Below are 143131 nucleotides of genomic sequence, written 5' to 3'. Positions count from 1 at the left end.
AAGGGAAAACCAACGCAGTGCTCAAGAGGTAGCACAGGTGCACAAGTTTGATCAATGATAATTTCAATCACCTTTTCTAGCATCATTATATGTCATAACAGTAGCTCATGTCATAAAACTTCTCATGATCAAGTAACAAGCTATTCACATGTTAAAGCATAGACCATAAACTTTCTTGAAAACTAACAAACAGTTCTCAGTCATCAAACAATTGCAATTCATCTTATTTTCAGGAAGGGTCTATGTAAGAGCTTTGATTTAGCAAATCCCACATACTCAACTATCATATAGTCTTCCATGATTTCTACCACTCAAAGCATATTTTTAGAACAAATAGCTTCCATCAAACATAGAGAAAGATAGGGGCTTAATGTTTCGCCTCCCAACTTATTTATCATATAGATAATTGTCAACAATAATAATTGATGATCAAATATATTAGAATGGCCATATATGCTTAGATCTTTCTCCACCACATGATGCTTGCCAACTGAAAAGTAGGTTGGAATGAGAAGGAATACTACTTACTCTTGCATAAAAGTAAAAGATAGGCCCTTCGCAGAGGGAAGCAGGGATTTGCAGAGGTGCCAGAGCTCGAAGCTAAAACAGAGATGAAAATAAGTTTGAGAGGGATGCTTTCATTGTCAACATAACGACCAAGAGTTCCCAATATCTTCCTTGCTACACACATTATAGGCGGTTCCCAAACAGAATGGTAAAGTTTTTACTCCCCCTCCACCAACAATCACACTCTACGGCTTGTCCGAAACAACGGGTGCCGTCCAACTATCAACAATCCTGGGGGAGTTTTGTTTAAATTATTTGCAAATTTGTTTTTGATCTTTTGATCATAGGACTGGGCATCCCAGTTACCAGCCATTTTCTCATGAATGATGAGCGGAGTCCACTCATCGTAAGAATAACCCACCTAGCATGGAAGATACTGCCAGCCCCTCGTCGCTACATGAGCGATTCAGGCATACAAAACAGATTATTATTTGAAGGTTTAGAGTTTGGCACATGCAAATTTACTTGGAACGGCAGGTAAATACCGCATATAGGTAGATATGGTGGACACTCATGGAATAAACTTGGTTCAAGGAATTTGGATGCACAAGCAGTATTCCTGCTTAGTACAGAATTTTGGCTAGCAAAGGATTCTAAATAGCAAGCACCACATGTTAGAGGATCCATAACAATATAACTTCTATACAAATATACCCAAGCATAACTCATTATGTTGTCTTTCTTGTCCAACTTCAACTAATTTGCTTAGGTTTGAAAATAATTAATGGGGCTCACAATCATAGAAGATGTCCAAGATAGTATATTTATATGTGAAATCTCTCTTCCTTCAATATTCTTTCATGAATTGTTCAAGTGACCAATACAATGTTTGCTAACCTTCAATAAATTTACCACCTCTACTTCTTATATGTGAAGTCATTACTCCCCATGGGATAAGCATATGAAACATATATAATTTCAGATTTATGATATTCAAATCATTCAACCATTTACTCATAGGATATAAGTGAAGCACATGAGTAAATGACAAACCACTCCAAAAAGATATAAGTGAAGATCAATGAGTAGTTAAATAATTATGTAGCTATGTGAAGACTCTCTCTCATTTAAGAATTTTAGATCTTGGGATATTATTCTAACATCAAGGAAAACAAAATAAAACGGCATTTCAAGGATAGCACTCATCATGTGAAGAAGCAAAAACTTAGGCTCAACCGATACTAACCGATAATTGTTGAAGAAGAAAGGTGGGATGCCTACCGGGGCATCCCCAAGCTTAGATGCTTGAGACTTCTTGAAATATTATCTTGGGGTGCCTTGGGCATCCCCAAGCTTGAGCTTTTGTTTCTCCTTAATTCCTCTCATATCACGGTTTTCTAAATCTCGACAACTTCATCCACACCAAACTCAACAAGAACTCGTGAGGTAAGTTAGTATAAACCAATCCAAAACCTTATCATTCTCTACTGTAACAAATCACTAAAATTATTATTCAACATTGCATACTAAATGCCTCTGCATATTTAATACTCCTATCCTCAAATAGAATCATTAAACAAGCAAACATATGCAAACAATGCAAACATAACAGCAATCTGCCAAAACAGTACAGTCTGTAAAGAATGCAGCAAGATCCATATTTCCCTAGCTCCAAAAATTATGAAAGAAAATTCCCACTGTAGTAAATTTATCAGACCTTATTATGCAAAAGGTTTCAACATTTTATCATTTTCTGGCTTTTCTAGGGAATTTTTACAACAGCGATAAACTTTCTGTTTTGAAACAGCAACATGTATACTTGCAAAATAAGCATGGTAAAGGCTATCCTTGACATTTTTATTGAAAATAGAGATGCAAAACATTATTCTAAATAACAGCAAGAAAATACTAACAAAATAAAATGACGCTCCAAGCAAAACACATATCATGTGGTGAATAAAAATATAGCTCCAAGTAAAGTTACCGATGAACGAAGACTAAAGAGGGGATGCCATCCGGGGCATCCCCAAGCTTAGGCTCTTGGTTGTCCTTGAATATTATGTTGGGGTGCCTTGGGAATCCCCAAGCTTAGTCTCTTGCCACTCCTTATTTCATAGTCCATCGAATCTTTACCCAAAACTTGAAAACTTCACAACACAAACTTAACAGAAAACTCGTAAGCTCCGTTAGTATAAGAAAATAAATCACCACTTAGGTACTGTTGTGAAATCATTCTAAATTCATATTGGTGTAATATCTACTGTATTCCAACTTCTCTATGGTTCATACCCTCCGATACTACTCATAGATTCATCAAAATAAGCAAACAACACATAGAAAACAGAATCTGTCAAAAACAGAACAATCTGTAGTAATCTGCATCAAACGCAAACTTCTGGAACTCAGAAAAATCTGCCAAATAATGACTACTTAGATAATTTGATTATTGATCTACTGCAATTGGAATCAGTATTTTATCACTTTCTGGTGATTTTTAACAATTGTTTTCGTGAGCAGAAAGTTTCTGTCTTTTTCAGCAAGATCAAATAAGTAGCACCCAAGAAGATCCTATAGGTCTTACTTGGCACAAACACTAATTAAAACAAAGAACCACATCTAACCAGAGGCTAGACGATTTATTTATTACTAAACAGGAACAAAAATCAAGCAACAAAAGTAAAATTGGGTTGCCTCCCAACAAGCGCTAACGTTTAACGCCCCTAGCTAAGCATGATGATTTCAACGATGCTCACTTAAAAGATAAGAATTGAAACATAAAGAGAGCATCATGAAGAATATGACTAGCACATCTAAGTCTAACCCACTTCCTATGCATAGGGATTTTGTGAGCAAACAACTTATGGGAACAATAATCAACTAGCATAGGAAGGCAAAACAAGCATAACTTCAAGATTTTCAACACATAGAGAGGAAACTTGATATTATTGCAACTCCTACAAGCATATATTCCTCCCTCATAATAATTTTCAGTAGCATCATGAATGAATTCAACAATATAACCATCACATAAATAATTCCTTTCATGACCAACAAGCATAGAAAATTTATTACTCTCCACATAAGCAAAATTCTTCTCATTCGGAATAGTGGGAGCAAATTCAAGAAAATAACTATCATGGGATTGAAATTTATAGCATATGTGTCATCACAATAATCATCATAAATAGGAGGCATGCTTTCATCATAATAAATTTGCTCATCAAAACTTGGGGGACTAAACATATCATCTTCATCAAACATAGCATCCCCAAGCTTGTGGCTTTGCATATCATTAGCATCATGGTTATTCAAAGAATTCATACTAACAACATTGAAATCATGCTCATCATTCAAAGATTTAGTGCCAAACGTTTTAATGCATTCTTATTCTAGCACTTGGGCACAATTTTCCTTTCCATCATTTTCACGAAAGGTATTAAAAAGATGAAGCATATGAGGCACCCTCAATTTCATTTTTTTGTAGTTTCTTTTATAAACTAAACTAGTGATAAAACAAGAAACTAAAAGATTCGATTGGAAGATCTAAAGATATACCTTCAAGCACTCACCTCCCCGGCAATGGCGCCAGAAAAGAGCTTGATGTCTACTACACAACCTTCTTCTTGTAGACGTTATTGGGCCTCCAAGTGCAGAGGTTTGTAGGACAGTAGCAAATTTCCCTCAAGTGGATGACCTAAGGTTTATCAATCCGTGGGAGGCGTAGAATGAAGATGGTCTCTCTCAAACAACCCTACAACCAAATAGCAAAGAGTCTCTTGTGTCCCCAACACACCCAATACAATGGTAAATTGTATAGGTGCACTAGTTCGGCGAAGAGATGGTGATACAAGTGCAATATGGATGGTAGATATAGGTGTTTGTAATATGAAAATATAAAAACAGCAAGGTAACAAGTAATAAAAGTGAGCACAAACGGTATTGCAATGCTAGGAAACAAGGCCTAGGGTTCATAATTTCACTAGTGCAAGTTCTCTCAACAATAATGACATAATTGGATCATATAACTATCCCTCAACATGCAACAAAGAGTCACTCCAAAGTCACTAATAGCGGAGAACAAACGAAGAGATTATGGTAGGGTATGAAACCACCTCAAAGTTATTCTCTCTGATCGATCTATTCAAGAGTCCGTAGTAAAATAACACGAAGCTATTCTTTCCGTTCGATCTATCATAGAGTTCGTACTAGAATAACACCTTAAGATACAAATCAACCATAACCCTAATGTCACCTAGATACTCCAATGTCACCTCAAGTATCCGTGGGTATGATTATACGATATGCATCACACAATCTCAGATTCATCTATTCAACCAACACATAGAACTTCAAAGAGTGCCCCAAAGTTTCTACCAGAGAGTCAAGACGAAAACGTGTGCCAACCCCTATGCATAAGTTCATGAGGTCACGGAACCCGCAAGTTGATCACCAAAACATACATCAAGTAGATCACGTGAATATCCCATTGTCACCACAGATAAGCACATGCAAGACATACATAAAGTGTTCTCAAATCCTTAAAGACTCAATCCAATAAGATAACTTCAAAGGGAAAACTCAATCCATTACAAGAGAGTAGAGCGGGAGAAACATCATAAAATCCAACTATAATAGCAAAGCTCGCGATACATCAAGATCGTACCACCTCAAGAACACGAGAGAGAGAGAGAGATCAAACACATAGCTACTAGTACATACCCTCAGCCCCGAGGGTGAACTACTCCCTCCTCGTCATGGAGAGCGCCGGGATCATGAAGATGGCCACCGGTGAGGGTTCCCCCCTCCGGCAAGGTGCCGGAACGGGTCTAGATTGGTTTTCGGTGGCTACAGAGGCTTGCGGCGGCGGAACTCCCGATCTATTGTGCTCCCCGATGTTTTTAGGGTATATGGACATATATAGGCGAAAGAAGTCAGTCAGGGGAGCCACGAGGGGCCCATGAGGGTGGGGGGTGCGCCCAGGGGGGTAGGGCGCGCCTCCCTGCCTCGTGGCTTCCTCAAAGCTTCCCTGACGTCTACTCCAAGTCTCCTGGATTGCTTCCGTTCCAAAAATAACTCTCCCGAAGGTTTCATTCCGTTTGGACTCCGTTTGATATTCCTTTTCTTCGAAACACTGAAATAGGCAAGAAAACAACAATTTGGGTTGGGCCTCCGGTTAATAGGTTAGTCCCAAAAATAATATAAAAGTGTTTAGTAAAGCCCATAAACATCCAAAATAGGTAATATAATAGCATGAATACTTCATAAATTATAGATATGTTGGAGACGTATTACTAGCCATGGAATGTGAAAGTATGGTGGAAAAAGGAATAAACTTTATTTTCTGTTTGGGAACCGCCTATGATTTATCTAGCATGGAAAGTGTTGGGAGCTCTAAGTCATTTTTATTGGTGGGAAAAGTATACCTCTCAAAATGTTTTTATCTCTCAATTTTCGCTTTGAGCTGCGGCACCTCTACAAATCCCTACTTCCCTCTACGAAGAGCCTATATTTTACTTTTATGTATTTACTTTCATGCAAGATTCAAAGTTTTTCTCTCTATTCCTTTTTATTTTTCTCTTTTGGCAAGCATCATGTGGTGAGGAAAGATCTAGGCACATATGTCCAGTTGAATATGGGTAGCATGAGTTATTATTGTTGACATCACCCTTGAGGTGAATACGTTGGGAGGAAAAACATTAAGCCCCTATCTTTCTGTGTGTCCGGTTGAGATGTTTTGCTCATGTGTACGCGGTGAGTGTTAGCAATCATAGAAGACTATATGATGGCTGAGTATGTGGAGCTCTTACTTAGACTCCGTTGAATAAGTTGAATTGCAATTACTTGGTGACTAAGAACATAGGTTGTTGGGTTTCAAGAGAATTCATTGTTTAAATCTTAACATGTGAATTGGTTGCCACTATAACATGAGAAATTTTATGAGAAAGAATTGTTGTTATGATGCTAGGGAAAGTGATTGAAATTATCATTGATCAAACTTGTGCACTTTGCTAGCATTCACATTTCATAAATTATTTCTTTTATCATTTACCTACTCGAGGACGAGTAGGAATTAAGCTTGGGGATGCTGATACGTGATACATCCATTTTGCATCATGCTTTCATATCGATATTTATTGCATTATGGGCTGTTACTACATATTATGTCACAATACTTATGCCTTCTCTCTCTTATTTTACAAGGTTTACATGAAGAAGGAGAATGCCGGCAGCTGGAATTCTGGGCTGGAAAAGGAGCAAATATTAGAGACCTATTCTGCACAACTCCAAAAGTCCTGAAACTCCACGAAAGTCAATTTTGGAATATATTAAAAATATTGGGCGAAGAAAGCACCAGAGGGGGGCCACCCACCGTCCATGAGGGTGGAGGGCGCGCCCTACCCCCTGGGCGCACCCCCCTACCTCATGGGCCACCTGAAAGCCCCCCGATGTCCATCTTCTGGTATAAGTTGTCTTTTGCCCTGGAAAAAATAAGAAGGAAGCTTTTGGGACGAAGCGCCGCCGTCTCGAGGCGGAACCTTGGTGGAACCAATCTAGGGCTCCGGCGGAGCTGTTCTACCGGGGAAACATCCCTCCGGGAGGGGGAAATCGTCACCATAGTCATCACCATCAATCCTCTCATCGGGAGGGGGTCAATCTCCATCAACATCTTCACCAGCACCATCTCCTCTCAAACCCTAGGTCATCTCTTGTATCTGATCTTTGTCTCTAAACCTCAGATTGGTACCTGTGGGTTGCTAGTAGTGTTGATTACTCCTTGTAGTTGATGCTAGTTGGTTTATTTGGTGGAAGATCATATGTTCAGATCCTTTATGCACATTAATACCCCTCTGATTATGAACATGAATATGATTTCTGAGTAGTTACGTTTGTTCCTAAGGACATGGGAGAAGTCTTGTTATAAGTAGTCATGTGAATTTGGTATTCGTTTGATATTTTGATGAGATGTATGTTGTCTTTCCTCTAGTGGTGTTATGTGAATGTCGACTACATGTCACTTCACCATTGTTTGGGCCTAGGGGAAGGCATTGGGAAGTAATAAGTAGATGATGGGTTGCTAGAGTGACAGAAGCTTAAACCCTATTTTATGCGTTGCTTCGTAAGGGGCTGATTTGGATCCATATGTTTCATGCTATGGTTAGGTTTACCTTAATTCTTCTTTCGTAGTTGTGGATGCTTGCGAGAGGGGTTAATCATAAGTGGGATGCTTGTCCAAGGAAGGGAAGTACCCAAGCACCGCTCCACCCACATTTCAAATTATCAAAGTAACGAACGCGAATCATATGAGCATGATGAAAACTACCTTGACGATAATTCCATTTGTCCTCGGGAGTGCTTTCCTTTATATAAGAGTTTGTCCAGGCTTGTCCTTTGCTACAAAAAGGATTGGGCCACCTTGCTGCACCTTTTTTACTTTTTTTACTTGTTACCCGTTACGAATTACCTTATCATAAAACTATCTGTTACCGATAATTTCAGTGCTTGCAGAGAATACCTTACTAAAAACCGCTTGTCATTTCCTTTTGCTCCACGTTGGGTTTGACACTCTTACTTATCGAAAGGACTATGATAGATCCCCTATACTTGTGGGTCATCAAGACTCTTTTCTGGCGCCGTTGCCGGGGAGTGAAGCGCCTTTGGTAGGTGGAATTTGGTAAGGAAAAATTTATATAGTGTGCTGAAATTTACTCTCACTTGTTACTATGGAAATAATCCTTTGAGGGGCTTGTTCGGGGTATCTTCACCCCGACCAGTAGAGCAAAGAGTTGCTCCTCAACCTACTGAAAATGTTTACTTTGAAATTCCTTCGGGTATGATAGAGAAATTGCTAGCTAATCCTTTTACAGGAGATGGAACATTACATCCCGATATGCACCTAATCTATGTGGATGAAGTTTGTGGATTATTTAAGCTTGCAGGTATGCCTGAGGATGTTATCAAGAAGAAGGTCTTCCCTTTATCTTTGAAGGGAAAGGCATTGACATGGTTTAGGCTATGTGATGATATTGGATCATGGAACTACAACCGATTGAAATTGGAATTTCATCAGAAGTTTTATCCTATGCATCTGGTTCATCGTGATCGTAATTATATATATAATTTTTGGCCTCGCGAAGGAGAAAGTATCGCTGAAGCTCGGGGGAGGCTTAAGTCAATGTTATATTCATGCCCCAATCATGAGCTCTTAGGAGAAATTATTATTCAAAAATTTTATGCTCGGCTTTCTCTCAATAATCGCTCCATGCTCGATACTTCTTGTACTCGTTCTTCTATGATGAAGACTATTGAATTCAGATGGGATTTATTGGAAAGAATTAAACGCAACTCTGAAGATTGGGAACTCGACGAAGGTAAGGAGTCAGGTATAACACCTAAGTTTGATTGTGTTAAATCTTTTATGGATACCGATGTTTTTCGTGAATTTAGCACTAAATATGGACTTGACTCTGAGATAGTAGCTTCTTTCTGTGAATCATTTGCTACTCATGTTGATCTCCATAAGGAGAAGTGGTTTAAATATCATCCTCCCATTTAAGTAAAAGTAGTTGAACCTATTAAAGTTGAAGAAAAGACTAACACTTATAATATTGATCATATTGTTCCTACCGCTTATATTGAGAAACCACCTTTCCCTGTTAGAATAAAGGATCACGCTAAAGCTTTAACTGTGGTTCGTAAGAGTAATGCTAGAACATCTACACCCTCTGAGAAAATTAAAGTTGAACCTAGTATTGCTATGTTTAAGGATCTCTTGGTTGATAATATTGATGGGCAAGTTATTTACTTCTGTAATGAAGCTGCTAGAATTGCTAGACCCGATACTAAAAATAAACATAGACCTATTGTTGGCATGCCTGTTGTTTCTGTTAAAATAGGAGATCATTGTTATCATGGCTTATGTGATATGGGTGCTAGTGCAATACCTCATTCCTTATACAAAGAAATTATGCATGATATTGCACCTGCTGAGATAGAAGATACTGATGTTACAATTAAGCTTGCCAATAGAGATACTATTTCACCAGTTGGGATTGTTAGAGATGTTGAAGTCTTGTGTGGGAAAGTTAAATATCATACTGATTTTCTTGTTCTTGGTTCCCCACAAGATGACTTTTGCCCCATTATATTTGGTAGACCCTTCTTGAATACTATTAATGCTAGGATAGATTGCGAAAAGGATATTGTTACTGTTGGTTTAGGGGATATGTCTCATGATTTTAATTTTGCTAAATTTTGAAGACAAGCCCATGATAAAGAATTGCCTAGTAAAGATGAAACTATTGGTCTTGCTTCTAATGCCATGCCTCCCAATGATCCTTTAGAACAATATTTGCTAGACCATGAAAATGATATGTTTATGAATGAAAGAAGGGAAATAGATGAAGTATTCTTTAAACAGGGACCTATTTTGAAACACAACTTGCCTGTTGAAATTCTAGGGGATCCTCCTCCACCCAAGGGTGATCCCGTGTTTGAACTTAAACCATTACCTGATACTCTTAAATATGCTTATCTTGATGAGAAGAAGATATATCCTGTTATTATTAGTGCTAACCTTTCAGAGCAGGAAGAAGAGAAATTGCTGAAAACTCTAAAGAAGCACCGTGCTGCTATTGGATATACTCTTGATGATCTTAAGGGTATTAATCCCACTCTATGCCAGCATAAAATAAAATTGGAGAAAGACGCTAAACCGGTTGTTGATCACCAACGAAGGTTAAATCCTAAGAAGAAAGAAGTGGTAAGAAATGTAATACTAAAGCTTCTAGAGGCAGGTATAATTTATCATGTTGCTGACAGTCAGTGGGTAAGTCCTGTCCATTGTGTCCCTAAGAAGGGAGGTATTACTGTTGTTCCTAATGATAAAGATGAATTGATCCCACAAAGAATTGTTACAGGTTATAGAATGGTAATTGATTTCCGCAAATTAAATAAAGCTACTAGGAAAGATCATTACCCTTTACCTTTTATTGATCAAACGCTAGAAAGATTATCCAAACATACACATTTTTGCTTTCTAGATGGTTATTCTGGTTTCTCTCAAATACCTGTGTCTAAAGAGGATCAGGATAAGACCACTTTTACCTTCCCTTTCGGTACCTTTGCTTATAGACGTATGCCTTTTGGTTTATGTAATGCGCCTGCTACCTTTCAAAGATGTATGACTGCTATATTCTCTGACTTTTGTGAAAAGATTGTTGGGGTTTTCATGGATGATTTCTCCGTGTATGGAACTTCTTTTGATGATTGCTTAAGCAACCTTGCAGAGATGTGAAGAAACTAATCTTGTCTTGAATTGGGAGAAGTGCCACTTTATGGTTAACGAGGGTATTGTCTTGGGGCATAAAATTTCTGAAAGAGGTATTGAAGTTGATAAAGCCAAAGTTGATGCTATTGAAAAGATGTCGTGTCCTAAGGACACCAAAGGTATAAGAAGTTTCCTTGGTCATGCCGGTTTTTATAGGAGGTTCATTAAAGACTTCTCTAAAATTTCTAGGCCTCTGACTAATCTCTTACAAAAAGATGTTCCTTTTGTCTTTGATGATGATTGTGTAGAAGCATTTGAAATACTTAAGAAAGCCTTGATTTCTGCACCTATTGTCCAGCCACCTGATTGGAATTTACCCTTTGAAATTATGTGTGATGCGAGTGATTATGTTCTAGGTGCTGTTCTAGGACAAAGAGTCAATAAGAAATTAAATGTTATTCAATATGCTAGTAAAACTCTAGGCAGTGCCCAGAGAAATTATGCTACTACTGAAAAAGAATTTTTAGCAGTTGTATTTGCTTGTGATAAGTTCAGACCTTATATTGTTGATTCTAAAGTAATTGTTCACACTGATCATGCTGCTATTAGATATCTTATGGAAAAGAAAGATGCTAAACCTAGACTTATTAGATGGGTTCTCTTGCTACAAGAATTTGATTTGCATATTATTGATAGAAAGGGAGCTAAGAACCCCGTTGCAGACAACTTGTCTAGGTTAGAGAATGTTCTTGATGACCCACTACCTATTGATGATAGCTTCCCTGATGAACAATTAGTTGTCATAAATGCTTCTCGTACTGCTCCATGGTATGCTGATTATGCTAATTACATTGTTGCTAAATTTATACCACCTAGTTTCACATACCAGCAAAAGAAAAAGTTTTTCTATGATTTAAGACATTACTTCTGGGATGAACCACACCTTTATAAATAAGGAGTAGATGGTGTTATTAGACTTTGTGTACCTGAGCATGAACAGGAACAGATCCTACGCAAGTGTCACTCCGAGGCTTATAGAGGACACCATGCTGGAGATAGAACTGCACATAAGGTATTGCAATCCGGTTTTTATTGGCCTACTCTTTTTAAGGATGCCCGTAAGTTTGTCTTGTCTTGTGATGAATGTCAAAGAATTGGTAATATTAGTAGACGTAAAGAAATGCCTATGAACTATTCACTTGTTATTGAACCATTTGATGTTTGGGGCTTTGATTATATGGGACCGTTTCCTTCCTCTAATGGGTATACACATATTTTAGTTGTTGTTGATTATGTTACTAAGTGGGTAGAAGCTATTCCAACTAGTAGTGCTGATCATAACACCTCTATTAAGATGCTTAAAGAAGTTATTTTTCCGAGGTTTGGAGTCCCTAGATACTTAATGACTGATGGTGGTTCACATTTTATTCATGGTGCTTTTCGTAAAATGCTTGCTAAGTATGATGTTAATCATAGAATTGCATCTCCATACCACCCACAGTCTAGTGGTCAAGTAGAACTGAGTAATAGAGAAACTAAATTAATTTTGCAAAAGGTTGTTAATAGATCTAGAAAGAATTGGTCCAAGAAACTTGATGATGCATTATGGGCCTATAGAACTGCATATAAAAATCCTATGGGCATGTCTCCGTATAAAATGGTTTATGGAAAAGCATGTCGCTTACCTCTCGAACTAGAACATAAGGCATATTGGGCCATTAAAGAGCTCAATTATGATTTTAAACTTGCCGGTGAGAAGAGACTATTTGACATTAGCTCACTTGATGAGTGGAGAACCCAGGCCTATGAGAATGTCAAACTGTTTAAAGAAAAAGTTAAAAGATGGGATGACAAAAGGATACAAAAGCGTGAGTTTAATGTAGGTGATTATGTTTTGTTATACAACTCTCGTTTAAGATTTTTTGCAGAAAAACTTCTCTCTAAATGGGAAGGTCCTTACGTTATCGAGGAGGTCTATCGTTCCGATGCCATAAAAATCAACAACTTCGAATCCGAAGGTGGTGAACGGTCAAAGAATCAAACATTATATCTCAGGTAATCCCGTAAATGTTGAAACTAATGTTATTGAAACCGTAACCCCACAGGAGTACATAAGGGACACTTTCCAAAACATTTCAGACTCCGAAAAGGAACAGGTATGTGGTACGGTAAGTAAACCGACTCCAAAACAGTTCTAATAGCATTTTTTCTCCGTTTAGGAATATTTAAGAAAATAGGAAAATAAGAAGTAGTCTGAAAGGGACACGAGGCATCCACGAGGGTGGAGGGCGCGCCCCCTGCCTCGTGGGCACCTCGTGTGCCATCCGAACTCCGTTTTCTTGCATGATACTTCTTTTGGTCGGTAAAAATTCATTATATAATCTCCCGAAGGTTTTGACCACCGTACCACGCAATTATCCTCTGTGTTTGTTTCGAGTTGTTTCTGCAGCAGATCTAGAGCAAGATGTCTTCTCAAGAGTCAGTCGGGGAGAGTTGGGTGTCTCATCCGATACCGGGGCCAAGAGCAAACAGTGATGCTGACCACTTTGGGCCATCAACGGAGGAAGAGATAGAGTCCGACTTGAAAAGGATAGATGCCATGGAGGAGGATCAAGAAGTTACCTCTCGTCTCCAAGCCAGATTCACGATGAAGGAACTTTAGAGCTCAGCAATTCCAAACTCGGTCATCCCTCCCAATGCTAGATTTCTTTCTTATGAAAAATTGAAAAGGAGTGTTACTTGTTCTCCCGCAGCTATGCAACATCCATGGGTGAAAGGAGCTTTAGCCGTCACGGGTAAGCTCCGTAAGGAAATAATGGATCTCAAGCAGCAAGTCAATAAGCTCGAGGAAGAGAATCATATCCTAAGGGGCATCATCGCTAAGAATATCACATCACCACCTTCGAAGAAAGAGACATAAATACATGGGTATGGGCACTCCCCTTGGCAACTTCCAAGCTTGGGGGAGGTGCCTCGGTATCATATCACCATCACACTCCTATATTTACCGTTTTTCTTAGTTCGATCCTTTTGGTTATATCTTGATCCAGTAGAATAAAGTTTTAGTATGATCTAGTTTTGAGTTTTGCTTTATGATCCTTCAATGTAATCGAGTCCGTGAGCTATATATAATAAAGATTAGTTTTGAGTCGAGGGCTTTGCTATCTTGCTATGATCTTGAGGGAATAAAAGAAAGAATAAAAAGAAATAAACTTATCATATTGATCTTATGGAGAGTAATGACTTCACATATAAAGAGTATGATGAATAAAAGTTGTTGAGAGTAAACAAACATAGTTTTGGTCATCGTTGCAATTAATAGGAAGTAATAAAGAAAGAGAGGTTTTCACATATAAATATACTATCTTGGACATCTTTTATGATTGTGAGCACTCATTAAAATATGACATGCTAAAAAGTTGATGTTGGACAAGGAAGACAACGTAATGGGTTATGTTTTCTTATATCCGAAATAAATTATATTGTCATGGATCATCCAACATGCTGAGCTTGCCTTTCCCCCTCATGCTAGCCAAATTCTTTGCACCAAGTAGAGATACTACTTGTGCTTCCAAATACCCTTAAACCCAGTTTTGCCATGACAGTCCACCATATCTACCTATGGATTGAGTAAGATCCTTCAAGTAAGTTGTCATTGTTGCAAGCAATAAAAATTGCTCTCTAAATATGTATGATCTATTAGTGTGGAGAAAATAAGCTTTATACGAGCTTGTGATATGGAAGAAATAAAAGCGACGGACTGCATAATAAAGGTCCCTATCACAAGTGGCAATATAAAGTGACATTCTTTTGCATTAAGATTTTGTGCATCCAACCATAAAAGCACATGACAACCTCTGCTTCCCTCTGCGAAGGGCCTATCTTTTATTTTTTTCTTATACCTTATATAAGAGTCATGGTGATCTTCACCTTTCCTTTTTTACGCTTTATCCTTTGGCAAGCACTATGTGTTGGAAAGATCCTGATATATATATCCAATTGGATGTGGGTTTTCATAAAGCATTATTGTTGATGTTACCCTTGAGGTAAAAGTTGGGAGGCAAAACTATAAGACCCTATCTTTCTCTGTGTCCGATTAAAACTTCATACCCATAAGTATTGCGTGAGTGTAGCAATTGTGAAAGGCTAAATGATAGTTGAGTATGTGGACTTGCTGAAAGGCTCTTATATTGACTCTTTCCGATGTTAAGATAAATTGCAATTGCTTTAATGACTGAGATTATAGTTTGTTAGTTTTCAATGAAGTTTCTGATTCATACTTTACATTGTGAATAGATTGTTACTTCAGCATAAGAAATCATATGACAATATATATGCTGCTGTTTTAAGAATGATCATGATGCCCTCATGTCCGTATTTTATTTTACCGATACCTCTATCTCTAAACATGTGGACATATTTTTCGATATCGGCTTCCACTTGAGGACAAGCGAGGTCTAAGCTTGGGGGAGTTGATACGTCCATTTTGCATCATGCTTTTATATCGATATTTATTGCATTATGGGCTGTTACTACACATTATGTCACAATACTTATGCCTTTTCTCTCTTATTTTACAAGGTTTACATGAAGAGGGAGAATGCCCGCAGCTGGAATTCTGGGCTGGAAAAGGAGCAAATATTAGAGACCTATTCTGCACAACTCCAAAAGTCCTGAAACTCCATGAAAGTCAGTTTTGGAATATATTAAAAATATTGGGCGAAGAAAGCACCAGAGGGGGGCCACCCACCGTCCACGAGGGTGGAGGGCTCGCCCTACCGCCACCTGCCTCGTGGGCCACCTGGAAGCCCCCCGATGCCCATCTTCTGGTATAAGGTGTCTTTTACCCTGGAAAAAATAAGAAGGAAGCTTTCAAGACGAAGCGCCGCCGTCTCGAGGCGGAACCAATCTAGGGCTTCGGCGAAGCTGTTCTGCCGGGGAAACATCCCTCCGGGAGGGGGAGATCGTCACCATCGTCATCACCATCAATCCTCTCATCGGGAGGGGGTCAATCTCCATCAACATCTTCACCAGCACCATCTCCTCTCAAACCCTAGTTCATCTCTTGTATCCGATCTTTGTCTCTAAACCTCAGATTGGTACCTGTGGGTTGCTAGTAGTGTTGATTACTCCTTGTAGTTGATGCTAGTTGGTTTATTCGGTGGAAGATCACATGTTCGGATCCTTTATGCACATTAATACCCCTCTGATTATGAACATGAATATGATTTCTGAGTAGTTACGTTTGTTCCTGAGGACATGGGAGAAGTCTTGTTATAAGTAGTCATGTGAATTTGGTATTCGTTCGATATTTTCATGAGATGTATGTTGTCTTTCCTTTAGTGGTGCTATGTGAACGTCGACTACATGACACTTCACCATTGTTTGGTCCTAGGGGAGGCATTGGGAAGTAATAAGTAGATGATGGGTTGCTAGAGTGACAGAAGCTTAAACCCTAGTTTATGTGTTGCTTCGTAAGGGGCTGATTTGGATCCATATGTTTCATGCTATGGTTAGGTTTACCTTAATTCTTCTTTCGTACTTGCGGATGCTTGCGAGAGGGGTTAATCATAAGTGGGATGCTTGTCCAAGGAAGGGCAGTACCCAAGCACCAGTCCACCCACATATCAAATTATCAAAGTAACGAACGCGAATCATATGAGCATGATGAAAACTATCTTGACGATAATTCCCATGTGTCCTCGGGAGCGCTTTCCTTTATATAAGAGTTTGTCCAGGCTTGTCCTTTGCTACAAAAAGGATTGGGCCACCTTACTGCACCTTGTTTACTTTTGTTACTTTTTACCCGTTACGAATTACCTTATCATAAAACTATCTGTTACCGATAATTTCAGTGCTTGTAGAGAATACCTTACTGAAAACCGCTTGTTATTTCCTTCTGCTCCTCGTTGGGTTCGACACTCTTACTTATCGAAAGGACTACGATAGATCCCCTATACTTGTGGGTCATCAATACGTCTCCAACGTATCTATAATTTATGAAGTATTCATGCCAATAGATTATCATTCTTGGGTGTTTTACAAACATTTTATAGCAACTTTATATCATTTTTTGGGACTAACCTATTGACCCAGTGCCCAGAGCCAGTTGTTGTTTTTTGCTTGTTTTTTACATCGCAGGAAATCAATATCAAACTGGGTCCAAACAACGTGAAGCTTTTTTTGAGATTTTTTTTGGGCCAGAAGACATCCATTGGGCCAGAGCTGCACCTAGGGGGTGCCCCGAGGGGGGCAGAACCCACCAGGGCGCGCCAGGGGGGCCTGGCGCGCCCAGGTGGGTTGTGCCCACCTCGGTGGCCTCCCATAACCCTTCTTTGCACTATAAATTCCCAAATATTCTGAAACCCATCGGGGTTAACCTAGATCAGAAGTTCCGCCGCCGCAAGGCTCTGTCGCCACCGAAAACCAATCTAGACCCTGTTCCGGCACCCTGCCGGAGGGGGGAATCATCTTCGGTGGCCATCTTCATCATCCCGGCGGCCACCATGATGAGGAGGGAGTAGTCCACCCTCGGGGCTGAGGGTTTGTACCAATAGCTATGTGTTTAATCTCTCTCTCTCTCTCTCTCTCGTGATCTATATCATGGGCTTTGTTAATATAGATGGATCATATGATGTTTCTCCCCTCTATACTCTGGTTGTGATGAATTGAGTCTTTACCCTTTGAAGTTTTGTCTTGTTGGATTGAATATTCAGAGATGAGAACACATGATGTATGTCTTGCGGTATGAATACTTGAGGTGACTGGGGTATCGTATTGATTCACTTGATATATGTTTTGTCACTCAACTTGCGGATTCCCGAGGTGACATTGGGGTAATCTATGCATAGGGGTTGATGCACGTTCTTGTCTTTGTTTCTCCGGTAAAATCTTGGGGCACTCTTTGAAGTTCTTTGTGTTGGATTGAGTATTATGAATACGAATTTGCTTTGGTGTTATTTTAGTATGAACTCTAGGATAGATCGAACATAAAGAATAGCTTTATGTTATTTTAGTACGGACTCTTGAATAGATCGAACGGAAAGAATAGCTTTGAGATGGTTTCGTACCCTACAAACAACTTATTCTTATGTTCTCCGCTATATAGGAACTTTGGAGTGATTCTTCATCGCACTTTGAGGGGTGGTTATATGATCCAATTATATTAGCACTGTTGAGAGATTGCACTAGCGAAAGTACGGACCCTAGGCCTCATTTTCAAGCATTTCAATACCATTTTTGTGCCTGTTTACTATCTGCTACATTGCTGTTTTTATTTATTCAGATTATAAAAATATATTTCTACCATCAATATTACACTTTTATCACCATCTCTTCGCCGAACTAGTACACCTATACAATTTGCCATTGTATTGGGTGTGTTGGGGACACAAGAGATTTCTTGTATTTGGTTGCAGGGTCATTTGAGAGAGACCATATTCATCCTACACCTCTCACGGATTGATAAACCTTAGGTCATCCACTTGAGGGAAAATTGCTACTGTCCTACAAAACTCTGCGCTTGGAGGCCCAACACATGTCTACAAGAATAAAGTTGCGTAGTAGACATCAAAAGTCTTCGCGGTCCAACCGATCCAAGTACCGAACGTACGGCACCTCCGCGTTCAGCACACGTTCAGCTCGGTGACGTCTCTCGAACTCTTGATCCAGTTGAGGCCGAGGGAGAGTTCCGTCAGCATGACGGCGTGGTGACGGTGATGATGAAGTTACCGACGCAGGGCTTCGCCTAAGCACTACGACGGTATGACTGAGGTGTGTAACTGTGGAGGGGGACACCGCACACGGCTAAAAGATCAACTTGTGTGTTTTAGGGTGCCCCCCTCCCTACGTATATAAAGGAGGGAGGAGGGGAGGGCTGGCCGGCCCCTAGGGCGCACCCAAGAGAGGAGTCCTACTAGGACTCCAAGTCCTACTAGGACTCCAAGTCCTACTAGGATTCCACTTGGTGGAAGGGGGGAAGAAGGAAGGAGAGGGAGAGGGAGAGGGAAAGGGGGGGCGCCCCCTCCCCTAGTCCTATTCGGACTCCCCATGGGGGGCGCCACTTCCTCGTGGCTTGCCCTCTCTCTTCCCTAAGGCCCATGTTGGCCCATTACTTCCCCGGGGGGTTCCGGTAACCCCTCCGGCACTCCATTTTTACCCGGTACCTCCCAGAACTCTTCCGGTGTCGGAATAACATCGTCCAATATATCATTCTTTGTGTCTCGACCATTTCGAGACTCCTCGTCATGTCCATGATCTCATCTGGGACTCCGAACAACCTTCGGTCATCAAATCACATAAACTAATACCAATCGTCATCGAATGTTAAGCGTGCGGACCCTACGGGTTCGAGAACTATGTAGACATGACCGAGACACATCTCCAGTCAATAACCAATAGCGGAACCTGGATGCTCATATTGGCTCCTACATATTCTACGAAGATCTTTATCGGTCAAACCGCATAACAACATATGTTGTTCCCTTTGTCATCGGTATGTTACTTGCCCGAGATTCGATCGTCGGTATCACCATACCTAGTTCAATCTCGTTACCAGCAAGTCTCTTTACTCGTTCCGTAATGCATCATCCCGCAACTACCTCATTAGTCACATTGCTTGCAAGGCTTATAGTGATGAGCATTACCGAGAGGGCCCAGAGATACCTCTCCGATACACGGAGTGACAAATCCTAATCTCGATCTATGCCAACTCAACAAACACCATCGGAGACACCTGTAGAGCATCTTTATAATCACCCAGTTACGTTGTGACGTTTGATAGCACACTAAGTGTTCCTTCAGTATTCGGGAGTTGCATAATCTCATAGTCAGAGGAACATGTATAAGTCATGAAGAAAGCAATAGCGATAAACTAAACGATCATAGTGCTAAGCTAACGGATGGGTCTTGTCCATCACATCATTCTCTAATGATGTGATCCCGTTCATCAAATGACAACACATGTCTATGGCTAGGAAACTTAACCACGAGCTAGTCAAGTAGAGGCATACTAGGGACACTCTGTTTGTCTATGTATTCACACATGTACTAAGTTTCCGGTTAATACAATTCTAGCATGAATAATAAACATTTATCATGATACAAGGAAATATAAATAACAACTTTATTATTTCCTCTAGGGCATATTTCCTTCACATCCATCTTGATCTTGTGATCATCGACAACATCTCAACATGCAACTCCAATCTCATCTTCTCCTCCTCAATTCTTTTCAAATTTTCCTTTAGGTAATTGTGTTCTTCTTCAACTAAATTTAACCTCTCGACAATAGGGTCGGTTGGAATTTCCGATTCACATACCTCCTAGATAAAAACATCTATGTCACTTTGGTCAGCATAATTGTCATAAACACTAAATGAACCAAATAGTTATAAAAGATAATATATACCACATCTGAATCATAGACAGGACGAGGGCCGACGAAGGCGGATAACAAAACCATCGCACTATATAATAACAAACAATAATAAAAGTAAGAAAATTACACAAGTATCTATCTAAATCATACAAGTAAGAACTTTTTTATTTTAGAAAGAAAATAAGAACAAGAGGCTCACCGCGGTGGTGCCGACGACGAGATCGGCGTGGGCGATCGACGGCGGTGAGGACGGGGACGGGACAGGACGGACCGCCAAACCTAGACAAATCCTGAGGAAAATGAAGTTTGGACAAGGAGCTTCGAGAGGAGAAAGCTTAAGTGTGGCTCAGGAATTTCATCGAACACCTCATGTGCATAGGAGGTGAGCTAGAGCACCACAAAGCTCTCCCACGGCCGGCCAAAAAATAGAGCAGTGTACTGCTCTGTTCGCGGGCAAGGGGGTATATATAGGCATCTCTTTAGTCCCGGTTTGTGGCTAGAACCGGGACTAAAGGACCCCATTTGGTCCCGGTTTCAGCCACCAACCGGGACCAAAGGGTGTGGGCCAGGAGCGAGGCCTATTGGTCCTGGTTCGTGTCTGGAACCGGGACCAAAGGGGTCAAACGAACACCGGGACCAATGGCCCCCGTGGCCCAGCCGGCGCCGTGGCCTCACGAACCAGGACCGATGTAATGAGCTTTTCAGGCCTAGGCCAAAGCCCTGTTTTCTACTAGTGGGGGTTAATTGGACAGAACAACAATACCAAATCTAAACCAAAATAAATTGTACATCATAAAAAGGAATCCATTGCAAGAGCCGCTACAGACCTTGTTGTACGGTAGCAGCATTCAAACACCAAGATCGAGCACCTTCAGCGAGGGATCGTGATCCAAGGTGTACTCTCTCTTCAGAACGCCATCTTCTCTGCCGCACGCACCCTCGCTGCAGCCTGCTCTCGGATATGCCGACGAAGGTGCTGGTGATGCCAAACATGCCGCCGCCGGAGCCGACAGGCCGCATGTAGCAGCACTGCCAGAAGGCCTCGACCTGTAGCCCAAGGCTTCAAGTCACCGCTGCATTGAAGCCCTGTTGCCCTTGCTCCCCAACATCCTCACCCTTTTTCCTTTGACGCATCAAACTTGAGAGCAGTGGCTGGGAGACGGGCGTGGTATCAATGGGGACAAATTGTCGGGTGTCGTCGACTGCAGCCTCGAGGAAGATACGAGTGAGCTCGTTCGCGACATCCTCTGTGCGTGGGAAGGTAGCATCATGGGGCATGTGGGAGACGGCTTCAAGGAGGGAGGCCACTAGCGGGGCGTCAACGTCGAGGGGAGAAGCTGCTTGCAGTAGGGTGCCGGTGGGGAGGCAGGGGATATGGTGGGCGGTGATCGGACCATGGGTAGTGGCATGGAGCGCTAACCTTAGCGCGCATGGCGTGGTCGAGAGATAGACCGGTGTGGATACGGTGGATGGGCTACTAGTCCAGCGCGCGTTTTCGGTTTTGCACAAAATAAGCTGGGAACTAGGCTCACGTACGAAAAAAATCGATGGTGGGGGCAGGGCTCACGTAGGAAAAGATCTATGGTGGGGCTGGCTACGTGGATCGATGGGAGGCTAACGAATGAAATGAATGACGACCTGGGTACCGAGACTTTAGGAGTAGAGATGCCCTGGCGTGGGTACTATGACACTTCTGCTGGTATGGCTGGCCTAATTAATGTCTGCCTCTCCTCTCTCCATATGTTTTTGATGGGCTTTTTATCACCTTCCTGCTCGTACACATGATGTGTTCGACAAACACCGGAGTGGTTTTTATTGGAATGCTGATAATAAAAATCACTTGGTCAAATGGACAGTGATGTGCATGCCTAAAAGCCTTGGGGGGCTACGCATTATTATTAAATGGTGGTGGAGAATTTTTAATTCTGCCCCTGTGAATCAATTTTGTGGTATGATCTCCTCAAAGCAAAATATTTCCCCACATCTAGTCCTCTTTTTGCCCCTACGGCTGGTGGATCCCAATTCCAGCGTCGGTTAGTCAAAGTTTGTGATAATTTCCATGCTCAGGTTAAGTTTGTAGTTAATAACGGCTCCTGATTCGGTTCTGGCTTGATCAGTGGCATGGCAATAGCCCGCTTAGTTCTTCCTTTCCAGTTTTGTTTCTGTTGTTCTACCCCTATGAGCTCCATGTCAGAACTCGCTGGTAATAACTCGGATCTGGGGCTTCGTCGTACTTTGTCTTCCGTAGAGTTGCAAGATTGGCAGCGTCTTGCTGCGCTCTTCCCTATGCTTTCATAGGATGATGATACAATGATTTGGCCCCACTCCTCCTCAGGTAGGTATTCTGTTAAATCGCTTTACTCTAGGTTGATTTCTTGTACGCCCACTTCTAAGTTTAAGAACATCTAGTGTGCTGATGTACCCTTGAAGCTGCGAGAGGAAGACTTTCGGTTGCAAATCAAATTCGTAAATGCAATGGGCTGGACTCGGAATTTTGTGTGTGTGTGGTGGTTTTGAGAACACTGATCATATTCTTTTTAACTGCGACTAAGTTAATTTGCTTTGAAGTTGCACCCGGTTGTGGCTAGTAAGAACCGCCCCTACCTCTTTTGCTTGTATTTATATTATTGATCTTGCAAACTCTTTGACTGGGGAGATGAGTAGGATTTTCTAGTTTGGTTTTGCAACCATGTCTTGGGTTTTTTGGATGACTACAAATAAGTTCACTACTGAGCATATTTTTTCTTTTTTCGGAAACAAGGCAAAAGATTTACCATTTTCATTAATTAAGAAGAAGGTTTAGACATAAGCCGCAAAGCGGAAAAAAGAAAAGGTCTACTCTCGCGACATAAGTAGGCTCAAATGCTTGGCTCCAGCAAGCACCCAGAGGCAGGCTTCCTCCTTGATTTTGCTGATGACGATCATTGTTGGAGCGGCCATGTTGCGAAAAATGCTTGCATTTCGTTCCTTCCAAATTTCCCATGAAACCAGCATCATAACCAAAGCAAGGGCCTTCCTGTGTTGGTCTCCCGCGCCCACAGCCTTGATCCAGCAAGCTCTAACCGAATCCTCATTCCGCCAAGTCAGTGGTGTGTAGTGGTGAATGCCAAGCCAGACGGTGATCTCGTTCCAGACTCTACCTGAGAATCGACACTGAAAAAACAGGTGGGCTGCAGATTCTTGCACTTGTTTGCAGAGGGGGCAAAGGCCACAGTTAGGCCATCCCCTTCGCGTCAGTCGATCTGCTGTCCAAACACGGTTTTGAAGAACTAACCAGGCAAAGAATTTGCACTTCGGAGGGGCCCACATCTTCCAAATCGTGGCATTGTTGGTGCTGTATGTTAGGCCTGCAAATTGCGCCAAATATGCCGTTGACGCCGAGTACTCCCCATTTGTAGTGAATTTCCATGATATAGTGTCCTGCCTATCATTTCTAAGAGTAACACCAGCGATCATCTACCAAAGTTTAGCAAACTGCTGGATATGTGTCAAGGTGAGCCCTTGCTGGGTGTTAATCTGGTGAATCCAAGAGTGATTGTCTAGCGCCTTACTAACCACACATGCCTTCCTTTTTGATATCTCAAAAATCTTAGGTGCTATGTCTCTGGGCCTAAGACCATCTAGCCAAGAGGGTTCCCAGAATTTTGTTGTCTTACCATCACCAATGCACACCCTTGTGGCCGCCGCGAAAAGATCTTTATCACTATCAGTACATGGCATACCCATCCCAGCCCAAGTTTTTGGCGGGTCAGCCCATTCGAACCAAAGCCAACGAAGACGCAGAGCAGACGCAAACTTTTCCAGGTCTAACACACCCAGCCCCCCATAGATCTTGGGCTTGCACACAAGGTTCCAGTTAACTTTACATTTGCCTCCCGTCACCGTATCGCAACCCGCCCATAGATAGGCGCGCCTCAGACTATCAATATTTTTCCTAACTTCAACCGGGAGGTCAAGAGGTGTGAGGTAGTATATAGCAATGGCCGTGAGGACTGCTTTGACCAAAACAATGCACCCTGGTGTTGCCACGTGCATGGCCGACCAGACATCAGTGGATGCCACTGGTGACAAGGACGCGACGGAGCTCCTGATCTCCCATGTGTGGGTAACGGCGCCTGACATTATCAATCAAGATCGGGTCTCCTAGCGGGCTTGAATCTACTTTATTGTTGTTTATGCCGGCTTTTGTGTTTGTGGTTGTAAACCTGAGGGCATCTCCAACGGCAAGCCGCAAATCTTCTCCCACATTCGTCTACGGACAAGGGATCAGTTTATGGATACGGTTGCGAGAGGCCACCATCCAACCGTAACCGTATACTCCCTCCGTCCGGAAATACTTATCACATTCCTTTTTATCCATTTTGATGACAAGTATTTCCGGACGGAGGGAGTACATTTCAAACTCTTTTTCAACAAACCTGATGAATTTGTGTAAACAAGGCCGAATTTCATATAAACACGACGAATTTCATACAAACACAGCGGATTTTCATTACATTTCGAACATTTAGAACAACAAACGACTCGACCCTAAATCTATCCTACGGAGGCGGCGCCCGGCGTCCAAGACCGTGTTGTCCTTCATCCGTCGTCTCCATGAGCACCGGCGATAAGACCGATAAAGTGAAGGCGCGGTCTCCGACGAGAAATAGTAGAACACGGGAGACAGACCGGCCCACATGGGACATAAGGCACCGCCGCCTCCCGTGGGCAACTCATCCTCTTAGGAGTCCGCGACCTGCCCGTCGCCGGTGGACGTGAGGTCCACGATAAAAATGGTGGCTCCGGCGCTGTCATCGTCACACCGGGCCAGCTGATGGTTTGTCGGCGGCGCGTAGGAGGCGCAGCTAGCGTTGTTCTCCTCCGCGATCGCCTGCGATTGCGCCTCCGCGACGGTTGCTTCCTGGCGAGCGGCGGCTTGAGCGCCGACAGCATCATAGATGGCACGCTGCTCCGCGATGAAGTTGGGGTTCGCCACGGCCTCCTCGCTCGCCCGGCCGCCGTAGATATGGCCCTCCACCAGCCGGTGCAACTCCAGGAGGAATAGGTTGTATCGTTGTTCCTCCCGCGCCTGCTGGAACGCCGACAAAAGCACCGACGCAGGTTGTACCTCCGCCATGGCGATGTTGTAGTGCGCCTGCGCCTGTTCCATGGTGAAGCCGGCATGCACATGAGGCGCGGGAGCCGGGGCGGTGTCGTCGGAGCCCGTCTCCATCGTAGTCTCTTCCTTGTCGTCGGAGACCTATGGCGAGCTGCCCGGAATGCCGGCCTCGATCCGCCTGGCATGGCGGCTGCTACGGCGTGCTTCATCTCCGTGGAAAGTCTCTCCCACACAGCTTCGCTGCCTCCAGTCATGGCGGATGTAGTGCAAGGGAGGAGGATGGGGGAGGGGCTTGTATTGTGGTGTGGAGTTAGTCGGGTGTGGTCGCCTTTATATAGCGGATTCCGGTGAGGCGAGGCGTCCGGGTGCGTCAATGCGCAACGCCGGAGTGGGTTTCTTGGCCGGCGAGCCTGCTTAATAGCGGCATATGGACGGATAGCGGCATTGGACGGGCGTGGTAGATATCCGTCTCATCCCGTTCAGTCACGAGTCTTCGTCATTGAACAGGCGCGGACACCGGAGACGCGCCGCCGGCGCGGCGTGTCGCTTCAATGGCGGAGGCAGTGAGAGGTTGCGTCTGTCCTGAGCCGTCTTTAATGTTGAGCGGCGTGCTCTACAGCGGCACGAATGCGGGCAGCTGACCTCGTGCAGGAACATGCGCAGACAAGGGTGGAGGGGTTTTGGTGGGTCAGGGCGGTTAGAAGCGGGCGTAGGATCGGTCCGGACTTCCACAAAGCCCCTCCTCTCCCCCACGTTTGTCTCCTGTTTGCGGGAGAAGTCGCGTCCGGACTGTCTCGCAGACCGATACAAGCCCGCATTAGATGGTTTTCGTTGTCCGAATAGCACGGTCCGAACGCATGGGAGAGATTTACAAGTCGGCATTGGAAACGCCCATACTGCCTTGCTCTGTTTTTTTAACACAGTACAAACGCAAGCGCTCATATATACGCGCATACACTTACCCCTATGAACGCACACACGCACACCCTACCCCTATGAGGCTGAGCCAACAGATCATCTAGAGATTTTACGAAGTCATCGTAGGCGCCTCGTAGTCGACGGGAACGTCTCCTCCCACTGAACGTGCGTCGCCGGAATTCCTGAAATAAATCCAGAATAAACGCGAGTACCAGGACTTGAATTCTGATGGACTCGAATACCACAGTCCATCTAACCATTCAACCACATGTTGGTTTGCACTACACTGCTGTGTTTGTACTTTCGTTCGTGTGTGTATCGGATCCTGCCGTACGGCTTATTTATAAAAATCGGGCTCGCGCCTTTTCTCTTCTGGAAAAAAGACATGCACTTGTCAATAACCCAGAGTCCAGATCCAACGCCCCGCGTGATCCGGCATCAGTATCGGTCGACCGGCGCCTGTAGTTGTCCAAATCTGCTACACGAAGTAAACCAAATCTCTCGTTCCGATAGGATTACGACACTGTACGTAGTCCAGGTCAATTTACAAGTAGGATTCCGACCCCGACTGCCAGAGGGGGCAGCCCGGCGGTGTCAAGTGCAAACCATCTATAAATGCAGCCGAATCATGGCCGTATGCCGCGATCAAATCCAACCTCCTACACAGCCCGGAATTTTGGAAAACAAATAAACAGCGAATCCATTGCCCTAGCCTACACGGTTACACGTACGGTGGATAGCAAGATCGAGGAGGCATGAAAAGAGTGGGAACCAACACCGCTGCCGTGAAGGCGACCGCCGGCGCCGGTGACCGAGGAGAGCAGCACAAGGCGACGTCCAAGACACAGGCGCAGAAGGTGGCCCTGCAGCAGGCTCTGCTTGCGTTCCTCAAGGCGGGGTTCGAGGATTACAAGCTGTACAGGGACAGGGAGGACGAGGAGGAGGTGGAGGAGTACCGTCGCGCGGGTAAGCTCCACACGTACGACCCGGACAAGGAGCCCAAGAAGCGCTTGGCCAGGGTCGCCAAACTCCACCCGCCGCTCGAGCACATGGCCGAGAAGATCAAATTGTACACATATTACCTCGAGGAAGACGAGGATGACTTCAGGATAGGACTTTATTCATTAATCGGGGATGAAGTCAGAGGTTGAAAGTAGTAGTACTAGTATACTCCATCTGTTTATCTTTGTTGGACGACAATGTCGCGACTCGCAATGATTATTCAATGTGTTAGTATAAAAGTAAATATGCAGATGATACTCTCTTGTTTCTAGAAAATAGTTTAGAGTCTGCAAAGAATTTAAAATGGTTACTTGCTTGCTTTGAACAAATGTCTGGATTAAGGATCAACTTCCATAAGTGAATATTTGTAAAATAGCTCCATTGAGTCCAATTTTGGTTATGGAACCAATTCCTATAATTATGAAACCCATGTGAGATACAGAGGAATAAGCTATTCTTTTTTTGAAATTCCGTTGACCAAGAGAAGTTGAAGCTGCATAGATTATTTGGATCGCTCCTATTGGTTCCCATTAATATTAATGAGGAGGGCATCCAATGTGTGGCCCAAGCATTATCTTGTGGACTGGGATCTTTTTCTTTGAAATATCTGGGATTTCCCCTCCACCACTCCAAATTAAGGAGAGAGGATTTGCAACCTGTGGTTGATAAAGTCTTGAAGAAAGCAGCTGGGTGGAGGGAGAGACTACTAGGTTATGAGAAGAAGCTGATTCTAGTTCAATCTTGCTTAGCTAGCATCCCTACCTACTTGATGAGTATGATCAAATTTCCTAAATGGGCTATTAATTTGATCAACTCTCAAATGGCCCACTGTTTTTGGGATAACTATGAGGGTCACCATAAGTACCATCTAGCTAGCTGGGGTTTATTGAATCAGAAAAAACAGTATGGTGGTATGGGGATTCCAAACCTTGCTGACATGAACCTGTGCTTACTTGCTGCTTGGGTGGACAAGTATCAAAGAGGTGAACAAAAAATTTGGAAGAAAATTGTGGATGCCAAGTATAGGACTAGTAATCCTAATATTCTTTCATGCCCTGAGAGCTATGCCTACTCCCCCTTCTGGAAAGGAGTCCTTTGGGCTGCTAAAGCAGCAAAGATGGGCTACCAATGGAAAGTGGGGAATGGTAGGAAAACTAAATTTTGGGAAGATCACTGGTTTGGGTCCTGTAGCTTATCCATTCAATTTTGGGAGTTGTATAGTATTGCCAATGAGCATAATAAAACTATTGGTGAGGTTTGGGATGGATCTAATCTTAAGATTTCTTTTAGAAGGTGTGTAGACAATAGGCTACTTCATCTTTGGTTTGATTTGCTGAGTATTGCACAGTCGGTTATTCTGAATGATGAGGATGATGCTATTATTTGGAAACTTGAGCATAATGGGAGATACTCAGTTAGATCCCTGTATGCCATGGTAAACTTCAAAGGGATTACCCCTGTGCATGTTCCAAAAGTTTGGCAACTGCATGTCCCACCTAACATTCATATTTTTCTTTGGCTACTTGCTCAGGATAAATTGCTAGTTAGGAGCAACCTGAGCAAGAGGCAGCACTTAGATGATCTTAGTTGCTTATTTTGTTGTGAAAGGGAGACTAGTGACCACCTTTTCTTTGATTGTGTTGTTGCTGTCGAAGTGTGGAAAAATATTCATAAGGTTGTGGGGTGTATGCCCCAGCCTGGCTTTAATTATGTGGCTGACAAATGGGAGAAACATAAATCCTTGCAAGCTGAAAATATGTTTGTCTCAGCTACTCTCTGGGTTATCTGGAGATGTAGAATTGATATGTGCTTTAACAATGCCCCATGGTTGGGAGTGCAGGTGATCCTGAGGAGAATTGCAGGCTTCTGCAACCAATGGAAGATCCTGTGCAAAGAGGCTGCAAGAGAGCGCGTGGAGAATCTAATATCATCTCTGTGGGAGCTATCCAGGAAGCCGCCTCTGCTGCTTTGGCCAGAGCCAGGGTGAGGAAGAAGGAACTGTGGATGGAATACTATCGGAAGAAGAAGGCAGAAGGATGGTGTGGTATCGAGGGCGGGCTACTCATGGCAGGATGAAAAGAAAAAAAGAGATGGATACCAGATCCAGGCCTTCCTGATGTTTGGCATTAGCCTTTTAATTTTCTGTCAGTAGACATTTGAGTAGTTGGAGACTGTAAGAGGTTTTAGAAAGAGTCAGGAGTTAGTTGGATTTCATGCCGGAGGGCGCTAAAACCCCTCCCGCGGGCTGTAATGAGACTAGTTTCTGTGGTTTCATTTTAAGTAATGGAACCGGGGCAGGAGCCCTTTTCCTCTAAAAAAATATACGTATGTGGGCATCTGCAAAAAGAAAACTACTCCGTAATATGTGATTTGCCCCACCTGTCTGTGACTTTCCCTATACTTTTACCCTAACATATGAACCCCACATGTTAGTGACTAGTTTCTCTTCTACTCCCTCCGTTCCAAATTACTTGTCTCAAAAGTGGATAAAATGGATGTATCTACAACTAAAATACGTCTAGATACATCCATTTCTGTGACAAGTAATTCCAAACGAAGGGAGTATTTCTCACGCACGTCCACTCAAGACATTGGCGGAGCTCTGGACGTGGCACAGGTTGAAAAAATATACCATACGGAGAGTTCAACTCTCCCTCTATTTGAGGAGAGAAGGGTGTTTTAGAAAGAGATCCATTTTCTTTTCTGAAGTAGGAATAACACTGTAATAGTTTTTTTTTGTCTTAACTCTTCATATACGTGTTTTTTTTCAAGAACTAGGTGAATGTCCGTGTGTTGCTATTTTTGGGAAAACAAAACAAACAATATAGAACGACTAATCAAATACTCCCTCCATCCCCCCAAAAAATAGTGGCAAGCATGATCTCACATTTTTCCTCGAAAGAGAAGTCCGGACTTTTTTTTATAAAAGGCAGCAAAGTTTCTCTAAACAAACTGTTTTAGCTGCAAGAGATATTTTTTTGTGAGGGAGCATATTGGTATAACTTTTGGCGACATATGCATATGAATGAATCAAATTCTTTAATTGAAATATCAACAAAAAAATGAAATTTCGGAATTGCAAAACCAAAATTAGTGAAAACACTGCAAACCTGACCTGAAGAAGATAACATAAATACTCATACAAAAGATGCTGAATGTAACGCCCACAATGCGGCTATATCTCCCACGTGTCGAGGCACGACTTAGAGGCATAACCGCATAGTGGTTTTGTCGCAAGAAGGGTCATCTTCACACAATCCCATGTGATGAACAAGAATGGGATAAAGAGTTGGCTTACAATCGCCACTTCACACAATACATAAATATAATTCATACATCATCCAAAACACAAACATATAGACCGACTACGGTCAAAATCCAGATGAAAATAAGATAACCCCAAATGCTAGATTCCCGATCGTCCCGACTGGGCTCCACTACTGATCATCAGGAAAAGACACATAGTAACGACCACGTTCCTCGTCGAACTCCCACTTGAGATCGACCCCATCATCTGCACTGGCATCGTCGGCACCTGCAACTGTTTTGGTAGAATCTGTGAGTCACGAGGACTCAGCAATCTCACACCCGCGAGATCAAGACTATTTAAGCTTATAGGAAAGGAAGGTGTACTAAGGTGGAGCTGCAGCGGCAATAAGCATATATGGTGGCTAACATGCGCAAAAGAGAGCGAGAAGAGAAGCAACGGAACGGTCGCCATCTAGCAATGACCAAGAAGTGATCCTGAACTCCTACTTACGTCATACATAACTCAGACCGTGTTCACTTCCCGGGCTCCGCCGAGAAGAGACCATCACGGCTACACACGCAGTTGATGTATTTTAATTGGGTCAAGTGACAAGTTCTCTACAACCGGACATTAACAAATTCCCATCTGCCTCATAACCGCGGGCACGGCTTTCGAAAGATAATACCCTGCAGGGGTGTCCCAACTTAGCCCATCATAAGCTCTCACGGTCAACGAAGGATAAACCTTCTCCCGGAAAGACCCGATCAGTCTCGGAATCCCGGTCTACAAGACATTTCGACAATGGTAAAACAAAACCAGCAAAGCCGCCCGAATGTGCCGACAAATCCCGATAGGAGCTGCACATATCTCGTTCTCAGGGCACACCGGATGAGCAGTCCGTACAACTAGAACCAATCCTCGAGTTTCCCCAAGGTGGCGCTGCAAAGGGCTCTAGTTTGGACCAGCACTCAGAGGAACACTGGCCCGGGGGTTTAAAATAAAGATGACCCTCGGGCTCTAGAAAACCCGGGGGAAAAAGGCTTAGGTGGCAAATGGTAAAACCAAGGTTGGGCCTTGCTGGAGGAGTTTTATTCAAGGCGAACTGTCAAGGGGGTCCCATAAATCACCCGACCGCGTAAGGAGCGCAAACTCAAGGAACATAATCCCGGTATAACAGAAACTAGGGCGGCAAGAGTGGAACAAAACACCAGGCATAAGGCCGAGCCTTCCATCCTTTACCAAATATATAGATGCATTAATTAAATAAGAGATATTGTGATATCCCAACATATCCATGTTCCGACATGGAACAAACTTCAACTTCACCTGCAACTAGCAACGCTATAAGAAGGGCTGAGCAAAAGCGGTAACTTAGCCAAACAACGGTTTGCTAGGAAAGGATGGTTAGGGGCTGACATGGAAAAATGGGAGACATGATATAGCAAGTGATAGGTAACGCGGCATGGCAATAGAGCGAACAACTAGCAAAGCAAAGATAGAAGTGATTTCGAGGGGTGGTCATCTTGCCTGCAAGGTTCTCAGAGTTGTCGAAAGCTTGATCCTCGTAAGCGTACTCAACAGGTTCCTCGTTCACGAACTCGTCTCCCGGCTCTACCCAAGACAAGAACACAAGCAACGGAACCACAATCAATCACGAGAAATGCGTAAACAACATGATGCAAAACATGTATGATATGCGAGATATGATATGCGATGCATATGCGTGCTCCGGAAGGAAAATGATGAACAAGGCAGTAACTTGGCAAACCAAGCATGCCACTGGAAAGATGAGATGATTTCGGTCCAAATCGATATAAAGATCACCGGAAACGGATGCACGGTTTGCAAATGGCAAGCAAAACAAGAATGACACGAATCTGCGATTAACAGCATGATAGCACTTAAAATGCAACAAGTAACAATGCTACAGAACTCCAACATAGCAACAAATCATATGACAGTAAACTACAGGAGATGCTTGACAAAATATGAACACTGAGCTACGGCTAGATCACAACATATCAAGCTCAAATAAGCATGGCAAAAGTGCAAAAGATAACAGGTTCACAGACTTGGTGAAAAACTAGACATGGCAGAAAACAGTATCAGGTAGCAATGTTCAGAGCACGAAATCAACATGCTACAGGAACTTAACATAGCAAAACAAGGCATGCAAGTATTCTACTAAATGCATATGACAAAAGTCCCTTACTGACCATAAGACAAAAAGGATCCGAAGATATGAGGTCAAGCATGTAAACATAGCAAGTTTCGTTATCAGGTTTCAGACTTAGCAGAAAACAGAGCATGGCAGAAATAATAATATGTAGACCTCTTTGTGAGCTGACAAAACAAGCATACCTAAAGCAATATGGCATGTTTATGAAGCTATCCATGGCAAGAACAAAAGCATAGGATGTATGGATCAACTACAATAAGCTTGGCAAAATTGCATATCATGTTAAGAATCTGCCAGAAATATTTTATAGCAAAAGTAGAGCAAGATTGAGTCATGCTATGGCACTCCATAATTGCAAACAAGGGCAGGAATGGATCAATTACAACTATAGCTACAAAACATCCTTACAGAACATCTCCAAAATATGCATGGATCTCTCTGTAGCATCAAGTTTACATGGCAACAAAATAACAGCAGACAAGGACTTGGAGAAATCACCGTCCCTGAAATCAGAAACATTACGGAGCCTAGTTTGCATGCTTGTGCTAGTTACCACAGAGATCACAAAAATACATGGCATACACCCTTGGAAATACGGCATGGCATACAACAAAACACATGTAGAGCTCATGCCCATAAGATGCACAGATTAAAAGATAAAAAAATGGCAAATCTCCAAGTTCTGCTAAGAACCAGAGGATAACAGCAACTAGCCCTCTTGCAACAGAGATTTGGGCATCAAGATGACCTCTAATGAACATGGTGCAATTGAAAGAAACGTAGAGCATCACGAGACGAACAATTTGACATATTACACGCGCGAATCAGAGCTACATGCAAGGAGTTATGCAACAAGGAACATGGGCAAATATCATGACAGAAAAAGACTTAGGGAAAAAAACGGGATCGGGAAAGTCAACCTCGCTACAGTACCCGCACGGATCTGGATCGGGGAGAGCTCGGGCTCGGACGCGCGGTGGCCGGAGCCCTCGCCGGAGGCTTGCCGGAGGAGAGGAGGCGAACGGCGTGCGGGTCAGGGAAGGAGAGGAAGGAGCCGGAGGAGAAGGGCGGCGGCGTTGCCGCGGCGGCGGGCAGCGCCGGCGACGGTGCGGAGGCCGGGCGGCGAGGCGGCGGGGCCGGCCGGCGGCTCGGGGCCCGGTCGCGCGCGGGCGGGCCGGCCTCGGGCCCGGCAGGCCGCGGCGGCGCGGGGACGGCGGCGGTGACGTGTCGGCTGCTGATTCGTCGGGGCGCGGCGGCGGACGCGTCTGGTCCGGTCCGGACGTGTCCGGCGGCGGAGAGGGAACGGAGCTAGCGTTGGACTGCGCGAAAATCTCGGGGGTCTCACTTATTTATAGGTAGAGGGAGCTAGGAGAGTCCAAATGAGGTGCGGTTTTCGCCCACACGATCGTGATCGAACGACCTAGAGCATGGAAGAGAGTTTGGTGGGTTTTGGGCTGGTTTTTAGGGGGGTTTTGTTGCACACACAAATGGACTTTGCGGATGCCCGGTTAACCGTTGGAGTACCAAACGACCTCCAAATGGAACGAAACTTGACCGGTGGTCTCCGGGTGGTATATTAAGGCCACTTGACAAGCCTCGCTCCATTCCGAGAAAGTTTGACACCCGCTCACGAAAGAAAACAAGAGGGGTGCACCGGAGGAGATAGGAGCGCCGGATTGCAAAACGGACAACGGGGAAAATGCTCGAATGCACGAGACGAACACGTATGCAAATGCAATGCACATGATGACATGATATGATATGCATGACATGAACGAAATGCAAAACGAAAGACAAAACCCGACCACGGAGGGAATCTCATAACACAAAGCCGAAAATGGCAAGAGTCGGAGTTACAAATATGGAAAGTTACATGCGGGGTGTTACACTGAAGTACCCGCCTCCCTGGGCGCCTCACGGGCAAGTGAGCCATCCCAGCCGTCTGTTACCGGGTGGCTTGCCGCGAGGGCCTCTCGGCGGGCGTTGTGAGCCATCTGATATGCCCGGATGGCTTGTGCCCGAGTGACCTGGTTGGAGGGTCCATGATGGATGGACGGGCCAGCGCGCCCGGGGCCAACTTCACTGGGCGGGCTTCATCGCACCCGCAAGCGATGCCCTAGTCGCTGTTCCACGCATGATAGTGAGGTTGGGGCCGCCTAGCAACGTCCTCGCCCCCGCGTCGGGTTGGTCTGGTCGTGACAGGTGGGTTGTGCATCGCGCCAGCCTGCGCCCGCGCAGCACTCTCTGGGGTGCGCTGAGTCGTCCGGTTCTACCTGGACGGTCGGATCCGGGCGGCCTGGGTGCGCGGTACATGACGGATGGACCATGTGCTTGCCCGGGGCCACTTTCATTGTGTAGCTCGGGCGTGCTCGCGGAAGTGTTTTCACGCGTTGTGCCGCGTGCGACGGGCGAGCCGGGATCGCTTGTCTGTCTCCATGTTCCTCGCTGGGCTGGTCCGGTCACGATAGGGGGGTTGCGGCGTGCCGGCTCATGCGTGAAGCCCAGCTGTCAGTGGCGCGTGGCCCGCTATCAGTGTTTTGGTCTTCCGTTCGCGATGTGGCCTATGAGATATGGTGTAGATTGTTAGATTTATGGGTCTTGGTTCACTAACTTTGGTACGTCGGCCAATTAAAATTATAAATTCTCAAAGGCCCACTTAGCTTGCATGGCGAGTGTGTATGTTTAGTGTCATAGTGCTAGTGGAGGGGACCTCCTTACGAGGAGAAGAAGATAGAAGAAAGAATAATCAAGCGAACCATTGGGAGGAGGTTATGTGGAGGCAGCGATCGCGCATACAATGGCTAGCCGAAGGGGATGCCAATACAAATTTTTTTCATCAGAAATCGACTAACAAAATGAGAAGGAACAAGATCACCCAACTAGCCAGGCAGGATGGCACGATCTGTCAGGATGAGAAGGAATTGGGCAACATGGTGACTAGTTTTTATGAGAAGCTCTACAAGGCCGAAGGTAATGTAGGCATTGAGGAGGTTTTATCTCACATACCTTGTAGAGTTGACTCCAACATGAACGATATGCTATGCACTCCATATACAGCAAAGAAAGTTGTTGAGGATATACACCTTAGAGTCACCCGCCAGGAGGGGCCGGGTTACTCATATGGTCGTTGCCAGAAGCCCGGAGCCATGCTTGAAGACGATGGGCCAGAGATGGGCTTAAGACCCGGAGATGGCTTAAGACCCGGAGATGGCTTAAGGCCCGTAGCTACAATCATTATTATGGTAGAACTTGTAGTGTAAGGCAAGTATAGTTGAGAGTCCGAGCCGGACACTCTTATGAGCCGGCCGGGACTCTAAGGGCTGCTGGGCGTCAGCCTCCCTATATAAATGGACGACCCGGCAGCGGTTTAGGGACAAGAACAATCTCATCGAGAGCCGGGCATAGCAGTTTAGCTCCCTGGTGATCGTAACCCTAATCAATACCACCTCAAACTGGACGTAGGCTTTACCTTCACCGTAAGGGGCCGAACCAGTATAAACCCTCGTGTTCCTTGTCCGTATTAACCCCTTCAAGCTTCCTAGTTGCGATGACTCCACGACTAAGTCCTAGCTCGAGGACATCTGCCGTGACAATTCCACGACAGTTGGCGCCCACCGTGGGGCTAGCGCACGGTGGATTTGAGTTCTTGAAGGGCAGCTTCGAAGGGCTCAAGGGATACGCTGTGGGCCGGATGACCAAGAGTCGTCGCGGCAAGCTCTACATCGACGATGCAAACTGGGGCCCCGACGCCGGCTCAATAGAGTACGGGTACCGGGTCCCCTTCGGCGGAATTCATGTCTTCATTGGCAAGATTGGTGAGCCGGGCCCTGAGCCGGATCTCTGCGCCGATCTCATCGAAACGGCTCAGCGTGCACGACCCGCCCGGACCCGGCCTGCCTTAAGGCGCGCTTTTGTGGGATGCATCCATGGAGGGCCCTCTGATCCATCTGGGTCTGGTGATGAGGCGGCTGCCGACTCTGACGGCGAGTCGGCCACCGATGAGTCAAACTCGTTGTATCAACTTCAAGATGGCAGGCTCATGGGCTGTTCCGATGGTGACAGTATTCCGGACCCGTTTGAGCCGCCAAGTCAGGTTGGAGTCTTTATGGCTGGCGCGCAGCCTGTTCAGAACCCCGCTGCGGGAGCGGGAAACCCGGTGCCTTCTCCGGCTCAGGTGCTGATGGATCTCACGGACAAGATGACGGCCCTGCTAACCGCCACGGTTGACCCGTCAGATCAAGCTCAGCACGATGCAGAGGTGGCACAGTTAAAATTGGATCTAATGAAAGCTAAAGAGGATCTTGCAGCGGAAGGGATCAGGCTGGCGGCGGAGAGGGCGGCTCTCGATGCCCAAACTCAGCTGATCCAGGCGCAGTCCTTCCAGCTCACGATGGATCAAAACACGGCCAATGAGGTCCTGAGAAGGAGGCATCAAAAGGCCCAATCTCGACTCCCTCCGGTTTACGATCCACGCAACCTCTTCAACACGCCAGGTGCAGGGTCTAGTAACCCGCCAGGGGTCATAGCGCCCGGGTCTGGACCCCTTATTCAGCCACGAGTGATGGGGCCTCCCCAGGTGCCCCCTGCCCCGCCTCAGTCAGTGCCAATACCCCCGGGTCATTATAATAACCCGCTGGAGAACATGGTCGCTGCGGCAGCACGGCTGGCGGCTCTACCAGTTGACGGCGACTCTCCGACGGCTGTTGAAACCCGCCGGGTCAGGGAACTCCTTCAGACAGCACTGGCGCAGCAAGAGGCATACTCCTACAGCCGGGACAGGATCCACTCGACCCCTCGTCCAGGCCAGAGCCCGAGTTACAGCCGACACATGGTCTCAGCAACCGGCTCAAGTAACGTCCGACGCCATGACCCGCCCCCTGGCCATGGCCCGGCTCATAATGGAGCCTTTTACGCAGCAGACCAGGACAAAGCGCGGCAAGAGGCGGAGCAAGTGCCTCAATTGATGGCTTACCAGACCCCCCCCCCCGGCTTATCCGACGACTTCCATTGATGTAGGTATCCCTACCAGGACCGGGGGTGTCCCTTGTTTAGTGCCAGCTATCCGTAATGAACGTCTACCTAAGGACTTCAAGGGCCCTAGGAAGGTGCCTAACTACACAGCTGACCTACAACCCGTAGCCTGGATCGAGAGTTATGAGATGGCTATGGAGCTGCTGGAGGTCAGTGAGGCGGCCATGGCCAAGTATTTTACCATGATGTTAGATGGGACTGCCCGCACTTGGTTGAAAGGGCTACCACCGAATTCCATTGGGTCTTGGGCTGAGCTGAAAGCCCGGTTCATTCAAAACTTCAAAGATACCTGTAGGCAGTCTATGTCAATTGTGGATTTGACTAACTGTAAGCAGCAGGAGGGTGAGTCTACGACACATTGGGTTCGCCGGGTTAAGGAGATCATACACTCGTCAGACAAGATGGATGCCGGCTCAGCGATTTTAATGCTGGAGCAGAATTGTCGTTTTGTGCCCCTGAAGATGAAACTCGGGCGGCTTAAGCGTGACTGCAGTGATATGGGTACACTAATGGCAGCTCTTGTCAAGTACACCGATTCTGATGGTACCAAGGATCCCCCTTCAGATGATGAAAGGACAGGGAAGGGAAAGAAGAACGGCAATGGCAAGGGTCCTCAGTTTAACCCGGGGAACCAAGGAGGAGGCAAGCGCAAGGCAGATGGCAGCCTAGAGTTTGTGGCCAATGCCAGCGCACCAGGCAATAACCAGCGACGCAAGGGGAGGCCCCCTCCCCGAGGCGGCGGGTCAGGACCTTCACTGGAGCAGCTGTTGAATGAGCCTTGTTCGAGGCACGGCTCTAGAGAGAAGCCAGCGACTCATCTATGGAAGGATTGTGCAATCATGAAGGCCTTTAAAAACTACAATGGCCCGGGCGGCGGCTCAGGCGCTGGCGGCTCAGGCGCCGGCGGCTTTCATGGCCAGGGGGCGGCTCAGATTCTGGTCCTCAGAACGCTCAAGGGGGCTTTAATCAACAGTCTGGCCAGGCTCATCAACAGCAGCAGGGGGTTATCAGACCAATCCAAAGCAGCTTAGCGGTGGACAGTATCATGTGTTTACCACTAGTTTGTGCAAGCGAGATCAGAAGCTTCACAAGAGGGTTGTGAATGCTGTTGAGCCGGCAGTTCCACGCTACTTGCGGTGGTCTGAGCAGCCTATAGTATGGAGCAGGGAGGATCACCCTCCCCGGGTGGATAACCCGGGCCACTTGGCATTAGTGGTGGCCCCTCAAGTGGGAGGATATAAGTTCACAAAGGTGCTCATGGATGGAGGCAGCAGCATCAACATCCTCTATTATGAGACTTTCCGCCGTATGGGGTTGGTTGATAAAAACCTCAGCCAGTCAAACACTATCTTTCATGGTGTAGTACCTGGTAAGTCGGCTTATCCAGTCGGCAAGATCGAATTGGAAGTGGCCTTTGGTGATGAGAACAACTACAGGGTGGAGAAATTGACCTTTGAGGTGGTCAAGATAAGAAGTCCATACCATGCTATATTTGGACGGCCGGCTTACGCCAAGTTCATGGCACGGCCGTGTTATGTGTACTTACAGCTCAAGATGCCGGGTCATAATGGGACCATTACGGTTCTCGGCAGCCGGAAAGTGGCTCTGGAGTGTGAGGAAGGCGATGCGGCTTATGCAGAATCTGTTTGTGCTACAGAGGAGTTGAAGTTTTACAAGGACAATGTTGACCCAACAGACATGACCTCTCTGAAAAAGCCAACTACAGAACAAGAGCCGGCAATGAAATTTAAATCGGCTGATGAAACTAAACTTGTTGATTTTGTTCCAGGTGACTCATCTCAGCAGTTTAGCATCAGTGCAAATCTGGATCCAAAATAGGAAAGTGCGCTCATCAAGTTCATCCATGAGAATAGGGACATCTTCGCATGGAAACCTTCTGACATGCCAGGTGTACCAAGAGAACTCGCTGAGCATACTCTCAATGTTGATCCGAAATTTAAGCCGGTCAGGCAGTTCCTTCGGCGGTTTAATGAGGAGAGGCAGAAAGCTATTGGTGAAGAAGTGGCCCGGCTCTTGGCGGCCGGGTTTATCGTCGAAGTCTTTCACCCAGAGTGGTTAGCTAACCCGGTGCTCGTACTCAAGAAGAACGGCACTTGGCGAATGTGTGTGGACTACACGGACTTAAACAAGGCGTGTCCGGCTGATCCTTTTGCCCTCCCCCGTATTGATCAAATCATTGATGCTACGGCAGGTTGTGCACGTTTAAGTTTCTTGGATGCTTATTCCGGTTATCATCAGATTAAGATGGCAGTTAAGGACCAGGAGAAGACGGCGTTCATCACTCCCTTTGGAGCCTTCTGCTATGTGTCTATGCCCTTTGGACTCAAGTGTGCACACGCGACTTACCAGCGTTGTGTACAGAACTGTCTTCATAAACAGATTGGGCGCAATGTTCACGCTTACGTGGACGATATTGTGGTTAAGTCCATAAAAGAGGAAACCCTGATAGATGATTTAAGGGAAACCTTTGATAATCTCCGGGTCTACAAGATGATGCTTAACCCAGCCAAGTGTGTCTTTGGTGTTCCTGCAGGCAAACTCTTGGGTTTTTTGGTTTCTAACAGAGGCATTGAAGCTAACCCGGAGAAGATCCAGGCCATCACCTCCCTGGCTAAGCCGGCGTGTATAAATGACGTTCAGCGCTTGGCGGGTCGCATCGCTGCTTTAAGCCGGTTTATAAGTCGTTTGGGTGAGAAGGCCATGCCATTATATCAGTTGATGAAGAAAACTGATAACTTTGTCTGGAATGATGCAGCTAATACCGCTTTTGAGGATTTGAAGAAACAGCTGGCAGAGCCCCCAGTCCTTGCTGCTCCGGTTGATAAGGAGCCCTTATTGCTTTATGTAGCGGCAAACGCACGAGCCGTCAGTGTGGCTATTGTGGTGGAGCACAAGGAGGAGGGTAAGGAGCATCCGGTTCAGCGGCCGGTTTATTATGTCAGCGAAGTGCTCATTGAGTCCAGCAGCGGTACCCGCATTGGCAGAAGCTTGTGTATGGTGTGTTCATGGCGAGCCGGAAACTTAAGCATTATTTCCAGGGTCATCCCATCACTGTGGTCAGTTCTGCCCCCCTTGGTGATATCATTCAAAACAGAGAGGCCACAGGGAGAATTGCTAAGTGGGCTATAGAACTTGGACCTCATGGTCTCAAATATGTGCCACGCACTGCTGTTAAATCTCAGGCCTTGGTGGATTTCATCAATGATTGGACAGAGTCACAAGTGCCCGAGCAAAAGCCGGATAACACATATTGGACTATTCACTTCGATGGGTCCAGGCAGTTGGAGGGCTCGGGGGCTGGCGTTGTATTGGCTTCCCCTAAAGGTGACAAGTTCCATTATGTACTACAGTTGATGTTTCCTTGCACTAACAATGCGGCTGAGTACGAGGCCTTGCTCCACGGTCTTCGGATGGCTAAGGAAATGAGCTTGAGCTGGGTAAGATGCTTCGGTGACTCACACTTGGTGGCTCAACAAGTATCAGGCAAGTGGGACTCTAAGGACCCTCTAATGGCGGCTTATCGCCGCGAAGTTGATGCCATCGCTGGGCACTTTCAGGGCTACCAAGTAGAGCACATTGATCACAGGAAGAACGAGGCAGCTGATGCTCTAAGCCAGCTGGGCTCTCAGCGAAAGCCGGTGCCGCCTAACACTTTCCTGGACGTCCTATATAGCCCTTCGGTTAAGTTGCCTACGGAGGAAGACTTGGCTGTCCCTGACCCGGAGGCACGACTGGTGGCGGCTCTCCATATCATACCAGACTGGACAATGCCATATCTGGCTTACATGACCCGGGGCGAGTTGCCTGAGGATGAAAGCTTGGCCAGGCAAATAACCCGGCGGGCTAAGTCAATGATTGTTATCGATGGCGAGTTGCATCATCGCAGTGTTACAGGAGCATTTCAGCGTTGTGTCTCCCCTGAGGAAGGTCAAGAGATCTTGCGTGAGATCCATGAAGGGGATTGTGGCCATCACGCCGGCTCAAAGTCCCTTGTGGCCAAGGCTTTTCGTCATGGTTTTTATTGGTTGACGGCTCATGCTAATGCAGAGGACTTGGTCAGTAAATGTGATGGTTGCCAGAGGTTCTCACGGCGGGCTCATGTGCCGGCTCAGGAGCTGAGGATGATCCCAATCACTTGGCCCTTTGCGGTCTGGGGGCTTGATATGGTTGGGCCTTTTAAAAGGTCCAAGGATAAGAAGACCCACCTCTTGGTGGCAGTTGACAAGTTTACCAAGTGGGTTGAAGCGGAGCCAGTTAGCAAGTGTGATGCAGCCACGGCAGTTCAGTTTATGAAAAAGGTGATCTTTCGCTTTGGTTTTCCACACAGCATTATAACTGACAATGGCACCAATCTCTCCAAATGTGCCATGGAGGAGTTTTGTCAACGAGAGCACATCCGACTTGATGTTTCCTCAGTGGCTCATCCTCAATCCAATGGTCAAGCTGAGAGAGCTAATCAGGAGATTCTGAAGGGTATCAAGCCCCGGCTTTTGGTCCCTTTGCAACGGACGCCGGGTTGTTGGGTGGAGGAGTTGCCCTCCGTGTTATGGAGCATCAACACTACTCCTAACAGGTCTACAGGCTTCACGCCTTTCTTCATGGTTTATGGAGCAGAAGCAGTCCTCCCTAGTGACATCCGTCACGATTCACCTCGTGTGGCGGCTTATGTTGAGATGGATAATGAGCAGGCGCGCCAAGATGCTCTTGACTTATTGGACGAACAGCGTGATGTGGCAGCAGCCCATTCAGCGATTTACCAACAAGACTTGCGCCGTTATCATAGCCGCCGGGTCAAATCCCGGGTCTTCCAGGAAGGCGACCTTGTGCTCCGACTCATCCAGGATCAAACAGATGCACACAAATTATCCCCACCTTGGGAAGGGCCCTTTGTGGTCAGCAAGAACTTGCACAACGGGTCATATTACCTCATTGACATTCGGGAGCACAAAGATTCACGTAAGTCGGAGGAAGAGACCCGTCGGCCGTGGAACATAGCTCAGCTTCAGCCTTACTACACTTGAGCCACCGGCTCTCGTGGTGTACATATTTCTTTCAGCCATGTATATATTATGATAAGCAATAAAGCAGGACCTCTGTCCTTTTTTCTCCTCCAGATACGCACGTGTTGTTTTTATTACAAGATTACATGATGACTTAAAGGAGGATCCGGCTTATGATCGTATTCGAATCTAGCCGTAAGGAGTAAAGTCACTTGGGGGCTTCCTGTTCAAACATGGGTCGTATTCGAACCAAAGAGAACATAGCTGTCGATACCCATTTGATTGGCAAAGTGCCGAGCTCATTGGGAGGTTACCTTTGGTCATATTTGAATCATAGTTTAACCCCTCTGAGAACCGATGTGGATCGTATTCGAATCGGCGTCGCTAAACAATTCTTAAAATCACTTGGGGGCTTCCTATTCAAACATGGGTCGTATTCGAACCAAAGAGAACATAGCTATCGGTACCCTCTTGATTGGCATCGCCACACCCACTGGGGGCTATATGATCGTATCCGAATCTTAGCTTAACCCCTTTGGGCCGGGTCTCTGGTCGTAATCGAACCGGAAGCCCCTAAGTTCTTCTGTCTTATCACAAGTTTTCTTTGATTATGTTAAGGTGTGTACAGCCGGGTCTCACTTTGCTGGCTTAACTTTGGTTTACAGTGTTAGTTGAACACCATGGATGTCATTACGACGGGTAAATCGGAGTTAAGATACCAACCTTGTTACCCGGGTTATCTAAACCGGAAGTATGCTTACAGGCCGCTAAGTGTGTTATTACGGCTGTGTTAAGGATATAATTGAGGACCAGTCTTTTTTGATTCATATTCCGGGTTATCTATCCAAAACATCTGATTCTCACGGCGGTAAGCCGCCTCGAGACTTGTGATTTATCCTTCTATGCAGGATAATTAAAGGCACCTCTTTTGAGGTTAAGAAAAGCAAAGGATTGATTATGACCCGGGGAAGTATCAAAGAGACAACTTCAAAAGACTTTAGCATTCAATACGTGCACGATGGCACGGCAGGGATAAACTGTTGCACCTACTCTATTACAAAACTCATCAAGTCTAAAACGGGTGGAGCATTGTTTGGTAAACCGCCAGCCGAGTCACGATGCCCGCTGAGTTGAAGTCTCCGGCTCGTTCCTATCCTCTCCTCCGGCTGATCCCAAGACCTGGAAGGTTGATGACTTCCAGTCGATGCCGCTGAAAGCTTCGAATTGGGCTTCCTCGTCAATTAACCCGGCCGGGTCAATCTCTGGGGCGAAGGTGTGCTGACGAGCCGGCGGGATCAGGTTGAGGGCTTCATAGCGAGGGGTTGGAATCCTCTGATTCTCCGCATCATAACCCGGCTGGTACTTGGTCAGATCTGTGTCGTTCCCGATAAGGGTGGCCACCGGGCGCACAGCCTTCACGCACGCTGCGAAGTCCTTCTGATCGAAAGCTGAGCCGTCTTCCTTCAGGCTTGGATAGCCAAGGGCGATGTCCGCCAGGTCTATCTCCGGCAGGAATGCCTTGGCCCGGCTCAGCGCGGCGATCGCTCCGGCTCTCGCAGAGGCCCGTCGCATCTCTTGGATCCGCTGAGGCAGAACGGCGAGCCAGCGCAGGACTTCTGCCAGGTGAGTCGGCACCTCGTTGGATAGGGCCACCACAGCTAAGGCACGTTGTGACCCGGTGTAGAGCTGCTCCACCAGGGTATACACGGCCTTTAGCTTGGTGACCACGCTCTGGTTGAGGTTGGCACTTCTGGGGCCTGTTTAACAGAATCAGATAAGTCGGCGACAAGGATGAATCATGAGATATAAACATTCTAAACTTGATGAAAGCCGGTGAGGCGACTTACCGAAGATAGCAGCCACCATTTGGGAAACCTGGCGCTTTAGGCCGGAGAGCTCGGCGGTCTTCTCAGAGAGAGCCTTCTCCGCCTGTTCCGCCCGGGTCACCAGTGCGGCCTTCTCTTCGGCCCAGGCTTTCCACTCAGCATCAAATTCTGTCTTCAGCTTCTCTTGAGCGGCGATGCTGGATACAAACTTGGCGTTTGCCTTCCGGGTCTCCATCTCCTGCGTCTTCAGCCGGCCCTTGAGATCCGCAAGGTCCGCCTCTAGCTTCTTGCCAACAGCCTGCATAAATTTCCGGGTTATTCACAGTCATTATATAAGTCCCAAGTGTTTTCCAAGCAAAGACACTTGGCACTTGGGGGCTAATGCATATTGAATGTATCTATCTACATACTGCCGGCTCAATTTAGTAAGCCGGAACCTAAGTCTACAACATATTCAATCATAAGTCGTCGACTTGGGGGCTATCATGGCAAAGGTAACTATGCAGTAAGTAAGAGGACAGCAGAATGATACCTCAGATTTTTGCTGGATCTGGTTCACCATGGCGACCTCTGTGTCCCGGCTCTTGTGCACTTGGTTGATGTAGCCAGAGATGAGCTCTCCAATGCTCAAGTTGGTGTAGTCGGAGAGGTCCAGGTTCACCCGGTGGGGCTGCAGCAACTCCCCTTTAGCGGAGCACTTGGCCAGCACGGTAGGTCTCCCCGGCTCAACGAACTCCGTCCGGGTGATTACCACGTCCGGGTCGTCTGCTGGTGGAGCCGAGCTGGAGGCCTCCGGGTTAACAGAAGTTTCGGTCGTTGCCTTGGTAGTCGGGGCAGTGGCTTCAGGTGCCGTGTCCATTGGAGTGGTGGCTTCGGGGGCGGAGGCAGCTGGTGGTTCTTGAGCCGTCACCTCCGGTTCAGGTAAATCCGGCACTCCGGCTGACTTGGTCTTCTTCGCTCTCTTGGTGAGCTTTGCATGGGCGCTGAAAGGACAGAAACATTCAGCACAAAGAAAGTAAGTACAGACAAGTATAATATGAGATGGTTGTCATTACCCGGGCGTGGTCTTGAAAGCCGGAAGACTCGACTGCATAGATTCGCCCGAAGAAGGGGAGGTCTCCTGATAATTGGAGTCAGAAGAATTGAGTGGCTGACGGATAACACCCGCCAACGGATGAAAAGGGTACAAGTGGGAAAAAACCTCAGTTCGACGCTTCCTTGTTGCGTCGGGTAACCTGGCGGAGAGGTCGGTGTCCTTGTTGGTCCGGGTGTGACGCCGGCTTTCATGAACCTGTCGCTTCAAAATAAATTGAGGGTCTTGATAAGCTAAAGGATGTGAAAAGCTTACTTTCCGGGTTACCCTTCGGACTTTCAGCTGTGGCAAGGGCTCCGAGTCGGAGGAAAGTGACATTACCTCTTCAACCACCGGGTTACTGGCGCCGGTGTCATCCTGTCAGTGAGCAAGTGCTGATAAGGCGGACAGCAACAGACAACAGATACAGCAAGAATTTAAAGGCTTAGGGGTTACCTCTGACTCGGAGCTGTCGCTTAATTGCATCAGCTCCGAAGCAGTAGGCCTGCTTCCTTTTTTGCGAGGGGCGGCTTTCTTGGCGGCTTTCTTCGCCTTCCTGGCCTTCTTGGCCGCCTCATGGTCATATTTGACCCGCCAGAACTTATCATCAACCTGAAAAATACAATGATGAATTCTTAAAACGGTTCAGATGAAGGTTATATGCAGAAGAAGATAAAAAGTTAAAGTCAGCGGCTTACCGCTGGGGCTGGATTGGTCTTGCAGAAGGGGGCTAACCCGGTCCTTCCGCAGTCTGCCAGGCTCTCGTTTAAAAGAGCCTTGGTCTCCTCCTCTGCAACGTCTTCTGGAAGATCATTGCGGTTGTGTCTCTGAGGGTCATCCTTTCGTCCTGTGTACTCACACATTAAGCCGGGGCGGCGGCTCAATGGGATCACCCGCCATGAGATCCAGACCCGGACCAGGTCGATTCCGTTCAGACCGTTGCCCAGGAGAGCCTTGATCTTATTGATGGTGGGGAGCAGAGGCTGGCGCTCTGCTTGAGTCAGCTTGTCCGACAGTGGGTGAGTCGGCTCCAGACGTGTTGGGCGAAAGCCGGGCAGCGGGCTTTCATCAGCCGGGGATGTATCTTGGCAGTAGAACCAAGTCATGTTCCAGTCCTTTGGGTGGCTCGGCGGCTCTGCGTAAGGGAAAAGGCAGTCCCTACGCCGCTGGATGGAGATACCACCTAGTTCCAGGCTTGGCCCATTGGCGCATTCATTCTGACGGTTCAAATAAAAAAGCTCTCTGAAGAGCAGCAGACTAGGTTCTTCTCCAAGGTAAACCTCGCAGAAGACTTGGAAATTACAGATATTGGACACTGAGTTGGGTCCTATGTCTTGAGGCCGCAAGTCGAAGAAGTTGAGCACGTCCCTAAAAAACTTTGAGCCGGGCGGTGCGAAGCCCCGGTTCATGTGATCCGCAAAAATCACTACCTCCCCATCCTTTGGCTGTGGCCTCTCTTCTGACGGGTCAGGGGCACGGTAGGACATGATGTCTTTCTTGGGCAGATATCCTGACTTAACAAAATCAGCTAGGGTCTCGTTGGTCACATTGGACCTCATCCAGTTGCAAGTAATGGGAGCTTTGGGAGGCATGGTGAAAGTCGGCAGTCTATGACAAAAAGGAAAAAACGTCCGGGTTAATTATAAGCCGGAGGAGATCTAAAAGTTCAAAGCTAAGGTGGCGGCTTATGAAGGGGACTAATGGTATATACTCAGGTACAGTGGGTTATTTAAGCTGCAAGGGCATTCAGAATAAGTTGATTATCTACGGCCTTGTCACAGTTAAGCCGGAAGATTCTACGAAGCATGGTTTTCTTTAAGCCGGAGGATTCTATGGCGCGCGGTTTCTTTAAACCGGAATTGTAAGCCGCCAAGATTCAAAGGTTACAGTTTTTACTAAGTGTGGTAAAACAGGTTTCACATATTGCAGTAACTTTTTTGGATCAAAATGGTCGGGCAAAAGAGAAAATTTCTAGACCTAGAAACAGAAGTAAGGGAGTTCTTGGGCCTGAACAAAGTTCCTATGCAATAAAAGGAGAGCTGCTTGCGTGTAAAATGGGTACCAAACAACCACCGCACTGGTTCTGGGCAGGTCTAAGATCAAACAGGGGCAGTAACCATGAGAACTACCGAAACTTGCGGGCAATGGCGACGAACACGAAGAACGTGGATGAACCCTACTGCAGATCTGCTCTACGGGGTAGTGAGGACTTACCGGAGCTGAAAAGGTGCGGGGGTCGCCGCCGTTTGTCTGGTCCGAGTCAGGGTGATGCAGCGGCCAAGGTTGACGAAGACCGGAGGCGAGACGACGGCGGCGGAGTGCAAGCTCAGGCAGAGAGGCAGTGGCGCGAGGAGGAAGAAGGATGGCAGAGAAGCCTGTCGGGCCGGCCTATTTATAAGGCGAGCTCATAAAGCGGGCGCGAGAATCAAGGAGACCGTGGCGTGGTTATCTCCCCCCACAACGCTTCGATTTTCGGGATGACAGTAAAAGCAAAGATCCGTTGCGGATCTGGTGGAGTAAAAAACGGGCTTAATGGAAGATGACGTCACGGCGGATTATCCAGAGTCCAGAGGATGACGTCACGCCGGGTTATGGCCTTCACATGAATGGTAAGCCGGAGATTTTTTCTATCGAAGGAATTGAAGATTGACATGAGCCGGCTCAAATCAATCTGGGGCCTAATGTTGAGGATATAGACCTTAGAGTCACCCGCCAGGAGGGGCCGGGTTACTCATATGGTCGTTGCCAGAAGCCTGGAGCCATGCTTGAAGACGATGGGCCAGAGATGGGCTTAAGACCCGGAGATGGCTTAAGGCCCGTAGCTACAATCATTATTATGGTAGAACTTGTAGTGTAAGGCAAGTATAGTTGAGAGTCCGAGCCGGACACTCTTATGAGCCGGCCGGGACTCTAAGGGCTGCTGGGCGTTAGCCTCCCTATATAAAGGGACGACCCGGCAGCGGTTTAGGGACAAGAACAATCTCATCGAGAGCCGGGCATAGCAGTTTAGCTCCCTGGTGATCGTAACCCTAATCAATACCACCTCAAACTGGACGTAGGCTTTACCTTCACCGTAAGGGGCCGAACCAGTATAAACCCTCGTGTTCCTTCTCCGTATTAACCCCTTCAAGCTTCCTAGTTGCGATGACTCCACGACTAAGTCCTAGCTCGAGGACATCTGCCGTGACAATTCCACGACAGAAGTGAAAGAGGCCCTTTTTCAGATGTTCCCAACTAAGGCGGCGGACCCTGATGGTTTCCCGACGTTATTCTTTCAGAAAAATTGTGGTGTGTGCGATGATGAGGTGACCAAAGTGGTGCTTCGTGTTCTGAACGGAGAGGAGTCTCCGGAGGTTATAAATAAAATGTTCATTGTTTTAATCCTTAAGGTATCTAATCCAACCTCCTTAACACAGTTTTGACCAATAAGTTTATGCAATGTGATCTTCAAGATCATCTCGAAGTTTAATGCAAACAGGTTGAAAGTGATTTTGCCAGAGATTATCTCAGCCGAGCAGTCTGCGTTTGTACCAGGAAGGCTCATTACAGATAATATAATCACAGCATACGGGTGCTTGCATTTTATGAGGAGGTCTAGGAGCAAACGGAATCCATATTGTGCCCTTAAAGTTGATATGATGAAAGCGTATGACAGGGTTGAGTGGAACTATTTGGAAGCTATCATGTTGAAGATGGGGTTTAATCAGAGTTGAGTTGCAAAAATTATGTAGTGTGTTAAAACGGTGTCTTTCACCGTGCTTCTGAATGGAGGAAAACTGGATGAATTCGTGTCATCTAGGGGATCCGCCAAGGTGACCCTATTTCCCCATATTTGTTTTTAATTGCAGCAGAAGGACTTTCATGTTTGTTAAAAGCAAGGAGTATGGATGAAAATGTGAGGGGAGTTGTGGTTGCACCAAATGATCCTTCGATGAACCATCTACTCTTTGCAGATGACTGTTTGTTAATGTTCAAGGAAAACACCAAGGCTGCTAATACCATGGAAGATATTATTAATACTTATTGTGAATCTTCAGGTCAGAGTGTGAATTTGGCTAAGTCCGGTATCTTTTTTTGGGAAGGGATGTCCAAATAATCGGAGAGAGGAGATCAAATTAGTATTGGACGTCCCTAAGAATCTTTGTCGGAACGATACTTAGGATTTCCAACTGATGTTGGGAAGGGTCTAAAAGAAGCATTGGCTGTGTTGATCTGTCTCCAGGTCGTCTATTTGAAAGGGTGCAAAGTTAAAGGGTGGATAGAAAGATGTATGGCAAGGGCGGGCAAGGTCTTGATAAAGTCTGTGGCACAAGTAGTACCCACCTTTGCAATGAATTGTTTTCTGTTACCTAGAGGACTCTATCAGCAAATTGATACTATGCTCTGCAAATTCTTTCGGGGATGCAAGGATGGAAGAAGGAAGGTAGCTTGGGTGTCCTGGGAGGTGTTAACCATGACGAAATATATGGGCGGTCTGGGATTTAGGGACACTCAACTTTTCAATCTAGCTATGCTAGCCAAGCAGGCATGGAGGATTGTTCAGGACGAAAATTCGTTGAATGCAAGAATTCTAAAAGCAGTGTACTACCCAACGGGTAGTATCCTAAACACAGAACTGGGGAACCGTCCGTCACAGATTTGGCAAGCTCTTACCGAAGGAATTTCAGTTCTGTAACAAGGCCTCATTCGGCGTATTGGTAATGAATGGACTTGAGACGAACATGTGGGAAGATAACTTGTTGCCGCACGACCACATGCTAAGGCCTCTACACCCTCGACCCAGCAACCCGCCAGTGCACGTGGCGGAGTTAATTGAAGCAAGTACAAAAACTTGGGACACTTCATTGGTCTATGAGCATTTGCAGGGACCGGATGCGGATACAATTCTTAATATACCGCTAAGTACGCACAATCAGAAGGACGTGTGGGCATGGCACTATGAGCACAGCGGTGTTTGCTCGGTACATTCAGTGTATCGACTACTAGTAGAGACAAAGAGAAGAAGAGAAGATTGGCTTGAGAGCAGAAGCAATCAGTCTAATACTAGTGCGGTAAGAAAAGACTGGATGGGCCTGTGGAAAATCAATGTGCCGGTGAAGATTAAAAAATTTGTGTGGAGACTTGGTCAAAACTCGATCCTGGCAGAAGATGTAAGGTGTCATAGAAATATGGCTGAAACTGAAATGTGCCCTATATGTAAAGGTGCAGAGGATAGTTGGAGGCATGCACTGATTGTATGCAATATGTCAAAATGTGTTTGGGCATTACTGGATGAAGATATTATAGATGTCCTGATCCAATGTAGAACTGATGACGCAAGAGTGTGGCTGCTACAAATGAAGGATGCTATGAACGAACAAGAGTTCATCATGGTCATCATAACCTTGTGGTCTATTTGGTGCGTCAGACATTGGGCTATACATGAGGAATAGTTCCAGTCCCCCCATGAAACGGTTGGCTTCATTCGGAGCTACATCAGTGACCTATCAATGATCCCTAGCAAGAAGAATAGCAGAACTGTGGCTGCACGATCGAGTACCAGACGGTGGGTGGCCCCTGATGAGGGGTGCCATAAGATTCAGGTGGACGCCGCCGTTCTCACGAGCGAGAGGGTAGGTTCGTGTGCAGCCATTTGCAGATCATCCAAAGGTGAGTATGTTGGGGCATCAACACTGGTTGAGCAAGGAATGGTCGAGCTGGAAGTACTAGAAGCGATGGCAGTCCATGAAGCATTATCGTTGGCATTAGACTTGAACATTCAGAAGGTTCAGGTGGCAACTGACTGTAAGTCCATCGTCAATCACTTGGAGGAGGAGTACAGAGGCCCGAGCTTCATGATCATCGACGACATCAAAAACTTGTTAAGGTCTTTTGTAGTAGCTAAAGTTATATTTGAGTCTAGGGAGTCCAATAAAGATGTTCATCGCTTAGTGAGAGCTAGTTTTTCTTTACAAGTGGGGTGCCATGTGTGGCTGTTGCAACCCCCTGATATCGCTTGTATCCCAACTTCAGTCGTGGCTAAATAAATAAAGCGGTGATACTCCTAAAAAAGTGCTAGTGGAGTGGAAGAATCACCAATATAAAAAGGTGAGTTATTATACTAATCCTCGTAGCATGAGAAAACGAGCAATGGGGTGTGCGCTCACTCACTCACTCGCTTCACACCACTCCACGCGCACGAGTCGCATTTCCTGAACCGAGTTCCAGTTTGGGTTATTGTTATGAGTTTTGCTGAATGAACTAATTTCTTGCATGGCAGTGCACTGCCAAGCTTTGGGGGTATGTGTCAATAGCGAGGCTCATTGTGGACATGTTTTGTACCTTCAGAGAGTTGTTCCACCACGTGTCAGTTGTATCTCTTCACCCTCCTAGTCCCTTCTATGCAAGGGACATGCAAAGGAGAGATGATACACGCGCGAAGAGGACTAAGAGAAACACACACACTTTGTTTGAGTCCGTGGTGTGAAAGTGCAACTAATCCGTGGGTGATTTTGGTAATTAATAATGACATATACTTCACTGAATTAATGCCTACTCAAAGAATACTTCATAAAAATTCAATATAGGTATGGCAATTGGATGTGAATGTGGAACCCTCAAAGTGCAAAGGACATATGTTGACAAGCCTCCAAGACTCTACATTTTTGGCTTAGTGATCCAAGATCACATTGAGTCCATAGGAAAGCCAATATTATTAAAAGGGGATGAGTTCTTGATCATGGTCTAACAGCTCAAGTGCTTAGAGATATTGTTCCAAAACCCTCAACCACACTCCCACATTCATCTATGTCCAAAACCCTAAAGTCAATCTCGGTCCAACCGATATATCCAATCGGACTCACCAAGATACACTTGACATAGCCACTGCCTAAACCCTAGCATCTTGGTCTCACCGAGTTGGCCCTTAGGTCCCATCGAAGAGCACTTGCCAACCTTCTGTTACCAATTTTATTTAGCTCGAATTTTTGAATGGTTTCAACCGGTGACACCAAAGTGCGGAAAGTTCTTAGGCCAGCTTCACTCGGTCCCACTGAGAGGTTTCATTCGATCTCATCGAAAAGCCTAATTTTCAAACTTTTTGTACTGCTAGGTCTCACTGAGTGTTTTCACCCGGTTCCACCGAGTAGTGCATAAAGGTGTGTAACGGTTGGATTTTTGGTGCTGCCTATATATACCCCCACCCATTCCACCAACAGAGAGAGCAACCAGATTGAATCCTACACTTGTCATATCCATTTTCTGGGAGAGAATCACCTACACTTGTGTTAAGATCAAGAGGATTCCACTCCAACCTTTGATCCTCGATCTCTACCCTCCTCAAGGTGCTTTCCACTCCAATCCCTCTTCTACCACATAGCCAAATCCGTGAGTGAGTGATTGAGTGTTGAGGAGGCTATCTTTTGAAGCACAAGAGCAAGGAGTTCATCATGAACAACAACAACTATTACCTTTTGGAGAGTGGTGTCTCCTCGATTGTTTAGGTGTCACTTGGGGGCCTCCAAGCTTGTGGAGTTGAACCAGAGAGATTGTAAGGGCAAGGATATTGCCTATTTCGTGAAGATCTATCCCGAGTGAGGCTAGTCCTTCATGGATGTAAGCCGTGATGGCATAGACAAGATTGCTTCTTCGTGGACCCTTTGTGGGTGGAGCCTTCCGACTCGCGTAACTGTTACACTCTATGGGTTGAAATCTCCATCAACGTGGACATACGATAGCACCACCTATCAGAACCGCGCCAAAAATCATAGTGTCTTCATTGCGTTTGATTATCTCCAAACACTTCCTCTACTTTATGTGCCAAGTCTTTACTTCCCACTGCTACTCTATTATAGGGTGCTAGTAGACTTGCTAGAATTGCTAAAAACTACCAAGAACTAAAGTTGGGAAAGGCTAGGTTTTTATTGGTCAAGTAGTTTAATCACCCCCTCCTCTAGACCTATGTTCGATCCTACATAGTGCTGAGTTGCTTCTCCGGCGACCTCATCCCGATGATTGCATGCACAACCGTCTAGGAGAGTAGGCCTTTCAAACCGCGTCCTTGAGAACCTACACCGAGTGAGGGGTGATAAGGTTTTTGGAGAGCATCTCGGCGTGATTTATCACACACGTTCGACTACATCCTCGATCATCTACCTGCTTTGACTACTTCCTCTATGACAGACGACTATCATGTCATCACCACCATAGTTGAAGGTGTTGTTGCACCTGAGTTTTTGGTGCCCTCATATATTTTGAACATCTCTCTCTCTCTCTCTTATATATGTGTGTGTGTGTGTGTGCGCGCGCGCGCGCAATTGGTCCATATGCCTACATACTAGACGTTCCTAGTTTGTCTTATGTGATTTGCCATATTAGTAATCTTCCGATAATGCTAATCTCGATTAAGTTTGCATGAAATCTGCCTAATAGCATAACACTATTTTCCCTTACCTAGGAGACCAGGCACCCCCTCCCCTTTCCCATATTCGGGTTTTGTGTGGATTCGTCATTACTTAGATTCTCCATGATATGCTATTTTCCCACTATCATTGGAGTCTCAAGTGACAAATAAGAAACTACATGCATGTGGTGCTTTTGAGGCTGTGATAACTTTATCCGAGTTTAAACTTAAAAGCATCCATATTGATTTATTACATATATGGATTCATCATTATTTGTTTATTTTTGGATAAATTTATTTATTAAATCATTTATGTTTTGCAATGTATGTTTTGCTCCCACTATGATTATAGTCAAGTATTGTACATAGTTTTTTTTTAGAAAAGGAGGATGACCCCCGGCCTCTGCATCTGGGCGATGCATACAGCCACTTTATTAATTATTCTTACAAGACCTTACAAAGTCATACAATAGTAAGACTAAAGCCGTCGTCTAAGCAACAAACTGTCGCTACACCTATCCAGTTGATGAAGGGGCGCAGATAGCCTGGGCCTAATACCAAACAGACATCGCAGCCAAGCCTAACATCTAAGACCCGAGATCCCAACCTAGCCACTTGCCGGGTCTGGGACACACACTGGTCCGGCGTGCTCTCAGAGGCCGCCGCCGCCAACTGCCACCGCTCCATCTTCAGAACTGTACTGATGCATCAACCTTGCTCGGTCCAGCTATCGTCGACGCCACCACGGCACCCAACGGCACCTCCTCCCTGCGCGCAAACAGCTGAACACGTCGCGGTCGCCACTGATACACCTCAGCGCCATGCTGCCAAGTACCACCAGCCGACACAGCTTGAAGTCCTTGGAGGATCTGTCGTGCGTAGCACCTGCCGACCAGGCATGACCAAGCGTAGCACCTGTCGATCAGGCATGACTTGACATCTCCACCGAAGCTCCGTGCAAGACGAAGCCGCTCCACCTCCTGCCTCTGACTTCCAGCACTGCTCCATAAACGATGCTCCCAAGAGAGAAACGACACCGCAGTGCCGCCATCATCTGGTCTGAATAAGTATTGTACATAGTTAGGACTTGGTTTGCCACTTCACAGTGGAAAACTGAACATTTACCCTCACAAAAGTTCACTGCTAGTACTACTAGCCCGTGGTCAATTACACAAAACATTTGTTCCACTTTTGTGAACCATTTTAGAATGTGAAAATATGTGCTAAGCTAAATACTTAATTATCTGTTTCAACTTATGAGCCTTTGCTATATGCTGCCATTCATAGAATGATTTCCGGCAATTACACTTCCAAACAAACAAATTGCAGCCAATCCAGAAAATTTCTTTAGGAATGCGCTAAAAAATAATAGATGTAGCAAATGTACAATTACCCCTTCTACTCCTACACTAAGGATGCTACTACGTTGGCCCTCATTTGGTGCTAAAGAATCTCGTTGTCCTTGTGGTGCCATTAGGCGGTTTGTGCGGATATGGTCATAGTTGTAGTTTGTCGATCACGAATTTGATCGCTTCACGATTTTATCCTTTTTCTTGCTTAGGCGTAGTTTTGGTCTTATATGACTTCGCTATTTGTAAGCATGTTTTTTTTTGTGTCTGTGTGTTGATGTTGGTTGTGTGCATCCTAGTTATGTAGAAGCCAGGTGTGTGTTCACGGTGTTTGTATCCACTTGATGCTTCATTTCAAGTCAATAAAACCCAGCCTTTATGAAAAAAATATAATAAGAAAACCATAAAAGTGAGATGGCATGTATCTGAGTTCTTGTAAAAAAAAGATGTCATTTAATACATAGGATAGGAATATTTCCATTAAGTCCAGGCTAATGTTTTTTCTTTGATAGGTATGTGCATGTGTTTCCCATGGGAACCAAATATTTTTTAATACAATAAAAGGACCATATAGGACAAATCTTGATGCAAAACAAATGGACAAAATAAGATTATGTTTTGGCTATATAGTATAGATATTTTTCCATTTCTTAAACTAATAAAATAGGTATGTGCCCATGATTGATCTTCTTTATTGGGCTACCAAAGATGTTTGAGCGACGCCAGTTTATTTGTAAGAAACGATTTATTTATGAACCATGAATTTATTGCTATACCATAGATTGATCCGATTTATTGGGTTATCAAAGATAGGTTTGATCAAAAACTAGAATGGGATGAAAACCAAGAAAAATAGGTAGAGGCTGGGAGGATGGATGAAGAGACGATACAGAGAAAAATTGACATAAGATGGAGCATTACATTATCTAAGTATAGAGAAAATGTGAATGATTAGTTTCTATCCTACATAAAAATCTACTATATCACTAAGCTTTCTAGAGGTGAAGGTCTCTCGGGTTGGGTTCCAATATTAACTTGGCCAACAATTTTTCAAGGAACCTTTTCATTCAGGTGAGGGGTTCAATCTAAATTTGGTTCTTTTAACTGATCAATGATTTCTTAAATCAATTGGCAACAACCAGCTTATAAAAATATATCAGTCTCGCGCACACTCTCATTACCTGATAAAAAATAAATGACAGCATGTAGCACCAATATGATTCTGGATTGAGTTCCCAACTTTTGACTTGCTCAACAATTTCTCAAGGAGCTCTCTTGTTCAAGTGAGATGTTCAATTTTAAATTTGGTTCGTGATTTTGACTATTCAATGATTTCTCAAAGCAATTTGTAATAATCAACTTATAAAAACACATCATTCTCGCACCTTCTCATCACATGACAAAAAATAAATGTCAATATGTGACATTGTAGCACCAATATAAGATGTGTGGCCAGCATTACTAAACATCCCTGCATACACGTGGGCTAATTTACAGATAATAAATAATTATACTGATAGAAAGAGACCAACCAAATACCATAATATAAAAGATAAAAATGCACTTCATCATTTCTGCCACACACCAAACCAATCTTTTTTTTAATGAAAACCCCAACAAAACCAACCGCACAACAAAACGTGTCCAATCCTTCTAGTAGGAATCACTTAGTTTAACGTAATTTTGTTTTAAAAAATTCCTTCTATCATTAGAAATCGTTCAAAATTCATGTGAAACCATCTGTTGTTGGATGGTTAGGACAACAGTGCTATCCACAATCCATCAGGATTCGAGTCGTAAACTTGACACTAATGTTCACATTATTTTTTAATTTATTTCAGACCTTTTAGTGATGTGCGTTTAATGGAAGGAGACATTTTTATGCATTTAGTGAGAGAAAATGTCTCTACGACTACTTTGTCGATCTCAAGATAATGTACCCGCTCAGTTCATGCTCATTGGATAGAATGTGCATGCCTCTGCGTCTCCGCTTTGTTAAAAAAATGGTCTGTCTAGGACACATCTAGATGTGACATAACTGTGTCACATCTAACCTCATGTCCACTATGTTTGTGATATTTTTTTTCTAACTTTTTTTTCTTGTTGCGTTATTTGTGAAAGTTTATATGTGACATTCTTAAAAAACATCTAGATGTGAATTAGACAAACTGTAAAAAAAAACTACCAAACTCCGTGAGGTGAGGGTGACGTAGCCCCTTCTGTCTCGTGTGATACTGCCCACGTGGTTTGACTCGTGTGTGAAGTGGCGTGTGTCTCGTATAGTCCAGAACCACTCGTATCCCATAGTTTACTCGCCGGCGCCGTGCGCGACGAATCAGAGCCCGACTCGCGCCTGCCTTACATGGCACAGCATGCACGCTGCCACGTATCTGCCATGGCCCCCCGCCCGAGCTTACACATAGCGCCTTTCCGCCATCCTCGCTCCACAGTCCAGAGCGCCGTGTCCGCCGACCACCACTTCAACTCCTCCACTGCAGCCTGCAGGAAGCTACTAGCTAGAACCCGAATAATCTGCACCTAGCCATGGTGAAGCTAGCCACGGCGCGGGACTGCCGCGCGTACAGCCTCGGCGCCACGGGCGGCGAGACGTCGCGCAACCGGCGGTGGGAGTACATCAACGCAGGGGTGTACGTCTTCGCCGCCGTCCTCCTCGTCGTTGGCTTCTTGGCGCAGCTGTGGCCGTGGGCGGTGTCCACCAAGGCCGGCCTCGCGGTGGCCGTCGTCGGGCTGCTGGGCGTGCTGGGAGCGAACGCGCACGACCTGCTGGCGCACGTCGCCGGCGTCGACTACAACCTTGGCCTGGCCGGGCTCGACACCCAGTTCGTGCTCGTCGAGCTCGCCGCCCCCGCCGTGCAGCTCGCCGGCGCCGCGCTCACCTTGGTCGCGCTCATCTTGTTCGAGATCCAGGTATGGAGTTGGAGTTCATCCATCCGAGCTAGTAGTATCAGTAAGTTCAGAGTTCAGACTGGAGTTGCATGCTGTTCTTTTTTATCTGAATGACACAAACGTCGCAGATGGAGAGAGGTCACCGGCGTGGCCTGGAGAAGCACGGCCTGAACCTGCTCATCGCCGGGCCAGCGCTGTGGTGCCTCGGGTCCATACACAACATGTGCCAAGTCTACGAGCGAGCCAACGGGCACGTCCAGATCCTCCAGAAGAGCGTGCAGATCCCGTTTCTGCTCGGCAGCACCCTCTTCTTCATCGGCGGCGTCGTCAACCGGAACGACGTCCACGGCCACTCCTCCCACAGCTTCACCCTACTGGTAACCAACTGAGTGAGATCCATTCAATTCAAGAACAGGGTGCTAAACTACTCTGCTCTGGATGCAGGGGAGGAGCTGGGCGTGGTACTGCCTGTTCGGGAGCCTGCTGTTCTTGGCGGGAGGGCTGCTGAACCTGCTCAAGGTGTTCAAGATGCAGCAGATGGGCGGGCGGGGGCTGGAGAAGCTGCGCGGCGGCGCGCAGGAGCGGCTTAGCAGGGAGAGGGAGGGCAAGGTGCCTCTCATCCTGGAGGAGGGACGGAGGGGGAAGCACGGAGGCAATGTAGGGGACACCTGGGCGCCGCCGGCGCCGCGGCACGAGCCGAGGGCTCCGCCAGTCCCGCCGCCGCCGGAGGGTTCTTACAAGGACGCTGTCGTGAGCGGCGGCAACTAGTGTGATCTTGCCGTCCACGGCGGTAACGAATAATAAGAGAGGACGTGACAAGGCAGCTGGTAGAGGCGAAGCATTGGCTTAGGGCGACGCCATCCTGTATTTTCCTATCTGTACACGATGTCATGTGAATTATATCGACTTGCTGCCTATGATTCTACCTTGCTGCCTTGCTGCAATCGAAAATTCCATGGTGAAACTGCTAAGGGCAACTCTAACCGATCCTCAAGCGGGACCTACCCGATCCCCTGTATAATGGAGTAAATTTTTATCTAAACTTATACTACTATAATTCTATTGCACTTGCTCCCTCCATAAAGGGATGTAAGAGCGTTTGATCTATTTTCATTTGCGCAGGGAGTACATATAGTACACATAGAAACTAAACATAATGATGTTGCCCGTGATGCTCAACAAAATCATCTTGGAGCTGAGTAGGAACATCTTGGAGCTGAGCATGAACTCGTCGGTTCTTGATTTTGCGATGCTTTTTAAGGAATGCCAGGATTCTATTTGAATCAGCGATGCTCTTCAAGGAATGCCAGGATTCTATTTGGATCAGCGATGCTCTTCAAGGGATGTCAGGATTCTATTTGGATCAGCTATGCTCTTCAAGGAATGCCAGGATTCTATTTGGATCAGCGATGCTCTTTAAGGAATGCCAGGATTCTATATGGATCAGCGATGCTCTTGAAGTAATGCCAGGATTTTATTTGAATCATACTCTGCCTCAACCAGAGTTTGGTGATGTACTGAAAGTACTCAGGCATCTTCCTCTCGTCTTTGATGATCATGTGTATGCAATATGATGCAACAAGTCATGATCTGTCGTAAAACCTTGGAGCTTCGGTACTCGGCACGAATAATTGCAAAGCGCTTCTAAAGGACATAGAAGGCTTTCTCCATATTTTTCCTAATAGCTTATGAATATTTTTGTTACCTTTTGGACGCAAAATTATTTTGACTAATGTGGTCCATGATGGATAGATGTTATCCGCAAGGTAGTAACCCATTGAGTAGTTGTGTCCATTAATCGAGTAGTTGCAAGTATGAGCATCTCTTATAATAAGCCTAGAAAACAGTGGTAATCTTAACAACGCATTGAAGTCACTGTGAGACCCAGGCAAACAAAAGAATGAATGTCATATTCAAAGATCCTTTGATGCAACTGCCTCAAGAATGATCGTTGGATCGTTGCAGCGGCCTTTGTGACCCTTTCACCTTGCGGGACAATTTTTTCATGTCTAATGCATATAGTCGAGTGATCCAAGCATCCCTGGCCATCCTCTTGCTTCACTCTTTGTCACCAGCCTCTGGGTGTCTTCCTCGATGGGTGCTCTCAGGTACTCAGGTCAAAGACATCCTCTTGCTTCACTCTTTGCCACCAGCCTCCGGGTGTCTTCCTCGATGGGTGCTCTCAAGTACTCAGGTCCAAAGACATTGATCTCTGCTTTGGTGAACCTTCGAACGGCCTCCAATATTGTGTCTTCACCAATGCGGGCATAGTCGTCAACGGCATCGACCGAACACCCATATGCGAAGACTCGAATAGCCGCAATGCACTTCAACAGAGGGCTTACACTTGTCTCTCCACTTGCATTTCTCCAGAGTTTGAACCAGTCGTCATACTTCTCAATGGCTTTTGCAATGGTCAGAAAAAAGACTTGTGTGCATCCAAAAGCATCGGCAAAAGTACTTCTCCAGATAAATTGGCTTTAGTGCAAAGTAGTCTCTCATGATCTTGGCATCACCCTCCGCTCTATCACGGTTGATGTGTATGTGGCCAAACTGCGATCCTCTCCTGGGGCGCTGAATATCGTCATTGAAAATCATGCCTAAAACAGTTTCAAAGACTTCGTCATCTTCCAGCTGCAACGAGCACTGGAAAAACTAAACACCTCCACGCTACGACCTAGCACACCTAAGCTCCATGACAACGCCCTCAAAAGGAAGAACAACAAAGAGCATCGTCTCTGCCGAGTGCACACCAAACAAATGTCTTCACCTGGAGCCTGGACACAAAGAGAAGAACCACAACGACGTCTTCAAAAAGAGTGTGGCACCCTTGAATGTCACCCTCATCGGCGGCAATGTTTCGCTCGGCAACTCACTCGTGCCACCACGAGGCCGCCAGAAGGAGTGTGACGAAGACAGAACCCCAGATCTGGATCTGGACGTCGCCCCATTGAAAGAGAGGGCACATCTGAGCTACCTGTTGCAACCCCTCCTGTTGCACACACAACCCGGGAGGGGAGCCACCACCACCTCAATGATGCCCGCCGAAGAGCAACCATGCGGGCCGCCCTCCGATGTCACTGCATCGGCGTCCCTGTCACGAGATACCATGCGCCGCCCACATCACAACACACTCAACCATGGTAGGAAGAGCGACGACACTCCATCTACTCTTAGCCCGACACCAGTCCTTGAGTCTGGGTAGATGCCTCCACCGTAGGAGGCACGCACACCTGCGTCCAATACCCGATGGACTGGGAGGACACGACTCCGAGACTGACGACGGCCGCCGACGAGCCAACTGGAGAGCTTGGCCAGGCGAGCTCACACGACGCCATGTCCATGGTCACTCTCGCCGATCTTCGCAATGACGCAACGCTAACACGGCCACCGCCACCGAGCACCACTTGGACTAAGCCCAACCTCACCTACCCGGAGCACCAGCTCCGATCTGCCTCGGGCCCAGGTCTGGTCTGCCCGAGCACAAACCCTAGGTCAAAGCTATCTCGACGAGTGAAACCACGCGCCGCCGGCCCGCACCAAGGAGAAGGGAGGTTTCCACCACACCGTCGTTGGACATCAACCGCCATGTTGCGCCCGCACTGACCACGTGTGCAACCACCACAAGCTCCCACCCCTGCGTCGCTGCCCCCACAAACTACCGTAGAGGCGGCGGACCGCAGCCCAAGCTTGCCATGACAGTCACCAGCACTAGCCACCTCACCTCCTCAAGACCAGGGCACCAAAACAGGAGCCGCCCGTTGAAGCACGCCCCACCAGGAAGCCCACAGGATGGCACCACCAGACTAGCTGCAGCCCCACCCCCACCGCCTCCACGCCGGGCTCGGGGCTCACCACCAGCTCTTCATCGGAGATCGCTAGGGAGCGCCTCCCTAACCCATGCCTCGTGCAGCGCCCTAGCCAGGTTGCCGCTCCCTCCCTATGCCACCCAACACAGGCAACCGGGGTCCATGTCCGACCCGATCCAGCGCCGCCACGCCCTATGATACGTCTCCAACGTATCTATAAATTTTTATTGTTCCATGCTATTATATTATCATTCTTGGATGTTTTATAATCATTTTATAGTCATTTATATTATATTTTGGTACTAACCTATTGACATAGTGCCAAGTGCCAGTTGCTGTTTTCTGCATGTTTTTTACATCGCAGGAAATCAATACCAAACGGAGTCCAAACGCAGCGAAACTTTTTGGAGATTTTTTGGACCAGAAGACATCTAGTGGGCCGAAGAAGCGCCTGGGGGTGCTCTGAGGGGAGCACAACCCACCAGGGCGCGCCTGGGCCCACCAGGGCGCGCCAGGAGGCCCAGGCGCGCCCTGGTGGGTTGTGTGCACCTCGGGTGCCCCCTAAACTGACTCTTTGCTCTATAAATACCCCAATATTCCAGAAACCCTAGGGGAGTCGACGAAAATCAATTCCAGCCGCCGCCGAGTCCAGAACCACCAGATCCAATCTAGACACCACCACAGAGGGGTTCACCACTTCCATTGGTGCCTTTCAGATGATGCGTGAGTAGTTCTTTGTAGACCTTCGAGTCCGTACTTAGTAGCTAGATGGCTTCCTCTCTCTCGTTTGATTCTCAATACAATGGTCTCTTGGAGATCCATATGATGTAACTCTTTTTGTGGCGTGTTTGTTGGGATCTGATGAACTTTGAGTTTATGATCAGTTATATCTTTTTATCCATGAAAGTTATTTGAGTTTCTTTGATCTTTTATATGCATGATTGCTTATAGCCTCGTATTTCTTCTCCGATATTTAGGTTTTGTTTGGCCAACTTGATCTATTTATCTTGCAATGGGAAGAGGTGCTTTGTAGTGGGTTCGATCTTACGGTGCTTGATCCCAGTGACAGAAAGGGAACCAACACATATGTATCGTTGCTACTAAGGATAAAACGATGGGGTCTTTTTCTACATAAATAGATCTTGTCTACATCATGTTATCGTTCTTATTGCATTACTCCATTTCTCCATGAACTTAATACACTAGATGCATGTTGGATGGAGATCGATGTGTGGAGTAATAGTAGTAGATGCAGGCAGGAGTCGGTCTACTAATCTTGGACGTGATGCCTATATAATGATCATTGTCTGGATATCGTCATGATTATTTGAAGTTCTATCAATTGCTCAATAATAATTTGTTCACCCGCCGTTTGCTATTTTTCTCGAGAGAAGCCACTAGTGAAACCTACAGCCCCCAGGTCTCTTTCTCATATTATTTGCCTTTGCGATCTATTTTACTTTGCTTTTATTTTCAGATCTATTAAACCAAAAATGCAAAAATACCTTACTGCACTTTATTTTATTTGGCGTTCGATCTATCAATATTACAACTCTCTCACGTCTGTTTGCCAATTTCTGGCGCCGTTACCCGAAAGGGATTGACAACCCCTTTAACACGTCGGGTTGCGAGTATTTGTTATTTGTGTGCAGGTGTTGTTTACGTAGTGTTGCTTGGTTCTCCTACTGGTTCGATAACCTTGGTCTCATCACTGAGGGAAATACCTACCGTCGCTGTTCTGCATCATCCCTTCCTCTTTAGGGAAATACCGACGTAGCTTCAAGCGCCATCACCCTCCATTGTGGCCGTCTACGCCTGCGTGCTTGCCGCTACGCCCCCTGCAGTACCGCAACCTTGCCCGGTGACACCGCTCGTGCCATTCACCACCGCACGGGGAAGAGAGGAAGCCTCGTCGCCGCCCACGCCAGCAGGGCTTTGCCCGCCAGCGAGATCCGACAGTGGCGAGGGGGGGTGAGGGAGGGAGGAGCCTAGTCGGCGACGGCTAGGGTTTCCCCTTCGGTCGCACGTGGGCGACGCGGGGGTAGCGGGAGGAAAGCAGTGTCGGGTGGGTTGCTTTGAGATTCACGAATCCACATGTCTTCTAATGAAAAGGGTCGTTCCATTTGGGGAAAACGACCCGCTTGTCCATGCAAGAGGACGCGGGAGGAGATTAGTTGCAGCAAAACCAGTAGTACATGAATTCACTTCGCAGTGGCATACATGTGTAATATCACTATATAAATCAACTTCTGCTCCCCAGTTAACAGCTCCTCGCTCATAACTGCTAGTGTTCAACCGTTAGGGCCAGTTCTAGACCTGGAGTTCAGTGAGTTGGGAGCCAGGTGACTATCGAACAGGCCCTTAGGCTTCTTTGTTCATAGGATAAAAAGAGATATTATTTGGTTCATAAGATAGAAACTTTTTCATTAGGTCTGAGGTAATGTGTTTCTTTCCTTTGATATGTGAAGGATAGGAACCAATCCTGCATAGGAATAGTTCCTACAAACCAAAGAGCTCTTAGGGATTTTTTACAATAAAAATCCTATCATATAGAAAATTGCTATAAATTAAAGGAGCCCTTAAAGTTAGATGATTCTAACAAATGTGAAAGAAGAACTTCTCTAATGAACTACACGAGTGAACCAAAAACAATATACACTACCTAAATGCTTGTAGGAAACAGGACACGACATCTTAAAAAAGGAAACAAGACAGGAATAAAATAAAACATCATGTGCTTCATCTATCCGAGCTAATACATGATTGCTGAAAAGCAGAAGGTAAGCATATTTAAATTTGTCAGAGCTACAGTATCATCACAATAGGTGTCATGAGAAAAGTTCTAGCAACAAGGAGACGACGAGGAGGTACGAGTGTAACTAGTCTCCCTTCTTGGCGCCAAGGAAATCCATGCATCCACCAGCTTCTGGTCACAAGGGCCTTTTATGACTAGCAAAAGGAGCACAAGTACAAAAAGAGATGTAACATAAGTGATGAAACCAATTACACCAATATGATCAAATCTAAAACCAGAAATAAGTATGGGGCATCTAAATAACAAATATCAGTCAGCTGCTGAATCCTTCACTATGATTTTTCTAGCATAATGACTTTCCTTATTTCCTTCCTCCAGCACAATCATTTAGCATGCTTCTTATTGGATAATCATTTACCGTATTTATTTTGCCCAGCATAATCTTTACCTTGTTAGTGTTGTGTTTGGATAGTGATGATCAAAACCAACTATACCAATTTTTGTTCATGGCCAATTATTTTTGTTCTTGCTTTGATGGTTCCTAATATTTTAGCATGTCCATGCTCCCACCAGCCAACTCCAGTCCATTATTCTGGGCAATTGACCAAAACATGGTCAATCAAAACACACGCAAAAATATTTGCTAGCCAATGTTTTGGTGGGGTTTGATTGGGCTCAAACCAAGCGCACCCCATGGTTCTTACAAGACAAGTTATCCTGGCACAAATCCTGAAAGCATTGGTGATCAATATGTGTGCCAAAAATAAGACAAAACAATAAATTACAGAAGATCAGAATAACCTTTCACATGTTGTTGTGGAATACCAGGAATCCAAGTGTATTAGGAAGGTCAAGGGCCTAAGCATCCACTATATATATATAAGGATACCATGTATCTAGAGGTTGATGTGGCAAGAACAATCAATCGATTCCCCCAAATTATTTGGCTGATTGGTCATGTGGAACAACAAGAAAGGGGTGAGCAAATCTCAAAGTTAGTTTAATAGATATTGCGTCAGTACAGAAACGAGGGGATTGCGAGTACCACAAGAACACCTCATCAAACTGCTTGTAGATTAGGAGGATTCTAAATTTCTGACGGCTGAGTTTCTGTGAGTTGGGTGTTGATCGAGGGCACGTATTATTGTGAGGATTGAGCATCTGTCCAGGTCAGATCGATGGTTGGTTGCTTATTTTTGTTAGGATAATAAAACTAAAGGTGGTAACTATAAATTCTTTAATCTCCGTTTCGAAAAGAAGAAAAAAAATCCTTAATCACTTTGAGTTGCTAGTACAAAAAGAAAGGATTATATGCGAGTAAAATTTACCCAATAACGAAGCTTTCTCTTCACCTTCCAAAGAAGCGTTGGAAGCCTATTTTCTAGCCTTTTCGAATATAACAGCCCTTTGTTCCTATAAGGGTCACAAGGAGAATGTATTAAGCCCACTATTTAACATGATCTAGGAACAGTTGTGACAACATAAATAGGGAGTGGTGAGGAAAAACAAAGTAGGAGTGGCAGTACCATACCAGACATTGCGAATGCAGCAAGTAATGACATGGTGGATGAGGCTACGAGGACCCGGGTTAAAGCCATTTAGACCGCATGTGTCGATTGGTTGCGACCAAGCACCAGTCCTGAGGTGGTATTGTGCATAATGATAGTATATTGGATGGGTGTAGACAACAGTTTCAGACATGACAGTAGGCAGCGCCGTGGAGGAGACACTCAGGCACTTCCCTTGGAGGAAGAGGGCACGGTCTCCGATGCTTGTCACCGGGATAAACCTTTCCAAGATAAGGTCCTCGAGTTTGTAAATCACAATGTGCTTTAAGGAAATGTCGCCATGGCCAACAAGCAGGATCTGTGAGTTGCATTCTACCAGATGTGAGCCCCTGTAGAGTTTATCTGCCGGACATGTGGCGATCAGCTTTGGCGGCAGTGGCGGCGAGCCAACCTGCAGGGGCGGGTTGATCTGGAAAACCAGCGACCCATTAGTTGTAGGATGGTGCACAAAGTATAGCCTGCCTTGGAATGCCAAGGGCGCAATGTTGAATGGGACTTCCCAGCTTGGCATGGTCCATTGCTGGTCTTGGGAGTCGGAGGTCGCAAAGGCTACGCACATCAGACGACGGAACGCGAGCATGACGACGACGGATCCACCGCTGCAGGAAACAGAAGCACACACGCAGTATCTGATATAGTACCATTTCCGCAGCTCGGGGTCGGTGTGTGCGCTGCGGAGATCGTCGCCCAGCTGCGTGAGGAGGGTGGCAAGCGGTGGGAGCTCAACAATGTCGCGAGTGAAAGGGTGGACGAGGCGGATGGCCGTGTCTTGGTCTCTCTGGAGGAGGAGGAGGCCGTCGACCGATTCCAGAGCGCAGTGGTTCTTGAACAGGGGGAGCTCGACACGGGCGAGGGCTCCGGCGTCAAGGTTGAAGAAGCGGATGTAGCCGCCAAGCTTTCGGTGGCCGGGGTAGAGACCGTGGCCCTCCGGCAGCATCATCCAGCGGCGCGGGTGGAAGCGTGGATCGGTGACGCCGCGGCCGCGCGGGCACACAGTGCCGGACCGCCAACTGGTGCAAACGGCGCGGAGGCGGACGTAATCCAGAAAATCGCCGGCCAGCACGCGCCAAGCTATCTGTCGAACCATATCCCCTGGAAGCGACGCCCAGGAGGAGGAGGACGGCGACGAGGGTGCCGCCGCGCCGGCGACGTCATCCGAGGCCAGCACCGCGGGCGCGGGGCAGTGCCACTTCTTTGCGAGCGCGGTGGTGGGCTGCGGCCCCGAAGGGCGCTTCCTGGATCTCGACGGTGACATCCTGCATGCGTTCCAATCGAAGATCTGATTCGCCCAATTAAGAAACACACGATGGTGAATTTTAACCTGAGATACAGTAGATTACACAGCGCAGAGGTGCAGTACCGGTGACGGTGAGTTGGGAATTTGAGATGGTGAATGGTGGAGCACAGTTTGAGGGGATTCACCGGCGTTGGCGGCCCCATGGCATGGTACCTGCGCTCATTGCTTCCCAGCCCTTGAGATTCTATTTTGGGAAGGTGGAGGCTCAGCGGCGACATCTTAGGCATTTGAATCAGCATTTGCGTATTACTCAGGAGTATATCCTTTGCCCGGCGGCAATTTTTTTTCTGCTCAATCCTTCTAGATTGTGTTTGAGGCTAACGTGCCTTCTCGTCCCCCTCGTGTCGCCCCCGCGGGCGACCCAGGGGGAACCCTAGCCGCCGTCCCCCTCGTCCCTCCTCCGCCTCCACCTCTCCTCGCCGCCGGGCAAAGCTTGGCCGGCTGGGCGGCGGCGGGGCATCTCTCCCCCTTGGAGCGTCTTGGGCGGCGCGGGACGACCAGATCGCAAAGAGGCGTCGGGCTAGCGCGGGGTCTGGTGGCACGGCGGGCGAGCATTTTGGCGGCGGCGCGTTGCGGCGCCGGCGACGCGGCTTGGATGCGGCTCCACGGCGAGGTGGTGGTTGCGTGGACTTCAGATCGGGTGGTCGCGGGCGCCGCCATGATCAGGCCGGATCCATTTGGATCGGGCGCTTGGATGTTGTCGGCCGGCGCAGGGTGGTGTTCTACGCCGCTGGCCTCGTCGGATCGTTGGATCCGGCGCCTGGAGATCTATGGCGGCTGTCCTTCTTGATCCTCCTTCCTGGTGGGTTGAGCCCCATTGCACTTGCATCTCTGTTGGTCTCGGTTCATCTCGCTGTCGGATCCGGGACAGTCGGAGGTTTTGTGGTATAGGTTGGGGACCGAAGGAAACTTTGGCCGGCTGGTCTAGCCCGGCATCGGCGGCGGCCCACGGCGTCGTTACCCTCCTTGGAGGCGAAGCCGAGGTCCCTCCTATCCACATCCGAACCCCTCCCGGACGAAAGTTCAAAATTCAGTCTGGATTGGGCGGCGGCGGCGCCCAACGCGTCGTAACCTCCATGGAGGCGCCGTCTTGGGAGGCTCAGATGGTCGGGCAAGAGATGCTATGGGTGGTGGGCGTCGCGTAGCTCCAGCAGCGGCGACGGTGTGAGCTCCGCGGGAAACCCTAGATCTGGGTCTACCTGATCGGACGATGATGGCACCTCCGATGTCGTTGTCCCTCCCAGGGGCATCGTTTTGGAGCACGCGTTGGCTGAATGGGACAAGTGGAGTCGCGGTGTTACATCTACCGCGAGGCCGACGACGGATCCTGGCGGCATGACGTCGCGGAGGTTCGGCAATGGGCGCGTCTGGAGATGGACTCGCGCAGGAGGAGGAAGTTGTCTGGCGTCATGGTGGCGTTGATGGCAGAGAGGCATGGCAAGGTCGGTGCAACAGTTTTGCTCTGAAGATGGACCGAGGGATGATAGAGGTGACGGCCCTTGCAGCGTGTGGTGCTCACTGGGAGTGTGCCTGACCGGTATGGGCCCAATCCAGGTAGTGGCTTGGTGGGGGACACTCGATTTTAGATGTTAGGCTTTAGTGCGATGGCTGTTTGGTATTAGGTCCGGACATTCGGCACGCCTTCATCAAGGGGATAGGAGTAGCAACGGTGTTGTCAAGGTGATGGCTTGAGACTTATTGATGTATCATCTTGTATGGTTTTTGTGAATAATTAATAATACGGATGCATGCATCGTCCAGATGCAGAGGCTGAGGTACATCCTCCTTTTCTAAAACAAAATCCTTTTTCTGCCTGGGCAACTTTATTTTCAGCCTCATTTTACCTTCCCATCATGCACTAATTGCGGGCCGATCTATTGCATTATGGGCTAAAGATCAACTGGAAGGTAAATGGATAGAGCACTACTATACATCCGACACTTTTTAAACAACATGCACACGACTTTTTTATCCAGCCATTTTTACTTTTGTTTTTAAAGGCATCTCACGGTGCAGAGCAATTATTGGCTGGACGTCAGTGCACACAACATCGTGTGTACATCAATTCTGAAATGGATATTTGAGGTACATCTGCCTACGCTCGCGCACCATGAGGCCGGCCTGTCCATGTCTATTTATTGTTGACCTCGTCTCCACCAATGAGATTGCGAACTCCTACGAGGATGAGTATGGCTTGAAAAAAGACGACATCTCGTGTCTTATGTGGGTCAGTCTATCTCTCGTGTCTTACTCTTCTCGTCGGTAACCCATATCTTCACTCTTCGGGCTCACGATCGTCAACTGACATAGGAACAACAAGGACTTAGACAACGGATGACAACAAAGATTTAGACTAAATTAACTTTCGGATGCTTATATTTAATGAAATATGTTAAAAGTGTAGTGAATGTGTACCGGTACAAATGAAAATCATCCGGTTGGTTTAAATCCTGTGTAAAATTTGCGGACAAATTCACGAACAGAAGATACTCAGAAGATTAAAACCCTTGCAAGTTAAAATCCACCTCGATTCCCACCAAAACCTCCCCAATCCTCCTCAAGAGAGGTTTAACCAAGGAAACTCGCCGGCGGAGTCGCCGGACTTGGGTGGTGGAACAGAAGCAGCTCCGGGACGAGCCGCTGTTTCTAGGGTATGCCCCACTTGACTTTCTGAAATAAACGAGCGAGGATCTCATCTAGACCGTTCATACTTCAATCGAGGGTCACACGCACCCGTGCCGTGCTTTCTCAGCCTGGGGGAGGTTCTGCGCCGACGACAAGGGTCAAGGGGGGAAGAGAAAGCCTCGCGTCTTCACCGGCCACGCGCGCCATGTCCGAGACAGAAACGGCGGCGGCGGCGGCGGCGACATCGGCGGACCGGAAGGCCCGGCGGCTGCGGGGGCACAAGAAGGGCGCCGTCACCTGCTGCGTCGCGTCCTCCGCCCGCCCGGGCGTCGTGGCGTCATCCGGCGAGGTACGCGCTTCCACTCGCTCTGAGCCTCTGACTTTTCTCCAAGAAAAGGGTTACCCCCTTCCATGGCCTCGCGTCAACACGCTGTAGCCCGCGGGGGACGTCCTCGCGCTGCCCCTAGTTGTGGTATGGTTTCTCTCGGTTAGGACACCGGTCGAACACCTCGTGGGCGCCGGCTGGTATAGCGGCCGAATCTCGTGGCTGGCCTGCCGCTTTTCTGTGCTGCCGCAGTAGTGCAATGTTTGCAATTGTATCTGGTTGCTTCGCACTGGCTTCGTCTGTCGAGGCTTTGTTGTGGCGCTCCTTAGGCTTTAGCAGGGAGCGGTTGAGCTAATTTGTTGGACACTGCCGCACTTGGAAGGCAGACTATGCGGCCATGTGATGTTCTTGCTTCTCAGGGTGCTCATCGAGGCATTGAGCTCGTGGCAGGATGCAATGCCTTGTGAAGTAGTGCCAGGATAACAGATTTTGAACACCCAATGACCTTTTTCATGGTCTCATGCTACTATGAGTACATGGTGGCATTTCAGTTCGATACCACACAATGAATTTCTCAACATTCGCCTCACACAGAAATATTGGCACCGATTTATGCTTAGTAGAAAATACTAGTAAGCTGAGATGAGAAATGGCACGCGGCACTAGAATATTTTGTGAAGGTACTGGGAAAGTGGGAAGTCCTGGTATTTATGCTCCCAGGCCAGTAGGCCATTTCTGCAGAAATTACAATGATAAGTTGCTAATGGTTATTCAACAATGTGAAACCTTGGGCATATAATTTCGCACTACATGGTAATTCTGATGTTTCTGCCCTTTGGTAATTTTTCATGTTCTAAACTTCTAATAGCTTATTCTGTCACCTTAGGATGGATGTCTTTGCTGGTTTGATTTGCGCACCAAAGATGTGCTCTTGACCATTGAGGCAGCAAATAAACCTATTTCTTCCATCTGTTTTAAATCAGGTCAGTAATGCCCTCCAAACATCTCAAGAAGTTCATCCTATTTTTTGTGGGACGTGCAAACTTCACACGCTTTTATGTCACTTGTTTTCATTTGATAGGAAATGAAGATCATGTATATATATCAGCTGGAAACGAAATTCTGTCCTTTGATATTCGTATGGTAAGTGAGCACCCACTTAATTTGTATTCCCATATCGAAGTTGTGACTTTTTGCGTTGGTTTTCATTGGGAATATGATTAAAGTAGTTTTCTTGCAGGGATCTCAATCAAAGCCACTGGAGACGTATAACTACAATAGAGATGAAATCAACCAGGTATTTTGTGCTATCTGCAACACCACTCCTTTTAGTCTTTTTATTACGTTGTGAAATGATGCTGTGATTGTGAATTTTCTCTTATTACTGGAACTTAGGGCCTTTGGCCTGATACTAACATTTAACTGTGTCCAGCAAGGGTAGATTCTAAGAGTTCCACATTTTATGCAGATTGCTGTCAGTTCTAAAGGCTATCTTGCTGCTGCAGATGACAGTGGGGATGTTAAGGTATAGAAGATCTTTTCGAAATAATAGAATTAAATCATTCTAGGTTCAAAAGTACTGGTTTTATATATAGCTCTGCTTACTTAGAACCAAGAAGGATTAGAACATAAATTTGAATAGCAAGAGGATTGTTGGATAACTTTAGATCTAGGCTTTTGGGTGCTCTAGTATCTTCAAGCTGAAGAAACTTGTATGAAATAAGTTTTTACTTCTTTGGCGTGATAAATTATTTCACTCTTAATAAGTTTGGCTATTCCTCTCACAGATTGTCAATACCACTCAAAAGTGCTTGTACAAAAGATTGAGGGAAGCCCACACAAGTGTATCCTTATATGGTCTGGATAAACTCATACCTTTTCATCAAATAACAGTGTTTAGGTTTAGTTTTGCGTATTATTATTCCCACTTTAATGTCTCCGTTGCCCTGCAACTGTCTTCCTTAGCAATATTTCAACAGATTTGCAGCAGTGTACAATTCATTCCTTGGAGACCTTGGACAGGTTATTGCTATTGTTCACTTTTGCTCCTGCTTCTTCCTTTTTTTTTTACAACTGATAAGGGAAGAACTATTATATGTCTATCTTTGATATGTTATTTTAAACATATTATCGTCTTGATTTGGCAGCAATTACTGGTGGCCTCGACTCAAAGCTTGCTGTGTGGGATTTCTCCAAAGGGCGAACACTATTTTCTATTGATTATGGTACCTAATTCTTCTATTTCCGAACTGATACTTATGCCTTGTCCTGATAATGATGCATCCTAACAGTTCCTAGTAAACCTCATGAAACTTGCTTAAGGCATATTAAATGCAGCTCTTATGTGTCTATTAGAAAGAAGAGTCGCACTAGTTAGTTTACATAGTAGGAAAAGATCTGTTGATTCATTGAAAAGTTGTAAGCTCTGTTATTTTTCACTCTGCTATTATCAGATGTGGATCAGTGAACGTATTTCTGTTGAATGTCAGGATCACCTGAGTTGCAAAATAGCAGTTCTTCGGGTAGTACAGGGCAATGTCTCAACCCTGCTTTCGTTCACTCGGTAGCAGTTTCTGAAGAGGGCATTTTAGGAGGGTTGTACAAAGTTTGTGCCGTTGCAAGGGGGGACGGTGCTGTTGATGTAGTTGATCTAGAATATGAATTGGCCCCTGCAAAATCCAAAGGCCCTTCTCGGGCAAGGGGGTCGACCATGAGCTCAAAAACAACTGATCTTGGGGATGGGAGCAATAATCAATGTCAAAGGAGAAGGATCCATCTTGATTACTCAATGGGTGGCCATACTGCAGCTGTCTCCTGTGTGTAAGTCCCTTTATGCTGCTTCTATGTTCCTTACTTATCTCACTGTTTCACTAATTAACCACTTAACAGGGCATTTTCAGCGTTTGGTGAGAAGGGAAAGTTACTTGTTTCAGGTGGTAACGACGCATCACTGAAAGTATGGGATTGGTCCAAAGGATTTTCTCCTGAAACAAGCAGCAATAGTGAACTGGTGTTGGATATTGATGTGAAGAAAAAGGTCATCACTAGACCTTCAATTTTGTTTTTATTATTGTCTTTTGATATGGCACTAACTCAATACTTTGTTAGTTACTATGCCATTGAAATTTCTAGGCATAATACTGACATCTGATCTATCTTGCCAGGTAAATTGGTTGTGTACTGCTCCAACTGATTCAGATAACCTGATTGTGTGCGACACATCCAAGGTGGTCAAAGTATATAATTTCTTGTAGATGGAGAAATGCGCGGTGTTGCCTTATGGACAGTTTTCTGGGTATGACACAACATGTTTCCTGGTCATCAGTGCCATGTTTGCCCTGACTCCTGTCTTTTCATATGAACCCAAGCCAGCTGCAGCTAGACCTGGTGAAATGACAGTACATGACTTGAGAGGCTCTGCAGAAACCATTTTTTGTAACGAGACAAAAGTTATGTGGTACTGAAATCTTGTACTCTGATGTGCTGCTAGGATAGACATGTATATCTTTGTTGTGTTGGCGTTATAAATGTATGGTTTCAGTATGGAATGATTGGGTTTGTGTTGGCAGTTCATCAAAGATGGTGAAATGTGCTTAAATCTTTTGTTTTCCTTATGACTTCGTAGAATTGTAACTGTTGTTTCTTACAAAGGCCCAGTTCTTTTGAGCAGATTCTGGAGAATCTGGGGTCTGGAAAATCAACAAAACAAAAGAACTCGACTTTGCTTCGGAAATCTTGGCAGAATTCTGGAGAATCCTAGTGCAACTCAAAATCCTCCCAAAACCTGGATTCTCAAGATTCTGGACAACTCCCTCAAAAGAAAACGTTTCAGACAGGAGAATACACCTATTGATTTTCAGTTTTTCACTAGGATCCTAATGCAGATTCTGTGAGCAGCTCTCCAGAATCTTGATTCTGGAGAATCCTGCGCAAAAAGATCCGGGCCAAAGTCATTTCCCCAAACGTTGTGATTGTGATACAGTGATATTACATGCTAATATATTTCTAGCAACAGCTATGAACATACTGCAGCTGGCAAGCCGATTCACTAATTACTGTCACATAGCAGCGGTGTTGTTACCAGTAACCTCTGCAAGAGCACCTGCCTTGTTCAAAATGATGGAACCTGTTGGAATCCCTCAATATGATCTCTCTGCTGCACATCTTGGATATGAACTTGGCGGCCTCGTGGCAGTGGGTGCAAACCCTTGAGTTCTTCGTCACGCGGATCGGGCGCCCTTCCGACAGATTCAGCACCCCAAACGCGACGGCGAGCTTCGAGCTGTGACCGCAGAGTGATTCGCCGTTCACTGCGTCGTCAGCGCCCATCAGAGCATATCTCTTCTTTGGGTCATGGCCTTCTTCCTGCATTCTTCTGGCAACTTCATCCAGGAACTCTGCGATCCTCTCCCCCTGCGGATGATTCCGGTTGCCCGCGATGAAGACCTGAACCCTGCCCCTGGCCTCAATCCAGCTGCAGCCACTTTTCTCCCGGAGTCCTCGGCCGCCGATCTTGTTCCTGAGCTTCCTTACAGCCTCCCATCTCTCAGCTTCAGCATATATGTTGGCAAGAAGAACGTAGTATCCGGTGTTTTCAGGTTCCAGTTCAAAGACCCTCTCTGCTACCTCCTCTGCAAGCTTGATATCCCTGTGAATTCTGCATCCATTCAGCAATGAGACCCATATGCTTGAATCTGGCTCGATCGGCATCGACTCGATGAACTCGTAAGCTTCCCTCAAATTGCCGGTGTTGGTTAGTAGGTCAACCATGCAGGTGTAGTGCTTCAGCCTGGGCTCTATTCTGTGTTCATGACACATCGCATCGAAGAATCTCCATCCCTCGTCTCTCAGACCTGAATGGCTGCAAGCATACAGTATGGCACTGAACGAGGCTGCATCTGGCATAATGCCACTGGTCCTCATCTGCTCAAAGAGAGCAATGGCATCCCTGCCACGGCCATGCATGCCATATCCCGCTACCATGATGGTCCATGAGATGAGGTTCTTGCTGCTCAACCTGTCAAACAACCGTCGAGCTAGCAGCAATGCACCACACTTAACATACATGTCCATGAGGGCGTTGGCTACAAAATCGTCTTCCAAGTACCCTCTTCGTAAGGCATAGGTGTGCATCTCTCTGCCTCGCTCCAGGGATGAAAGGCTTGCCGCGGCAGGAAGGATGCAGCTCATGGTCACGGCATTAGGTCTGAATTGGAGCAGCATTTCAGTGAACAAACTGAACGCTTCATTGGCAAGATTATTCCTGGAGTAGCCTCCTATCAGTGTATTCCATGATATCACATCCTTACTCATCACGCCATCAAAAATCAACCTTGCTTCCTCCATGTTTCCACATTTCGCATACATTTCCATTAGCGCATTGACAACAGGAAGAACCTTCTCCATTCCATTTCTGATGGCATATGCATGTACAGATTTGCCCTCTTTCAGCGATTCATTACCAGCAAAAGCATGAAGAGCACTGGTAATTGCAAAGGTATCTGGTCTGATACCTTCTAATGCCATTTCTTGGAGTAACCCAGCCACTTTGTCAAAAAGACCAGCCCTGGTATAACTCGTAATTATTGCTGTCCATGAGACAACATTTTTCTGATCCATATTTCTGAATATCTTATTGGTGCTACGCCAATCTGAGCAATTTGAGTACATATCAAGAAGAACGTTAGCGAGAGATGTCTCGCCGATCAATCCAGTTTTCACAGAATACCCATGAACTACTATCCCTAGAAACCAATGGCGCAACTGTGCACAAGCAGGCAGAACACTTAACAATGTGGCTGAATCCAACTCCTGTCCTTGTAACCACATTCTTACAAATAGCTCAATAGCTTTGCTGTGTAATCCATTGAAAGTGCAGCCACTGATGATAGAATTCCAAGAAATGACATCTCGATGAGGCATTCCATCAAATACCAAGAGTGCATCTTCAGTCATATTGGATTTCGCATAGAATGATATCATTGCATTGCAAACTGCACACTGTGCACCAAAACCCAACTTCAAAAGATACCCATGAACCACTAGGCCATCCCTAGCACTATACAAACTAGTGACGCACTTTACAAGGCATGAAACGGTGTGCTCATCGGGGGCAATTCCACTGTCATGCATTTTCTCAAAAAGAAATAGGCTTTCTTGAAATTCACCAACCTTTGCATACCCACCCATCAGTAGATTCCACACATGTATGCTGCTTTTCGATGACATTGCATCAAATACCTTTCGTGCATAGCCCAATTCACCACATTTCACATACATGAATACCAATTTGGATCCCAGATTTTCATCTACTCCTCTCTCCAAAGACTCAAGCTCCCACAGTAATCCAGTTTTCACAGAGTACCCATGAATCACTCTTCCAACAAGCTCGTAGCCTAATTCAGCACAGGCAGGCAAAACACTGAGCATCGTCACAGAATCGATCTCCAGGCCTTCAAACCACATTTCGCTTAAATGCTCAACAGCCCTGCCATGCCATCCATTTGAAAAGCATCCACTGATCACAGAATTCCAAGAAATAGCATCCCGCTGAGGCATTCCTTCAAAGACCCGCAAAGCATCCTCGTTACAGCCACACCTTGAGTAAAGAGCCATCAATGCATTTCCAACTGCACACTGCGAGCCAAAACCCAACTTCTCAAGGTACCCATGAACTACCTCACCATCCGCGATACTGCCTAAACCAGCAATGCACTTCAAGACGCAGGAAATGGTGTATGCGTCCGGCCGAACCCCACAGCAGTGCATCTTCCTAAACAGCAACACACCTTCTCGCAAATCACCAGCCTTGGCATAACCGCTCATCAGAGCAGTCCAAACACGCACATCACTTACTTGAGGCATTTCATCAAACACCCTTCTTGCACTCCCCAAGTCCCCACACTTCAAATACATCAGCACCAATTTCTGCCCAAGAACACTGTCCATTCCATCTACTCCAAGGCCAGATGCCCGAACCAGGAAATGGGCTCTCTTCCCACCCTCCAACGACCTCATCTCCGAGCAGAGCTGGAGCACGGCGCCGTAGCTCCGGTCATCGACCCCATCCGAGCCGAGCAACCTCAAAGCCTCCGCCAAGTCGCCCGACCGACACAGCCGCTGAATCTGCAGGTTCACGTCGGAGCTCGGGGGCCAGTTTGGCGATTTCTCGGCGTCCCTCGGAGGAGCGGCTGCCTCCAAGGCTTGGCCGGACGGCGCGAGGACGCCACACCGAACCCTCGCTCTCTGGCTGGTGCTCTTGGGAGGCGGCCATGGCGGCGGAGCTCGGAGGTGGCTGGAAATGGAGGCTGCCGGAGGCGTCGCCATGGGAGGAGTTCAAATTTTGCCGCGAAATTCGCGCTGTCGGCGTGGTTTGGTCTTGCAGTGGATAGCTTTCTGGATTAGGCTGCTTCTTTGGCCATTTGCCCCCTCACATTCCGTAAAACTGACAAAATGACACATGTTAGCTACAGTCCTTTCTGCTCCATCGATGCTAAAAAAAAGACCATTTTCTAACGAGGGTGTTTACGTAAAATTTCATGGACTGTCGGTATCATTTACCATCTCCGTGTGGCTGAGAAAGAGGATAGAGCACTCACAGAGTAAGAGCACAACTGTCACAGAGGAAGAAGAGAGGAGAAATGGGAGGAGTTCTCATGCAGCATCACCAAATCTCTCGCACTCCTCTGCGAAAAGCGGCCTTCGCCGGATCATTTGCTCTCCAAAGAGGTGATTATGAAACATTGTAGTTATCTCCTTTTCGATACAAAACATTTTCATCAAGGTCAGTGTGTTTAAGCTCCTTGTGCTCACTGCCTCGCTGGTTATACTTTTTGTACGATTTTATATGATACATACTATACTACTCCCTCCGTGCCGAATTACTTGTCGCATAAATGGATAGGAGTACAAAACAGGCACCATTGTAGTCTCTGCTGTTACAGCTTCCTCTCTTGGTTTCAGTATCGCTTTCAATCTGACCGAGTGGCAGTTCACTGGAAATCACTTCTTCTGCTCTTTGCCAGATTAATTTTTCGAAAATAAAAACAGTAACCACTGATGAGAAAACCTCAGTTAACTAGTAACTACGCGGTCTTTTGGTGAAGTCTGTAGCGCTGAATTTGGTAGCACCTGCAGATGTTGCTCTCCATCGCGCTCCACGGCGGGGTTCTCTGCCGTGCTCATCTTCCCTGACGGTCAGAGCAGAAGCCAACGGGTCCTCCACTTCAAGAATGGCGGTCAAGAAGCACAGCAAAGAAGAGCTCATGGAGTTCTTCGGGGCCATCCAGGCCGCCATTGCCAGGGACTCTCCCAAGCCGCCCGGGAGGACGAGGAAGCCGTCGTCGCCGGCTGACACGCTCGAAGATGCCGGCACGAAGATGAAACCACACGGTAACTGAAAAACATCACAGATGTAGTTTGTTTCCTTTGCTCTGGATCATCATCCGCTTGTCGTTGTGACAAGGCGTGTGTGGCTTGTGCTTTCAGAGGGACTGCAGCAAGACGGGCAGCCAAATTTTGAGGGCATGACGGTGCCCGAGCTGAGGGACTTGGCGAGGGTGAGGGGGATGAGAGGTTACTCCAAGCTGAAGAAAGGGGAGCTGATTGATCGTCTGAGAGGTGCTTGGTCGTCTGATAATTAACAAGTCTTCCTCTCCGAGACAGAAACAGACCGAACTGATTCGGCTTACAATCGACTTTTCTTGCGTCTGTTGTTTTCACTGAGGATTATAAAATGGGTCCGTCTATATTACATCTAGATGTGAGATAATATCTCACATCTAAGTATGATGTCATCGTCATCTTTTTATTGTTTAGCTTATTTGTTCGATTTTGATTTGTCATAAAGCCTGAAACAAACGAACCAGTTTCGCGTTCACGTCCGCCTCGATGGGCCGGCCTATACGTCCGACAGCTCGTAGTGAGGCTAGCTTTTTACGTTGTGCATCAGCCAGCCGAAGATTCCTTCTTGCTACATGTGTCTCTCCCTGTGCGTGCATGGTAGATCAATAGATCATATTAGATCGGATGGCGACGTAGGGAGAAGCAGCAAGCACCTTGATAAGTTGTGTTGTGTCACTACTCGAAGCTAAGGCTCAGATTTTTTTTTCCAGGAAAAGCTAGTGATCAGATGTATATCAGTGAAAGTAAAGTAGCTCTACCATCGATTTGTTAGTTTTTGCGTTTTATTGCCCACTTTTTAGCGGCCTGTCTCTGATCGCTAGCTTCTAATAGGCTATAAATGATTTTTTTTTGCCCTTTGGTTCTTGCTTTCCCGTTCCACTCTTTATATTTTATGCATTAATTTTCAGTAAAAGACAAAGTTTGATTAAAAAAATCAGAAATATGTTCACGAATTTGTGGTAATATACATTTTTTAATATACGGTGAACTTTTTTATATACAATGAACTTTTTAAATTATATTCACTAAACTTTTTTAATACACACTAAATATTTTTTAAATACAAACTTAACCTTTTTTAATATACGTAGAACCCTTTTAAATATACGGTAAAACATTTTTATAATATACACTAAATAATTTTTTAAACACATACAGAACAATTGATCGTGCATCCAAAAGTGTTAAAATTGTTCGTGGATTCAGAAAATGTTCGCCGATTCAAAATAAATAAACCACAAAGCTCCAGAAATTTCATGAATTGAAAATTGTTCATATATTTGAAAATGTTCAAAAAAATTAAAAACAAAATGCGAAGCAAAAGAAGAAGAAAAAAAGAAATAGAAAAGACCAAAAGAATAACCAGAAAACCAATAGAGGATGGAAGTGCAATTGGGACGAAACAAACTACAAGCCTAGTTGCAAGTTGAGGGCGGACTTACAACTCGGACAACTACACAAAACTAAAATATCATTTGCGATTCAAGGATGGGCTTGCAATTGGGAGAATAATAAACTACAAGCCCAGTTGCGTGTCGAGCGTGGATTTGCAATTGGGATGAAAAAAAATACATGTTCAGTTGCAAGTCGGGGGTGAACTTGCAACTGGGGTGAAAACAAAACAACACCCTCCTGAGTTGCGAGTCGAGGGTGGACTTGCAACTGGGCCGACAGAAACCCCTAGTTGCAGGTCGAAGGTCTAATTGCAACTACTATGAAACAAGAACAAAAAACAACACCCCCCGAGTTGCGAGTCGAGGGTGGACTTGCAACTAGGGCTACAAAACTACACCCTCCCGAGTTGCGAGTACACGATTGACTTGCAACTGAGCGATTACAAACTACGTCCCTCGAGTTGCAAGTCGGGTGTGGACTTGCAATTGGGGTGAAAACAAACAACAAACGACACCCTCCCTGAGTTGCGAGACGACGGTGGACTTGCAACTGGGGCGATTGCAAACTACATCCCTCGAGTTGCAAGTCGGGGATGGACTTGCAACTGTGGTGAAAACAAAACAACACCCTCCCGAGTTGCAAGACGAGGGTGGACTTGCAACTAGGCCGACAAAAACCCCTAGTTGCTGGTCGAGGGTCTAATTGCAACTACTATGAAACAAGAACAAAGAACAACACCCCCCGAGTTGCGAGTTGAGGGTCGACTTGCAACTAGGGAAACTACAAAACTACACCCTCCCGAGTTGTGAGTACATGGTTGTCTTGCAACAGGGGCGATTAGAAACTACATCCGTCGAGTTGCAAGTCAGGGGTGGACTTGCAAATGGGGTGAAACAAAACAACACCCTCCCGAGTTGCGAGATGAGGGTGGACTTGCAACTAGGCCGACAGAAACCCCTAGTTGCTGGTCGAGGATCTAATTGCAACTACTATGAAACAAGAACAAAAAACAACACCCCCCGAGTTGCGAGTTGAGGGTCGACTCGCAACTAGGGCAACTACAAAACTACACCCTCCCGAGTTGTGAGTACATGGTGGTCTTGCAACTGGGGCGATTAGAAACTACATCCCTCGAGTTGCAAGTCAGGGGTGGACTTGCAAATGGGATGAAACAAAACAACACCCTCCCGAGTTGCGAGTCGAGGGTCTAATTGCAACTACTATGAAATAAGAACAAAAAACAACACCGCCCGAGTTGCGAGTCGAGGGTGGACTTGCAACTGCGACAACTACAAAACTACATCCCCGAGTTGCGAGTACATGGTTGCCTTGCAACTGGGGCGATTAGAAACTAGGGCGACTGAGTTGGATGAGCAAGGCCGACAAAGTAGTCACCAGACCCACGACGTGACATGATACCCGTGCGAGAAAACAACTCTCGATCAAGATTTGCATGACATTTAAAGCGAAAAGATGGCTGAGTGAAAATTCATAAATTAAAAAAAGAAAAAAGAAAACAAAAAAGAAATATAAATAAAAGACAAAAGATCATGAGTATAAAATACTTCATAATTTAAAACAAATAATGAAACAAAAAAATAAAAATAAAAAGGTAAAACGACGAGGCAAAAATAAATGGAAAGACATGGCGCCTTATTTCCAGAGCACAAGCACGCGAATGGCTCAAAAAAAAAAAAGACAACCAGCTCTAAAGACTACAGGAGACCGGCACACACAATAAATCGATGGAAAAAATTCCACAATAGGAGCGGCCCAGGCAAAGCAAAGCTGGCAGCTATAACGCGAAGCGGCCCAGGCAACAAAAAAGTTGTTACGCACGCGTCTTGACAAACAAAAAGACACGAAGCTCCTAAAAAAAACAAGACACGAAGAAGCGAAGGCAAAAATCACGAATCTTAATATGCTATATCTAATGGCTAGGAAGTTAGATGTGAGATAATTATTTCACATCTAGATGTGAAATAGCAAACCTGTTATAAAATAAGTTTATGAACAGCAGATTAAGCCTAAAGGACCAACAAAGCCACGTCGTACTGAAAACTATTTTCTCAAAAGGCAGTCCTTTGCATGGTCTGTTGTTAGGGTATCGATCGATCTATCGCTCAATTACAGATACAACTCGAATCCGGATACAATCAGCCAAGCTGTTTTTGTGAGGAGAAGGGGATGAGGAAGAGAGCCGCCCCCGTTCTGATCCTACCGAATACCTTCCTCGACTCGCTTGTGGGTGTAAGTAGGTGGCGTCACCGGGCCAACCCTAGCGAGTCCAGTTCGGCCCAACGAACCTCCTGTTGGGCTGTACGATGCGGGCCGGCCTGCTGGCGATGCGCCTTGGTGTGTAGCCCTGCGCTCCACTCGGGTTGATCGCCGTGGCAGGCTGCTGACCTGGCGCTGCCACGGTGTCCTGCTCCTGTGTAGTTGGGGCGCTGACATCCCCCCTCCTTGAGTTCTGGCTCGCCCTCGAGCCAGTGTGGGGAAGTGGTCGAAGAGGTACTTGGCGTCTTCCAAGGTGGCGTCGAGGACCGAAGGATCGGACCAGCGCACCAGCATCTGTTCGCGCCGGGATGGCTCGGGTTGGAGAGGCTCGTCCGTGAACGCTGGCAGCTCTGGCTCGACCGATGTGGTAGCCGGGATGGCTCGGCGCAGTTGAGAAACGTGGAAGACCGGGTACACCTTGGCGCCTTCTGGAAGCTGCAGTCCGTACGCTACAGGATTGACAGCGCGGATGATCTTGAAAGGCCCGAAGTAGCGGAAGGCGAGCTTGTGGTTGGTGCGACGAGCCACTGTTGTCTGGATGTAGGGTTGGAGCTTGACGAAGACCGTGTCGCCGACAACGAACGTGCGCTCGGAGCGCTTCTTGTCAGCCTGCTTCTTCATGATGTCGTGGGCTCGACGGAGATGCTCGGCGAGGACTTGTTGCATGTGTTTGCGCTCCTCGAGCCATTCCTTGAGTGGGGGAAGCTTGCAAGTGGACGCGGCCTCGATACCCCAGTGTCGCGGCTCGTGGCCGTAGAGTGCTGCAAAAGGGGATGTGTCGAGGGCAGAATGATAGCTAGAGTTGTACCAGAATTCCGCGAGGGCCAAGTATTGGTGCCATTTGTGTGGGCAGGCGTGGATGAAGCAGCGCAGATAGATCTCCAAACACTGGTTGACGCGCTCGGTCTGTCCGTCTGTTTGGGGATGGTATGGCGTGCTCATGTTCAGTTCAGTCCCGATGGTCTTGAACAACTCGCGCCAAAAGGTGCTGGTGAAGACTGGATCCCTGTCGGAGACGATAGCAGCGGGCAGCCCGTGGAGCTTGTAGACGTTCTCCAAGTATGAGTGAGCCACCTTGGCAGCAGTAAAGGGGTGGCTCAGAGGTAGAAAGTGCGCGTAGCATGTGAACTTGTCGACCACCACGAGGATGCAGTTGAACTTGCCAGAAGTGGGCAGCCCATCGATGAAGTCCATGGTGACCACCTTCCAGGCGCGGTCTGGGATAGGCAGGGGCTCGAGGAGTCCGGGGTAACGGACACGCTCCGGCTTCGCTTGCTGGCACACAGTGCACGATTGCACGTACTGGCGCGTCTGCTCCTTCATTTTAGGCCAGGCGAACAGGCGACGCAGACGTCGATAAGTTGCTGGCGCACTAGAGTGACCGCCGACTGTGCTGTCATGGAAGGCGCGGAGCACGCGCTGCTGCATGGATGGAGACCCTCCCAGCCAGAGTCTGTTGCGAAAATATAGCAGTCCATCCCGCATGGTGAAGCGTTGCTTGGGGTCTGGTCAGCACTCGAGGTCTGTGATGATCTTCTGAGCTTGAGGATTTGATGCATAACTGTCTTGAATGTCAGTCAGCCAAGTTGGAGCCCAGACTGAAATAGCTGCTAGCGATGCATCAGGAGTGCGTCGAGAGAGTGCGTCGGCCTTGGTGTTGGAAGCACCGGTTCGGTAACAGATCTTGTATCTCATACCCAGCAATTTGGTGAAGGCTTTTTGTTGCCATGGTGTTGATAGGTGCTGGTCGTCGAGGTGAATCAGGCTGCGTTGATCGGTGCGGATGATGAACTCGTCCGTGTGCGGGTAGGGACGCCACTGATCGACAGCCATGAGGATCGCCATGCACTCCTTCTCGTATGTGGACAAACCTCTGTTCTTGGGACCGAGCGCTTTGCTCAAGTAAGCAATCGGGTGCCCTTCTTGTTGCAGTACAGCTCCTACCCTGTAGGCACAGGCATCCGTGTCGATCACGAATTGCTTGCTGAAGTCCGGCAGCTGCAGAACTAGTGCAGATATCAGTTTCTCCTTGAGTGTGTCAAATGCTTGTTGTGTGTCACTCGTCCAAACGAATAGCTGGTTCTTCTTCAGTAACGTGAAAAGAGGACGGGCAATGATCCCAAAGTGCTTGATGAACTTGCGGTAATAACCTGCCAGCCCGAGGAAGCTGCGCACCTCCTTTGCACACTCAGGAACAGGCCAGTTCTAAATTGTTTGGATCTTGGTTGGGTCCGTAGAGACACCTTGCTCGTTAATGACATGCCCGAGGTAGGATATCTGGCGCTGGGCAAAGGAACACTTTGACTGCTTCACTTGCCAGTGATCTTTGCGTAGCAGTTGCAGCACGAGGGTGAGGTGCTGGAGATGGTCAGAGAAGGTCTTACTGAAGACGAGGATGTCATCGAAGAATGAGATGACGCAGACACGGTTTGCCGGCTTGAGAGTTGTGGTCAGGGCGCCATTGAAGGTTGAAGGGCCACCAGCAACTCCAAAGGGCATGACACGGAATTCCCAGTGGCCTGAATGAGTCTGAAATGCCGTATTGTACTCTTCTTCCTCGGCTATCCTGATCTGGTGAAATCCAGCGCGAAGGTCGAGCTTCGAAAACCATTTGGCACCGGCAAGTTCATCGAGTAGCTCATCGATAATCAGTATAGGAAACTTGCGCACTACGGTCATGGAGTTGAGGCGACGGTAGTCGACACACAGACGCCAAGTCCCGCCCTTCTTCTTGACCAACAGAGCTGGGGATGAAAAGGGACTAGAGCTTTTTTGAATTATTCTGACATCGAGCAGTTCTTGAACTTGCCGCTCTATCTCTGTTTTCAGTTCTGGCTTGTACCGGTAGGGCCTGGATGTGACAGGTTGCGCGCCTGCCATCAGAGGTATGCGATGGTCGCACTCACGATGCGGCGGGAGGCCACGCGGGTCTTCGAACACGTCAGTGAACTACTCAAGTAGCCGCAGTACCTCGACCGGCATCTGTGCGTCGTGCTCACTGCTGCCATCAAGGGAGTTGAGGTGGATAATGTGAGCAACTGATCCCTGCTTACAGGCCTTGAGCAACTCTGGGGCAGAGATAACAGAGCACTGAGTTTGATCCGAAGAGATTGCAGACAGGTGGAGGCGGCCAGCGGGGGTGGTGACATTTAACTGTTGCGCAACCCAGTCGATGCTCATGGGACTGTGTTGGCGCAGCCAATCCATCCCAAGGATTGCATCATAGGAGCCCAGCTTCAGGATTTTGAAATCCGTTGTGAACTCGTGCCCTTGCGTGATCCACGAACAAGCTGGGATGAAACGGTTGCAGGTATGGTGTTGCCATCGGCGACACGCACCTTGCATGGCAGCGGTAATGGCATTACTCCTTCAAGCTTGGTGGCCAGAGTGCTGTCGACGAAGGATGTAGAGCTGCCTGAGTCAACAAGCAGCAGGATCTCGTGCCCTTGGAGCCATGCCTGTAGCTGAAGAACACCCGGGTCTGACGAACCATCCTCTGCCTGGCGCGAGAGAGTGCACAGGTTCTCTTCTTCAGAAGTTGGTGATAGAGGGGGCGACTCGATGGCGAGGTCATCTTGGGCAAACATGGCGAGGAGTTCGTCGACGACGTGCATCTGTACGGTCGGTGGGCACACGTGATCCTTGCCCCACCATTCCCCGCACTTGAAGCAGAGGCCCTTCGCGCGGCAAAACTGCCGGAGTGCCGCGACCTTGCTGTTCTCAGAGTTGGCGCGTGCGGCATCGGTGCCGCGTCGATCCTCGGAGACCACAGTTGGTGTAGCAGGTCGACCGAAGAACGAAGGCGTCGCCGTGCGTGGATGGTTCCCCTGGCTGCCGTTGCCGATGGCGCGGCCGATCGGAAGTTCACCGTCGGCCACTTCCTCCTGAAGTAGGGCCAGCGAACTGTTGGAAATATGCCCTAGAGGCAATAATAAATGGTTATTATTATATTTCTTTGTTCATGATAATCGTCTATTATTCATGCTATAATTGTATTGTCCGGAAATCGTAATACATGTGTGAATGCATAGACCACAACGTGTCCCTAGTAAGCCTCTAGTTGACTAGCTCGTTGATCAACAGATAGTCATGGTTTCCTGACTATGGACATTGGATGTCATTGATAACGGGATCACATCATTAGGAGAATGATGTGATGGACAAGACCCAATCCTAAGCATAGCATAAAAGATCGTGTAGTTTCGTTTGCTAGAGCTTTTCCAATGTCAAGTATCTTTTCCTTAGACCATGAGATCGTGCAACTCCCGGATACCGTAGGAGTGCTTTGGGTGTGCCAAACGTCACAACGTAACTGGGTGACTATAAAGGTGCACTACGGGTATCTCCGAAAGTGTCTGTTGGGTTGGCACGGATCGAGACTGGGATTTGTCACTCCGTGTGACGGAGAGGTATCTCTGGGCCCACTCGGTAATGCATCATCATAATGAGCTCAATGTGACTAAGTCATTAGTCAGGGGATCATGCATTGCGGTACGAGTAAAGAGACTTGCCGGTAACGAGATTGAACAAGGTATTGGGATACCGACGATCGAATCTCGGGCAAGTAACATACCGATTGACAAAGGGAATTGCATACGGGATTGATTGAATCCTCGACACCGTGGTTCATCCGATGAGATCATCGTGGAACATGTGGGAGCCAACATGGGTATCCAGATCCCGCTGTTGGTTATTGACCGGAGAGGCGTCTCGGTCATGTCTGCATGTCTCCCGAACCCGTAGGGTCTACACACTTAAGGTTCGGTGACGCTAGGGTTGTAGAGATATGTGTATGCGGAAACCCGAAAGTTGTTCGGAGTCTCGGATGAGATCCCGGACGTCACGAGAGGTTCCGGAATGGTCCGGAGGTGAAGAATTATATATAGGAAGTCAAGTTTCGGCCACCGGGAAAGTTTCGGGGGTTACCGGTATTGTACCGGGACCACCGGAAGGGTCCCGGGGGTCCACCGGGTGGGGCCACCTATCCCGGAGGGCCCCGTGGGCTGAAAGTGGAAGGGAACCAGCCCTTAGTGGACTGGGGCGCCCCCCTTGGGCCTCCCCCCCATGCGCCTAGGGTTGGGAACCCTAGGGTGGGGGGCTTCCCCCTTGCCTTGGGGGGCAAGGCAACCCCTTCCCCCCCTTTGGCCGCCGCCCCCCACCCTAGATGGGATCTGGCCGGCGCCTCCCCTCCCTCCCAGGGGGCCTATATAAAAGGGGGGGAGGGAGGGCAGCAAACTACAGCCTTGGGCGCCTCCCTCCTCCCCTGCAACACCTCTCTCTCTCTCTCGCAGAAGCTCGGCGAAGCCCTGCCGGAGACCCGCTACATCCACCACCACGCCGTCGTGCTGTTGGATCTCCATCAACCTCTCCTTCCCCCTTGCTGGATCAAGAAGGAGGAGACGTCACTGCACCGTACGTGTGTTGAACGTGGAGGTGCCGTCCGTTCGGCACTCGGTCATCGGTGATTTGGATCACGGCGAGTACGACTCCGTCATCCACGTTCATTGGAACGCTTCCGCTCGCGATCTACAAGGGTATGTAGATGCACTCCTTTCCCCTCGTTGCTAGTACACTCCATAGATGTATCTTGGTGAGCGTAGGAAAATTTTAAATTATGCTACGATTCCCAACAGTGGCATCATGAGCCAGGCCTATGCGTAGTTACTATGCACGAGTAGAACACAAAGCAGTTGTGGGCGTTGAGTTTGCCAATTCTTCTTGCCGCTACTAGTCTTTTCTTGTTTCGGCGGCATTGTAGGATGAAGCGGCCCGGACCGACCTTACACGTACGCTTACGTGAGACATGTTCCACCGATTGACATGCACTAGTTGCATAAGGTGGCTAGCGGGTGTCTGTCTCTCCTACTTTAGTCGGAACGGATTCGATGAAAAGGGTCCTTATGAAGGGTAAATAGAAATTGGCAAATCACGTTGTGGTCATACGTAGGTAAGAAACGTTCTTGATAGAAACCTACAAACCACGTAAAAACTTGCAACAACAATTAGAGGACGTCTAACTTGTTTTTGCAGCAAGTGCTATGTGATGTGATATGGCCAGAAGATGTGATGAATGATATATGTGATGTATGAGATTGATCATATTCTTGTAATAGGAATCACGACTTGCATGTCGATGAGTATGACAACCGGCAGGAGCCATAGGAGTTGTCTTTATTATTTTGCATGACCTGCGTGTCATTGAATAACGCCATGTAAATTACTTTACTTTGTTGCTAAACGCGTTAGCCATAGAAGTAGAAGTAATTGTTGGCGTGACGACTTCATGAAGACACAATGATGGAGATCATGATGATGGAGATCATGGTGTCATGCCGGTGACGAAGATGATCATGGTGCCCCGAAGATGGAGATCAAAGGAGCATAATGATATTGGCCATATCATGTCACTATTTGATTGCATGTGATGTTTATCATGTTTTTGCATCTTATTTGCTTAGAACGACGGTAGTAAGTAAGATGATCCCTTATAATAATTTCAAGAAAGTGTTCACCCTAACTGTGCACCGTTGCGAAGGTTCGTTGTTTCGAAGCACCACGTGATGATCGGGTGTGATAGATTCTAACGTTCGAATACAACGGGTGTTGACGAGCCTAGCATGTACAGACATGGCCTCGGAACACACGCAATACACTTAGGTTGACTTGACGAGCCTAGCATGTACAGACATGGCCTCGGAACACGGAGGACCGAAAGGTCGAGCATGAGTCGTATAGAAGATACGATCAACATGGAGATGTTCACCGATCTTGACTAGTCCGTCTCACGTGATGATCGGACACGGCCTAGTTAAACTCGGATCATGTTTCACTTAGATGACGAGAGGGATGTCTATCTGAGTGGGAGTTCATTAAATAATTTGATTAGATGAACTTAATTATCATGAACTTAGTCTAAAATCTTTACACTATGTATTGTAGATCAAATGGCCAACGTTGTCCTCAATTTCAACGCGTTCCTAGAGAAAACCAAGCTGAAAGATGATGGCAGCAACTATACGGACTGGGTCCGGAACCTGAGGCTCATCCTAATAGTAGCCAAGAAAGATTATGTCTTAGAAGCACCGCTAGGTGAAGCACCAATCCCTGAGAACCAAGACGTTATGAACGCTTGGCAGCAGCGTGCTGATGATTACTCCCTCTTCAGTGCGGCATGCTTTACAGCCTAGAACCGGGTCTCCAAAAGCGTTTTGAGAAACATGGAGCATATGAGATGTTCGAGGAGCTGAAATTGGTTTTCCAAGCTCATGCCCGGGTCGAGAGATATGATGTCTCCGACAAATTCTTCAGCTGTAAAATGGAGGAGAACAGTTCTGTTAGTGAGCACATACTCAGAATGTCTGGGTTGCACAACCGCTTGACTCAGCTGGGAGTTAATCTCCCGGATGACGCGGTCATTGACAGAATCCTTCAGTCGCTTCCACCAAGCTTCAAGAGCTTTGTGATGAACTACAATATGCAGGGGATGGAAAAGACCATTCCTGAGGTATATTCAATGTTGAAATCAGCTGAGGTAGAGATCAGAAAAGAACATCAAGTGTTGATGGTGAATAAAACCACTAAGTTCAAGAAGGGCAAGGGTAAGAAGAACTTCAAGAAGGACGGCAAGGGAGTTGCCGCGCCCGGTAAACCAGTTACTGGGAAGAAGTCAAAGAATGGACCCAAGCCCGAGACTGAGTGCTTTTATTGCAAGGGAAGTGGTCACTGGAAGCGGAACTGCCCCAAATACTTAGCGGACAAGAAGAAGGCCGGCAACACCAAAGGAATATGTGATATACATGTATTGATGTGTACCTTACCAGTACTCGTAGTAGCTCCTGGGTATTTGATACCGGTGCGGTTGCTCATATTTGTAACTCAAAACAGGAACTACGGAATAAACAGAGACTGGCGAAGGACGAGGTGACGATGCGCGTCGGGAATGGTTCCAAGGTCGATGTGATCGCCGTCGGCACGCTACCTCTGCATCTACCCACGGGATTAGTTTTAAACCTCAATAATTGTTATTTAGTGCCAGCTTTGAGCATGAACATTGTGTCTGGATCTCGTTTAATTCGAGATGGCTACTCATTTAAATCCGAGAATAATGGTTGTTCTAATTATTTGAGAGAAATGTTTTATGGTCATGCCCCGCTGGTCAATGGTTTATTTTTGATGAATCTCGAACGTGATGTTACACATGTTCATAGTGTGAATACCAAAAGATGTAAAGTTGATAACGATAGTCCCACATACTTGTGGCACTACCGCCTTGGTCACATTGGTGTCAAGCGCATGAAGAAGCTCCATGCAGATGGACTTTTGGAGTCTCTTGATTACGAATCATTTGACACGTGCGAACCATGCCTCATGGGTAAGATGACCAAGACTCCGTTCTCCGGAACAATGGAGCGAGCAACCAACTTATTGGAAATCATACATACCGATGTGTGCGGTCCAATGAGTGTTGAGGCTCGCGGAGGATATCGTTATGTTCTCACTCTCACTGATGATTTAAGTAGATATGGGTATGTCTACCTAATGAAACACAAGTCTGAAACCTTTGAAAAGTTCAAGGAATTTCAGAGTGAGGTTGAGAATCAACGTGACAGGAGAATAAAATTCTTACGATCAGATCGTGGTGGAGAATATTTAAGTCACGAGTTTGGTGCACACTTAAGGAAATGTGGAATAGTTTCACAACTCACGCCGCCTGGAACACCTCAGAGAAATGGTGTGTCCGAATGTCGTAATCGCACTCTATTGGATATGGTGCGATCTATGATGTCTCTTACCGATTTACCGCTCTCATTTTGGGGCTATGCTTTAGAGACTGCCGCATTCACTTTAAATAGGGCTCCGTCGAAATCCATTGAGACAACACCGTATGAATTATGGTTTGGGAAGAAACCTAAGCTGTCGTTTCTAAAAGTTTGGGGATGCGATGCTTATGTCAAGAAACTTCAACCTGAAAAGCTCGAACCCAAGTCGGAAAAATGCGTCTTCATAGGATACCCTAAGGAAACTATTGGGTATACCTTCTACCTCAGATCCGAAGGCAAGATCTTCGTTGCCAAGAACGGGTCCTTTCTGGAGAAGGAGTTTCTCTCGAAAGAATTGAGTGGGAGGAAAGTGGAACTTGATGAGGTGATAGTCACCCCTTCCGAACCGGAAAGTAGCGCAGCGCGGGAAAATGTTCCTGTGGTGCCTACACCGACTGGGGAGGAAGTTAATGATGTTGATCATGAAGCTTCGGATCAAGTTACTACTGAACTTCGTAGGTCCACAAGGACACGTTCCGCACCAGAGTGGTACGGCAACCCTGTCCTGGAAATCATGTTGTTAGACAACAGTGAACCTTCGAACTATGAAGAAGCGATGGCGGGCCCGGATTCCGACAAATGGCTAGAAGCCATGAAATCCGAGATAGGATCCATGTATGAAAACGAAGTATGGACTTTGACTGACTTGCCCGATGATCGGCGAGCCATAGAAAACAAATGGATCTTTAAGAAGAAGACGGACGCGGATGGTAATGTGACCATCTACAAAGCTCGACTTGTCGCTAAGGGTTATCGACAAGTTCAAGGGGTTGACTACGATGAGACTTTCTCACCCGTAGCGAAGCTGAAGTCCGTCCGAACCATGTTAGCAATTGCCGCATACTATGATTATGAGATATGGCAGATGGACGTCAAAACGGCATTCCTTAACGGCTTCCTTAAGGAAGAGTTGTATATGACGCAGCCGGAAGGTTTTGTCGATCCTAGGAATGCTGACAAAGTATGCAAGCTCCAGCGCTCAATCTATGGGCTGGTGCAAGCATCTCGGAGTTGGAACATTCGCTTTGATGAGATGATCAAAGCGTTTGGGTTTACACAGACTTATGGAGAAGCCTGTGTTTACAAGAAAGTGAGTGGGAGCTCTGTAGCATTTCTCATATTATATGTGGATGACATATTATTGATGGGAAATGATATAGAATTCTTGGAAAGTATAAAGGCCTATTTGAATAAGTGTTTTTCAATGAAGGACCTTGGAGAAGCTGCTTATATATTAGGCATCAAGATCTATAGAGATAGATCAAGACGCCTCATTGGTCTTTCACAGAGTACATACCTTGACAAGATATTGAAGAAGTTCAATATGGATCAATCCAAGAAGGGGTTCTTGCCTGTATTGCAAGGTGTGCAATTGAGCACGGCTCAATGTCCGACCACGGCAGAAGATAGAGAAAAGATGAGTGTCATCCCCTATGCCTCGGCCATAGGGTCTATTATGTATGCCATGCTGTGTACCAGACCTGATGTAAACCTTGCCGTAAGTTTGGTAGGAAGATACCAAAGTAATCCCGGCATGGAACACTGGACAACGGTCAAGAATATCCTGAAGTACCTGAAGAGGACTAAGGATATGTTTCTCGTTTATGGAGGTGACGAAGAGCTCGTCGTAAAGGGTTACGTCGACGCTAGCTTCGACACAGATCTGGATGACTCGAAGTCACAAACCGGATACGTGTATATTTTGAATGGAGGAGCAGTAAGCTGGTGCAGTTGCAAGCAAAGCGTCGTGGCGGGATCTACATGTGAAGCGGAGTACATGGCAGCCTCGGAGGCAGCACAGGAAGCAGTCTGGATGAAGGAGTTCAATACCGACCTAGGGGTGATTCCCAATGCGTCAGGCCCGATGACTCTCTTCTGTGACAACACTAGAGCTATTGCCCTTGCGAAGGAGCCCAGGTTTCACAGGAAGACCAGGCATATCAAGCGTCGCTTCAACTCCATTCGTGAAAGTGTTCAAAATGGAGACATAGATATTTGTAAAGTACATACGGACCTGAATGTAGCAGATCCGTTGACTAAACCTCTCCCTAGGGCAAAACATGATCAACACCAGGACGCAATGGGTGTTCGTTCATCACAATGTAACTAGATTATTGACTCTCGTGCAAGTGGGAGACTGTTGGAAATATGCCCTAGAGGCAATAATAAATGGTTATCATTATATTTCTTTGTTCATGATAATCGTCTATTATTCATGCTATAATTGTATTGTCCGGAAATCGTAATACATGTGTGAATGCATAGACCACAACGTGTCCCTAGTAAGCCTCTAGTTGACTAGCTCGTTGATCAACAGATAGTCATGGTTTCCTGACTATGGACATTGGATGTCATTGATAACGGGATCACATCATTAGGAGAATGATGTGATGGACAAGACCCAATCCTAAGCATAGCATAAAAGATCGTGTAGTTTCGTTTGCTAGAGCTTTTCCAATGTCAAGTATCTTTTCCTTAGACCATGAGATCGTGCAACTCCCGGATACCGTAGGAGTGCTTTGGGTGTGCCAAACGTCACAACGTAACTGGGTGACTATAAAGGTGCACTACGGGTATCTCCGAAAGTGTCTGTTGGGTTGGCACGGATCGAGACTGGGATTTGTCACTCCGTGTGACGGAGAGGTATCTCTGGGCCCACTCGGTAATGCATCATCATAATGAGCTCAATGTGACTAAGTCATTAGTCAGGGGATCATGCATTGCGGTACGAGTAAAGAGACTTGCCGGTAACGAGATTGAACAAGGTATTGGGATACCGACGATCGAATCTCGGGCAAGTAACATACCGATTGACAAAGGGAATTGCATACGGGATTGATTGAATCCTCGACACCGTGGTTCATCCGATGAGATCATCGTGGAACATGTGGGAGCCAACATGGGTATCCAGATCCCGCTGTTGGTTATTGACCGGAGAGGCGTCTCGGTCATGTCTGCATGTCTCCCGAACCCGTAGGGTCTACACACTTAAGGTTCGGTGACGCTAGGGTTGTAGAGATATGTGTATGTGGAAACCCGAAAGTTGTTCAGAGTCCCGGATGAGATCCCGGACGTCACGAGAGGTTCCGGAATGGTCCGGAGGTGAAGAATTATATATAGGAAGTCAAGTTTCGGCCACCGGGAAAGTTTCGGGGGTTACCGGTATTGTACCGGGACCACCGGAAGGGTCCCGGGGGTCCACCGGGTGGGGCCACCTATCCCGGAGGGCCCCGTGGGCTGAAAGTGGAAGGGAACCAGCCCTTAGTGGACTGGGGCGCCCCCCTTGGGCCTCCCCCCCATGCGCCTAGGGTTGGGAACCCTAGGGTGGGGGGCTTCCCCCTTGCCTTGGGGGGCAAGGCAACCCCTTCCCCCCCTTTGGCCGCCGCCCCCCACCCTAGATGGGATCTGGCCGGCGCCTCCCCTCCCTCCCAGGGGGCCTATATAAAAGGGGGGGAGGGAGGGCAGCAAACTACAGCCTTGGGCGCCTCCCTCCTCCCCTGCAACACCTCTCTCTCTCTCTCGCAGAAGCTCGGCGAAGCCCTGCCGGAGACCCGCTACATCCACCACCACGCCGTCGTGCTGTTGGATCTCCATCAACCTCTCCTTCCCCCTTGCTGGATCAAGAAGGAGGAGACGTCGCTGCACCGTACGAGTGTTGAACGCGGAGGTGCCGTCCGTTCGGCACTCGGTCATCGGTGATTTGGATCACGGCGAGTACGACTCCGTCATCCACGTTCATTGGAACGCTTCCGCTCGCGATCTACAAGGGTATGTAGATGCACTCCTTTCCCCTCGTTGCTAGTACACTCCATAGATGTATCTTGGTGAGCGTAGGAAAATTTTAAATTATGCTACGATTCCCAACACGAACAAGCCGTATCCAAGTTCGGTGGGCGTTGCACGAGCACCACGCTCGAATGTCCGGTCGCAGGCCCTCGACAAAATGAGTCAAAAAGAAATATGGGTGAGTGAACTCTGAATATGATATTAGGTGATTCATCAGGGACTCGAAGCGCTCGATGAAATCAGCGATAGATGTGGTCTGTTTGATGGCATAGAATTGGCGGATGAGCATTTGGTGTTTGTCTCGGCCGAAACGTGTACAGAGCAGAGATGTGAACGAATCCCAGTCCAGCCCGATAAGTTTCTTCTGGACAGATTGGAGCCAGATGCTCGCCGGACCAGAGAAATTTAAGATGGCCATAGGAACACGGTAAGAATCGTGGACGGGGAACATCTGGAAATACTGCTCGCACAGCGTTTTCCAGAGCTGTGGGTTGTCGCCGGAGAAAACAGGGAAGCTCATGGATGGTGGTGGCTGGCCTAATGTGGTGAGAATTGATGAGGAAAACGGGGCTGTAGCGGCAGGAACAATCGGAAGCGGAACCGTACCTGTGACCGGGAGTGCCGCCGGCGACACGGAGGTCGCCGACGGCCCCCCCCCCCCCCCGGTGAGATCAGCGACGCCATGGCCATCGGGCCCGGGAGGTGGTCCGCGCGTTTGGAGCAGCGGTGGGAGGGCGTTGTGGAGCGCCGCCCCGTTGGTTGCAGATGGCGCCGCGGCTTGCAGGGTCACCACGGTGGTCTCCAGCTTCGCGAACCTCGCCTCCAGATCGGGTTTCCAGCGGAGGAGATCCTCGATCTGCGACGACTGGGTCTGCAGTTGCTTGAGGACGTGTGCGGAGTCGGCCTTGGCGTCTTGGTGTAGCTTGTCCAGGTACTCCTTGAGGGCCGGATCCATGGTGGCGAGGAGAACTTGCCGCGCTTGAACGCGGTGGCGAGTCTCGTGAGTTGGCGCGGCGGAGAGGAGTGGTGGAGTGGTCTCTGATACCAGGATGTGAGGGTATCGATCGATCTATCGCTCAATTACAGATACAACTCGAATCCGGATACAATCAGCCAAGCTGTTCTTGTGAGGAGAAAGGGATGAGGAAGAAAGCCGCCACCGTTCTGATCCTACCGGATGCCTTCCTCGACTCGCTTGTGGGTGTAAGTAGGTGGCGTCACCGGGCCAACCCTAGCGAGTCCAGTCCGGCCCAACGATCCTCCTGTTGGGCTGTACGATGCGGGCCGGCCTGCTGGCGATGCGCCTTGGTGTGTAGCCCTGCGCTCCACTCGGGTTGATCGCCGTGGCAGGCTGCTGACCTGGCGCTGCCACGGTGTCCTGCTCCTGTGTAGTTGGGGCGCTGACATCTGTTTTGTTGCTTTTATTTGCGTATCGTCATGTTTCTGAACTTAAATTTGTTTTCTCCCTTTTGATTGAATAACTAAGCAAGCGTCCACTTCGACATTATGAAAAGAGGAGAATTAGAGTAGAAAGAATGTTGAATTATCAGTGGTAAAAATAAAATATAACCACAGAGAAACACTGGACGAAACAGACTGCCTTAATTCTTATTGTTTCAGAAATCTATATTCAGTGCATATGAAGAAAATTATGACTGCTAATCTGAAGAAAACTAGTGATCTCAATTCAGTACGAAAACTGTTTTTTTGTGATGGCAATATAAATTTAGTATGTACACAAAGGATGCAATATGCACTGAAGATTGCATTGAATTAAGAGAAAGGCCGAGACAGCCAAGTCGCAATTTACAGGTAAGCACTATTTACAGAAGCTACAGAATGTGGACTGAAGAACCCATAACTCAGTTTTTTTTCTTCTGCCTCTCAATTAACCTACAGTGCTGCTGATACTGATGTATTTAATGTTTGATTATCCCCAAGAAATCTGTGGACAAGAAAACCATAAAACATAAGATTGTTGCAAAAAAGAAAAGAAATGTAAGCTAATTATTCTAGGCACATGGTACCTACAGTGAACAAGGAGAACCTACTATGCCAAGAGGCGAAGGTCCTCGTTTGAATGATAATTACTGATCAAAGCTTGGATGAGTAGATTTTTTAAGCACGTAGTACATATACTTCTCCAAACAAGTATTCACTACCAGACTATCAAGTTTATTGGACTTGTATGTCATAACTAGACCATGAACAGGTGCGTTACCGCGCCCGTTCACCTCAAAAGATAAAAAAGTATCCCTAAAAAAAACCTCAAAGATAAAAAGTTTATTTTATCAGAGATAATCCATGTCGCCTCCCCTGCGGGCGACTAGGGAGAACACCGCCGCCAACTAGGGTTCCCCATTCCCTCCGCCACTCCCCTCGTCACCGTCGACGAGCGCCACCGGCAAAGTCCTCGTAGTGTAGGCGGCGGGGGGCTCTCCTCTACTGGCGTGCGGGTGGGGGTGCGGGGGCTCCTCTCTACATCAGCGCCGCGGGGATTCAAGTTGTCCCCAAGTTCGGCCCCTTCCCACGACGCCCTCGTCTCACCGGCAGAGTCTTCTCTCGCGCGTGATTTGGGAACCACCGGTGGGTGCAGACATCTGGTGGCGGATCTGGAAGCCCTTGCCCAGATCCAATTGGTGATGGAGGCGGCTGGCTTGGGGGTGGCCAGCGGCTCCACGGGATACGGTGGCCAAGCTGTGCCGATGAGGCGTGGCAGGGCTAACCTGCACATCAGCCCAAGCCGTGGAGGCGCTTGGGGTTGTGCTGATGGCCGTTCGAAGGCGGCGGTCCGGTGCACACGCCGGAGATTCGTGGAGCAGATCCGGGTGAAATCCTGCTTTCAGCTATTTGAAGGAAATATGCCCTAGAGGCAATAATAAAGTTGTTATTTTATATTATATTTCCTTATTCATGATAAATGTTTATTATTCATGCTAGAATTGTATTAATTGGAAACTTAAATACATATGTGAATACATAAACAAATACCGTGTCCCTAGTAAGCCTCTACTAGACTAGCTCGTTGATCAAAGATGATTAAGGTTTCCTAACCATAGACATGTGTTGTCATTTGATAATGGGATCACATCATTAGGAGAATGATGTGATGGACAAGACCCATCCGTTAGCTTAGTATAATGATCGTTCTGTTTATTGCTATTGCTTTCTTCATGTCAAATACATATTCCTTCGACTATCACTACAAAAAAAGACACATCTGTGACATTTTGGGCCGAACGAATTTTTTTCCTGTCATGCTTATGACACTTCTATGACGATAATTGTGACAAAACCCGGTATCATCATAGATGTGGTGGCTCCTATTTCTATGACAAAAAATCATGACAAAAAATGGGCTTTTCGTCCTGGACAGACCGGAGACGCAGCTGCATGACATTCTTTGGGCCGTGCATGACGGGAAAAACCGTGGTAGAAGCGAGGGCGAGGAAAATATCGGGGAGTTCCCGGTTACGGTGGGTGGTCGGGGGCCGAGCGATGCATGTTTCTCTCGTACACGTACGCGTGTGTGTGTGAGGCGTTGCGCTCTAACTGAACCCAAGCGAGGCGTTGGGCTGTAACTGAACCCGAGCGATTGCACTACCTATGTTACTGAACCCGAGCGATCGATCCCTTGTTGTTAACTGAACCCGAGTGATTCCTTCGCTACTGCTGCTAACTGAAGCCGATCGAACCTGCTGCCTCTGGATGAACACAATGAGCATTGTTGGGGGGGGGGGTGGAAGAACAGTTCTCGGTGGGGGGGGGGGATGAACAGGACCCCGTGGTAGTAGAGGCCGTTGCCGCTGGATTAACAGTACCCCGATCGATCGAGCCGGTTGGGGGTGGATGAATAGGACCCCGTGGAGGGCTGGATGAACAGGACGACCTCGTGGAGGGCTGGTTGAACAGTAGCCGGTGGAGGGCTGGATGAACAGTAGCCCATGAAGGGGTGGTTGAACAGGACCCCGTGGAGAGGGCTGGTTGAACAGTAGCCGGTGGAGGAGCACGCGGTGGAGGCTGGATGAACAGGAGCCCGTGGATGAACAGTCGTAGGTGGAGGCTGGAGGAGGTCGATGGTGGATGAACAATAGCCCTTGGAGGTTGGAGGAGGTCGACGGTGGAGATGAACAGTATCTCGTGGAGTCCCGTTTTGCGGTACGCCACACCCCTCCCGATGAACACGACTCCCGTTTCGACCGTAGCGCTCCAACACAAGTCTGTTTCCTCCGTTTTGCGGTACGCCACACCCCTCCCGATCAACAGGACCCCGTTTCGACCGTAGGAGGTCCAAGAGAAGTCCGTTTCCTCCATTTTGCGGTACGCCAGACCCCTCCCGATGAACAGGATCCCGTTTCGACCGTGGCCGGTCAAACACAAGGCCGTTTCCTCCGTTCTGCGGTACGCCATGCCTCATTTCCATCGGCTGTTCCGTCCAAGCCGGTTGGCTCCCGATGAACACGACGTATTCCGTTGCCTCCCGATGAAATCGACGCATTCCGTTGCCTCCCCATGAACACGACGACGACGCAGTTTCACCGTTCCGACCCAGCCATGTACACGAGCCTTGGCCGTACGTATGCGCGAGTAGGCGTTTGAGACCCCGCCCGTATGTACGTACGTGGCCGTATTTACTTTTTTGCACCCTTGCCGCTGTATGTACGTGTACATGCTACGTGCACGCCTCTACTACGACACATGCCCTTCCTTACATGGCCACGGTTCATCGTTGCAGCCTGCAGACAAATTGACCGTATGCACACACACGTTCGCGACCAGAATGACAATGCTATGTACGCTTCGGCCAGGTGGGTCCCGATTGTCAGGCACTTCCTTGCGTGCGAAGATGTAGCTGGTGGGTCCCAGCAGTCAGGGGGGCGAATCATTTTTTTGCCCCTAATATGGACGCACTTTCTTGCGTGCGAAGATGTAGCTGGTGGGTCCTAGTAGTCAGGCGGGAAACGTTTTTTTTGCAAAATACGGTGGCCCGTCCGATGGGTCCCTGCTGTCAGGTGGAGGAATAATTATTTTGCGCGTAATAAGGAGGCACTTCCTTGCTGCGGCCGTGGACCCAGCTGTCAGCCTCTCCACGTACAGTACTCTTCCGATGGAAGCCGTTCATTGACCACATTGACCACGCCGCGCCGAGAGCACCAGGGCGGTGGATGACGACGAGGCCTAGGAAGGGGATGACGCGGAGCCGGGGAAGACGCGGCAGTGGATGCCCACGCGGAGGGGAGTACGCGGGTTGACTGCTTCGGCTGCGGTGTGAGGCTGCCGTCGCTAGAGAATAACAGGAGGTGTGGGTGAGTATAGAGGGATGGCATGGCCAGCGGTGGTAGCACAGCTGGATACGGGAGGCAGGAGCAGGCGGCACGGCCGACACTTGTTTGGGCGGCTGGAGCAAGAAGACTAGAGGTTTAAGAAGTACTACGGCCGTTGGATGGACATCATACGGTCACTGAGCTAGAATCGTTCATATTGACTAAGTTGACAAAGCTCTCCGTCCCTGTCATCTTAGTAGGCCCACAAGTCAGCCTCCCACTATGGTGGGTCCCAGCTAGCAGGGGGAGTATTCATTTTTTTGTGCGTAAAAAGGAGGCACTTCCTTGCGTGCGAAGATATAACTGGTGGGTCCGACCTGTCGGCGGGGGAACGTTTTTTTTCACGAAATACAGAGGCCCTTCCGGTTGGTCCCAGCTGTCAGGTGGAGGAATCATTATTTTGCGCGTAATAAGGAGGCATTTCCTTCCGTGCGGCCGTGGACCCAGCTGTCAGCCTCTCCATGTACCGTCCACTTCCGATGCATGTCGTTCATTGACCACGTTGATCACGCCGTGCCGAGAGCACCAGGGCGGTGGACGACGGCGAGGCCTAGGAAGGGAACGACACGGAGCCAGGGAAGACTCAACAGTTGTTTCCCACGCGGAGGGGAGTACGAGGGTTTACTGGTTCGTCTGCCGTCGCCGGAGAATAACAGCAGGTGTAGGTGAGTAGAGGGATGGCTAGGCCAACGATGGGAGTACGGTGGGGTGGTGAGGCCTGCGCGACAGCATAGCCGGCCACGGGAGGAGGGAGCAGGCAGTCCCGCCGGCGCTTGTTTGAGCGGCTGGAGCAGGAAGAGCAGAGATTGAAGAAGCACGACGGCCATTGGATGGACATCCAACAGTCACTGCTTGTGCGTCAATCATTTTTTAGGAAAGCCTCAAATATGTGGAAAACAACATACAACCCATCTGCCATTATTTCTAATAATTAACAGCCCATTTGATAATTCTTAAGGTATTTTTGAGCCCATATTCTTTTTGTTAGCATTACAGCCCATATTGTGGCCACGGTTAAAAAATTATACGAAATTTTGCATATTTCGGTCCGAACTGTTTTTAATCTCAAAATTTCGAGTCACATTCAAACTGATTTTAAAAATAAATGTATATCAATATAAAATCCAACAAATTGTCCATGCATAAAAATCAATGAAAAAAAAGAAATTTGAAACTAATTGTCGGTTTGATGTGTTTTAAAAATGTACAACCCATTTCTCATTACTGATAGGCCATTTTCTCGGCCAGCCGAATGAAGCTCTCATCGTCTTGAAAGATTTGCAGCCCGACAGGCCTGACAAAGCGACTTACTTGACAAATCACAAAAAAACTGGGCTAGCCATTTTCAGAAAAAAAACTACTGGGCTGGTCTGTGATAAACATAAAAGAAAAGGCTATCTAGATGGGCCAGAGTGCCCCGCACAGCCCAGTTGATACCCTGCTTCCGTCTCAAAAACAAATTAGATAAATGCCACTCCAATTATGGCGATTCATAAAAATGCCACTGCAATTTTCAAATTTTGAAAAATATCACTGCAATTTTTGCAAACTTTGAAAACGCCACTCTAGACTTCGAAAAATGCCACTGGAAATGGCATTTTTCAAAGTTTGAAAATTGCAGTAGCATTTCTCGGAATCACCAGATTTAGAGTGGCATTTATCAAATTAAACCAAAACAAAAATAACTGGGCGAGCTGCTGGGTCCCTGGTGTCAGCCGCTCGTTGTGCAATTCTCTCGTTTATTGACTATGTTGACAATGGCATGGGACCCAGATGTCAGAAATCCACTAGGAGGAGCCATTTTTTTATTGGCTTGAAATATGGAGGCACTTGCTTGCGTACTGCCATGACCTTGGTGGGTCCCTGCTGTCATCCTCTCCACATACAATCATCTCCTGATTGTGTAGGCGTCAACCTGGTAGGCCCAGAAGTCAGCCTCTAAACCCGTGGCAGACAAATACAACCCATTTAAAAAATAAACAGCCCATTCCATACGTTCAAACGGAAAATTCAACATTCAGAGCAAAGTAACACATCTGATCCAGATATAGAGTACGGAATTTCCACGTTGACAACCATCATACCAAGTTAACTATCTACTCCCACTAATACTCTAGTCGTGTACAAGTACTAACTTATTCTTAGCTAACTAGACGATGCCGGCCGCCATCTGTGGTACACGCTGAACGCCGGCACGGCGTCCTCCACCTTGCCTTGGACTTGCCAGAGGTGCGATAGGGCGCGTTGCTCGCACACGTTGGCCCTTTCCATGCCGGCGTGGTCCACCGAAGCTTCGGCTTCTAAGCGGGAAACCCACTTAATGAGCTGGTAGTAAAATTCGGCGCCGCGAACGCGTACGTGCCCGACAGCCTCCAGGGCTATTTGCCGGGGCCGGCCTCCACGTAGTCGGCCCAGTTGCAGCATCACCAAATCTCTCGCAGCCCTCTGCGAAAAGCCGCCTTCCCCGGATCATTTGCCCTCCAAAGCCGCCTTTTCGACAGAAAACATTTTCATCAAGGTCAGTGTGTTTAAACTTCTTGTGTTCATTGCCTCGCTGGTTATACTTTTTGTACGATTTTATATGATACATACTACTCACTTGTCGCCGAAATGGATAGGAGTACAAAACCCATTGTAGTCTCTGCTGTTACAGCTTCCTCTCTTGGTTTCAGTATCTCTTTCAATCTGACCGAGTGGCAGTTCACTGGAAATCACTTTTTCTGCTCTTTGCCAGATTAATTTTCTAAAAATAAATATAGTAACCACTGATGAAAAAAGCTCAGTTAACTAGTAGTAACTGCGCGGCCTTTTGGTGAAGTCTGTAGCGCTGAATTTGGTGCAGATATTGCTCTCCATCGCGCTCCACGGCGGGATTCTCTGCCGTGCTCATCTTCCCTGGCGGTCAGAGCAGAAGCCAACGGGTCCTCCACTTCAAGAATGGCGGTCAAGAAGCACAGCAAAGAAGAGCTCATGTAGTTCTTCGGGGCCATCCAGGCCGCCATTGCCAGGGACTCTCCCAAGCCGCCCGGGAGGACGAGGAAGCCGTCGTCGCCGGCTGACACGCTCGAAGATGCCGGCACGAAGATGAAGCCACACGGTAACTGAAAAGCATCACCGATATAGTTTGTTTCCTTTGTTCTGGAATCTGGATCATCATCATCCGCTTGTCGTTGTGACAAGGCGTGCGTGGCTTGTGCTTTCAGAGGAACTGGGGCAAGATGGGCAGCCAAATTTCGAGGGCATGACGGTGCCCGAGCTGAGGGACATGGCGAGGGTGAGGGGGATGAGAGGTTACTCCAAGCTGAAGAAAGGGGAGCTGATTGATCGTCTGAGGGGTGCATGGTCGTCTGATAATTAACAAGTCTTCCTCTCCGAGACAGAAACAGACCGAACTGATGCAGCTTACAATCGACTTTTCTTGCGTCTGTTGTTTTCACTGAGGATTATAAAATAAGTTTACGAACAGCAGATTGAGCCCAAAGGACCAACAAAACCACGTGGTATTGAAAACTCTTTTCTCGAAAGGCCGTCCTTTGCATGGTCCTTTTTTTCGCGAATACGCAAAAGCTTTGCGTATCATTGCATTGATAGAAGGAAGGAACAAAAGCAGTTACAGGGATGGCCTCGCATGCACGTACACCAAGGGCGTGAGCGAGAGCTACAAGGGCGAATACACAGAGAAGGGGGATGCGCGCCCCCTAGAAAGTTACTACGCGGGCGGGAGCATGTTGCTGAGCCCCTTGGCTCCGGCGGCGGCCCAGTTGCGGGCGTCTTCCTTGATGTCGTGGACGAGGAGCGGGATAGAGGGGGTTGCTCCGTTGAAGACGCAAGCGTTTCTCGCCTTCCAAATGCGCCATGCAGTGAGGATGATGAGCGAGGCTAGGCCGCGACGAAGGGCGGTGGGGGCGTCCTCCACGGACTGGGCGAACCAGTCGCGGAAACATAGCCCGGGGCCTGGAAGCGGCATGTTGGGGACACGAAGCCAAGAAAGGACTTCGTGCCAAGTTTGCCTGGAGAAGACGCAGCCCGTGAGCAAGTGCGCCATGGTCTCGGGCTCCTGGTCACAAAGGAGGCAAAGAGGGGCGTGGGCAAGGCCGCGGCGAGCAAGCCGGTCGGCGGTCCAGCATCGTCCCTGGAAGGCGAGCCAGAGGAAGATCTTGATGCGTAGGGGTGCCCAGGATTTCCAGGTGAGGCGCCAGGAGGGCTCGATCGTAGAGCCGACGAAAAGAGCTTTGTAGCAGGATTTGGCGGAGTATACGGCGCTCGGGGTCCAGCGCCAGGTGAGGACGTCCGGCGAGGCGGAGAGCGTGACCTGTTGAAGCCGCGTCCAGAGAAGGACGTATTGAACCAGCGCCGCGGGGGATAGATGGCCCTGCACATCGTGGATCCAGGCGCGGGAGGCCAGGCCCGCGGCCACGGTGCGGACTCTGCGGTGTCGGCGGGGGACGAGGGCGTGGAGGAGCGGAGCCAGCTCGGCGATGGAGAGCCCGTTGATCCAGTGGTCGTCCCAAAATAGGCAGGTGGCACCGTCGCCGATCGTCCAGGAGGTAGAAGCTCGAAAGATGGCCTAGACGGCCGGGCTGCAAGGAATGTGAAGATGCTGCCAGGGGCGAGTGAGGTCCGTTTTGCGCAGCCAAAGCCATCGGGCTTGCAGGGCGTGAGCGGAACGCTGCAGGTCGGGGATGCCAAGGCCGCCATAAGCCAACGGGCGGCAGACCTTGGCCCAGCTGACAAGGCAGTGGCCTCCATTGGTGGTCTTCAGTCCTTGCCAGAGAAAAGCGCGGAGGAGGCGATTCACTTGGCGTAGAATGGAGGGGTGCAGAGACATGGCAATCAGGATGTGCGTGGGCATCGCGCAGAACACATGTCGGATAAGGGCCAAACGCTCGCCGTGGGAAAGCATGGACGCCCACCATGGGGAGAGCTTTTTCTCCAGCTTTTCGACGAAGGGTTGGAGAGATGAGGCGGTGATCTTCTGGATGGAAAGCGGGAGGCCGAGGTACTTGGCGGGGAACTCGCCGATCGCGCACGGGAAGTGGTCGGAGATGGATCCACGGAGCTCGGGGGGCACTGGATTGCAATAGCTGTGCTTTTGGCAAGGTTGGTGTGGAGGCCGGAGGCGGTGTCGAACAACTCAAGTATGCGGCGCACCACGGAAAGGTCACGCTCGTTGGGGTGGCAAAATAGCACGACGTCGTCCGCGTAGAGGGAGAGGCTGGAGGCCATATGGCGGCCAGTGAGCCGGCGTAGGAGCCCCAGGGAGGTGCGCGCGCTGGAAGAGGCGGTTAAGGACATTGATGACGATCACGAAGAGCATGGGGGACACGGGGTCGCCCTGGCGAAGCCCCTTGTAGTGCCGGATCGGTGGTCCTGGGAGCCCGTTAATGAGCACCTTGGTGCTGGCCGTGGAGAGGAGGATGGATATCCAGTTGCGCCAGCGGGGACCAAAACCCAGGTGCTGAAGCACCTCGAGGAGAAACGGCCAGGAGACGGAGTCGAAAGCGCGGGCGATGTCCAGCTTGAGGAGGACACGCGGCAGACGGAGAGAGTGCAGTTGCCTGGCGGTCTGCTGGACGAGCATGAAGTTGTCGTGGATGCTCCGACCGGCAATCAAGGCACTCTGGTTGGTGGAGATGAGCTCACCGAGACGCGGCGCAAGCCGGAGAGAGAGCACCTTGGCGAACAACTTGGCGAACAGGTGTATGAGGCTGATCGGTCTATACTCAGAGAGCGATGAGGCTTCCGGATGCTTGTGAAGAATGGTGAGGAGAGCTTCGTTCAGCTTGTGGAAGCCACGGCCGTTGAGGTCGTAGAGCTTGCCGAAGGCCTCGACGAAGTCATCGCGGACGATATCCCACGCAGCGATCAAGAATTCGACTGTGAAGCCGTCAGGTCCGGGCGCCTTGCCGCGGGGCAACTGGCGAACGGCGGACCAGATCTCATCGGCGGAGGAGGGTTGGTCGAGTGCAGAAAGGTCGAAGTGCCTATCGTCAATTTCGTCAAGGGCGATGGTATGGTCACGGTGGTCGGCGGTGCCGAGCAGGCTAGAGAAGTGGGAGAAGGCGGCCTCAGCCATGGCCACGGGTTCAGTGACGACGTCATCGCCCACGCGGAGCTCATGGATGCGGTTCCGATGTCTGCGATGGGCAGCCCGAAGGGGGAGGAAGGCAATGTCGGTGTCGCCGGCGCGCAGCCAGGAAAGATGGACCCGTTGGAGAGCGATGGATCTGTCCAGGGAGGTGAGTCCAAGGTAAGTTCTCTTCAACTGGTGACGAAGCCAGGATTCCGCCAGCGAGAGGGGCCGAAAGTCTTGAGCCGCGTCGAGGCGCGCGATGAGCTCGCGGGAGATGGAGAGCTGAAGCGCAACATGGCCGATCCTCCGAGCGCTCCAGCTCTGCAGACGACGAGCGGTGCATTTGAGGCTGGCGAAGATGCGGCGAAACGGGTCCAAGTCGCGCGCCGGCTCATGCCAAGCGGCGGCGACCGTCTGGTGAAAGCCCTCAAGCTTGGGTCAGAACCGCTCAAAATGAAATCGCTTGTGGCCAGGGAGGGGGGAGGAACAGTCGACAAGCAGCGGCGCATGATCCGAGGCGGCGGAGGAAAGGCATCGGAGGAGGCAGTGGGGGTGGGCCACTTCCCAACTCGGCAAGTAGAGAACACGATCGATGCGCACGAGAGTGGGAGGGTCGCGCTCATTGGACCAGGTGTAGCGCCTGCCATGCAGATATAGATCGCGGATCTCAGTGTCGGCCATGAAGTGACAGAAACGCCGCATAGAGGGCTGGTTGAGCCGGTCATTATTCTTGTCAGCCGCGGACGTGATCATGTTAAAGTCACCGTTGACAATCCAAGGGCCAATCCGAGCGGCGCGGAAGTCGGAGAGGTCTGCGAGCATGGAGGCTTTGCCCGCCTCGTCCCGGGGGCCGTAGACGCCCGTGATCCACCAGTAGGAGTCGGAGCCTGGAGTGGTAGCACAGGCCGTGACGAAATGAGCCCTGATGAGGGGGTTGGTAAGGGAGATCTCAGAAGGGCGCCAAGCGAGGACGATGCCTCCGCGCGTGCCGTCAGCGGGGAGGTGAAAGAAACTAGAGAACTCGTTCCCAAGGGAGTCGGCGACTAGGAAGGGGGTGACATCTGCGAGCTTCGTCTCCTGCAAGCAAACCACAGCGGGGCGAGCAGCACGCACGAACGAGCGGACAGCGCTGCGCTTCGCTGGACAGTTGAGGCCACGAGTGTTCTAGAAAATGATACAGAGACTACAATCCATAAGAAACCAAGCAAGCCATAGTACAAACGACACGACTAGGCGGCAATTAGCCGGCTAGGCGAGGTGACCGGCGTCGCGGACCCGAGCGAGAAACTAGACGGCACGTTCCAACCGTAGAAGTCGGCGAGTTCCTGCACAGTCTGGGCCGCAAGGGGTTCCTCAAAGAGCCTGGAGTATTTAGCCAAGATATCCGCAGAGAGTGGCTCGTCGTCGCTAAGGAGGCCAAGGCGGCGGAGAAGGACACGCCGTGCCTTGGACTCGGAGTCGAGGCCTCGGTCAGAGCGCACCAGCCGATGGCTGCGCCGGGGGGTGAAATTCGGTGGCACCACGTTCCGGCGACGTGGAGCAGGGGCAGGCAGAAGGGGAGCGGTAGGCGCCTGGATCAGTGACGAGAAACTAGCCAGGGCAGCTGAAGGGGCGCTGCATGGAGCGGTCACGTCGAGGGCCATCGGGGAGCTGGCATGGTGGGGCGTGGAGGGGCCGGCCCCACAAGGCACAGGGACGATGGCGCGCTCGACGGATGGGGCCACCTGAGGCTCCGGGATTGGCGCACCAGTAGGCTCAGGAGACGGCGCTACAACGAGCGGGGATTGGTCGCAGGGTGGTGGGGCCACCGCGGGATAAACGCGAGGGGGTGTGGGTTGGCGGCAACTGTCGACCGGACGGGCAGGGGATCCGAGGGGAATGTTCGCCGAAGGATCTGGAGAGTCCTGGTTGGTGCGACCGGTCACAGCACACAAGAGTAGGGGCCCGGGCAGGGTCGAGACCGTCGATTGGCGAGGCGGGGGAACGGTGGGGAGGGGCGCGCGGGAGTTCGAATTAAAGTCGAAAGTGAGAGGGCCCCGCTGACATCCGCAGCCGCAGGCTGGCTGACGCGCTGGCGGGCCGTGCGCTGTCGCGTAGCAACCGCCAGGGCCACCACCAGCGTTCCCGGAGCGACGCGGGAAGCTATGGTGCTGCGGCCAAGGGCCTGGGAGGGGGGGGGGGGGAAGCGCCGCCTGCATCGGCGCCGTCGTCACCGACAGGGCGGATGGCGGAGAGGGGCGTCGAAAATCTGCACAGTGGGTCACGAAGATACGGACGGGGTGGTGATACGTGTGTAGCGCGAGCCGCTCGGCGCGGTTGGGGTCGGCGTCAGGGAGCACCACGTCCGGCTCGGGGAGGAAGAGGTCGGCCTCGCAGGGGATGGCGTCGGGGTTGGGCGTCCAAGCGGAGAGACGGAACGCCGACATGTCCGCACCGGAGCGCGTCTCGGGCGCGAGCTCTTCGATCTCGCAGAACGGTGCGAGCAGGGTGTCAACAGAGGAACGGAACCAAGCGTGCTCGGGGATGCCGGTGATCTCCAGGTCCACCTTGAAGCGGAGGGCGACGGGCTCGGCGCCGGTGGCACGACTCCAAGGGTGGAGGAGCAGGCGGAAACGTGGAGAATGCACGTTGGCGAGGCCGACCCGAGCGCGCGTCTCCGGCCGAGAGAAACGGAGAAGGAACTCGCCAGGCAGGCGGCTGTGGACGGAGAAGTCAGCGTCCGAGAGCTCGAACTTGGAGGCGAGCAGGTCGGCCACGTCGGCGCAGGAGACCCGCGTGTGGTTGCCGGCCAGGACGGCGACGAGGGCGCGCTGCTCCAGGGCATCCTCGGCCGCGCGAACCTCCGCGGAGCAAGGGAGGAAGCAGAGCGCGCTCGGCGGGCGCAGAGCGGGGTGGCCAGACATGGGGACCGCGAGTGGCGGGGCAAAGCTAGGGGAGCGCAACCGCGAGGTGGCGGAAGGGCGCGACGGGGAGGAGCCGGAGAGGGGTGGCGGGGAGGGGGTGGCCAGTGAGGCGGAGGTGGTGGCTGTGGCGTCGCTGGGGGCGGGGGAGCCGTTGCCGGAAGGCAGAGATGGGCGCACCATGCCCCGGCTGTCCCCGCTGGAGACCGCAGGGGAGACAGGCCAGGGGGAGACGGGCAGCGCGCGCCGGCGCTTGGCTGGGTGGTCCGCGGATTGACGACGCATCCAAGTGCAAAACTTGGCGACGTGCCCGTAGTGCCTGCAACGGCGACAACGGATGTCGCATCGACACTCGTTGAGGGGGTGGCCCGAACGGAGGCAGCGGGGGCAGGCATCGGCGGGGATGGGGAGCCTGGGGAGTCGGCGCTAAGAACCGGCCGGAGGACGCCGGAGACGGGGACTGCGAGGCCGCTTGCCATGCACCAACACCCAAGGCTACGGGGAAGCGTCGCGCACGTCCAGGTCGCCGCTGGCGCGGTGGATCTCAGATCTTGGGGTGGCACGGGGGGCGAGCGCCGGCGGAACAGGGAGCGGGGAACTAGCCTCGGAGGACACGAGGGGGTCGCCGCACAGCGCCTGGCAGTAGGATCCGGGCCGAGAGAGCCGACGGGAGGAGTCCGCGGAGGACGGGTTGTCGTCAAGCCAGCGTCGCACGCGGTCACGGCCGCCGGTGCCGGGGGGAGTGGACTCCATGTGGTGGACATCGAGGCCGGAGCGGCCGGCGCTGGAGCGTGGTTGGGTGGCCGCCGGGGCCGGAGTGGCCGTCGGCCGGGGGGGGGGGGGGGGCGTGGCTGTGGGAGCGGGGAGCGGGGCGGGGGGAGCGTAGCAGCTAATTTGCATGGTCCGTTTTGTTGCTTGCATTTGTGTATCGTCATGTTTTCTGAACTTAAATTTGTTTTTTCCCTTTTGATTGAATAACTAAGCAAGCGTTCACTTCGATATTATGAAAAGAGGAGAATTAGAGTAGAAAGAATGTTGAATTATCAGTGGTAAAATTAAAATATAACCATAGAGAAACACTGGACGAAACAACGTGCCTTAATTCTTATTGTTTTCGAAATCTATATTCAGTGCATATGAAGAAAATTATGATTGCTAATCTGAAGAAAACTAGTGATCTCAATTCAGTATGAAAACTGTTTTTTTTGCGATGGCAATATAAATTTAGTATGTACACAAAGGATGCAATATGCACTGAGGATTGCATTGAATTAAGAGAAAGGCCGAGACAGCCAAGTCACAATTTACAGGTAAGCACTATTTATAGAAGCTACAGAATGTGAACTGAAGAACCCATAACTCAGTTTTTTTCTCTTCTGCCTCTCAATTAACCTCCAGTGCTGCTGATACTGATGTATTTAATGTTTGATTATCCCCAAGAAATTTGTGGACAAGAAAACCATAAAACATAAGATTGTTGCAAAAAAGAAAAGAAATGTAAGCTAATTATTCTAGGTACATGGTACCTACAGTGAACAAGGAGAACCTACTATGCCAAGAGGCGAAGGTCCTCATTTGAATGATAATTACTGTGATAGGAGCTGGGATCCTAACAGGTCTAGCCCTTAGGTTGTAGGGATGGAAGGGAGGATGGCGAGGGGATGGGCGCGGGCGGCGGCGAATCGGCGCCGTGGCCACGCGGCTAGAGGAGGAGGAGGCAGGAGGCGGCTAGGGTTTTAGGGTTCCGGCTTCTGAAGGGAGCCGGGCAATAGTTATGACTTATTGCTTAATTCCAAAAGGTGGCCTTACAAGTGTTTATGTAATCCTCGAAGTGCTAATAAAAATAAAGATAATTTGGGCTAAGCCCCTAACTAGGCACGCCATTGGGCCTCCGCCGGCTATATGAGACGTCGGTCATAACATCTCTCCCGCCTGCGCAAACAGCTCGTCCTCGAGCTGGAAGTCTGGAAAATACTGGCAGAACTCCTGGAGCTGCTCCCAAGTGGCGTCCTCCTCCAGAAGGCCTTGCCACTGGATCTACAAATGGCACACGCCGCGGCGCTGCTGGGCCTTCAACACCTTCGCTGGGCCCGGAAGAAGACGCCCATCGGAGGTTGGAGGAAGCGCCGGCGCAGCCGCGGGTGGATCACCGCGGAAAGGCTTGAGCAAGCCCACATGGAAGACGCCGTGGATGCGCGCGCCGACCAGAAGCTGAAGGCGGTAGGCGACCTTGCGGATGCGTTCCATCACCGAAAATGGGCCCGCGTAGCGAGGGACCAGCTTGCGCTTAGCGCGCGGATCCAACGACTGCGTAGAGCGGTGAAGGAGTCGCAACCACACCCAGTCGCCCACCGCAAACTCCGCCTCGCGGTGGTGGCCGTCGTAGTACTTCTTGGACAGCTGCTGGGCCTGGAGAAGACGCTGGCGCACCTCGGCAAGGATCTAGTCCCTGCTACGGAGAAGGTCGCCAGCCGCCTTCGTGCGGGCCGTCCCGGGGTCAACTGGCAGGATGGGTGGTGGAGGGCGGCCATAGACGACCTCAAAAGGTGTGGCACGCAGGGCGGAGTCGTAGGAGGTGTTGTAGCAGTACTCCGCCCACGAGAGCTAGTCCACCCAAGCCCGGGGACGATCACCTGTAACACAGCGAAAATACATAGCAATCACCTTGTTAACCACCTCATATTGGCTATTCGTCTGGGGGTGGAATGCCGTACTCAGGCGCAGTTTCACGCCCGCCATCCGGAAGAGATCCTGCCAGACATGACCAATGAACACCGGGTCACGGTCGCTGACGATCGAAGAGGGAAACCCGTGGAGGCGGACGATGCCGTCGAAGAAGGCACGCGCCACGGAGTCGGCGGCGCGAGCGACCACCGTGAGGATGACGGACTTGCCACCCACCTTGGGAAGGCCCTTGATGAAGTCCATGGAGATGTCGGCCCAGACCTGAGATGGCACCTCAAGGGGCTGTGGTAGGCCCGCCAGCCGTGGTGTCTCCGTCTTGTTGCACTGGCACGTCATGCAAGACCGCACCCAATCTCGCACCAGTGCTCGGTCGCCGGGGATGTAGAAATCTGCCCGAAGACGGTGGAGGGTCTTCTGCACACCCTCGTGACCAGCCGAGTGGACCAGCAGCAGGGCCTGGTGACGGAGGTCGTTGTAATCCGGTACGAATAGTCAGCGCCCATGCAGGAGTAGGCCATCCGCCAGGCGCCACGGCTCCTCCAGGTCGCCGGCGTCGAGGCGCTGCCGAAGGAGCTGCGCGTCCGGAGTGCTCACAGTGGCCCGGTGGATGTCGTCGATGAGGGTGAAGGAGGGCCCGGAGCGGATGCAGAGGGCCGCGCCCACGGGCCCGTCGGTGTCGGTGTCGTGGTCGGCGTCGCAGCGAGACAGTGTGTCGGCCACGGTGTTGAGGTAGCCCGGACGGTACTCGATGGTGAAGTTGAAGCCAAACAGCTTGCTGGTCCACTGATACTGCGGCACGGTGGAGAGGCGCTGGTCCAACAAGAACTTGCGGCTGTAGTGATCCGTGCGAATACGAAATGGCCGCCCCCACAAATATGGCCTCCAGTGGCGCACCGCCTGCACCAAGCCGATGTGCTCCCGCTCGTAGGCCACGAGCTTGTGGTGGCGCGCGGTGAAGGGCCTGCTGAAGAACGCGAGTGGCCCGTCACCCTGATGTAGGATGGCGCCAAACCCCACGCCCGAGGCGTCACAGTCCACCACGAAGAGCTTGTCTAAGTCAGGCATCTGGAGGACCGGCCCCGTCGCGAGCGCCTGTTTGAGGGACGCGAACGCCTCGGTCGCCTCAGTATCCCACAAGAAGGCGTCCCGGCGGAGCAGGCGCATGAGGGGAGCCGCGATGAGGCCAAACTCCCGGATGAACTTCCGGTAGTAGCCCGCGAGGCCGAGGAAACCGCGGAGGGCCTATGGTGAGTGGGGCGTTGGCCACGCCGCGACAGCCGCCACCTTGTCGGCATCCATAGCAACACCCTCCGCCGAGATGACGTGGCCGAGGTAGGCCACCGATGTCGTGCCGAACGAGCACTTCGAGCGCTTGAGGTGCAGATGTCGTGCCGAAGCTCGTTGAAGACAATGGCCACGTGCTGTAGATGCTCCGCCCAGGATGAACTGTAGATAAGAATGTCATCAAAGAAAACAAGCACAAACCGGCGCAAGTAGGGGCAGAGGACATCGTTCATCAAAGCCTGAAATGTCGCCGGTGCATTGGACAGGCCAAAGGGCATCACCAAGAACTCGAAGTGGCCGTGATGAGTGGGGAAAGCCGTCTTCGCGACATCATCCGGGTGCATGCTCACCTGGTGATATCCCGAACGTAGGTCGAGCTTGGTGAAGAAGCGTGCGCCGTGTAGCTCGTCCAGGAGCTTGTCCACGACCGGAATGGGAAACTTGTCCTTGAGCGTCTTGGCGTTAAGAGCACGATAGCCGATGCAGAAGCGCCACATGTCGTCCGCCTTGCGAACAAGGATAACCGGCGCCGAGAACGACGAGGTCGAGATCTGGATGATGCCCAGGGCAAGCATGACCGTGCACTGCCGCTCCAGCTCGTCCTTCTGCAGCTCGGGGTAGCGGTACGGCCGCACAACAACGGGAGTGGTGTCCGGCAGCAGGTGGATGCGGTGGTCGTAGGGCCGGACCGGTGGCAGGCCCTGCGGCTCGTCGAAGAGGTCGTTGTGCTGCTACAACAGGCTAGCCAACACGGGATGCTCAGTGTCGACGGCGGCCGCCGTCAACTGGGGCGGAGGGGCCGCCGGGGAGGCGCCGCCAACGCCCTCCTGATGACCCACAAGTATATGGGATCAATTGTAGCTCTTTTCGATAAGTAAGAGTGTCGAACCCAACGAGGAGCAGAAGGAAATGACAAGTGGTTTTCAGCAAGGTAATGTCTGCAAGTGCTGAAATTGTAAGTAATATAGTAGTTTGATACCAAGATAATTTGTAACGAGCAAGTAACGATAATAGTAACAAAAGTGCAGCAAGATAGCCCAATCCTTTTGAGGCAAAGGACAGGCCAAAACGGTCTCTTATAGTAAGCAAAGCGTTCTTGAGGGTACACGGGAATTTCATCTAATCACTTTCATCATGTTGATGAAGGAAATATGCCCTAGAGGCAATAATAAAGTATTATATATTACCTTATATCATGATAAATGTTTATTATTCACGCTAGAATTGTATTAACCGGAAACATAATACATGTGTGAATACATAGACAAACAGAGTGTCACTAGTATGCCTCTACTTGACTAGCTCGTTAATCAAAGATGGTTATGTTTCCTAGCCATAGACATGAGTTGTCATTTGATTAACGGGATCACCTCATTAGGAGAATGACGTGATTGACATGACCCATTATGTTAGCTTAGCACCCGATCGTTTAGTATGTTGCTATTGCTTTCTTCATGACTTATACATGTTCCTATGACTATGAGATTATGCAACTCCCGTTTACCGGAGGAACACTTTGTGTGCTACCAAACGTCACAACGTAACTGGGTGATTATAAAGGTGCTCTACAGGTGTCTCCAAAGGTACTTGTTGGGTTGGCGTATTTCGAGATTAGGATTTGTCACTCCGATTGTCGGAGAGGTATCTCTGGGCCCACTCGGTAATGCACATCACTATAAGCCTTGCAAGCATTGTGACTAATGAGTTAGTTGCGGGATGATGTATTACGGAACGAGTAAAGAGACTTGCCGGTAACGAGATTGAACTAGGTATCGAGATACCGACGATCAAATCTCGGGCAAGTAACATACCGGTGACAAAGGGAACAACGTATGTTGTTATGCGGTCTGACCGATAAAGATCTTCGTAGAATATGTGGGAGCCAATATGGGCATCCAGGTCCCGCTATTGGTTATTGACCGGAGAGGTGTCTCGGTCATGTCTACATAGTTCTCGAACCCGAAGGGTCCGCACGCTTAACGTTACGATGACAGTTTTATTGAGTTTTGATGTACCGAAGGAGTTCGGAGTCCCGGATGAGATCGGGGACATGACGAGGAGTCTCGAAATGGCCGAGACGTAAAGATCGATATATTGGACGACTATATTCGGACTTCGGAAAGGTTCCGAGTGATTCGGGTATTTTTCGGAGTACCGGAGAGTTACGGGAATTCGTATTGGGCCTTAATGGGCCATACGGGAAAGGAGAGAAAGACCCCAAAGGGTGGCCGCACCCCTCCCCATGGGCTAGTCCGAATTGGACTAGGGAAGGGGGGCGCCCCCTTCCTTCTTTCTCCTTCCACCTTCCCTTCTCCTACTCCCACAAGGAAAGGAGGAGTCCTACTCCCGGTGGGAGTAGGACTCCCCCCTTTGGCGCGCCTCTCCCTTGGCCGGCTGCCTCCTCCTTGCTCCTTTATATACGGGGGCAGGGGGCACCCCATAGACACAACAATTGATCCTTGAGATCTCTTAGCCGTGTGCGGTGCCCTCCTCCACCAAATTACACCTCGATAATACCGTTGCGGAGCTTAGGCGAAGCCCTGCGTCGGTGGAACATCATCATCGTCACCACGCCGTCGTGCTGACGAAACTCTCCCTCAACACTCGGCTGGATCGGAGTTCGAGGGACGTCATCGAGCTGAACGTGTGTAGAACTCGGAGGTGCCGTGCGTTCGGTACTTGATCGGTCGGATCGTGAAGACGTACGACTACATCAACCGCGTTGTGATAACGCTTCCACTATCGGTCTACGAGGGTACGTGGACAACACTCTCCCCTCTCGTTGCTATGCATCACCATGATCTTGCGTGTGCGTAGGAATTTTTTTGAAATTACTACGTTCCCCAACAGTGGTATCAGAGCCAGGTTTTATGCGTTGATGCTTTGCACGAGTAGAACACAAGTGAGTTGTGGGCGATATAAGTCATACTGCTTACCAGCATGTCATACTTTGGTTCAGCGGTATTGTGAGATGAAGCGGCCCGGACCGACATTACGCGTACGCTTACGCGAGACTGGTTTCACCGTTCGGAGCACTCGTTGCTTAAAGGTGACTGGCGGGTGTCTGTCTCTCTCACTTTAGTTGAACCGAGTGTGGCTACGCCCGGTCCTTGCGAAGGTTAAAACAACACCAACTTGACAAACTATCGTTGTGGTTTTGATGCGTAGGTAAGAACGGTTCTTGCTAAGCCCGTAGCAGCCACGTAAAACTTGCAACAACAAAGTAGAGCACGTCTAACTTGTTTTTGCAGGGCATGTTGTGATGTGATATGGTCAAGATATGATGTGATATAATGTGTTGTATGAGATGATCATGTTTTGTAACCGAGTTATCGGCAACTGGCAGGAGCCATATGGTTGTCGCTTTATTGTATGAGATGCTATCGCCATGTAATAGTTTTACTTTATCACTAAAAGGTAGCGATAGTCGTAAAAGCAATAAGTTGGCGAGACGACAACGATACTACGATGGAGATCAAGGTGTCGAGCCGGTGACAATGGTGATCATGATGGTGCTTCGGAGATGGAGATCACAAGCACAAGATGATGATGGCCATATCATATCACTTATATTGATTGCATGTGATGTTAATCCTTTATGCATCTTATCTTGCTTTGTTTGACGGTAGCATTATAAGATGATCTCTCCCTAAAATTTCAAGACAAAAGTGTTCTCCCTGAGTATGCACCGTTGCGAAAGTTCTTCGTGCTGAGACACCACGTGTTAATCGGGTGTGATAGGCTCTACGTTCAAATACAACGGGTGCAAAACAGTTGCACACGCGGAATACTCAGGTTAAACTTGACGAGCCTAGCATATGTACAGATATGGCCTCGGAACACAGAGACCGAAAGGTCGAGCGTGAATCATATAGTAGATATGATCAACATAGCGATGTTCACCATTGAAACTACTCCATCTCACGTGTTAATCGGACATGGTTTAGTTGCTTTGGATCACGTAATCACTTAGATGATTAGAGAGATGTCTATCTAAGTGGGAGTTCTTAAGTAATATGATTAATTGAACTTAAATTTATCATGAACTTAGTCCTGATAGTATTTTGCAAATTATGTTGTAGATCAATAGCTCGCGTTGTTGTTTCCCTGTTTATTTCTGATATGTTCCTAGAGAAAAATTATGTTGAAAGATGTTAGTAGCAAAGATGCGGATTGGATCCGTGATCTGAGGATTATCCTCATTGCTGCACAGAAGAATTATGTCCTTGATGCACCGCTAGGTGACAGACCTACTGCAGGAGCAGATGCAGACGTTATGAACGTTTGGCTAGCTCAATATGATGACTACTTGATAGTTTAGTGCACCATGCTTAACGGCTTAGAATCGGGACTTCAAAGACGTTTTGAACGTCATGGACCATATGAGATGTTCCAGGAGTTGAAGTTAATATTTCAAGCAAATACCCGAGTTGAGAGATATGAAGTCTCCAACAAGTTCTATAGCTAAAAGATGGAGGAGAATCGCTCAACTAGTGAGCATGTGCTCAGATTGTCTGGGTACTACAATTGCTTGAATCAAGTGGGAGTTAATCTTCCAGATAAAATAGTGATTGACAGAATTCTCTAGTCACCATCACCAAGTTAGTAGAACTTCGTGATGAACTATAGTATGCAAGGGATGACGAAAGTAATTCCCAAGCTCTTCGTGATGCTGAAATCGACGAAGGTAGAAATCAAGAAAAACATCAAGTGTTGATGGTTAACAAGACCACTAGTTTCAAGAAAAGGGCAAAGGGATAGAAGGGGAACTTCAAGTAGAACGGCAAGCAAGTTGCTGCTCAAGTGAAGAAGCCTAAGTCTGGTCCTAAGCCTGAGACTAAGTGCTTCTACTGCAAAGGAACTGGTCACTGGAGGCGGAACTGCCCCAAGTATTTGGTGGATAAGAAGGATGGCAAAGTGAACAAAGGTATATTGGATATACATGTTAGTGATGTGTACTTACTAGTGTTTATAGCAACCCCTCAGTATTTGATACTGGTTCAGTTGCTAAAGAGTAGTAACTCGAAAACGGGAGTAGCAGAATAAACAGAGACTAGTAAAAGGCGAGGTGACGATGTGTGTTGGAAGTAATTCCAAGATTGATATGATCATCATCGCACACTCCCTATACTTTCGGGATTAGTGTTGAAACTAAATAAGTGTTATTTGGTGTTTGCGTTGAGCATGAATATGATTTGATCATGTTTATTGCAATACGGTTATTCATTTAAGTTAGAGAACAATTGTTGTTCTGTTTACATGAATAAAAACCTTTTATGGTCATACACACCAACGAAAATGGTTTGTTGGATCTCAGTGATACACATATTCATAATATTGAAGCCAAAAGATGCAAAGTTAATAATGATAGTGCAACTTATTTGTGGCACTGCCGTTTAGGTCATATTGGTGTAAAGCGCATGAAGAAACTCCATACTGATGGGATTTTGGAATCACTTGATTATGAATCACTTGATGCTTGCGAACCGTGCCTCATGGGCAAGATGACTAAAACGCCGTTCTCCCGAACTATGGAGAGAGCAACAGATTTGTTGGAAATCATACATACAGATGTATGTGGTCCGATGAATATTGAGGCTCGCAGCAGGTATCATTATTTTCTGATCTTCACAGATGATTTGAGCAGATATAGGTATATCTACTTGATGAAACACAAGTCTGAAACATTTGAAAAGTTCAAAGAATTTCAGAGTGAAGTGGAGAATCATCGTAACAAGAAAATAAAAGTTTCTACGATATGATCGCAGAGGTAAAATATTTGAGTTACGAGTTTGGCCTTCAGTCAAAACAAAGTGAAATAGTTTCACTACTCACGCCACCTGGAACACCACAGCATAATGGTGTGTCCGAACGTCATAACCGTACTTTATTGGATATAGTGCAATCTATGATGTCTCTTACCAATTTACCACTATCGTTTTGGGGTTATGCATTAGAGACAGCTACATTCACGTTAAATAGGGCACCATCAAAATCCGTTGAGACGACGCCTTATGAACTGTGGTTTGGCAAGAAACCAAAGTTGTCGTTTCTTAAAGTTTGGGGTTGCGATGCTTATGTGAAAAGGTTTCATCCTGATAAGCTCAAACCCAAATCGGAGAAATGTGTCTTCATAGGATACCCAAAGGAAACAGTTGGGTATACCTTCTATCACAGATCCGAAGGCAAGACATTCGTTGCTTAGTATGGATCCTTTCTAGAGAAGGAGTTTCTCTCGAAAGATGTGAGTGGGAGGAAAGTAGAACTTGATGAGGTAACTGTACCTGCTCCCTTATTGGAAAGTAGTTCATCACAGAAATCTGTTCCTGTGACTCCTACACCAATTAGTGAGGAAGTTAATGAAAATGATCATGAAACTTCAGATCAAGTTATTACTGAACTTTGTAGGTCAACTAGATCAAGAACCGCACCAGAGTGGTACGGTAATCCTGTTCTGGAGGTCATGTTACTAGACCATGGCGAACCTACGAACTATGAGAACAAAGTATGGACTTTGATTGACTTGCCCAATGACCGGCGAGCCATTGAGATTAAATGGATCTTCAAGAGGAAGACGGACGCTGATAGTAGTGTTACTATCTACAAAGCTAGAATTGTCGAAAAAAGGTTTTCGACAAGTTCCAAGTGTTGACTACGATGAGAGTTTCTCACTCGTATCTATGCTTAAGTCTATCCGAATCATGTTAGCAATTGCCGCATTTTATGAAATATGGCAAAGGGATAAACAAAACTGCATTCCTTAATGGATTTATTAAAGAAGAGTTGTATATGATGCAACCAGGAGGTTTTGTCAATCCTAAAGGTGCTAACAAAATATGCAAGCTCCACCGATCCATCTATGGACTGGTGCAAGCATCTCGGAGTTGGAATATACACTTTGATAAGTTGATCAAAGGATATAGTGTTATACAGACTTGCGGTGAAGCCTGTATTTACAAGAAAGTGAGTGGGAGCACTACAGCATTTCTGATAAGTATATATTGTTGATCGGAAATAAAGTAGAATTATTCTGCAAAGCATAAAGGAGTGTTTGAAAGGAGTTTTTCAAAAGAAAGACCTCGGTGAAGCTGCTTACATATTGAGCATCAAGATCTATAGAGATAGATCAAAATGCTTGATAAGTTTTTTCAATGAGTACATACCTTAACAAGATTTTGAAGTAGTTCAAAATAGAACAGTCAAAGAAAGAGTTCTTGCCTGTGTTACAAGGTGTGAAATTGAGTAAGACTCAAAGCCTGACCACGGCAGAAGATAGAAAGAGAATGAAAGTCATTCCCTATGCCTTGGCCATAGGTTCTATAAAGTATGCCATGCTGTGTACCAGATCTATTGTATACCCTACACTGATTTTGGCAAGGGAGTACAATAGTGATCTAGGAGTAGATCACTGGACAGCGGTCAAAATTATCCTTAGTGGAATAAGGATATGTTTCTCGATTATGGAAGTGACAAAAGGTTCGTCGTAAAGGGTTACGTCGATGCAAGTTTTGACACTAAATCTAGATGACTCTAAGTCTCGGTCTAGATACATATTGAAAGTGGGAGCAATTAGCTAGAGTAGCTCCGTGCAGAGCATTGTAGACATAGAAATTTGCAAAGTACTTACGGATCTGGATGTGACAGACCCGTTGACTAAAATTATCTCACAATCAAAACATGATCACACCTTAGTACTCTTTGGGTGTTAATCACATAGCGATGTGAACTAGATTATTGACTCTAGTAAACCCTTTGAGTGTTGGTCACATAGAGATGTGAACTATGGGTGTTAATCACATGGTGATGTGAATTATTGATGTTAAATCACATGGCGATGTGAACTAGATTATTGAGTCTAGTGCAAGTGGGAGACTGAAGGAAATATGCCCTAGAGGCAATAATAAAGTATTATATATTTCCTTATATCATGATAAATGTTTATTATTTATGCTAGAATTGTATTAACCGGAAACATAATACATGTGTGAATACATAGACAAACAGAGTGTCACTAGTATGCCTCTACTTGACTAGCTCGTTAATCAACGATGGTTATGTTTCCTAGCCATAGACATGAGTTGTCATTTGATTAACGGGATCACCTCATTAGGAGAATGACGTGATTGACATGACCCATTATGTTAGCTTAGCACCCGATCGTTTAGTATGTTGCTATTGCTTTCTTCATGACTTATACATGTTCCTATGACTATGAGATTATGCAACTCCCGTTTACCGGAGGAACACTTTGTGTGCTACCAAACGTCACAACGTAACTGGGTGATTATAAAGGTGCTCTACAGGTGTCTCCAAAGGTACTTGTTGGGTTGGCGTATTTCGAGATTAGGATTTGTCACTCCGATTGTCGGAGAGGTATCTCTGGGCCCACTCGGTAATGCACATCACTATAAGCCTTGCAAGCATTGTGACTAATGAGTTAGTTGCGGGATGATGTATTACGGAACGAGTAAAGAGACTTGCCGGTAACGAGATTGAACTAGGTATCGAGATACCGACGATCAAATCTCGGGCAAGTAACATACCGGTGACAAAGGGAACAACGTATGTTGTTATGCGGTCTGACCGATAAAGATCTTCGTAGAATATGTGGGAGCCAATATGGGCATCCAGGTCCCGCTATTGGTTATTGACCGGAGAGGTGTCTCGGTCATGTCTACATAGTTCTCGAACCCGAAGGGTCCGCACGCTTAACGTTACGATGATAGTTTTATTGAGTTTTGATATACCGAAGGAGTTCGGAGTCCCGGATGAGATCGGGGACATGACGAGGAGTCTCGAAATGGCCGAGACGTAAAGATCGATATATTGGACGACTATATTCGGACTTCGGAAAGGTTCCGAGTGATTCGGGTATTTTTCGGAGTACCGGAGAGTTACGGGAATTCGTATTGGGCCTTAATGGGCCATACGGGAAAGGAGAGAAAGACCCCAAAGGGTGGCCGCACCCCTCCCCATGGGCTAGTCCGAATTGGACTAGGGAAGGGGGGCGCCCCCTTCCTTCTTTCTCCTTCCACCTTCCCTTCTCCTACTCCCACAAGGAAAGGAGGAGTCCTACTCCCGGTGGGAGTAGGACTCCCCCCTTTGGCGCGCCTCTCCCTTGGCCGGCTGCCTCCTCCTTGCTCCTTTATATACGGGGGCAGGGGGGCACCCCATAGACACAACAATTGATCCTTGAGATCTCTTAGCCGTGTGCGGTGCCCTCCTCCACCAAATTACACCTCGATAATACCGTTGTGGAGCTTAGGCGAAGCCCTGCGTCGGTGGAACATCATCATCGTCACCACGCCGTCGTGCCGACGAAACTCTCCCTCAACACTCGGCTGGATCGCAGTTCGAGGGACGTCATCGAGCTGAACGTGTGTAGAACTCGGAGGTGCCGTGCGTTCGGTACTTGATCGGTCGGATCGTGAAGACGTACGACTACATCAACCGCGTTGTGATAACGCTTCCGCTATCGGTCTACGAGGGTACGTGGACAACACTCTCCCCTCTCGTTGCTATGCATCAGCATGATCTTGCGTGTGCGTAGGAATTTTTTTGAAATTACTACGTTCCCCAACAGTTGATTCGATTCGTGTTCGCTACTTTGATAATTTGATATGTGGGTGGACCGGTGCTTAGGTGATGTTCTTACTTGAACAAACCTCCTACTTATGATTAACCCCCTCGCAAGCATCCGCAACTACGAGAAAAGTATTAAGAATAAATTCTAACCATAGCATTAAACTTTTGGATCCATTCGGTCCCTTACGGAATAGCGCATAAACTAGGTTTAAGCTTGTGTCATTCTCGCAACCCATCATCTAATAACTACTCCACAATGCATTCCCTTAGGCCCAAATATGGTGAAGTATCATGTAGTCGACGTTCACATGACACCACTAAGAGAATCACAACATACACACTATCAAAATATCAAACACATATCAAGTTCGCATGATTACTTGCAACATGATTTCTCCCGTGACCTCAAGAACAAAAGTAACTACTCACAAATGATAATCATGCTCAAGATCAAAGGGGTATTAAATAGCATATTGGATCTGAACATATAATATTCCACCAAATAAACCATATAGTAATCAACTACAAGATGTAATCAACACTACTAGTCACCCACAAGCACCAATCTATAGTTCTGGTACAAAGATTGAACACAACAGATGAACTAGGGTTTGAGATGAGATGGTGCTGTTGAAGATGTTGATGGAGATTGCCCTCCCCAAGATGGGAGAGTTGTTGTTGGTGATGATGATGATGATGATTTCCCCCTCCGAGAGGGAAGTTCCCCGGCGGGATCGCTCCACCAGAGGGCAAAAGTGCTCCTGCCCAAGTTCTGCCTCCAGACGGCGGCGCTCTGTCCCGAAAGTCCTCTCCTTATTTTTTCTATGTCAAAATGACTTATATACCAGAAGATGGGCACCGGAGGTGGGCCGAGGAGAGCAACACCCACCAGGGCGCGCCTAGGCTCCCTGGCGTGCCCAGGTGGGTTGTGCCCACCTGGTGGGCCCCCTCTGGTACTTATTGGCTCCAATATTCCTCATATATTCCATAAAAAATCTCCATAAAGTTTCAGCTTGTTTGGAGTTGTGCAGAATAGGTAGCCTGACGTAGCTTTTCTAGGTCCAGATTCCCAACTGCCAGAATTTTCCCTCTTTGTGTATACCTTGCAAATTATGAGAGAGAAGGCATTAGAATTACTCCAAAAAGCATTATTATGCATAAAAGCATCATAAATAACAGTAGGAAAACATGATGCAAAATGGACGTATCAACTCCCCCAAGCTTAGACCTCGCTTGTCCTCAAGCGAAAACCGAAATCAAAAAACATGTCCACATGCTTAGAGAGACAGGTGTCGATAAAAACAAAATACGAACATAGAAGCATCATGTAGATTATTATAACATCAACAAATTTAAACATAGAACTTTTATCGTAGAACTTTTATCATAAACTTCTCATGAACAAGTAATAGTTCATCACACAATCGAAGTATAAAGCATAAACTCTATTAGAAACCAACAAACTATGTTCTCAGTCAACTTTGCAACTATAATTCATCATGTTTTCAGGAAGGGTCACGTATCGGAGCCTTTAGGCAAGTCCACATACTCAACCATCATATAGTCTTCTATGATTGCTAACACTCACCGCATACACATGAGCAAAACGTTTCAACCGGACACATAGAAAAATAGGGGCTTATAGTTTCGCCTCCCAACGTATTCACCTCAGGGGTGATGTCAACAATAATAACTCATGCTACCCATATTCAACTGGACATATGTGCCTAGATCTTTTCTCACCACATGATGCTTGCCAAAGGAGAAAGATAAAAAGGAATAGAGAGAATAAACTTTGACTCTTGCAAAAAAGTAAACACATAAAGGTAAAATATAGGCGCTTCGCAGAGGGAAGCAGAGGTTGCCATGCGCTTATTTGTTTGTATGCTCAACCCCTTAGTGCAAAAGAACATCATGTTGTATTTCCCCTTGTGATGGTGACCTTTATTATACAGTTTGTCGCTTTTATTCTTCACCATCACAAGTTTGTACAACGCTCAATTTTCTCTTACACTAAATGATCTCACACTTTTAGAAGCAATTTTTATTGCCTTATCGCACCGATGGAAACTTACTTGAGGGATTTTGCTCAATCCCTAGGTAGGTATGGTGGACTATTGAAAACAAGATTTGGGTTTAAGGGTTTTTGGATGCACAAGTAGTATCTCTACTTAGTGCGGAATTTTTGGCTAGTAAAGATGGGGGCAAGCCCCACATGTTGAAGGATCTATGACAATATAACTTCTATGTGAATATGAACAAACATAAATCATTATGTTGTCTTCCTTGTCCAACGTCAACAATTTTGGCATATAATATTTTGATGGGGGCTCACAATCACAAAAGATTTCTAGGATAGTGTATTTATATGTGAATCTTCTCTTCCCTTATTAATTCTGAGTTGCATCATTGACCAATGCTATGTTTGTCAATCTCTAATAAAAATTTCTACTTATACTTTTCCTTATGTGGTGCCATCACCTACCATAAGATTAGCATATGATCTTTTTCATTTATTTCCTTTTTTTATTGCAACATGAAAGTAAAGAAAGCAAAAACTCAAACTAAACTTTATTATATATCTCGCACATGATTACAAGGATAGATCACTAAGCAAACTCTTGAAAAGAAAGGATCGACCTAAACTTTTATTCATCTAAAGCAAAAGATCAAACTAAAATAAGTAAAGGCAAAAGATAGTGGGGGTGATATGATACCGGGGCACCTCCCCTGAGCTTGGCAGAAGACAAGGGGAGTGCCATACCCGACACTCAATTTTCTTTTGGTGATGAAGAAGAAGGTGGTGGTGATATAACTCCCAATATTTCCATGAGTGTCTCCTTTATGCCTTGAATCTCACGAAGGGCTTTATGAAGCAACTCAGCATTTTTCTTCACTTCGCCATGATATGCTTATTCTCTGGCCCAAGAACTTGCTCCTGCATCACTTTCTCTTGGACGAGATATGTCTCAATTGGATGGTATGTGCACACGAGGAGTATTTTCAAACCCATAATTGTGAATCAAATTGTGAAAATTGTTACGATGTAACCTGTGTAAAGGCCTCCTTGGCGGGAGTTCTTCTTGCACTTCCAAGCTCGCTTGATTGGTTGATGATCTCATGGCTTGATGAGGATTGGGAAGGGTAGAGATACCAGCTAGTGGGCCTCTCTCGGAAGCCGGAGGGGGTACTCCAAGGGAATCCCCTTCATCTTCCTCCATAGTAACTTCCTGAACTTCCTCCCTCTCTAGCTCCTCCTGCAGTAACCCAGCATGGTCTTCTCCATTGTTCGAAGAGGGGGAAGACATAAAGCCTGGCTTAACACAACTGACCAAAAACAGCAAGAAAAGAGAACAGGAGATTTCTCCGTGATACGGTGGTCAATAGGTTCGTGGGGTATATAAAGATTTTTTATCTTGGGAAACAAGCAAACGGGAGGAGAACAGAGTCCGGAGGTTTCCCGGTAGTTTCTTATTTTCCTAATTTTCTAAATATTCCAAAACTGGCAAAAAATATTTTTGCGGATTTTTCGGAGTCTGTTTACTTACCTTATCACGTACCTCCTCTTTTTCATGATTCTGGAGTGTTCGAGAAGGACTCTTTTATGTGTTCTTCCAGTGTCATTGTTTGGATAATATTACTTTCAACATTAATGGGCGTACCTGAGATGTAATGTTTTATTCGTTGCCCATTAACAACCTTCGGGTTAGTTCCTTCGGCATTATTTATTTTGATAGCTCCAGACCGATAAACCTCCTCGATAACATAGGGTCCTTCCCGTTTGGAGAGGAGTTTTCTTGCAAAGAATCTGAAACGAGAGTTGTACAAAAGAACATATTCCCCAACTTTAAACTCACGCTTCTGGATTCTTTTATCATGCCATCTTTTAACTTTTTCTTTAAATAACTTGGCATTTTCATAAGCTTGGGTTGTCCATTCATCTAGTGAGGTAATATCAAATAACCTCTTTTCACCAACAAGTTTGAAATCATAGTTGAGTTCCTTGATTGCCCAATATGCTTTATGTTATAACTCAAGAGGTAAATGAAAAGCCTTTCCATAGACCATTTTGTAAGGAGACATACCCATAGGATTTTTATATGCTGTTCTATAAGCCCAAAGTGCATCATCTAATTTCTTAGACCAATTCTTCCGGGACCTATTGACAGTCTTTTGCAAAATTAACTTTATTTCTCTATTGCTAAGTTCAACTTGACCACTAGACTGAGGATGATAGGGTGATGCAATTCTATGGTTAACATCATACTTGGCAAGCATTTTACGGAAAGCACCATGAATAAAGTGTGAACCACCATTAGTCATTAAATATCTAGGGACCAAACCTTGGGAAAATAACTTCCTTAAGCATTTTAATAGAGGTTTTGTGATCAGCACTACTGGTTGGAATAGCTTCTACCCATTTAGTAACATAATCAACAACAACCAAAATATGTGTATACCCATTAGAGGAAGGAAAAGGTCCCATGTAATCAAATCCCCAAACATCAAATGGTTCAACAGCAAGTGAATAATTCATGGGCATTTCTTGACGCTTACCGACATTACCTATTCTTTGGCATTCATCACAAGATAAGACAAACTTACGGGCATCCTTGAAGAGAGTAGGCCAATAAAATCTGGACTGCAATACCTTATGAGCAGTTCTATCTCCAGCATGATGCCCTCCATAAGCTTCGGAGTGACATTTCCGTAGGATTTGTCCTTGTTCATGCTCAGGTACACAACATCTAATAATACCATCTACTCCTTCTTTATAAAGATGTGGGTCATCCCAAAAGTAGTGTTTTAATCGTAGAAGATTTTTTTTCTTTTGTTGGTATGTAAAGCTAGGAGGTAAATATTTAGCAGCAATGTAATTAGCATAGTCAACATACCAAGGAGTGTTATTAGAAACATTTATTGCAGCTAACTGCTCATCAGGAAAACTATCATCAATAGGTAGTGGGTCATCAATCACATTTTCAAGCCTAGAACAAGTTATCAGCTACGGGGTTCTCAGCTCCTTTTCTATCAATGATATGTAAATCAAATTCTTGTAGCAAGAGAACCCATCGAATAAGTCTAGGTTTAGCATCTTTCTTTTGCATAAGATATTTTATAGCAGCATGATCGGTGTGAACAATTACTTTTGAATCAACAACGTAAGATCTAAATTTATCACAAGAAAACACCACTTCTAAGAATTCTTTTTCAGTAGTAGCATAATTTCGTTGACCACTGTCTAGAGTTTTACTAGCATAGTGAATAACATTCAGTTTCTTATCAACTCTTTGTCCTAGAACAGCACCAACAACATAATCACTAGCATCACACATAATTTCAAAAGGCAAGTTCCAGTTAGGTGATTGAACAATAGGTGCAGAAATTAAGGCTTTCTTGAGTGTTTCAAAGGCTTCTAAACAATCATCATCAAAAACAAAAGGAACATCATTTTACAAAAGATTCGTAAGGGGCCTAGAAATTTTAGAAAAGACTTTGATAAATCTCCTATAGAAACCAGCATGACCTAAGAAACTACGAATACCTTTGATATCTTTAGGACATGGCATTTTCTCAATTGCATCAACCTTAGCTTTGTCCACTTCAATACCTCTTTCAGAAATTTTATGGCCCAAAACAATACCTTCATTAACCATAAGGTGGCACTTCTCCCAATTCAAGACAAGATTTGTTTGCTCGCATCTCTGCAAAACTTGACCAAGATTGCTTAAACAATCATCAAAAGACTTCCCATAAATAGCGAAGTTATCCATGAAAACCTCAACAATCTTTTCACAAAAGTCAGAGGATATAGCAGTCATACATCTTTGAAAGGTAGCAGGTGCATTGCATAAACCAAAAGGCATACGTCTATAAGCATAAGTTCCAAAGGGACAAGTGAAAGTGGTCTTTTCTTGATCAGGTTGAGAAACAGGTATTTGTGAAAAACCAGAGTATCCATCAAGGAAGCAAAAATGTGTGTGCTTACACTACTGCAGGATGTTGCTAATGCGACACTACGATCAGAGACCCTTCGACGAAACTGTGTGCGATGCCATAATCGCAAACGGTGGTGTAAAAAACCGTCAAAAAAGGTGCAAAACGTTTGCGATGGAGGATGCATCAAACATGGTTCAGATTTTAGTTGCGTGTGCGATGCGGCGCATACGGTTCAGCTCAATTAACTGTTTGTGATGAGGAGGAACAAAAGAAACGGGCATCCAGATGAAGGTGTGTGCGATATACAGCATACGGTTCACTCGGATGAACTATTTGTAATTAGGCAACACAAAAGAAACGGTCAGCCAAATCAAGATGTGTGCGATATACGGCATGCGGTTCACTCGGATGAACTGTTTGCGTTGAGACAAGAGAACAGAAACGGTTCAATATAACAAGATGTGTGTGATACGCGACAAACAGGTTTGTAATCAGAAATGTGTGCGAAGACCGATAATAACACAGACGATTGCTTCTAATAAGACGTATGTGATATGCTCCGTCTACACAACATCTATTGGCCATTGGGGGACGGGCGGTCACCCAGATACGCCATAAGGATGCGAAGAGGCATCTGATAACCCACAAGTATAGGGGATCAATTGTAGCCTCTTTCGATAAGTAAGAGTGTCGAACCCAACGAGGAGCTAAAGCTAGAACAAATATTCCCTCAAGTTCTATCGACCACCGATACAACTCTACGCATGCTTAACGTCCGCTTTACCTAGAACAAGTATGAAACTAAAAGTACTTTGTAGGTGTTGTTGGATAGGTTTGCAAGAATATAAAGAGCGCGTAAATAAAAACTAGGGGCTGTTTAGGTAAAGAAGCAATAAAGTTAGTATAGCGAGTGTGGAAAAGTGGTGGTAGGAGTTGTGAAATTGTCCCTAAGCAATTGACTACTTTACTAGACCGATAGCAAGTTTTATGTGGGAGAGGCCACTGCTAGCATGTCATCCCTGACTTGGAATTCTATGCACTTATGATTGGAACTATTAGGAAGCATCCGCAACTACTAACGTTCATTAAGGTAAAACCCAACCATAGCATTAAGATGTATTGGTCCCCCTTCAATCCCGTATGCATCAATTTCTATGCTAGGTTGAAGCTTCTGTCACTCTTGCCCTTCAATACATAGTCCTATCAACATACAACTAACCCTATGGTGTGATCCACGCGCGCGCTCATATGATGGGCACCAAAGGACAGCAACATAACCACTAGCAAATTAAACCAATCATAGCAATTCACCAATTACCGATAGGACAATGAAAATCTACTCAGACATCATAGGATGGCAACACATCATTGGATAATAATATGAAGTGTAAAGCACCATGTTCAAGTAGAGGGTACAGTGGGTTGCGGGAGAGTGGACCACTGTAGATAGATGGGGAAGGTGATGAATATGGTTGTGAAGATGACGGAGGTGTTGGTGTAGATCGCCATCGCACGATGATGGCCTCGGCGGTGTTCCGGCGCCACCGGGAGAGAGGGGGAGAGGGCCCCCTTCTTCTTCTTCTTCCTTGACCTTCTCCCTAGATGGGAGAAGGGTTTCCCCTCTGGTACTTGGCTTCCATGGCATGGGAGGGGCGAGAGCCCCTCCAAGATTGGATATGTCTGTCTGTCTCTCTCTGTTTCTGCATTCCCAGATCTAGCCTTTCACCGTTTCTTATATTCCCGGAGATCTCCGATTGGATTGAAATTTGAACATGATTTTTATCCGGATATTAGCTTTCTTGCGGTGAAAGAAGGGCTCCAACCGCCTTACGGGGTGGCCATGAGGGTCAGGGGCGCGCCCCCTGCCTCGTGGCCCCCTCGAGCATCGTCTCGCTTTGATTCGACTTCCCAAAATTCACATATATTCCAAAAAAATCTCCGTCAGTTTTTATCCTATTTGGACTCTGTTTGATATGGATTTTCTGCGAAACAAAAAACATGCAACAAACAGGAACTGGCACTGGGCACTGGATCAATATGTTAGTCCCAAAAATAGTATAAAAAGTTGCCAAAAGTATGTAAAAGTTGTAGAATATTGGCATGGAACAATCAAAAATTATAGATACGACGGAGACGTATCAGCATCCCCAAGCTTAATTCTAGCTCGTCCTCGAGTAGGTAAATGATAAAAAAGATAATTTTTGATGTGGAATGCTACCTAGCATAATCTTGATCATGTAATCTAATCACAGCATGAATATTAAGACACGAGTGATTCAAAGCAATAGTCTATCATTTGACATTAAGACAATAATACTTCAAGCATACTAATAAGGCAATCATGTCTTTTCAAAATGACATGGCAAAAGAAAGTTATCCCTACAAAATCATATAGTCTGGCTATGCTCCATCTTCACCACACAAAATATTCAAATCATGCACAACCCCGATGACAAGCCAAGCAGTTGTTTCATACTTTTGACATTATCAAACCTTTTCCACATTCACGTAATACATGAGCGTGAGCCATGGACATAGCACTATAGGTGGAGTAGAATATGATGGTGGAGGTTGTGTGGAGAAGACAAAAAAAAGGAAGAAAGTATCACATCGATGCGGCTAATCAACGGGCTATGGAGATGCCCATCAATTGATGTCAATGCGAGGAGTAGGGATGGCCATGCAACGGATGCACTAGAGCTATAAGTGTATGAAAGCTCAAACTGAAACTAAGTGGGTGTGCATCCAACTTGCTTGCCCGTGAAGACCTAGGGCATTTGAGGAAGCCCATCGTTGGAATATACAAGCCAAGTTCTATAATGGAAATTCCCACTAGTATATGAAAGTGATAACTCAAGAGACTCTCTATATGAAGAACATGGTGCTACTCTGAAGCACAAGTGTGGGTAAAAGGATAGTAACATTGCCCCTTCTCTCTTTTTCTCTCTTTTTTTATTTTCTTTTTCTTTTTTTAGGCTTCTTTGGCCTCTCTCTTTTTTGGGGGGCTTCTTTGGCCACTTTTATTTTGATAACGTTCTAATAATGACAATGTTCTAATAATGATGATCATCACACTTTTATTTACTTACAACTCAACATTACAACTCGATACTAGAACAAAGATATGACTCTATATGAATGCCTCCGGCGGTGTACCGGGATGTGCAATGATCTAGCGTAGCAATGACATCAAAAAATGGACAAGCCATGAAAACATCATGCTAGCTATCTTACGGTCATGCAAAGCAATAAGACAATGAAAGCTCAAGTCATGTATATGATGATGATGGAAGTTGCATGGCAATATATCTCGGAATGGCTATGGAAATGCCATAATAGGTAGGTATGGTGGCTATTTGGAGGAAGATATAAGGAGGCTTATGTGTGATAGAGCGTATCGTATCACAGGGTTTGGATGCACCAGCGAAGTTTGCACCAACTCTCGAGGTGAGAAAGGGCAATGCACGGTACCGAAGAGGCTAGCAATGATGGAAGGGTGAGAGTGCGTATAATCCATGGACTCAACATTAGTCATAAAGAACTCACATACTTATTGCAAAAATCTATTAGTCATCGAAACAAAGTACTACGCGCATGCTCCTAGGGGGATAGATTGGTAGGAAAAGACCATCGCTCGTCCCCGACCGCCACTCATAAGGAAGACAATCAATAAATACCTCATGCTCCAACTTCGTTACATAACGGTTCACCATACATGCATGCTACGGGAATGACAAACCTCAACACAAGTATTTCTAAAATCCACAACTACCCACTAGCATGACTCTAATATCACCATCTTTATATCGCAAAACTATTGCAAGGAATCAAACATATCATATTCAGTGATCTACAAGTTTCATGTAGGATTTTATGACTAACCATGTGAATGACCAATTCATGTCATCTCTCTAAATAGATATAAGTGAAGCAAGAGAGTTTAATTCTTTCTACAAAATATATGCCCACGCTCTAACAAATATAAGTGAAGCAAAAGAGCATTCTACAAATGGTGGTTTTCTATGTGTAGGGAAACAGGCAATTTATACTTCAAATGATATAAGTGAAGCACATGAAGCATTCTATAAAGCCATACTCAAAAGATATAAGTGAAGTGCAATGAGCATTCTATAAATCAACCAACGACTATCTCATACCAGCATGGTGCATAAAAGAAAAGTGAAAACTAAATGCAAAAGACGCTGCAAGATTTGCACATATCGCATGAACGAAACGAATCGAAAAACATACCGATACTTGTTGAAGAAAGATGGGATGCCTTCCGGGGCATCCCCAAGCTTAGACGCTTGAGTCTCCTTGAATATTTACTTGGGGTGCCTTGGGCATCCCCAAGCTTTAGCTCTTGCCTCTCCTCCTTTTCCTCATATCGAGACCTCCTCGATCTTCGAACACTTCATCCACACAAAACTCAACAGAAAGCTCGGTAAGATCCGTTAGTATAATAAAGCAAATCACTACTCTAAGTACTGTTGCAAACAAATTCATATTTTGTTTTTGCATTATAGCTACTGTAATATAAATTTTCCATGGCTTAATCCACTGATATAAATCGATAGTTTCATCAAAACAAGCAAACAATGCATCAAAAACAGAAGTTGTCTTAAACAGGACAGTCTGTAGTAATCTGAACATTCACCATACTTCTGGTGCTCCAAAAATTCTGAAAAATTAGGAAAAATAAACAATTTGTATAGAAAGACAGTGCAAAAAGTTTCAGAACCGTTTGACATTCCAGTAAAAAATGAAAAATCGCACACTACAGCCAAAGTTTCTGTTTTGCACCGCACAAACCAACAAGCAATCTAAACATCCTAAAGGCAAATCTTGGCACATTATTTTTATAATACAATGGAATTGTACAAGGGGATAATTATTTTTGTTAAAAAGTTTCTGCAATCAAGGGTCACAAAGTTTCCATGGGCATGAGCAAAGTTCAAGGCTAGCTCCCATTTTAACAATGCTCGTCTTTCTCACTTTCGCTTTTCTTTTTGGAAAAGTTTTAGGTTCCCCTCTTTATTTTTTTGTTTTTAAACTTTATAAAAGCACACAACAGAAATAAATGACTCTCTAAAACTTCCGGGTTGTCTCCCTGGCAGCGCTTTCTTTAAAGCCATTAAGCTAGGCATATAGTGCTCAAGTAATGGATCCACCCGGATCCCAAGGTATATCAAAGCCAATTTGAATTAGCCATGATTTGCAATTTAGTAGTGAGCACAAAACAACATATATCATGTAATGACAAAGTCTAACTCTCTTCATATGCATCGGCATGTCATAAAAGAACAATTCATGCACACAAAGTAAATGCCAATGCATAGTATAAACAGTTTCTTGCAATTTTATCGTGTTGGAAACATAGAGAGGTGGAGATGTAGTTCCTCTCTCATAATAATTGCAAGTAGGAGCAGCAAGCACATGCATATTATATCTATTAAAATCGTCATGTGTAGTAGTAAAACGCAACCCATCAATATAATCCTTAATAAGGGCAAACTTCTCCGATATAGTGTAGTCGAGAGAATTCAAAAAGATAATAGGACTACCATGCGTGGGTGCAATAGCAACAATTTCATGTTTAACATAAGGAACTATAGCAAGTTCATCTCCATAAGCATAATTCATATTGGCATCATGGCCACAAGCATAGCAAGCATCAAGTTCATCAAAAAGGGGTATTTCAAAAGAATCAAAGGGATCATAGCAATCATCCTTCAGTAAGCACGAAGGGAAATTAAACAATGTACGAGTTGAAGAGTTACTCTCATTAGAAGGTGGGCACGGGTAGCTAATCCGCTCTTCCACCTTTTGTTCTTCGCTCTCTGTTGAGGATATAGACCTTAGAGTCACCCGCCAGGAGGGGCCGGGTTACTCTAATGGTCATTACCAGAAACCCGGAGCCAAGCTTGAAGACGGTGGGCCAGAGATGGGCTTAAGACCCGGATATGGCTTAAGGCCCGTAGTTACAATCATTATTATGGTAGAACTTGTAGTGCAAGGCAAGTATGATTGAGAGTCCGAGCCGGACACTCTTATGAGCCGGCCGGGACTCTGAGGGCTGCTGGGCGTCAGCCTCCATATATAAAGGGACGACCCGGCAGCGGTTTAGGGACAAGAACAATCTCATCGAGAGCCGGGCATAGCAGTTTAGCTCCCTGGTGATCGTAACCCTAATCAATACCACCTCAACTGGACGTAGGCTTTTACCTTCACCGAAAGGGGCCGAACCAGTATAAACCCTCGCGTTCCTTGTCCCACATTAACCCCTTCAAGCTTCCTAGTTGCGATGGCTCCACGACTAAGTCCTAGCTCGAGGACATCTGCCGTGACAATTCCACGACAGTTGGCGCCCACCATGGGGCCAGCGCACGGTGGATTTGAGTTCTTGAAGGGCAGCTTCGAAGGGCTCAAGGGATACGCTATGGGCCGGATGACCAAGAGTCGTCGCGGCAAGCTCTACATCGACGATGCAAACTGGGGCCCCGACGCCGGTTCAATTGAGTACGAGTACCGGGTCCCCTTCGGCGGAATTCATGTTTTCATTGGCAAGATTGGTGAACCGGGCCCTAAGCCGGGTCTCTGCGCCGATCTCGTCGAGACAGCTCAGCTTGCGCGACCCGCCCGGGCCCGGCCTGCCTTAAAGCATGCTTTTGTGGGGTGTATCCATGGAGGACTCTCTGATCGATCTGGATCTGGTGATGAGACGGCCGCCAGCTCTGACGGCGAGTCGGCCACCGATGAGTCAAACTCGTTGTACCAACTTCAGGATGGCAGGCTCATGGGTTGTTCCGATGGTGACAATATTCCGGACCTATTTGAGCCGCCAAGTCAGGTTGGAGTTTTTATGGCTGGTGCGCAGCCTGTTCAGAACCCCGCTGCTGGAGCGGGAAACCCGGTGCCTTCTCCGGCTCAGGTGCTGATGGATCTCACGGACAAGTTGACGGCCCTGCTAACCGCCACGGTTGACCCGGCAGATCAAGCTCAGCATGATGCAGAGGTGGCACAGTTAAAATTGGATCTAATGAAAGCTAAAGAGGATCTCGCAGCGGAAGGGATCAGGCTGGCTGCGGAGAGGGCGGCTCTTGATGCCCAAACCCAGCTGATTCAGGCGCAGTCCTTCCAACTCACGATGGATCAGAACGCGGCTAATGAGGTCATGAGAAGGAGGCATCAAAAGGCCCAATCTCGACTCCCTCCGGTTTACGATCCACGCAACCTCTTCAACACGCCAGGTGCAGGGTCTAGTAACCCGCCAGGGGTCATAGCGCCCGGGTCTGGACCCCTTATTCAGCCACGAGTGATGGGGCCTCCCCAGGTGCCCCCTGCCCCGCCTCAGTATGTGCCAATACCCCCGGGTCATTATAATAACCCGCTGGAGAACATGGTCGCTGCGGCAGCACGGCTGGCGGCTCTCCCAGTTGACGGCGACTCTCCGACGGCTATTGAAACCCGCCGGGTCAGGGAACTCCTGCAGACAGCACTGGCGCAGCAAGAGGCGTACTCCTACAGCCGGGACAGGATCCACTCGACCCCTCGTCCGGGCCAGAGCCCGAGTTACAGCCGGCACATGGTCTCAGCAACCGTCTCAAGTAACGTCCGATGCCATGACCCGCCCCCTGGCCATGGCCCGGCTCATAATGGAGCCTTTTACGCAGCAGACCAGGACAAAGCGCGGCAAGAGGCGGAGCAAGTACCTCAATTGACGGCTTACCAGACCCCCCCGGCTTATCCGATGACTTCCGTTGACGTGGGTATCCCTACCAGGACCGGGGGTGTCCCTTGTTTAGTGCCAGCTATCCGTAATGAACGTCTACCTAAGGACTTCAAGGGCCCTAGGAAGGTGCCTAACTACACCGCTGACTTACAACCCGCAGCCTGGATAGAGAGTTATGAGATGGCTATGGAGCTGCTGGAGGTCAGTGAGGCGGCCATGGCCAAGTATTTCACCATGATGTTAGATGGGACCGCCCGCACTTGGTTGAAAGGGCTACCACCGAACTCCATTGGGTCTTGGGCTGAGCTGAAAGCCCGGTTCATCCAAAACTTCAAAGATACCTGTAGGCAGTCTATGTCAATTGTGGATTTGACTAACTGTAAGCAGCAGGAGGGTGAATCCACGACCCATTGGGTTCGCCGGGTTAAGGAGATCATACATTCATCAGATAAGATGGATGCCGGATCTGCAGTCTTAATGTTAGAACAGAATTGTCGCTTCGTACCCCTGAAGATGAAGCTCGGGCGGCTTAAGCGCGACTGCAGTGATATGGGTACACTAATGGCAGCTCTTGTCAAGTACGCCGATTCTGATGGTACCAAGGATCCCCCTTCAGATGATGAAAGGACAGGGAAGGGAAAGAAGAACGGCAATGGCAAGGGTCCTCAGTTTAACCCGGGGAACCAAGGAGGAGGCAAGCGCAAGGCAGATGGCAGCCTAGAGTTTGTGGCCAACGCCAGCGCACAAGGCAACAACCAACGACGCAAGGGAAGGCCCCCTCCCCGAGGCGGCGGGTCAGGACCTTCACTGGAGCAGCTGTTGAATGAGCCTTGTCCGAGGCACGGCTCTAGAGAGAAGCCAGCGACTCATCTATGGAAGGACTGTGCAATCATGAAGGCCTTTAAAAACTACAATGGCCCGGGCGGCGGCTCAGGTGCCGGCGGCTCAGGCGCCGGCGGTCTTCATGGCCCGGGGGGCGGCTCAAATTCTGGTCCTCAGAGCGGTCAAGGGGGCTTTAATCAACAGTCTGGCCAGGGTCATCAACAGCAGCAGGGGGGTTATCAGACCAATCCAAAGCAGCTTAGCGGTGGACAGTATCATGTGTTTACCACTAGTTTGTGCAAGCGAGATCAGAAGCTTCACAAGAGGGCTGTGAATGCTGTTGAGCCGGCGATCCAACGCTACTTGCGGTGGTCTGAGCAACCTATAGTGTGGAGTAGGGAGGATCACCCTCCCCGGGTGGATAACCCGGGCCACTTGGCCTTAGTGGTGGCTCCTCAAGTGGGAGGATATAAGTTCACAAAGGTGCTCATGGATGGAGGCAGCAGCATCAACATCCTCTATTATGAGACTTTTCGCCGTATGGGGTTGGTTGATAAAAACCTCAGCCAGTCAAACACTATCTTCCATGGTGTGGTACCTGGTAAGTCGGCTTATCCAGTCGGCAAGATCGAATTGGAAGTGGCTTTTGGTGATGAGAACGACTACAGGGTGGAGAAATTGACCTTTGAGGTGGTCAAGATAAGAAGTCCATACCATGCTATATTTGGACGGCCGGCTTACGGCAAGTTCATGGCACGGCCATGTTATGTGTATTTACAGCTCAAGATGCCAGGTCACAATGGGACCATTACGGTTCATGGCAGCCGGAAAGTGGCTCTGGAGTGTGAGGAAGGCGATGCGGCTTATGCAGAATCTGTTTGTGCTACAGAGGAGTTGAAGTTTTACAAAGACAATGTTGACCCAACAGATATGACCTCTCTGAAAAAGCCGACTACGGAGAATGAGCCGGCAATGAAATTTAAGTCGGCTGATGAAACTAAGCTTGTTGATTTTGTTCCAGGCGATTCATCTCAGCAGTTTAGCATCAGTGCCAATCTGGATCCAAAATAGGAAAGCGCGCTCATCGAGTTCATCCGTGAGAATAGGGACATCTTTGCATGGAAACCCTCTGACATGCCAGGTGTACCTAGAGAACTTGCTGAGCATACTCTCAATGTTGATCCGAAATTTAAGCCGGTCAGACAGTTCCTTCGGCGGTTTAATGAGGAGAGGCGGAAAGCTATTGGTGAAGAAGTGGCCCGGCTCTTGGCGGCCGGGTTTATCATTGAAGTCTTTCACCCAGAGTGGTTGGCTAACCCGGTGCTCGTACTCAAGAAGAACGGCACCTGGCGGATGTGTGTGGACTACACGGACTTGAACAAGGCGTGTCCGGCTGATCCTTTTGCCCTCCCCCGTATTGATCAAATCATTGATGCTACGGCAGGTTGTGCACGCTTAAGTTTCTTGGATGCTTATTCCGGATATCATCAGATTAAGATGGCTGTTAAGGACTAGGAGAAGACGGCGTTCATCACTCCCTTTGGAGCCTTCTGCTATGTGTCTATGCCCTTTGGACTCAAGTGTGCACAGGCGACTTACCAGCGTTGTGTACAGAACTGTCTTCACAAACAGATTGGGCGTAATGTTCACGCTTACGTGGACGATATTGTGGTCAAGTCCATAAAATAGGAAACCCTGATAGATGATTTAAGGGAAACCTTTGATAATCTCCGGGTCTATAAGATGATGCTTAACCCGGCCAAGTGTTTCTTTGGTGTTCCTGCAGGCAAACTCTTGGGCTTCTTGGTTTCTGACAGGGGCATTGAGGCTAACCCGGAGAAGATCAAGGCCATCACCTCCCTGGCTAAGCCGGCGTGTATAAATGACGTTCAGCGCTTGGCGGGTCGCATTGTTGCTTTAAGCCGTTTTATAAGCCGTTTGGGTGAGAAGGCCATGCCCTTATATCAGTTGATGAAGAAAACTGATAACTTTGTCTGGAATGATGCAGCCAATACCGCCTTTGAGGATTTGAAGAAGCAGTTGGCAGAGCCCCCAGTCCTTGCTGCTCCGGTTGATAAGGAGCCTTTACTACTGTATGTGGCGGCAAACGCACGAGCCGTCAGTGTGGCTATTGTGGTGGAGCGCAAGGAGGAGGGTAAGGAGCATCCGGTTCAGCGGCCGGTTTATTATGTCAGCGAAGTGCTTATCGAGTCCAAGCAGCGGTACCCGCATTGGCAGAAGCTGGTATATGGTGTATTCATGGCGAGCCGGAAACTTAAGCATTATTTTCAGGGTCATCCCATCACTGTGGTCAGTTCTGCTCCTCTTGGTGATATCATTCAAAACAGAGAGGCCACGGGGAGAATTGCTAAGTGGGCAATAGAGCTTGGACCTCATGGTCTCAAATATGTGCCACGCACTGCTGTTAAGTCTCTGGCCTTGGTGGATTTCATCAATGATTGGACAGAGTCACAAGTGCCCGAGCAAAAGCCGGATAACACGTATTGGACTATTCACTTCGATGGGTCCAGGCAATTGGAGGGCTCAGGGGCTGGTGTTGTATTGGCTTCCCCTAAAGGTGACAAGTTCCATTATGTGCTACAGTTGATGTTTCCTTGCACTAACAATGCGGCTGAGTATGAGGCCTTGCTCCACGGTCTTCGGATGGCTAAGGAGATGAGCTTGAGCCGGGTAAGGTGCTTTGGTGACTCAGACTTGGTGGCTCAACAAGTATCAGGCAAGTGGGACTCTAAGGATCCTCTCATGGTGGCTTATCGCCGCGAGGTTGATACAATTTCTGGGCACTTTCAGGGCTACCAAGTAGAGCACATTGATCGCAGGAAGAACGAGGTGGCTGATGCTCTAAGCCGGCTAGGCTCTCAGCGAAAGCCGGTACCGCCTAACACTTTTCTGGACGTCCTGTATAACCCTTCGGTTAAGTTGCCTACAGAGGAAGACCTGGCTGTCCCTGACCCGGAGGCACGACTGGTGGCGGCTCTCCATATCATACCAGACTGGACAATGCCATATCTGGCTTACATGACCCGGGGCGAGTTGCCTGAGGATGAAACTTTGGCCAGGCAAATAACCCGGCGGGCCAAGTCAATGATTGTTATCGATGGCGAGTTACATCATCGCAGTGTTACAGGAGCGTTTCAGCGTTGTGTCTCCCCTGAGGAAGGTCAAGAGATCTTGTGTGAGATCCATGAAGGGGATTGTGGCCATCACGCCGGCTCAAAGTCTCTTGTGGCCAAGGCTTTTCGTCATGGTTTTTATTGGTTGACGGCTCATGCTGATGCAGAGGACTTGGTCAGTAAATGTGATGGTTGCCAGAGGTTCTCACGACGGGCTCATGTGCCGGCTCAGGAGCTAAGGATGATCCCAATCACTTGGCCCTTTGCGGTCTGGGGGCTTGATATGGTTGGGCCTTTTAAAAGGTCCAAGGATAAGAAGACCCACCTCTTGGTGGCGGTTGATAAGTTCACAAAGTGGGTGGAAGCTGAGCCAGTTAGCAAGTGCGATGCAGCCACGGCGGTTCAATTTATGAAAAAGGTGATTTTTCGCTTTGGTTTTCCGCACAGCATCATAACTGACAATGGCACCAATCTCTCCAAAGGCGCCATGGAAGAGTTTTGTCAACGAGAGCATATCCGACTTGATGTTTCCTCAGTGGCTCATCCTCAATCCAATGGTCAAGCTGAGAGAGCTAACCAGGAGATTCTGAAGGGCATCAAGCCCCGGCTTTTGGTCCCTTTGCAACGGACGCCGGGTTGTTGGGTGGAGGAGTTGCCCTTCGTCTTATGGAGCATCAACACTACTCCTAACAGGTCTACATGCTTCACGCCTTTCTTCATGGTTTATGGAGCAGAAGCAGTCCTCCCCAGTGACATCCGTCACGACTCACCTCGCGTGGCGGCTTATGTTGAGACGGATAATGAACAGGCGTGCCAAGATGCTCTTGACTTGTTGGACGAACAACGTGATGTGGCAGCAGCCCGTTCAGCGATTTACCAACAAGACCTGCGCCGTTATCATAGCCGCCGGGTCAAATCCCGGGTCTTCCAGGAAGGCGACCTTGTGCTCCGGCTCATCCAGGATCAAACAGATGCACACAAGTTATCCCCGCCCTGGGAAGGGCCCTTTGTGGTCAGCAAGAACTTGCAAAACGGGTCATATTACCTCATTGACATTCGGGAGCACAAAGATTCACGTAAATCGGAGGAGGAGACCCGTCGGCCGTGGAACATAGCTCTGCTTCGGCCTTACTACACTTGAGCCACCGGCTCTCGTGGTGTACATACTTCTCTCAGCCATGTATATATTATGATAAGCAATAAAGCAGGACCTCTGTCCTTTTTTCTCCTCCAAATATACACATGTTGTTCTTATTGCAAGATTACATGATGATTTAAAGGAGGATCCGGCTTATGATCGTATTCGAATTTAGCCGTAAGCAGTAAAGTCACTTGGGGGCTTCCTGTTCAAACATGGGTCATATTCGAACCAAAGAGAACATAGCTGTCGATACCCATTTGATTGGCAAAGTCCCGAGCTCATTGGGAAGTTACCTTTGGTCATATTTGAATCATAGTTTAACCCCTCTGAGAACCGACGTGGATCGTATTCGAATCAGCGTCGTTAAACAATTCTTGAAATCACTTGGGGGCTTCCTGTTCAAACATGGGTCGTATTCGAACCAAAGAGAACATAGCTGTCGGTACCCTTTTGATTGGCATCGCCACACCCACTGGGGGCTATGTGATCGTATCCGAATCTTAGCTTAACCCCTTTGGGCCGGGTTTCTGGTTGTATTCGAACTGGAAGCCCCTAAGTTCCTATGTTCTATCACAAGTTTACTCTGATTATGTCAAGGTGTGTACGGCCGGGTCTCGCTTTGCCGGCTTAACTTTGGTTTACAGTGTTAGTTGAACACCATGGGTGTCATCAAGACAGGTAACTCGGAGTTAAGATACCAACCTTGTTACCCGGGTTATCTAAACCGGAAGTATGCTCACAGGCTGCTAAGTATGTCATTACGGTTGTGTTAAGGATATAATTGAGGGCCAGTCTTTTTTGATTCATATTCCGGGTTATCTATCCAAAACACCTGATTCTTAGGGCGGTAAGCCGCCTCGAGACTTGTGATTTGCCTTTCTATGTAGGATACTTAAAGGCACCTCTTTGAGGTTGAGAAAAACAAAGGGATAATTATGACCCGGCGAAACATCAAAGAGACAACTTCAAAAGACCTTGGCATTCAATACGTGCACGATGGCACGACAGAGATAGACCGTTGCACCTGCTCTATTACAAAACTTATCAAGTTTAAAAGGGGTGGAGCATTGTTTGGTAACTAAACCGCCAGCCGAGTTACGATGCCCGCTGAGTGGAAGTTTCCGGCTCGTTCCTATCCTCTCCTCCGGCGGATCCCAAGACCTGGAAGGTTGATGACTTCCAGTCGATGCCGCTGAGAGCCTCGAATTGGGCTTCTTCGTCAATTAACCCGGCCAGGTCAATCTCCGGGGCGAAGGTGTGCTG

General features: G+C 47.6%; 7 protein-coding genes across 8 annotated transcripts; 3 read left to right on the top strand and 4 right to left on the bottom strand.

Moving 5' to 3' along the window:
• Positions 1 to 57724: 57724 nt before the first annotated feature.
• Positions 57725 to 59114, top strand: LOC109773736 (uncharacterized). Its single transcript, XM_020332446.4, has 3 exons — positions 57725 to 58210; positions 58318 to 58566; positions 58634 to 59114. The coding sequence occupies exons 1-3, from the start codon at positions 57827 to 57829 to the stop codon at positions 58955 to 58957; spliced, it is 957 nt and encodes a 318-aa protein (XP_020188035.1). The 5' UTR covers positions 57725 to 57826; the 3' UTR covers positions 58958 to 59114.
• A 5604-nt stretch (positions 59115 to 64718) lies between these two features.
• Positions 64719 to 67836, bottom strand: LOC109773727 (uncharacterized). The gene is made up of 4 exons (XM_040402244.2): positions 67772 to 67836; positions 66285 to 67577; positions 66082 to 66166; positions 64719 to 64947 (listed from the first exon to the last, which is right to left on the bottom strand). The coding sequence occupies exons 1-4, from the start codon at positions 67834 to 67836 to the stop codon at positions 64942 to 64944; spliced, it is 1449 nt and encodes a 482-aa protein (XP_040258178.1). The 3' UTR covers positions 64719 to 64941.
• Positions 67837 to 70152: 2316 nt separating this feature from the next.
• LOC109773694 (uncharacterized) lies at positions 70153 to 74166 on the top strand. Of its 2 annotated transcripts, XM_020332407.4 has the most exons (12): positions 70153 to 70269; positions 70371 to 70592; positions 71455 to 71551; positions 71650 to 71711; positions 71809 to 71865; positions 72037 to 72093; positions 72356 to 72412; positions 72548 to 72590; positions 72716 to 72793; positions 73058 to 73388; positions 73458 to 73605; positions 73733 to 74166. In XM_020332407.4, the coding sequence occupies exons 2-12, from the start codon at positions 70449 to 70451 to the stop codon at positions 73820 to 73822; spliced, it is 1164 nt and encodes a 387-aa protein (XP_020187996.1). In that variant the 5' UTR covers positions 70153 to 70269; positions 70371 to 70448; the 3' UTR covers positions 73823 to 74166. The 2 variants fall into 2 exon arrangements, 1 of the variants encoding a protein (XP_020187996.1); XR_012204372.1 differs by lacking the exon at positions 70153 to 70269 and having other exon boundaries at positions 70354 to 70592; positions 73469 to 73605.
• Positions 74167 to 74399: 233 nt separating this feature from the next.
• Positions 74400 to 78013, bottom strand: LOC109773685 (pentatricopeptide repeat-containing protein DOT4, chloroplastic). The gene has a single exon (XM_020332395.4). The coding sequence runs from the start codon at positions 77892 to 77894 to the stop codon at positions 74646 to 74648; it is 3249 nt and encodes a 1082-aa protein (XP_020187984.1). The 5' UTR covers positions 77895 to 78013; the 3' UTR covers positions 74400 to 74645.
• Positions 78014 to 78105: 92 nt separating this feature from the next.
• On the top strand, positions 78106 to 79320 carry LOC109773710 (uncharacterized). Its single transcript, XM_020332422.4, has 3 exons — positions 78106 to 78296; positions 78705 to 78959; positions 79056 to 79320. Exons 1-3 carry the CDS (start codon positions 78209 to 78211, stop codon positions 79208 to 79210), a joined length of 498 nt encoding a protein of 165 aa, XP_020188011.1. The 5' UTR covers positions 78106 to 78208; the 3' UTR covers positions 79211 to 79320.
• Positions 79321 to 104281: 24961 nt separating this feature from the next.
• Positions 104282 to 109548, bottom strand: LOC109777266 (uncharacterized). Its single transcript, XM_073511628.1, has 5 exons — positions 108922 to 109548; positions 107246 to 107809; positions 105763 to 107059; positions 105290 to 105642; positions 104282 to 105139 (listed from the first exon to the last, which is right to left on the bottom strand). Exons 1-5 carry the CDS (start codon positions 109546 to 109548, stop codon positions 104282 to 104284), a joined length of 3699 nt encoding a protein of 1232 aa, XP_073367729.1.
• Positions 109549 to 111582: 2034 nt separating this feature from the next.
• LOC141042745 (uncharacterized) lies at positions 111583 to 112566 on the bottom strand. The gene is made up of 2 exons (XM_073511627.1): positions 112210 to 112566; positions 111583 to 111954 (listed from the first exon to the last, which is right to left on the bottom strand). The coding sequence occupies exons 1-2, from the start codon at positions 112564 to 112566 to the stop codon at positions 111583 to 111585; spliced, it is 729 nt and encodes a 242-aa protein (XP_073367728.1).
• Positions 112567 to 143131: the final 30565 nt, after the last annotated feature.

Source organism: Aegilops tauschii, chromosome 3 (assembly GCF_002575655.3).
Source record: "Aegilops tauschii subsp. strangulata cultivar AL8/78 chromosome 3, Aet v6.0, whole genome shotgun sequence".
NCBI classification, from domain to species: Eukaryota; Viridiplantae; Streptophyta; class Magnoliopsida; order Poales; family Poaceae; genus Aegilops; species Aegilops tauschii.
The sequence above is the reverse complement of the archived record's forward strand: the minus strand, read 5'-3'. Positions and strand labels throughout refer to the sequence as shown.

Bases quoted from the DNA above. Each gene is read 5' to 3' on its own strand.
- LOC109777266 (XM_073511628.1), bottom strand. From the start codon at position 109,548: ATGTCTGGCCACCCCGCTCTGCGCCCGCCGAGCGCGCTCTGCTTCCTC. The intron at 107,810-108,921 runs GTCCGTATCTTC...ATCATTTTCTAG, and splicing joins TACACACGTATCACCACCCC to AACACTCGTGGCCTCAACTG. The intron at 105,140-105,289 runs GTCTGCCGCCCG...CCGGCCGTCTAG, and splicing joins GCCTTGTCAGCTGGGCCAAG to GCCATCTTTCGAGCTTCTAC.
- LOC141042745 (XM_073511627.1), bottom strand. From the start codon at position 112,566: ATGACGTGCCAGTGCAACAAGACGGAGACACCACGGCTGGCGGGCCTA. The intron at 111,955-112,209 runs GTGATTGCTATG...CGTCTTCTCCAG, and splicing joins AATATGAGGTGGTTAACAAG to GCCCAGCAGCTGTCCAAGAA.
- LOC109773710 (XM_020332422.4), top strand. From the start codon at position 78,209: ATGGGAGGAGTTCTCATGCAGCATCACCAAATCTCTCGCACTCCTCTG. The intron at 78,297-78,704 runs GTGATTATGAAA...TAGCACCTGCAG, and splicing joins ATCATTTGCTCTCCAAAGAG to ATGTTGCTCTCCATCGCGCT. The intron at 78,960-79,055 runs GTAACTGAAAAA...TTGTGCTTTCAG, and splicing joins CACGAAGATGAAACCACACG to AGGGACTGCAGCAAGACGGG.
- LOC109773727 (XM_040402244.2), bottom strand. From the start codon at position 67,836: ATGTCGCCGCTGAGCCTCCACCTTCCCAAAATAGAATCTCAAGGGCTG. The intron at 67,578-67,771 runs GTACCATGCCAT...GAACGCATGCAG, and splicing joins CTGGGAAGCAATGAGCGCAG to GATGTCACCGTCGAGATCCA. The intron at 66,167-66,284 runs GTATGGTACTGC...TGACCCTTATAG, and splicing joins TGCTGCATTCGCAATGTCTG to GAACAAAGGGCTGTTATATT.
- LOC109773694 (XM_020332407.4), top strand. From the start codon at position 70,449: ATGTCCGAGACAGAAACGGCGGCGGCGGCGGCGGCGACATCGGCGGAC. The intron at 72,094-72,355 runs GTATAGAAGATC...TTCCTCTCACAG, and splicing joins ATGACAGTGGGGATGTTAAG to ATTGTCAATACCACTCAAAA. The intron at 73,389-73,457 runs GTAAGTCCCTTT...ACCACTTAACAG, and splicing joins ACTGCAGCTGTCTCCTGTGT to GGCATTTTCAGCGTTTGGTG.
- LOC109773685 (XM_020332395.4), bottom strand. From the start codon at position 77,894: ATGGCGACGCCTCCGGCAGCCTCCATTTCCAGCCACCTCCGAGCTCCG.
- LOC109773736 (XM_020332446.4), top strand. From the start codon at position 57,827: ATGGTGAAGCTAGCCACGGCGCGGGACTGCCGCGCGTACAGCCTCGGC. The intron at 58,211-58,317 runs GTATGGAGTTGG...CAAACGTCGCAG, and splicing joins TCATCTTGTTCGAGATCCAG to ATGGAGAGAGGTCACCGGCG. The intron at 58,567-58,633 runs GTAACCAACTGA...CTCTGGATGCAG, and splicing joins CCCACAGCTTCACCCTACTG to GGGAGGAGCTGGGCGTGGTA.